The sequence below is a fragment of the Hypanus sabinus genome, chromosome 13 (genome assembly GCF_030144855.1).
Source record: "Hypanus sabinus isolate sHypSab1 chromosome 13, sHypSab1.hap1, whole genome shotgun sequence".
Lineage (NCBI taxonomy): Eukaryota > Metazoa > Chordata > Chondrichthyes > Myliobatiformes > Dasyatidae > Hypanus > Hypanus sabinus.
The window spans coordinates 90,353,475-90,456,609 of NC_082718.1; the positions used below are offsets into that span (position 1 = coordinate 90,353,475).

General features: G+C 39.9%; 3 protein-coding genes across 3 annotated transcripts; 2 read left to right on the plus strand and 1 right to left on the minus strand.

Moving 5' to 3' along the window:
• The first annotated feature begins 5,858 nt into the window (after positions 1 to 5,858).
• On the plus strand, positions 5,859 to 13,258 carry arpc3 (actin related protein 2/3 complex, subunit 3). Its single transcript, XM_059988170.1, has 7 exons — positions 5,859 to 6,016; positions 6,396 to 6,495; positions 7,649 to 7,725; positions 8,341 to 8,409; positions 8,797 to 8,923; positions 9,185 to 9,279; positions 12,613 to 13,258. The coding sequence occupies exons 1-7, from the start codon at positions 6,011 to 6,013 to the stop codon at positions 12,673 to 12,675; spliced, it is 537 nt and encodes a 178-aa protein (XP_059844153.1). The 5' UTR covers positions 5,859 to 6,010; the 3' UTR covers positions 12,676 to 13,258.
• A 2,457-nt stretch (positions 13,259 to 15,715) lies between these two features.
• On the minus strand, positions 15,716 to 39,906 carry ube2g1b (ubiquitin-conjugating enzyme E2G 1b (UBC7 homolog, yeast)). Its single transcript, XM_059988171.1, has 6 exons — positions 39,686 to 39,906; positions 34,565 to 34,667; positions 30,946 to 31,043; positions 28,933 to 29,111; positions 26,018 to 26,124; positions 15,716 to 18,939 (listed from the first exon to the last, which is right to left on the minus strand). Exons 1-5 carry the CDS (start codon positions 39,726 to 39,728, stop codon positions 26,038 to 26,040), a joined length of 510 nt encoding a protein of 169 aa, XP_059844154.1. The 5' UTR covers positions 39,729 to 39,906; the 3' UTR covers positions 15,716 to 18,939; positions 26,018 to 26,037.
• A 201-nt stretch (positions 39,907 to 40,107) lies between these two features.
• On the plus strand, positions 40,108 to 83,201 carry anapc7 (anaphase promoting complex subunit 7). Its single transcript, XM_059988168.1, has 11 exons — positions 40,108 to 40,309; positions 43,407 to 43,593; positions 51,786 to 51,905; positions 52,341 to 52,452; positions 54,849 to 55,002; positions 55,324 to 55,466; positions 56,457 to 56,574; positions 67,425 to 67,621; positions 72,286 to 72,510; positions 79,301 to 79,451; positions 82,034 to 83,201. Exons 1-11 carry the CDS (start codon positions 40,209 to 40,211, stop codon positions 82,221 to 82,223), a joined length of 1,698 nt encoding a protein of 565 aa, XP_059844151.1. The 5' UTR covers positions 40,108 to 40,208; the 3' UTR covers positions 82,224 to 83,201.
• The last annotated feature ends 19,934 nt before the right edge of the window (positions 83,202 to 103,135 follow it).

Below are 103,135 nucleotides of genomic sequence, written 5' to 3' on the forward strand. Positions count from 1 at the left end.
TCCTGATTGGTCAGGGCATCAAAGGATATGGCAAGAAGGCAGGTGTATGGGGTTGAGTGGGATCCGGGGTCAGCCATGATGGAATGGTGGAGCAGCCTCAATTGGCTGAATGACCTAATTCTGCTCCCATGTCTTATGGGCTCCCAATCTTTTTTACACCTTGGACCAGTAACCCAGGGGTTGACAGACTCCAGATTGGGAACCCCTGTTTTGGAGGGATGTGATGATTGTGGGAATCTTAGTGAAATACAGCATGGAAAGAGGCCCTTCAGACTATAATCAAACATTGCTTATTTCATTAATCCTACCCTAAGTTTATTCTCCCACATTCACCTTGTACCATCCCTCCCTTTAAACTCACACCCTCAGACTGAGAGGAAAGTGGGGCATCTAAACGAAACCCACACCATCACAGGAAGCTGCAAATGCCAAAGGCATTGAGGTAGATCGTTGTGATTACAAGGCTTCACCCTAACGATCTGTGATATTCTGCCATTCGAGTGCTGGATACTGTCCAGGGAGAGGACTTATCTTATTCAAGAAGAGATAGCTAAATGCCTGTAGCAATTTTCTTAACCAAGTTATTTATGATATGGAACCTTAGAACTGGAGGACAAATAGAACTACAGATACTGTTATCTGGGTTCTCTATCCGCAGAAGCTTTTAGAACATCCCTGTGAAGTACTTGTCCCAGTGAAGGTATCTGAACACTCAAGGGTGTCTTGTTGAGTTCAGTGTTTCCATTGTGAATATGTAATTCAATGGAACCATTTGTCATTCTCAAAAATATTGAAGAAAACAGTGTTATTGTAGCTCTCTGAAATTGTATTGAATCCCTGTTATCTTTGTTCTTGAAGGTGTAAACATATATTTTGAGTGGGAGATCCTATGTAGAGTTACTTCAACAGAATGTACCCTTGTGATTAAAGGCCACTTCACCCACCAGCTTCAGCCCCCAGTGACTCTGTTCCGTACCCCGTAAAAAGAACCAGCAGAAATGGACACACCTGGAGTCTGAGTCTTCCATTATAAACTCTATTTTATTAGTAACTACATGATAAAGTGATATAAAACAAGATAAGGTAAACAGATTAGCAGAGTATATGAATATAAAACTGTAAGTCAAGTTCCCAAGCTTCCCAGCTCAGGTGGTTAGGTGATAGTCTTACGGTGGTATGGTAAGTAATGTTCTGGAATTTGATTTGAGTAGAGTTGGAGAAGAGAGAGAGAGAGTGTTGGTTTGTCTTCCCAATGCCGATCCTCCACATTGTCCTCCTGCTCCCAAAATGTTAAAGTCACCAACTTGTGACCACAGAAAGAGGAATGCTGGTTTTCCACAGTGGGGTATCAACCCAGGCCAGGGTTAGACACACCAATAGCTCCCCACTGGTCACTCCTTTGTCCACACTGTGAGAAAAACACCACCCTTGTCGTGGGCACACAAAGCTCACCAGTGTCCTCCTTGCCTCTGGTCTCGTGTGTCTGATTAAAAGGTCAACTGACCTTGTATAAATCTCACAAGTGCAGAACACGAACTGTCCAACATAGACCTCCGCCTTTCAGTTTCCAAGGCAACTCAGACTCTCTCTCTCTCTCTCTCTGCTGCTGAATTAGCACACAAGCTGTTCGCTCCCTCTCTCTCGGTAAAGGAAGAGAGAGTTTAGAATGATCCTTCAGATCTCGTCACACTCAGGCACAGCAGAGGTGGTTAATTGGAGGGAATTGCATAGTTCAAGTGCCATATTCATTCTGTTAGGAGCCTAGTTCTTTGAGGCTTGGTCGGGGTCGACCATGGATGCTGCATCCCAACTGTCTACATGATATGCAAACCAGAACAGTACATGGGGAGAGTGAACTGTTATCCATACAGCAGGCTCCCCCTCTCCATGGAATGGCAGAGACCGATACAGTTTGCCATTGGCCTAGTTCTTAAACAACAAATATAGTTCAAGATCTCGAAGGTTATTCCAAAAACTCTGGTCTACATCTGCCAGAAGCACAATATTTACAGAGGCACTAGGGCCTTAAATGCCTGCAGCAATTTTCTTAAGCAAATTACTTATGACGTGGAACCTTACAACCTTTTCTACAAGCAGTAAGAGTGATCAGTGAACCATGAAAATTAGTTACATATACAGTGGCATGCAAAGGTTTGGGCACACCTGGTCAAAATTTCTGTTACTGTGAATAGTTAAGTGAGTAGAAGATGAACTGATCTCCAAAAGTCAAAGTTAGAGATGAAACATTCTTTTTAACATTTTAAGCAAGATTTGTGTATTTTTGTTTTGTACAATTTTAGAGTGAAAAAAAAGAAAGGAGCACTATGCGTAAGTTTGGGCACCCCAAGAGATTTGAGCTCTCAGACAACTTTTACCAAGGTCTCAGACCTTAATTAGCTTGTTAGGGCTATGGCTTGTTCACAGTCATTGTTAGGAAAGGACAGGTGATGCAAATTTCAAAGCTTTATAAATACCCTGACTCCTCAAACCTTGTCCCAACAATCAGCAGCCCTAAGCTCCTCTAAGCAGCTGCCTAGCACTCTGAAAATTAAAATGAATGATGCCCACAAAGCAGAAGGCTATAAGAAGACAGCAAAGTGTTTTCAGGTAGCCGTTTCCTCAGTTCGTAATGTAATTAAGAAATGGCAGTTAACAGGAACACCAAGAAAACTTCCCCAGAGAATTGCTCGTAGGATTGCTAGAAAGGCAAATCAAAACCTCTGACTGACTGCAAAAGACCTTCAAGAAGATTTAGCAGACTCTGGAGTGGTGGTGCACTGTTCTGCTGAGCAGTGACATCTGCACAAATATGACCTTCCTGGAAGAGTCATCAGAAGCAAACCTTTCCTCGATCCTCACCACAAAATTCAGCATCAGAAGTTTGCAAAGGAACATCTAAACAAGCCTGACGCATTTTGGAAACAAGTCCTGTGGACTGATGAAGTTAAAATAGAACTTCTTGGCTACAATGAGCAAAGGTATGTTTGGAGAAAAAAGGATGCAGAATTTCATGGAAAGAACACCTCTCCAACTGTTAAGCACGGGGGTGGATCGATCATACTTTGGGCTTGTGTTGCAGCCAATGACACGGGGAACATTTCACTGGTAGAGGGAAGAATGAATTAAATTAAATACCAGCAAATTCTGGCAGCAAACATCACACTGTCTGTAAAAAAAAGCTGAAGGTGAAAAGAGGATGGTTTCTACAACAGGATAATAATCCTAAACACACCTCAAAATCCACAATGGACTACCTCAAGAGGTGCAAGCTGAAGGTTTTGCCATGGCCCTCACAGTCTCCTGACCTAAACATCATCGAAAATCTGTGGATGGACCTCAAAAGAGTAGTACATGCAAGATGGCCCAAGAATATCACAGAACTAGAAGCCTTTTGCAAGGAAGAATGGGTGAAAATCCCCCAAACAAGAATTGAAAGACTCTTAGCTGGCTATAGAAAGATTTACAAGCCATGATACTTGCCAAAGGGGGTGTTACTGACCATGCGGGGTGCCCAAACTTCTGCTTCGGGCCCTTTTCCTTTTTTGTTAATTTTGAAACTGTGAAAGATGGAAATAAAAAAGTAATCTTGCTTAAAACATTAAAGAAATGTGTCATCTTTAACTTTATGTCTTTTGGGAATCAAGTCATCTTTTACTCGCTTAGCTATTAATAGTAACACAAATTTTGACCAGGGGTGCCCAAACTTTTGCATGGCACTGTAAAACAAGTGCACAGCGGGTCAAGCAGCATCTGTGGAGCGAGAAAGAGGCAACGTTTCACAGTGAAGACCTTGTGTAAGAACTGAATGTGAAGTCATTGTGGATAACCTGCACAGTATTATCTGTGCACTTCATATAAAATGCACACAACACTCCCAACCATTACAAACTGATCTGTGCAAGTCAGGGGCATATCTACGGAAAATAGCGCCTGTCAAGCACTGAAATTGTGCCCCTGTCCAAACATCTGACACCCATCTTTTAGATAACTTTACCATATCAGCTCAAAAATACAAGTCAAGCTTGTTAATCTTTTAATTAACAAATTATGGTACTACATGATTTTCCCAGTGCTGTGTTGCACGAGAGAAAAACACGTAGGGAGCTTCGAGGATTCCAAAAATGTGACCATCATTGTATCCTGCTTGGCTGCATGTACACCCACCAAGTTGAGTGAGTGATTGTTGCAATTCACAAACACTGCCAGGTTGTTTTTCTCACTTATTCTTTGATGAACACCACTTCTGTGTCCAGCCATCACAGCAGCATTGTCAAAGCACTGTGACCGACAATCTTGTAGCTCCATTTCGTCCTTCTCTAGCTGTTTCAAGATGTCTTCAACCAAGCTCTCAGCATCCTTCTGGCTTATCTGGATAAAACCAAGGAAGGACTCTCTAACACGGACTGTTTTCCTCTCAAAATCAACTTCCACATACCTCACTACTTCTGACATCTGCTCACGGTGTGTCTGATCAGGAGTCGAGTCAAACATAAGATCATAGTACTTGGCTTTACAAATGCTTCTCAGTAAACTCTGGCGAACAGTGGATGCCATCACATGGATGGATTCGTTCTGGACACCCAGTGAAAGATAAGATGTGGATCCAGGATGACTTTCCAAATGAATGAGGTGTTATGACAGGGTCAAAGATGGCCAGTAGTTTCAGTAAGCCAAGGAAATTTCCCACATTGGAGTCATCGTCTAGCTGAAGTGACTCTCTCTGTCCTCACAAAGTCAGGTTCTGAGCGACAGTCGCAAGGAATTGTATGCAGTGAAGGACTCTCATCAAGATATCATGCCACTTCTGCTTTTCCTTCTCAATCTGTTACTGAAATACCACATCATAACTCCTCTGTTTCCAGCTAAATTTCTTCCCATTTCTTTCCTGATGATTCTTGGCATTTTCAAGAACACTAATCCTTTCAGGTGCTTTCCTCTGATTGAATCCACTTTCCTGCTCCAATGAGGATTGATGGTCTAACCAGGAATAGAGAAGACAACAGATACAAAATGCAGACTTTTTAAAAGGGGAATAGACCAGCCATGAGCAAGTCACTTCCTCACCATGACCATTTCCCAATTTCCTCTTGAACCAAGTTTTCTTTAGTGAGCGGTCATTTATTGGTAGGAAAAGCCCCTCACTGTTCTGGAAATACTTCGAATCCAGCTTTATTATTTCTGTTCTCAATGCATCAGGCAGAATTGCTTTTCCAGTATCCTTGTCGCACTTCAGAAGTCCAATGTCATGCTGTTCAATCACTTCTGGTATGACAGTTTGAGGCTCTTTGACACCATCCAGTTCACTAGGTTCAGTGTCGTCAGGTTCAATCTCGTCAGGTAAAATATCGTAAATATACTCACTATCACCACCACCGTCTTATCCTCCTGTGACATCCACGTTCTCTGTGGCAGCCTCACTTTTAATCCCATCATACTCGGATTTATCTGACTTGACTTCCTCCCCGGCTTGTGATGCATTTGTACTTGATCCACCTTCACATTCTAACAAACTTGTAGCAGGTGCAGGCAACTGCATGGAACGTGCTGAACTACTTGTTCCGGTCTTTTCAAAGGAGGGCATGAAGAACTTGCTCGATTTCTTGGCTTCCTCCGCCTCCAACCTTCGTCTCTTCCGTCCTTCAGCTCCACTTTCCTCCTCCTTCCTGAATAAACATTTCATTGTTTTCTTACACAAAGCTCTGAAATAAGCCCATCCTAGTGCTTCTCACCCATGATAATCAAAGACAGATCATACATCTGAAGAAAATTGTTTTTTTTAACTACCCGAGGACGGCTTGTCTGACTTTAATAGAAACTTCTTCGTGGCGCCCAGGGCACGTGGCATGCTTCAGATACGCCACTGGTCCCACGCGCGGACGCGTCGTGCGTCACGTGGTAGGAATGACGGGCTCGCTCCCTGGGCGGGACGTGCTCGTAACCGGTAGGGTGGGACTAGCGGAAGCGAGAGAGTCTGATAGAAATATTTCGTTGCTCTGTTGAAATTTCTAAAATGCCGGTAAGTTTTACACATCGTTTTGCATATTTTCGGTTTGCTTATTGCGGTATATCTAAGCTGTCGTGAATGCATGTTAATCCGTCACACTGAAATGTCAAATAAATAGTATGCGCGAGATCAGGAAGTAGGCCAGTGAGGCCTAATCAATGTTAAAATTATTTTGGGAGCCTTTTTTTGTGTATGCCTTCACCCTTATCCCTCTGAAATGAATGAATGGAATTCATCATAGTAATTGCTGATGCCCTGCATCTTTATTTGGGTTCTTCTTCGTTTTGAGATCGACAAAAAAATCTCTGTGTCGTAATTTGGGAATATGAATTTTGAACATTCAAGACGAATGGAAAGGAAGAACACTTTTAATCCTTTTATTCCTTCTCAGGCTTATCATTCAACCCTCATGGACCATGATGTAAAACTAATTGGAAATATGGCATTATTGCCACTGAAAACTCAATTCAAAGGACCAGCTCCAAAGGAAAGTAAGTTTTGAACTTCATAAATTCAATGCAATGCCCTTATGCATTTGTAGTGCTGTGCTTAAGAAAAAAGTCTAACTGGTAGTGTTGTAATCTAACTCTGTTTAATAACTGTAAGGTTATTTTGAGGTAGTTCCTAGTGAGGGTGAGGCAAGAGTGCAGTAATTTCTAAATGCTCATGCTGTAAACAGGAAATTAAAGCTACCAACAATAAGTTATAGCTACATATATAAAATGTTGCATGGAATGCAGACAAATTTGTATTTGGCATCATCCTGATGAACAGAATAAAAGACTTGTTGACCAACAAACACCATTGCATTTTGTTCTTTTACAAATAAAACATTATATGCATGTATAGATTTTAAGTGTATGTATGGCAGTGTATTGCTTTTAAAATTCCTGAGCCGTAATGCTCTTGTCCAGATATGCACTACTAATTAGCCACTTTAGTAACACTTCACATGACACTGCATTTATTGAGTGCAAGTTTTTCACTCTCCAAGAACCTAATAATTTAAATAATTGAAGACAATCATTGGTAATATTTTGAGAAACTACAAGGCAAGTAATGTTGTTACTTTCTAAACTTGGTAATAGTGGTATTAGCAGCAGTCTTTTCTACTAATTTTCTTAGAGAAAGTAAGGCATGATTATGAAGTGAATTGTTCTTCCTAGCTTCACTAAAGGTGTGAGCAGGTCTGGGCGAAGAAATTATCTGGAAAGGATTATTGTGCACAAGTGCCTTTTGAATCTAAAAGTAATCAAAAAATGCAGTTTTCAACTCCTGTGAGGACATGTTTCATATTCTTAAAAGTGTACTAAATTCACCACCGCTTATAGCAATAAGTAGGTTAGGAAATACCTTGCATTCTTAAGGGGCAATGGAACTGTGGAAACCAAACTACGAATCCTAGTTTTATGTAATATGTTCACTCTTTTGTATTCTCTCAGTATACAATTTTCTTCTCTAGTTTGCTAATGAGAATACTAATTAGCTTTTGGGATACGCTAATTAGTTGTTGTGATATGCTAATTAGCCATAGGGATATTTTGCTTGAGAGAATTCAGGTTGGGGAGGACAAAAATGATTATTGGCTTAGGGGATGCTGCTATGCCTATTGATTATTGTTGCACTGCTACTTTTCTCTTCCAGCCAAAGATACTGATGTAATCGATGAAGCTATCTACTATTTTAAGGCAAACGTTTTCTTTAAAAACTATGAAATAAAGGTAAATTCCTCTTTTTGTCAACTTAGAAATTTTTCCAGAGATCAGGGTGGGAAGAAGCAAAATTAGAAACCTAAGAAGCATGAAAGGCTGAGGGTGAATCACTTTTGCTTGTTCTGTTACTGGTGTGAAATTTAAATTCCTCTACAATGTGGGCATCAAAAGCAAGGAAAAAGAAACAAATCGGAGAAGGGACATGACAAGACTACATGCTGTAAGGCCAAAGTACATTTGTTACACAGAGTAATCCTCAGTTGCTTAGTTTAACAACTGGTACAAAACTTGCTAAGTCATTTTACATTTTGTGTTCAATCATTTTGGAGGTTTAACCAGTAAATATATATACTAAGAATGTCCTGTTTAATATGTACATGGAGTACAGTAAGTTGTTATAAAAATAACTTATGTGTGACTCTTGAGATTAGATTAAGTGAAAACCCACAAACTATGGATGGTTTTCCTTAATCGTTGTAAGTAAAGGCTACTGAATTAAAGCAGGGAGATGAAGTTAAAATACACATCAGCCAGGAATTAATTAAACAGTGATACATACTCTATACATTTCTATTTCAACACTGTGCACCATATTTATCTAACACTCCGGTGCTTTTATTACAGAATGAAGCTGATAGAACCTTAATTTATATCACCCTTTACATCACTGAATGCCTCAAAAAGCTACAAAAGGTAGGGAGTGCTGATGTGTGCTTCATGTTTCTTTGCTCTGCCCTTATATGGTATGGGCAGTTTACACAGCTTAACTTCTGTATTGCTGCTTGAGATGATGTGATTCGTGAACTGCTTCATAACCATCAGGAAGTAACTTCTATCAGGCAGAACAGAAGTTGAAATGGCTCTGTATTGTGAGGCACTCGTTTATAAATTGATCACTTCCCTTTATGTAGGTTAAAGTCAGAACAATCCCAGGAACTCTTTACCGCTGTGGTTGCTGTTGTCATTTCGTAATCAATTGTCAAGTTGTTGGATAGATTTCTTTGTAATGTGAAACAGTGCAACTTATTTTCCTCTTTCTCTGAGGACTTAATTTTGTTTTTATATTTTCCCTCAACATAGTGTAACTCCAAAAGTCAAGGGGAGAAGGAAATGTACACCTTGGGAATAACCAACTTTCCCATTCCTGGAGAGCCAGGGTTTCCCCTCAATGCTATGTATGCAAAGCCTGGACACAGACAGGAAGATGGTATGTGGAAACGATATTAGTATTGAAGTTGATCAAAATTATACTTAAAATGCTTTGAATAGTCGTAACTACTCCTCGTTGGGATTTAGAAATTATTTAATTATTTCACAGTATGCAGGTACTGGTTTATAAGTTGTGCCTGTGCACAAGTTGCTCCTTTTAAAAATAGCTAGGAAGTTGTCTTACCAGTTTATTACCATGTAGTTCAAGTCCTGAGAATAGATTTGTTCCAGATCCTATAAATTCTGGTTACTTTTACAGAAATGATGAGGGGTTACTTGCAGCAGATCAGGCAAGAAACTGGACTAAGACTTTGTGAAAAAGTGTTCGATCAACAGACTGATAAGCCCAGCAAGGTAAGGGATCTAGTTGTGACTTTTGGACTTCATTTTCTTACAAACACATTATTTACTGTTTTAATGTCCAGTAAAGTTTAATCACAGCTGATGGTTTTAAAATGTTTATGAAGACTCATCACCAGAAAAAAATCTCCTGGTCTTATCATTAAACTTGCCTGGATTTTTCAGTTTATAGCAGGATGCTGCATTTTGTTTGGGCCAGGAGAAGAATATTGAATAACTGTGTTATCCTGGGAGGAGTCTAAATTGAAACCTTTCAGACAGTTGGTTAAAACACACATGTTGGCATATGATTTACCCTGTTGATAAAAAGCAAAGCAAAAATATGATAATACCCACCAATGGTAGTTGTGTGAGTCAAGATATTTAAAATTGCATTCCGTTGCAGAAATTTCATGCTGTCCTCTCAAATTTGAAATATTTTATAAGCATCTGCATTTTTTCCAACTATCCTTTAACTAACTATTTGAAAAATACTAAACCTTGCTCTCCTAGCAGTGGTTTATTAAATTTAACCTATTCACTATCTTCCTAAATGACACCCGCTTGCAGATTTTGTGTAGCGTTAATGTGTGTGGTTTCTCTGTTGAATAGGTGGTTTATTTAACAGAGACATCTGTTTCCTGAGTTCCAGCGTTACTCAGATTAAACTGGTGTTGCTTCTGAAAGTGGACTTGCTAAAAATGTTAATAATTCAGTGAAGTCAAAAGAATTATTGGGAAGTGCCAAAATACTTACCAATGATCATGAACAATTGAGTTTTTTAAGAAACCTATTTCTTTCTTGATTGTTAAATTATTATGCAGAGTGTAACATTTAATAACTTTCAGAATATTTCTAGTGGCTCTAATAATTTTCATTTGCTGATTGCTTCTCATTTTTGGGAATGTCATTAAGCGAAGTACTGTAGTTTGCACACACTGTGAAAGCAAAGTGCTTTCTGCCCTGCCTGTTACTGGAATTGACAATAATTTTCAGAACAACACTTTGTGAATGTTTCCACTAACTGCAATCTTCTGGTTTATTTAAAATGAGACTGACCTCTTTGTGTGCTAAGTATATCTATATGCATAAAATTGCCAGCTGGTGGTGTAGTGGCAGCTGCAGCGGACTACGAGGAGAGTGGTCCCGGGTTCGAATCCAGCCAGCTCCTTACACGCTTTCCATCTGTGCTCGACTGAGTGTTGAGCTAGCAACCTGACTTCATTTTTAAAAAAAACGACAAATGCTAACGAAACGGCGAGGTTGCCGCCTGATGCGCTGCAAGACATGGAGAGGAACAACCATATGCCTACAAGCTTTGGCCTGCACTTTTCAAACTGTATTACGTATTCTTACAAATAATTCAGTGGCCTTTTATAATACTTGGCTGGGGATGTACTGTGGTTAAAGAGCAATGTATCATCTGGCATGCAAGTGTATTGCTGCTGTCTTACAACTTAAAACATGGTGTTTTATCTATGTTTTATGTAAAATCTGCCACACCATCTAGACCTAATTTTTTTGTGTGATTTTTGCCATTGCATAGGTTACAGTTTCAGTACTTGTTACTTATTTCTCTAGTGATAGTCAGCCACTTAGCTGCATAAATATAAGCTATTAAACCTGGCCCTTCTAGCAACAGTTTATCACTCACTGCCACCCTGGTCCCTCCAGCAAATCCAGGCTGATGTTATCTGCAATAAACAGAGCACAAAGGTGTCACCTGCGATCACCTTGAGGAGCTGGTTTTCTGTGCACTGAAAATTAAATTATTAATAAGAATCTTTGGAAACATTAAGACATTTATGAATTTTGTTGGATTGAAACGTTAAGAGGAGGTGGCAGAGCTTGAGGGGGCTGGTGCCGGGAAAATACCCTCTTCCTCAATGTCAAAGGAAATGTTTATCAACTGCAGGAGAACCCGTAGCACTCTCAACCCTTTACATGAGCGGTACAACCGGGGAAACTGAGCTGTTTCGGTCTCCTGGGAGTGCACATTTTGCACAACCTCTCATGGTCCCAGAAAACATCCTATATAATCAAGAAAGCTCACCAATGCCTCTACTTTCTCAGGAGGTTGAAGGGAGCTGGATTATGCTCATCAATACTTGCAACCTTCTACAGATGCGCAGTAGGGAGCATCCTAATATGCTGCATCACCGCAGGGCATGGAAACTGCACAGCATTGGACAGGAAGAATTTACTACGAGTATTCAAAGCTGCCTGACACGTCACCAGCACCACATCCTACCCACCAGGATGTGTATACAGAAAGATGCTGGAGAAAGGCCAGCCGTATTATGAAGGATCCCACCCACCCTGCTCCTGGACTACACGTTCTATTCCTATCAAGGAAGAGGCAACACAGCATCCATGCCAGGACCTTGTGTACATGTATATACATATAGCTTATCATTTGTTTTTATTTTTGTTGTTATTGTGTTTATCTTAATGTGTGTGTGTGCGCATGCAAAATTGTATGGGGAGTAACAGTGATATTCTCCTTTACATTTGTGTACTGGAAATGACATTAAACAACCTTGAATCTTAAGAATCAATAATATTTTAACACTTTTGGATTGATTAAAATTAGAGCATTGAATTTGGATTGGAATTAAAAATTAGTTTTGATGCAAGTTTCCAGTTTTATTTTTGCTGCTTTGGATTGCTTGGGTTACACACTGTACGGCTGGCCCACATTATCTTTGTCTCATTTAATCTGATTTTAAGATCATGAGTGCAAAATGAATTATTTATGTAATGGAATATACTTACAACGTCCCTGAGGCAGAGATTGAAGCTGTTTGCATGAAAAGTACAAAGATATTAAAAAGGCCAGGTTTGATGGCCTACAGGACTTTTCAAATACATAACCTCTACCAGCTAGAAGGACAAGGGCAGCACAGACATGGGAGTACCACCACCTAGAGTTGCCCCCAAGCACTAACTCGGAAACATCCCTGTTCCTTCTGAGTGAAAGTACTGAAGCACTCACCCTGACTGCCTTAAGGGTATAGCTTGACCTCAAGATCTGCAGCTGTTCAGGAAGGCAGCCCACCTCAAAGTTGCTGACTCAGCCTGCAAAGCCAAAATCCCTTGAATGCATTTTAAATGAAAACTTGCATTTATGTGAGTAAGTGACTTTCAGGAGGGAAATGAGTAATAAGTACTGAAACTTACTCCAGGTTCTGGCTTAGAAGGTGATGCTAGAAGATCGATGTAAGTTGAAATTTAGATTGAATAGTATGGTAGACTTCAGAACAGTACAGAATTAATTGAGATGATTATATGCACCATGATTTAATGTTACATCTGTGATTTTTTTTTTTTTGTTCTTGATTTTTCCAGTGGTGGACGTGCTTTATAAAGAAGCAATTCATGAACAAGAGCTTATCAGCACCAGGGCAGTAATAATGTCACAAATGCAAAACGTCATGCAAATATGTCACGCAGCAAGATGTATAAAGTTTTTGTCTTGTCTTGTAAGATTTTATACTGAGTTTGGATATAATAAAAGAACAGTTTCATTCTGAAGAGATTTTCCTTTGAAAGTTGACTGCTTGATATATTATTTACTTGAAAGCTTCTACTTAATGGCTGGTCTTAGTAATTGTACCTGCAAAATCTGGTGCCTAAACAGTGTTAAGTTAACAAAAAAAGCTGCTATCCTTGGTAAACTTACAGCTGTGTCTTGATGCTTAGTTAATGTTTTTATATTGCATATGTTGGATCAGAGTACATTATCACTTAATGCTACTTACACATCCTTGCTTATATTAATGATAAAAATCCTGCTCCTGTACCTGGTATTGGAATGTTATTATGAAGTTAGTTTGATTCTATTAGTTACAGGATTTACATTTCTGGTGTTTAAACATTTTTCTAAATTGTATAAAAGCAAGAATTAATTGAAAGCTTTTTAGATTAATAAAGGTTTGGCAAAGATTTAGCTGATCTTTAAAAAAGAAATAGTGCAAATAAAATGCTAATGTCACCTGGGCTCTATTGAAGTTATTCATGAAATGAGAGTTGTTGACAGGTATCTGAAGTTTTTAATTAAGTATGAATGCTGATACTCAAACTATATGTAACAGTACAGCCCCTTCCTGGATTGATGCTATGACCATGTGAATATTAAGTTCATAAATTCTGTGTAACAAATAATATTGCAATGAACACCCATTAGAACTTATCAATGTTTTATGATTTACTGTACCTGATTTTAAGAAGTGTGGGAATTGTAGTGATTTGGGTATTTTCATTCTGTCTAAAACAATTAACACTGAAGATCTTGGTTTAAAAAAGAAAGCATTTGGGTTACTTAGAAACATGAATGGAGCAGGAAAGGATGCAAGACTAACAGGAATCACTGGTTACAATTTTAGGTTTTGTCTTTCAAGAAAGATATAAAGAAAATTGGAATCCTTAAGGTTCGAAGATTTAGTATGCAAGCAAAACTTGGGATATGGGGAAATGATTGGCATTTGGATTATAGGCAAATTACTAAAAAATGACCTAATTGAGGTCTCTTCTCTTTCTCACCCCGCCCCCCAATAAATTATTCCTTCTGGTAAATGGGTCAATCATTTAAAATAATTGACAGGAAGTTCTAAAGGAAAAAGATGTTGTTATTCTTTTGAAAGTTGGTGAAAGCTGATTCCATAATTTTAAAAGGGTTGGAGAGCTACCTGAGCATGAGGAGCTTACAGAGTTATTACCAGAACATAAAATGTAACCAGGTATGTCAGCTCTTTTAAAGAGTGTTTTATAAAATAAGTGGCAAAAATACTTCAATAGACAGTAGGTGCAGGAGTAGGCCATTCACTGTGATCATGGCTGATCATACACAATCAGTACCCTGTTCCTGCCCTCTCCCCATATCCCTTGACCCCACTATCTATAAGAGCTCTATCTAACTCTCTCTTGAATGTATCCAGAGACTTGGCCTCCACTGCCTTCTGGGGCAGCGCATTCTACATATCCATCACTCTCTGGGTGAAAAGTTTTTCTGCATCTCTGTTCTGAATGGCCTACCCCTTATTCATAAACTGTGGCCTCTAGTTCTGGACTCACCCATCAGCAGGAACATGCTTCCTGCCTCCAGCGTGTCCAATCCCTTAATAATCTTATATGTTTCAATCATATTATGTTATATATTTCAGTCTATTATTGAGAAAGTAGTAATAGGATATTAGAATATATTACAATTAGAGTCATTGTGGTTTTATGAAAGGGAAATCCTTTCTGCAAATTTATTTAGGTTTAATGAACTATCACCATGGACAGAAGGAAACCAGTCAATGTGGTACATTTATACTTGATAAGTTGTTACATAAAAAGTTATTGCACAAAGGTTCATGGTAATATAAGGTTATGTATAAGAGGATTGGGTAGGTGACAAAACAGCATACTGATACATGGGTCATTTTCAAAATAACAAGCTATGGCTATTGGGTTGCCACAGTAATTAATATTCTGGCCATAGCTATTTACAACTACATGACTTGAATGAAGTATTCTGTAGCCTGGTTTGCTGATGATACAAATAAGTTAACTTATCAGGAGACAGACTGCAGAAGAGTTCAGCACAATGGACCAAGGAGTGGTATAACCTGTGGAAGTTAGTGATTTTGTTTGGGATATGCCCTCATCTCGTTACCACCATCAGGGAGGAGGTACAGGAGCCCAAAGACGCACACTCATTGTTTCAGGAACGCCTTCTACCCCTTTGCCATTAGATTTTTGAATGGTCCATGAACACTACATCACTATTTCTTTTGCACTATTTATTTATATTGTAACTTATAATAATTTGTTATGCCTTCACTGTATTGCTGCCACAAAACAATACACAACTCTAAACCCGACCTTGGTAGGAAGAATGGAAAAGCAGAATACGAAATAAGATTTGGTGATCAGAGAACCTACAAACCTTCATACAGGGAAATTATTGACATAGGTACATTGTTAGAAAGTTGCTCTTACTGCAAACAGGTTGGAGTAGCAAAGTTGCTAAAGTGTAAGACTTGAAGTTTATATTTTGTCTCATTTAAGAAAGGATATACTTGCCACTAAGGCATCGCAGCAGAGGTTCACTGGATGGACTCCTAGAATGATGTGATTGACCTAGGAGGAATGTTTGGCCTATATTTTCTGCCAATTTTCAGTTGGCTTGACATGGTAAATGAAGTTGGTTTCTTGGTAGGAGCGATCAAGAAGAGCATGGTCTTAGGATGAAATCCATTTAATATCTTCCTTAGAGTTAAGAAGGTTTGGATTTCAGGGGAAATAGAGGGTTATGGAATTCAGGCAAAGTGGAGTTGAACCATGAGGATAAACTGGCTGTATGTATTAAATTCATAGGAACCCATGTGATTAAAATGCAATGGGCTAGCCAATAATAATTGGAGAACTCTTGCTAATATCAATAAGTAAATGCTTACATACAGCAGTCCTTGCAACAAAAGCTTTATTCCTCATAATCCAGGTAAATTTCATAAGGTTACATGCACAAGTGTTCAGAGTAACAGTCACTTTAGTCCCTTACACTTGATAATTGTAAATACATTTGCTGCATGTTGATGCATTTTTTAAAAAAATATAAACCGGAGCTGGCTTTGTAAATTTAACTTTTAAGACTTAAGAATTAAATGTACCCATTTTATTTGAGCAAATATAAGCATATTCCTTACACTTTAATCTTGCTGGAATAGAATAAAAATAATGAACTTGCATTATGATCAATTTTTAATGTAGAAAACATCTCAAGGTACTTAATTTATGTACTGAAGATAAAGAGCATGTGAAAGGAGAAATAACCAAACTATTTGGCCAAAAAGGTGAGGTTTAAAGATCTTTGAGGGCTGTGATGGGTGTTGGGGAGGGAAATCTCAACAGTTGGTCTGTTAAACTAAAGGCACTGTTCAACAGGAGGAGAAATGCATAATTAACTGAAATTGGTGGTGATCCTATCTATTGTCCCTCATTGTACCAACCATTCTTCCAAATGTATGCTTAGCTTAATTTTGGCATTTTTAATCCATGGGCAAACACTCTCCCATAGGATTATTCTTTAAAAAAAATCCTGGCTGCTATAAGATTAATAAGACTACAATAATAAGGCATTGTTGGATGTCTAGTTCTGATTTGTAGATTACCTGCTGCTATTGGTACTGAGTAATTGTAATTTATATTGTAATTTGAAGTCATCTTAACCATCTTTCCAATGTCCTGCGATAAAACTTATCGCTAGAAGATTTTACCTAATACTTTCAAACCTAGAAATAAGATTTCTTAAATAGACTACATGAAAAAAGCTCAGGTTAAAAATTATATAGAGGAGATAACAAATACTGTACATCAGAGTCCACAAATGGTAAAAAAGAATGCATAGAGGAAATCAAATACTCCCTCCTGTACGCAAGGTGTTAGTACAAAAGAAAGCTCTGGGCTCAATTCAAAGTTCAAGGACAGAAACTAAATCAGTTAACCAAGAACAGCCTGATACCTCTTAGAATCCTTGGTTCAGAATCAGATTTTGAAAAGCATTTGGAAGTGGCTGAATCAAACAAGGACAGACAACAAATGCAGTAAATAGTCATGTCCAACTTGATGTTTTTTTATGTAAGGCAATTAGGTAAAAATGAAGTGGGTGCAGCATGAGAATTTTCAAAAGGCCTGCATTTGGAAATATAGAGTACAGTTGGAAATGCAGCAGCATGTAGCAGACCATGGTCAGGAAACAGAGTTCCAGTAATAATATCAGTTGGATTCAGGTTTCATTGCTAGATAAATTTTGAAAAGTCAGTCAACTAGGAACAATGTCAAAATATTGCACAAACTTGTATTTCCAGCATCTATACACTTTAATTTTTAAGATTCAAAAAAAATGAGGGTTATTGTGTTAGATGCAATTTACTGTTGAGAGATGAAACTAAAATTTTGGAAAGTCACATTCATTGGATGAGCAGTGTCACAAGGTTTCAGTTTAATAATCAAAATGATAGATTGAGACAAGGCCAATAGTGTTTTATGGTAGCAGTGGGGAGCAGAGAAATTGGTCTTGCCATGGAGTTTTGAAGACTGGTTTGCAGAATCGAAGTCAAAGTGTCAGAACACACGAGAACTCAGGAGTGATGGGAGAGTAATTATGAGGACAGACATTAGAAGGACAAAGGGTGAATTCTGTTTTACTGATGAAAAAAAAATCAATAATTTGGAAACAGATAACATTTTCCAGAACAGCTTGAACCTTTCCTACAAGTAGAAAAGATTCTAGGATAAAGGCAATTCCCTCATTAGAAATATTACGATTAAATTAAGTGTACACAGAGAAGTTGAACATTCATTAATGAATGCACAAATAATAATTGACAAATGGTATAACTGACAAGGGAGCCTACTTTGCATAAGTACAGTTTCAAATACTAATAAACAGTTGTTCAATGTAACTGCGATGTTTGATCAGAGAGGAATAATAGCTAAATTGCCTCTCCAAATAATATGCAATTTTAAAAATCCAGTTGAGCTGCAATGGAAAACACTGCTATGGACCAGTTGAGTCAAACTATAAATATGTAATTGATTTTTTAGATTAGCCTTACATTCAAAGATTCATTCTGGACATTGCTGTCTCAGATGGTGCTCTGAAAAGGTAGACCACAGGAGTTCAAATTTAAAATCCAAAAACCATCAGATTTGAAAGAGCATTACTAAGCTGGCACACTGCAAGTGAGGAATCTAATCTATCTAATATTCCTCAGTTCTAAAATAAATCCAATGTTTAAAAAGAATTAATTTTAATTTCAAAATTCAATTCATTTTGGATTCATTTTCCATTTAAATCAAAAACAATTTGTATTTTAAAATACTGGAATTCCAAATTAATCTTGGAGTTTTTATAACTGCATTTGCCACTTGTTTTGTCTGCCTTGTTATATTCATGCTTTTATGATTTTGACAGACAGAACTATTAGTGACACAAAATTTCCACAATAAATTTGGTTTATTAGGCTCAGAACAAATATGAAAATAATGTAAGAGAGTTAAAGATTAATAGTTTTACTATCATTTTAGCAAGAAACACAGCTATTAACATCCCATCTGTCTCCTTATTATATTCTAAATGTATAGATAAAGCAAAAATAAGTCTTGCATATAATTTTCAAATATATGGCAAATGCAGTAATGTCAACTGCCTCTGCATTTCCTGAAACTGCAACAGCAATAAAATGGCTTTAAGGAGAACTTGGAAGGTAATTTGCATCATCACTAATTGCCCTGAGCCCTGAACTATTACTGCATCCAGATGATTTTTTTTTTGCATAATACGATATAATGATTCAGTGAATTACTTTTAGGCAAACACAGCAGCAATCTTAAATACAAAGACAAGCCTCGCTTAACACAACAGATTCCCCAGCAGTCCAAAATATACTTAAACATATAAAAATAATTCATGGCAAGAGTAGAAAATAACAGATGAAACTCAAGGTATATTGAACTTTTTTGTTGATGTCAGTTGCAGGGTCACAGTTCTGAGTGGGTATTTCTCTGCGGAGAGGGCTTTTTGTTTGTATCCAAGCATATTCGCGTAGAATTCTGAGCTGCAGGCTGCCGTCCATTGTGAAATGGGCAGCGATTGTGAGAAGAGAGGTACGTTCTCTCTCATGACTCCTAAAAAGAGAATTCAAGTTAACAATAAAATCTGTGGTTACACCATTTATATAAAAAAAAAATTGCCGAATCACTTACTGGGTTCAAACAACTCCTTACAAGGTCTTGTTTCACAAATTTAGTACATATTGAAAATAATACAAGCTATTCAAATGAGAAATTTGCCAGTGGGTTGAATTCAGAGGAATGCAGACTTTTTAAAATATATCTTTTCTCAGATAAATGGAAATAGAGGAAACTTAAAAATAAACAAGAGAAATTCCCTCTCAATAGTTTAGCAATTAAGTCTGCTGCATATTCTGCCACACAACTTGAACATACATTGTTAACTAGATGGTGGTAAGGGTACAACCCTCCCCATCATGGAGGGCATCTTCCAGAGGCAATGCTTCAAGAAAGCAGCATTTATCATTAAGGATCCTTCCCATCCACGACATGCCCTCTTTGCATTACTTTAAAGTTCAAAGTAAGTTTACTATCAAAGTACATATACAACCCTGAGATTCATTTTCCTGCAGGCAATCACAGCAAAAACAGCGAACACAACAGAATCAAAGTAAGGATACATGCAACAGGTCAGACAACAACCAATGTGAAAAAAAATGTGCAAATATAAAAAAGAGAAAATTGATAGATATAGATAATAGATAAACAAGCAAGCAATAAATAAATAAGAGAGCTCGAGATGAAGAATCTTTCAAAGTGAGTCCAGTTCAGTGGGGCGAGTGAAGTTATCCCCTTTGGGTCTATAGCTTCTTCTTCCCTTCCAGAGTTTTGAATGGCCCATGAACCATACCTCATTACATCAGTAAAAAGTACAAAGAGGAATATAGTAGTTTTATGTCATGTACTGCACTGCTGCTACAAAACAACAAATTTCACAACATTTGTCAATAATAATAAACCTGATTCTGATCCAGTGAACTTCAAGGCCAACCAATACACATTATACAAATATGTTCCCAAGAGGTGATACTAGGATCACTGCTTTATACATTACTGTAATAAATTTGTCTGGGTACGTAGCTTACTATTTCAATATTTGGAAGTGCTGTAAATACATAGGATAGCAATTAACTTTAAAAATGGTGGAATTGAGGGATATGTGGGAGAGAAAAGGCAGCAATGTTGCAACTAGAATTCTACAAGGTGTCCATGAATGGAGAAACAGGGTCAAACGTTCAAAACTGACAGAGAGCTCATAAAACTGATTAAAGAGGGATCTTGAAGTTATAAATAGAGGAAAAGGAATAAGACCAAAATGGTTACACTGAATATCAATGCTATGTTAGCTCAGTTGTAATATGAGTATCGTGTCATTTCCAGTTGTTGAGCTATAGGACGGATGCGAAGGGCCTCAGCAGAGACATTTTACCATTTATGTCCTTGGCTTTAAAGCCTTCAATAATGTGGATAAATTGGACAAGCTGGGATTTTCCCTCCTTAACACAGAAGATACAGCACTGATTTGATGGACTTTTCAAAATCATTTGGGCCAGACATTGTGAATTAAGAAAAATTGTTTGGCAGAGGAACCAGAGAGGTTAAATTTTAAATGATTGGCAAAATAATTAGTGGGGACATGAAGAAAAGCTTTTTAGTAAGTAGTCACAATCTCAAATTCTATGTCTGAAAGAATGGTGCAAGCAAATACAATGATAGGTTTCAAAATAGATGTACATGAATAAGGAAAAGCAGAACAAAAACAAAAACTGCATCGCCATGGACCGAGGGGACTGATGACTGATGAAAACATAGCGGACAGATTGTATGATTTGCATGAGATCAGAGTTCTGGAGGGAATTAACTGGGTACATCTTACCGAGAACTAACTTGGACTCAAAGGCCAAAATATCACCTCATCACTTCAATGAAGAGGCTACCATTAAAGAACCGGAGACAAAGGAAGATGATCTGTATTGATTATATTTTGTAAATGTTCATCAGAATTAAAAATTAGTTCGATATCACCAGATAATTCAGGAAACATAAATCTAATTTAATCACATCTACAAAACTGGGGTGAAATTGCAAGAACTATAGCCTTATGTCATTCACAGTACAAGAGAAATGATGATGCCATAAAATACTTTCAAAACTCCATTACACTAAAAACATTCCTAAATATTCCACTCAGTTATTCAGTTGAGCTATTAAAAATCTTGGACATTATGTTTAAACTTCAAAGCTTAATCTACAGCAGCTTCTGTAATATAATATAGTTAATCCTTTTAAAGTGCTCAACACTGGCATATGCTCTACTCTCCTAAAGGTTATTTTTCCAATGTATTAACCTCAGAGGATTCCCATGATATTTAGTGTTTGGCAGCATCTATAGAAAAGAATAAAGATTTGACGTTTCAGACTGTGAGCCTTCATCAGGACTGGAAAGAAAGAGGCAAGTGCTGATGAAGGGTCTCAGCCTGAAACGTCAACTGTTTACTCTTTTCCATTATGCTGCCTGGTTTGCTGAGTTCCTCCAACATTTTGTGTATTGCTTTGGATTTCCAGCATCTGCAGATTTTCTCATGTTTGTAATACTTATTGCCTCTTTAACGATGATATTTTGGTTCCAAATATAATCAACTTGTAAAGTTTAAAAATCAGGCAACTTGCTTTGTTCAGGTGAACTTCTAAGACTGTATATATCAATTATGAAATCTTGATGCACAAGAGATAGATGATTTACAGTCATTATTAAAATTATACTTAATAAGATAACAACCTGATAAAGCATTAGCAATTTACTTCATTTAATATTAATTACAAACTAAAATAGTTCCAGCCTAATCTCTTTAAAAAAAGACAATATTATCTTTTTTTTTGGATACAAGCCCATAATATGATGGGATACATTCTTATATCACAAAAATCCCAGCATCTCTCACAAGGAGGACGTCTAACCATCTGACCCCCCCACATCAACATTCTGAGAGGCACCTCTCAGCAGAAACACAGATGACAATGTCAGAGAAAGAGCATGCTGTGGCAAGTGACTCATCCACTAACATCAATTGGTTTTTCCATTAGGAGCACAACAGGATATTCGCCTCTTGCCTAAATGAGTACAATGCTCAAGAAACCTGAACCGATCTAGGCCAAGTTATTTGCTTGGCTTCCTATCAACATAGCATTTATTCCCTTCAGCATGATAATTAGTGACTAGGCCTTTTCTGACATTTCTAAACACTCTCCCGTCAAGAAGAACAAGGACAAAAAGATTCATGGAAACACCACCACCTACAGGTTTCTAAGTTCTAGGATCCTCCAGTATCACTGGGAGCTAAATTGTAAAACTACCCATACAACAAGATAAGGAACTATCTTCACTAGGTCAGCAGCAGTTCAAGATGAAGTCTCACCACCACCTTTAGATAAAGTCAAGTGTAACAAAACAAAATTAACATGATAAAGCTTCTCTAGGACACAGAAATCCCACAGAATTACCATACCTGAACAGAATCAGAATGAGGTTTATTATCTCCGGCATGTGTCATAAAATCTGTAACTTAGCAGCAGTTCAATACATAATATAGAAGGAAAAAAAAGCAAAAGGTGAATCAATTACAGTACATGTAATTTAAATAGTCTAAAAATTGTACAAAACCAGAAATAATATACATTAAAAAGTGAGGTAGTGTTCATGGATTCAATGTCCATTCCAAAATTGGATGGCAAAGGGGAATGAATTGCTGACTGTGTGCCTTCAGGCTTCGGTACCTCCTACCTGATGGTAACAATGAGAAAAGGGCATGCCCTGGGGGCTGGGGTCCTTAATATTGGATACTGCCTTTGTGAGACACCACAACTTGAAGGTATCCTGGGTACTTTGTAGGCTAGTGTCCAAGATGAAGCCGAGTAAATTTACAACCCTCTGCAGTTTCTTTTGGTCCTGTGCAGTTGCCCCTCCATACCAGACAGTGACACAGCCTGTCAGAATGTTCTCCACGGTACAACTTTAGAAGTTTTTGCGTGTTTTTGTAGACATATCTCTTCAAATTGCTAATGAAGTATAGTTGCTGTCATGCCTTCTTTATAGCTGTATCGAAATGTTGGGTCCTCAGTAATCTTGATACCCGGGAACTTGAAACTGCTCATTTTCTATACTTCTGACCTTCAATGAGGATTGGTATGTGTTGCTTCGTCTTATCCTTCCTGAAGTCCACAACCCGCTCTTTCATGTTACTGATGTTGAGTGCAAGGTTGTTGCTGCAACACCATTCCACTAGTTGGTATAGCTTGCTCCTGTACGCCCTCTCGTCACCACCTGAGATTCTACCAACAATGGTTGTACTGTCAGCAAGTTTATAGATGCTATTTAAGCTATGCTTAGCCACGCAATCATGGGTATAGAGTAGAGCAGAGCAATGGGCAAAGCACACACCTCTGAGGTGTGCCAGTGATCGTCAGAGATGAGATATTATCGCCAATCCGCACAGACTGTGGTCTTACAGTTAGGAAGTTGAATATCCAATTGCAGAGGGAGATACAGAGGTGCAGGTTCTGTAACCTCTCAATCAGGATTGTGGGAAAGATGGTATTAAATGCTGAGCTATAGTCGATGAACAGCATCCTGACATAGGTGTTTGCATTGTCCAAGTGGTCTAAGGCCATGTGAAGAACCACTGAGATTGTCGTTAACTATTGTGGCAACAGGCAAATTGCAGTGGGCCCAGGTCCTTGCTGGGGCACGAGTTCAGTCTAGTCATGATCAACCTCTTAAAGCATTTCATCACTGTAGACGTGAGTGCTACTGGGCGATAGTCATTAAGGCAGCTCACATTATTCTTCTTAGGCACTGATATAATTGTTGCCTTTTTAAAGCAAGTGGGAACTTTCACCCGTAGCAGTGAGAGGTTGAAAATGTCCTTGAATACTCCCACCAGTTGGCTGGCACAAGTTTTCAGAGCCTTACCAGGTACTCCGTCGGGGCCTTCCGCCTTGCGAGGGTTCACCCTCTTTAAAGACAGCCTAACATCGGCCTCTGAGACAGAGATCACATCGTCACCGGGTGCAGCAGGAACCTTCACTAATGAGCATGCCACATTAGTGGAGTTTTACTGAATTGACAACCTATATTAGTCATAAGGATAGAAAGTACTGTAGTCACAGAAGTGGGAAACATGTTGCGAGGCAGACAGAAAAAGTATATAAAAATATTGGTTATATAAGTGGTTAAGAATGGAGCATAATTAGAAAAATGAAGAACGAAAAAAGATCATCTCTTGTGTGCTCATACGTGAAGCACAAAGTTAACATGTAGTTACAGCAAGTAATTGAAATAAAGGTTAACTTTCCAATTGTTTTCTAAGGTAGATTGAGTATAAATGTAAGGAAGCCTTTCTGCAACTGAACAAGGCACTATTGAGAATGCTTCTGGAGAACTATGTACAACTTTGAAAAGGAGATTCTTGAAGGGTTCACTAGGTTGATTCTTTGGACACATTTGAAGTACGACTGAGCAGGTCAGGTATATTCTGAAATCATAAGAAATTATCTGACTGAAGCATATGAAGCTTTGAAAGGGGACACTTCCTCTCTTGGGAGAATCTAGTACCAGAAGCTGAAATTTGACTAAAGAAGGAATTGTAGTGGTGTGCTACACGCAGCGCTAAAATTACGACACGGAGTCGGTAACTGCAGTCGAAGGAAAAAACTTTATTCGAAATCTTCAGCCTCACTTTTAAGCCTCCCTCAACCTGCCCCCCATGGCGCAGAGGCTCCAAAGCTCTGTGCTGGCAAACCCCCGTAGGCTATCTAATTGTGAGTCGGTTCGGATGTGCCAGGAAAAGGGTCGCCACATAACCCCCCCCCAGAACCGGCGATACACCCCCCAATGTCCGCAGTCTGGGCCAGAACCTGCTTGGGAGGTCGGCCTCTCCGCCGAGGTGCCGGAAACTCGGCCGGTTGCGCCAGGTCCACATGGGCAGGTTTGAGGGCCGGGCCTGGACTGGTTTGCTGCCGGGAGCATGGCTGGGAGATCAGTGCGATGGACACCTTTTTGGCGTTCCACAGCAAGTCCGCCCGGGCTGCCACCTTCCGGGGGTCACTGAAATCCGCGTCGGACAGCAGCAGGCGTATGTCCTCGGGCAGCTGCTCCAGGAATGCCTGCTCAAACATGAGGCAGGGTGTGTGTTCGTCGGCGAGAGACAACTCATTCATTAAAGCCGAAGGAGGTCTGTCGCCCAAGCCATCCAGGTGCAGTAAACGGGCAGCCCGCTCGCGCCGTGAGAGTCCGAAAGTCCTGAGGAGCAGGGCTTTGAATTCAGTGTACTTGCCATCTGCCGGGGGCGACTGTACGAACTCCGCGACCTGGGCCGCTGTGTCCTGGTCGAGGGAGCTCACCACGTAGTAGTAGCGGGTGTCTTCTGAGGTGATCTGGCGAACGTGGAATTGGGCTTCGGCTTGCTGGAACCATAGGTTTGGGCGCTGTGTCCAGAAACCCGGCAGTTCAACGAAACCGCATGAACAGAGGCGGCGTCGGTCATTTCTGGTCCAAAAATCGTTTGGACCGTCGGGGTCACCAATTGTAGCGGTGTGCTACACGCAGCGCTAAAATTACGACACGGAGTTGGTAACTGCAGTCGAAGGAAAAAACTTTATTCGAAATCTTCAGCCTCACTTTTAAGCCTCCCTCAACCTGCCCCCCATGGCGCAGAGGCTCCAAAGCTCTGTGCTCGCAAACCCCTGTAGGCTATCTAATTGTGAGTCGGTTCGGATGTGCCAGGAAAAGGGTCGCCACAGAATAACCCTTTTAAAATAAAGAGGAATTTCTTTTCTGTTGAGACCATTTATTCTTTTAAATCCTCTACACTATTCAGCTAGTGGATGCAGACTCGAATACAGAGAAGCTTAATGGTAGAGTCAAGGATATGCAGGTCATGCAGAAACCACAATTGATAAATGCCAGAACACACAAGGTTCTAGGAACAGTCTAGCGTGCTCCTACTCCTCATTTACATTCTGGTATTAAATGAAAACTAAAGTTGAACTTGAAAGTTCAAATACAATTCAGTATGTTTGTCACAAAATGAATTTAAATAGCTTATTCAAAAAATGTAGTAGTTTTCATGCTTACCACAAAGTTGGAAGAAGAATTTACTCAAATGCCATTTCTTGACTTTTTCTTACACACCGAGCAACTTTTTTCTTGAATTCACCACAAGGATCATCTCGCCATTCTTTCTACATGAAAGAAAGATGACTGTGGTTTATGTTTCACAGTGGAAAATAATTGGTTCAAGTGACATCTTTTATTAAACTGATTTAGTAATTGTTTCTCCTCTCAGATTCCAAACTAAGCTTAATTTTGAGTTCTCTTTTTTCTATCTATACACATTTGTTTTCATATAATCTCTACTTTCTTTTATTATTTGCCTTTTCAGGGCAGTGATGATGTTCATTTCAATTTCTCCCTTTTTACGGAACTAAGGTTTCTTTAGCTTGTAGTTCTCCATTGAATATTGCACCACTGTTGCAAAGTAATAAAAGCAACTTAATATGGCTGTGGTCAAACACCAACTCTCCAGAAACCTACCACCTTCTGTTGAACCATGTAACCATGACTTGTTAGGTTTGTTAAAGTTTTATGAATATTGCCTTCAAAAGATCCTGTTCTTTCTGCTTCCAAGTATATCAGTGTTCCTCCCCATATTTCCAGTTTCTATTTTCTCTCCAAGGTGTTCAAGAACAGACCCAAGAAACTGTTTCTATTTTCTCTCCAAGGTGTTCAAGAACAGACCCAAGAAACTGTTTGTTCCAGTTTTCCTTGCGTTCCTACTCTTTACCAAGCCCTCTAATCCTTCTACTCTTAGCCCTTTTGCACGTGTGGATTTCAAAATGGCATTGAGTGGAAAGTAGTCAAAAGTTTAAAATAGAGTAAGATTTCAATGATCCAATGGTTCCATTTAAAATCAGAGAATGTACACAGTATACAACCTGAAGTTCTTACTCTTCAAAAACATCCACGAAACAGAAGAAAACCCCAAAGATTTAAAGTTGTGCTGACAATGTGAAGAACACTGAAATCAGGTCGTGGGGAAATGCAAGATCAGAAGCACAGAAGCTGTTAAAATTTTGAAGTGCAGCTATAACAAATTTTTGTTAAGGAACAAATGCAGAATCAAATCTGTTTGGTATGGAGCTGGGCTTCAGAGTAGATATTAGTACAAGGAAGTAGGTGAAAAGGCCTAATTTAAGATAGAAACTGTAAAAATATAGGAGAAATGGGAGATGCAATGGTAGAGAAATAGCTATGAACATGATTAAAAGCAGACCACCAATTTCAGGGACACAGTTAAAATGGATACAGTACATATTAAACATTGTTCAGAACTTATCAGAAAATGAAGCAACCCATACCTTCACGCAGCTAGATATTGACAATATTCAGGTACGGGCTTATAAATGGCAAGTAGCATTTTCATTACAAGGCTACCAGGCTTTGACTATTTCCTAAAAGAGTTGAACCAATGCCAAGTCACCCACGGTTAACAATCCGGGATCATGAATAACCAAAACGTCAACTGGACAGTCACATAAATAAGTAGCAGGTTAGTGACTGGGTCATCTGCATCAACGATTCCTGCTGCATCTAAGCTAGAAGGTACAAGCTAGGAATGTGGTAGAAAACTGTTCACTTGCCTGCTTGAGTACAACTTTAATAATACTCATAGAAGCTCAATGTTGTCAAACACAAAGTAATCTACTTGTCTGGCACATTATCCACTCCACGTTGATACTTCCACCATCACTGGCATCTGTGGCTGCACTGTACACCAACTTTAAATGCATTGCTACTACTCACCTAGATTACTTGCCAGTACCTCCCAGCAGCACAACCTCTGCCAGCAAGTACAGCAGGCATGTGGGAACACTGCCACCTTCAGCTTCCCCTCCCAGTCATACATCATGTGACTTGGAAACATGTCTGAAAACTACAGGTGGGGACATCATCATTAGAAGGACATCAGCAAAGCAGTTTACAACAACCTTCACAAAGAGGAATAAGGGATGAGCAACTGATGCTGTCCTGGCCATTGACACCCAAAGCCTGTAACTGAATTATTCAATTAAGCAACAGATGGCATACAAATAGCTAGCATAAACTCAGTGGGGTGAATAGGCTCCTTGTGGACCGTAACAACTTTATGTTGTATGTAGGAAAATAAATAACAGCAATAAATTTAGGGTGAAATTTTAAAGGTTGGCATGTTGGCTAGATACTCAAAGTAGAAAAAATAGTTTCAGCTTCTAAGGTCTCACATGCGCTCTCATACTTCTAACATTTTGCATCATTCAAGTATGTTCTCAGCAACTGATTCACCAGACCCTATTGTAAATTTGTGAGCACTCTCTTTCAAACGAGTAGTCGCCAACTAAAAAGATCCAAACTATTAACTTACTCTTGACTAGCGTGACTGTTAATTCTCCTTCCCCCCACCCCATTCTACTAAAAGCTTGTATCTTTGATTTCATATCAAAGGTTTACACTCAAAACATTAACTTGTTTTGTTTGCAAATGTATAACCAGTATTTTCCTTTGTTTTTCCAATAATTACACATTGATATATTCCAACAACATTTCCTATACTTTGTCCGAAACTGTATTTTCTTAAAATCCAAGCTGCTTTAATAATAAGTACAGTATCTATTTCAATGTGACCCTTGCAGTGGCAAGTTCTGTAACACATCTGCCTCATGTGGTCAGGCAATGACGTATAATGAGCAACAGACTAATGCTTAAGTGATGTAAAATTCTAATAAATGCCCAATCAGAGGATACAAAGAGATGATAGAACATTCCATATTAGGACTGTTTCAAAACCACAATACGGGGGGGGGGGTTAGGAGGGAGAGATTTAAACGTTTACCAATTTATGAATGGATCTGGGTTTCCGAAACACAAAATACCACCAGAATGGTAACAGCTTCCTTCGTTCTCTAGCTGTAGAGTATCTTTCCTTGATCACATTGCCAATGAAAAATACTTACTGCAGCATCAACATTAGCAGGTGAGTCACTGTTGGGATCAGCAAGCATAGAGATGACGCTGATGAGAATGGTCTCTACAGTGTGAATGGGTAGCCAACGTTCCTCCGGTTTCTCATAGCCAAATTTATCCTCACCAGGCTCATGCAGGATTGAAATGCATACATCACCATTCTTGCCAACTGTAAAGAAAAATTGAACAGTTTGCCGAAGACAAATGACAATTGAACAGTTTCAACAAAGCTATGAAAGACAACGTCGATTCTACAGCTCACATTTCAGCTCAAGCTCTAATTAATCCATTGACAGTTGCTACTGGAGATGTGGATGTGTTTTGTGTAGCTCTCGTAGCTACTGTCAATGGTTTAATTAGAGACGTGGATGTGTTCTGTGCTTCATTCTAAATACAGCAGTTTATGTAAGCTTACAAGAGCCTGCTGCAAAATACATCCATGGAAGTTTTTCTATAATATGTATCACGATGATTATCCCAAAATCAGATAAAATTTAAAAACCCTGGAAACATTCAGGACATCAGGCAGCATCTGTGGAAAGAAACAGTTAACATTTCAAGTGTGTGACCCTTCACCAGAACTGTGAAAGGAAAAAAACAAGCTAGTTTTCATTTGCAGAGATGTCGAGGAAGTGACAGGTAGAACAACGGGAATATCCTTTTGTTGGGGTGAAACCAAATGGGCTAATGTCACAGTTAGGAGATTATGCTTCTTTATGGGATATGCCCAGTAGGCCAGACTATGTCAATGGAGATGGAACCTCTGCCCTTACCCTCTCTCCTCGACAGAGCAAGAATACAGATCCTCCACCCTCATCTTTCACCCACCAGCTTCTCCATTCAATAGATCATATTTTGAATTTCCTCCAGGTTTAACTACACTTGTGCCCTTCCACTCTGAGCATTTCAAAGGAATCATTCTCCTTGTGACCCCTTGTGATCTATCCCCTTCAATCACTCCCTGTCTATGACATTTTCTTACACAATCACTGCATTTGTAATTGTCAATTAATTTCCCTTCCTATTATCCAGTGACCCGGTCATTCTTGATAAAGCAACTATTCACCAGCACTTCCTTCCAATTTAACACTGGCTTTAGTGACCAAATGTAGTCTCCTCATCAGAGAAACTAAACAAATCTGGTGATTTGTGCCACAAAGCAGTCCACAGGAGGAACCCTGAGCTTCTGACTGCCTGAATTCTCCATCTCTCTCTAATCTGTCTGACAGTGGCTTCTCAAGTACCATGCAAGCTTGAAAAGCTACAGCTCATTTTCTATGTTAGTCTTCTGGACTTGATACTGAATTTCCCAACTTTAGTAACTTAAGTTACCTCCCTCCTACGTCTCTATCAGACAGGTCTTTTCCACCAGTCATCCCTCTGTGGTTTTTGTTCAGTTTTTTTCTCCCTCTCCATCACTATGTTGTGGATTGCTGGGCATTACTCGCAATCTACAACATGACAAAGAAGAGAAATTTTTAACTGTCACATTAACCCATTTGGTCTCACCCTAATGGAGATGTGTTCTATTCATCCTTGGCCCACTTTCTCAGCAAATAGAAACTAATGTTCTCTCTCTCCCAGTTTTAATAAAGGGTCCTGGACCTGAAGAGTTTAACTATATTTTTTTTTTCAGAAGATGCTGCCTGATCTGTTATTGTTTTTTTAAAACCTCAAAATATATACAGCAAGAACTGTACTTTACATCCTGAACTTTAACTGTTGATTTTTTTTTTAACATACTATATTTTTTCATTAATGACCATATATAACCAGTGGATTGCATGAAATGTTTGTAGGATTTAATCCACCAAATAAGTTCTCTCATGTAGACTTCAACTTTAGGAAGTCTATGTTAATAACCACGTATCTAAATGGACTACACCTTACACACTGCTGCCACTGTTTGAGTGATCTAAAGACAATAGCCTCACTTATCACTTCATGGTTTAAAAACTGGTAATTCATCAATCATTATTTGACATCATAAATACACATTTTACCATTTGGATGCCAGATTTCTGTGATGAAATTCATCTTTGGAGGCCGCAAAGGATAGTCGTTCGGAAAAGTCAGGTGAGCTTTGAAGAATCCACCCTCACTAGGCAAAACAAATTAAGAACCATGAATAAAAATGTTCCTCTTTCACCCAGTATCATACAAGATGTTGCTTGATGACCAAGAAAACAGCAAACACTCTCCAAATCAATTTCATAATTACCAACATTACAAAGTTCATATTGCAAGAACAATACAATATTAATCTGCCTCACAAGACAGAATTGCAAAAAATACTGATAACCACAGAAATGTTGTCAGAAAATAAACTTATATTTAAGAGACTATGCTGAATTTTAACATCTACTGATAAAACAATATCCCAGGAAATACACATTACCTTTGCACAAACTTTGAACCCAGGAATTCCACAAAAAATTGCATATTACTTAACAAAAAACAAGAACTAAAGACTAAAACCTGGAGGCTTATATATTCTCCTGAACCCTTGATTAAATTTGCAGCCTTGTAATTTGTACATAATAACCATTTCTAGATAAATAAACTTTAAAAAAAGAGACTAACACAGTAAGGCATCAGTATATTTTGCGATTTTCACTGCTCAAACATGTCAGGTTACTTTACTTTTCCAGAAAGTAGTATTTCATTTTTAAATAATCTTATTTTTAAAAAAAACACTCCTGCAAAAGTTATCATAGTTTTCTCCTACTCATATCTGACTGTTCTAAAATCTAGAAAGGACAACATTGCCTCATATCTGTTATTATATTAAGCATTATCACAGAATCAAGTCTAACTGGCAGTGGAAGGAGTAGAAAGCATATTGTTGAAACTGAGTGTAAATCAGGCGTAAAGTGAATGGTTGCACGCTATAGTTCTATCTACTGTGAAAAGTCTCCATTTCTTGTCGATATAAGCATCAAGGAAGATTGAAATCAACAAGAATGAGAGGAAGTATTCAACATGACTGTTTATATTTCACCAGTCTCTCTCTCCCTCTCACTTGCTGCTTCCGGAGGAATGTGCCAGTGTTTGACCAGTGTCTCACTTCCTGCTCCCAGAGGAGGGTGCCAGAGTTCCACTGGTCTTTCTCACACTGCTCCCAGAGGAAGGTGCCAGTGTTCAATTGGTCTCTCTCTCTCTCCCTCTCATTCAATGCTGCCAGGAGTCTTGGGCCTTAGGTTTAATTGATGTGGTTTGTGAAGTGGACTCTATAGCTCATGTTATGCTGTGTTTTTGGTTTCTGGTCACTCCTTTTTTATTACTAATTTGTAGAATTTTGATCAGGGCAAACTGGTTCTGCAGCCTGCAGCGAATGATCAACAGTGCTAACTTAAACTGAACCTTTCCAGGCTGTTTCAATAACTTTGTGGTTTAATGTTTTATATTCTGTGTTATTTGCTCTTTTTTGCCATTTGCACAATTTGATCTTTTTTTAAAAAATGCATTGAAGGTTTGATGTTTGTTTTAAAAAACAGGTTCCATGGATTGCATTGTTTTGTGGCTGTCTGGGAAGATGAATCTTAGGGTTGTAAACTGTACACATATTTTGATAATACATGTACTTTAAATCTTATATTGTACCTTTCACATTCTCAGATCATAATCAAAGTACCATAAACTAGTTGCTTAGAACAGTTACCTTTGTATATGTAGACTGACAAAAGCTTCTGCACTTCTGCAATACTTAAACCCCCACCCCATTTCATTTGGCTTTTCTTTAGCTAATTAATTTACTTCCATTAATGATGTTAGCCTATTTAAAATACATTTTCTCCCTTCTGGAAAGCATTTGTCTGTCTCAGTGCTTTGCTTGTCCAGGATGCTCAATTCTACCCTTTGTAAATAGTGTCACTGAGTTGCATAACAGAGAAACAAACCCGATCTGCACATTATATTGAATATTTTCATTTTGCTTGATATTACCTCTAAGCTCATCTGTTAACAGCTTTTGCTTTTTAAAAGTAGATACCCGTTTGTATTGCAATAAATATTCTAAATACTTCCCACTGATTGTGGGAACATTTACTCATAACAGATCAGTCCAGTTTACGGAATCCATTTACTTTTTAATCTATTTGAATTTTGTCTTTAATGTCAAATCTTGTTTTAGAATTACCCTCTACAATACACATATTCTGTCACTGCAGCCTACAAAAGAATGTCCCCTTTATTCCCACTCTGTCTTCTGCCAGCCATTCTCCTATCCCTTATCCCTTCCTACTTATCATTGAGGACTATCCCAGCCACACCTATCTATTCAATATGCAAGGTCCACATGACACTACTGTACAAAAATAAACCATTTTGCTAGGATTTAGTTATAGTCCATATTAGGTGTTGATCATCCCAACAGTGAAGCCTTTCTGTCCTACCAACAATAATAAAAGTTTCATTAACCTGCTTTAGTCAAATTGGTCTCTTGACTACCTTTACTTTTTTATATATTTATTCCCAAAAACTAAAAGATATATAGTAGATTCCAGTTAATTGGGACACATTTTGGCCCAATTAGCCAAAGTTGCATGGAAATAGTTAAAAAAAGGTATATAAAAAAAAAGAGACAAAGTACTGTTTAACTGAGTTACTAATTATGTATCTAAATGAAATGCAGAACAAATTAGAACACTGCCAATACTACTGCAGTACAATGAAACTGTGTATTAGTTTCTAATACTTATCGACAGAGGAATGCATTCACATCGCGTTCTTTTCACTGTAAATGAACAAATTCAGCACAGATACATAGAGCAGACAATTGACTGCTGTTATACAATGCTGTTGATGATTACATACTCTAAATCTTCATTTTCATTGTAACATTCAAGATGATTGCCAAATCCTTCGTAGTTTCTAACTTGCCGAAGTAGTGAAATTAGTTCATTTTCACTCCCAGCTATCTTTGGCATCTCCAAGCCTAAATGCTTGAAACTGCAGTGAGCAAAACAGTTCTGACTTTCTTATTTCTTGTCAACTATCAATGACAAAAACCATTGCTTTTTGAACATAAACACATGCAAGTGACACTATTTAAAAACTGCTCAAAACATGGCACTGCATCTAATGGCCATGCAAGTGCATGGCATTGACGATAGTTAGAAACTGTTTAGCAACAGTCTTCTGCCCAATTAAGCTACATAGTGCCCAAATAAAGGTGGAATCTGGCTATTTTCTTGATTAGTGCTTGTTCTTTAAGGGTTGTCCCAAATAAGCAACTGCCTAGATTAACCATTGGTGGAATTAACCAGAATCCACTGTATTGTGCTTCATTACATATCAAAGTGTTATCACAACCAATGCCCTTCTGGTGCAAATATTTATGTGGTGAAGTAAACTGCCAATCTGTACATTATTCAGCTACCAAAGCCTAGATTACCACAAATGAGGTTTTATGTTCTGATTTGGCACCAAACTGCTGATACTTCATGAGCAGAGCAACACTGTTAATGACACTGTCCTGCCCTGGAATGATTTCCAAAGTTCTGTCATGAATGAAGGATGTAGATTATATTGGGAAAAAAAAATCCCTTCAAATTTATCTGTTCCAAGAACTAATTTTAGATGGTTAACAGGCAGCTTTACCTTATGGAGGTATAAACTTACAAAAGAGTATCTGGCGGGCCAATGATAACAACTTCCCATCGGTATATGTCGTCATCATCTATTAAACCGGCAGAAAATCCATCCACTGGATTCTTGTTTAGTTCTTGGGGAGGAAAAAAGTACACATACACAGAATGAAACAGTGTTACAGAGAATTAAACAGAAAGCACATTTTTATATAAATGCATTAAGATTTGCTGCAAGTTTGGTCTCTGAAATTGCAAAATAGAACGTATAAACTAGTGCTTTCTTTCATTTCTTGGGATGCTAAAAAGAAATAAAATTTGATTCTACTTCTTGATGCTGATTTGGTGTTGCAATCCAATTATACAGGTTTGTTTTGGCTATGCCAGTATTAAATCTTTTACTGGGTTATTCTCATTTGTCTTAAGTGATCTGGCTAGAGACTGCAAGTTTTGTTGCCTAGAGAAAGAATTTTTGAAATATCAACATTTTTTAAAATGGGAGAATTTCAACTGAAAAGCATTTCTTTCCAATATATTCACTCCTTACCAGAAAACAAGATTCTAGATTCATGTAACATTTTTACAAATGTGATGCAGTTGAAAAATATGTATGGAAAAGATTAGCTTTATTACTTTTGTTTAATAATCAAGTTTAAGTTCAGTTTAATGTCATTCAACTGTACATAGGTATATCGTCAAACGAAACAACATTCCTCCCAACCTGGGGTACATGGACATCTTACTTAATGGTATTAGTCTATGGCATAAGAGTGATTGGGAACCCCTGCAGCAGACCAAGGTGCACAACACAGTGCATATAACTCCCACACATAACACATAAACTAATATTACTACAAATAAATTAACAAATAATAAGGTGCATTTAAAAGTTAAAAAGTAAACAGTACAACGCAACTGGCACTTCACACATGATGAGACCTGGGGTGGTGGCAGGGAGTTCAGCAGTCTCACGACACGGGGGAAGAAACTGTTTCCCATCCCAACAGTTCTTGTCCTAATGCTACAGTACCTCCTGCTTTACGGTAGGGGTGGAGAGCATAAAAGAGATTGTTGGATGGATGGGAGGAATTATTGACAATGCTAAAGGCCCTGTGTGTGCATGCAGCGCTCCTGATAAAAATCTCTAATAGGTGGGAGACCCCAATGATCCTCTCAGCAGTCCTCAAAATCCTTTGTAGGGGCTTGTGGTCAGATGCCTCATCATTTCCTACCATACAGTGATGTAGCTGGTCAGGACACTCTCAATAGTGCTCCCATAAAAACTGGCTAAAATGGAGGGCAGGGGTGTGGGTGAGAGCCTCACTAACCTCAATCTCCCCAGGAAGTGGAGATGCTGCTGTGCTTTTGTGACCAAACAGGTGGTGTTGAGGGGAGGCCATCCATTATGGTGCTCCTAACTCTCCACAGATCTGTGTGTGTGAAGTGAGAAGTGGACAGCCTACACCTTCCTAAGTCCACAATCACATCATTGGTCTTGTCCACATTGAGACTCAAGTTGTTGTGCTCGCACTAGTCCAGTAGCCATTCTATCTCCTCTCTGTATGCCGCCTTGTCGTAGTGTCATCAGTGAACTTGATGATTTGGTTTGAAGTGGATGTAGCAATGAAGCGCTAGCAGTGAAAACAGTAGTGGGCAAAACAACCCTGGGGAGCGCTAGAGCTCAGTGTGATGGACCTAGAGATATTTCTGGCAATGTGGCCTTTCTGTCAGGAAGTCTAGGAGCCAGTTACAGAGAGGGGTTAAGACCCATTGAGGACGGTTTACCCACCAGCTTCAGAGGGATGATCATATTAAATGCTGAGTGGAAGTAAATTCTGGCATAAGAGGCACTATTTTCCGGGTGGGACACAGCACAGTGGAAGACAGAAGCTATGGCACTGTCAGTGGACTGAGTTAAGGAATAAGCAAACTGGAAATGGCCCAACGTAGCAGGAAGATGGAACTTAATGTGATCCATAACCAGCCGCTCAAAACACTTCACTATTGCTGAGATCCCTGGCACTGGACAGTAGTCATTGAGGCACTGGGATGATGTTCACTGCCTTGAAGCCTGAGAGGTCAGTGGATGGTCCTGGTTTAATGTTGAAGATTGTCTGTTAGACCCTCAGTTAACTGGGCTGCACAGTCCCTCAGCACCCAACCAGGTATGTTATCAGGCCCAACAACTTAATGAGAGTTGACCCTGGCTGGGGTCTTCCTCATATTAGCTGTGACCAGGCAGATTTGGGGGGGGGGGGGGAGAGAGAGAAGAGGACCCTCCTCACTGGCACATTGTTCTATGCATCAAACAGATCATAAAGACATTCAGCCCATCATGAAGAGAGGCATCTATGTCGTTGACACATAGGATGGACTAGTAGTCCATTAGGGACTGATCGGCCTGCCACATGCGCCTCGTGTCTCCAGTATCACAGAAATTACCATATATTCTCTGTGAATATTGCTGACCTGAGGGCTGTCTTATCCCTGATCTGAAGGCAGCATTCCAATCTCTCATCCGTGCTTCGAGTCAACATGCTGATAGAACTTAGGCAGGCATGTTTTTAAGTTGGCATGGTTGATATCGTCAGCAACAACAAAAAAAGCACTGGGATGTGTGGTTTGCAACTTACTGATGGAGCTGTAGAGCTCATACAGCACTTCCCCAGCATTAGCATAGCAGGAATGTATACAGCCACAATCACAATAGCTACGAACTCCCTTGGTAAATAGAAGGACCTGCACTAATCCACGTTATTAGTTCTAATATTTGTTCAATCATAGCTTGCCTCAATCCTTGCAGAGAGAGAAAAAAAACTCCTTACAAACCTTCCCAACATTTGACTGAGGACAAACTAAACCTACATAATGTAAAATGCCCAAGAAACAAGGCATTCCAGCACTCAAATCCAAAACAAATATACTTAAAATACTCTTCCATCTCAGCTGCTGGTCCATAGGCCAGACCCTGTAAAATTCCAATATATTGTCATCTGATTGTTTGGAAATCCAGTATCCAGTTCACTCATTATCCCAGAATCTGAGCAGTTCAGGTGGGGCAAATGCCTATAGAGTATGAGTGCAGTTTGCAGTCAGAACTGGGGTGGGGGGGGGGGTGGGGGGCTGAAGTCAGGGAACACTCACATAATACTGGAGGAACTCAGCAGCTATGGGAATGAATAAACAGTTGACGTTCCAGGCTGAAACCCTTCATCAGGGCTGGATAAAAAAGAGACGTCAGGATAAGAAGGCGAGTGGAGGGGAGGAAGAAGTATAAGGCGGCAGGTGAAAGGTGAAACTGAAAGAGGGGGAGGCAAGTTGATTGGTAAAAAAGTTGCTAGTCAGGCACTAAAATTCCAAGGATGCTGGATTATCAGTTTTACAGTAACTATCAAACTAAATATCATCTAAAGACTATTTTGGTCCCAAGGTTATTTGATAACTAATTTAAATGCAGGGAGTGTTCGGTCAATGTCACACGTTTCACTGTGCAGCGTTCAGAGAACAAATCCCAGTCAGCAATCAATGAGTTTCACAAAAGCAGAAAAATGTGGAAGCACTCTGCAGGTCAGGCATTATCTGTGAAAAGTAAAATCGGTGTTAATGCTTCAGGCTGAAAACCCTTCATCAGCTACACTGCCAACGACAAATGGTGCTGAATGACAAAATAAACACTCTCTTCTAAGTTTGTGTGTGAATTTTTGTATGGATAATTGGACCTCCACAATGGAAGGGCACACCAATCTGCACAATTTGCAACTTAACCTGATATTAGATAAAAATATAAACATACTACAGATTTACATTAAAATTATAGTATATTAACTTGTTGTACAGATTGACACACAGTCAGTTACATTTGTTTAGAACATTTAGAACATAGTACATTAAGACACAAAATTGTCTTGATACACGTCACTTAGGCAGAGGAAAAAGAATTTTAACAATCTTGGTTGAATTAAAAAGTACTAAATATTATCTATAAATTACTTCTGTTCTAAGAGTACTTAAAAACTGTAACTCAACTTTAATAATTTAAATAAATTCCAGCCCTAATTTAAAAATACATGCAATTTACACTTATTATATCACACATACATTGGTTTCATTTTAGACATGTTATTTTAAATTTTAAGAATATGAAATTAATAACTTTCCACTTTACTTACCATTATCCACAATGATAAATTGAAGAAAAACATGTTTCTAAAGCAGCATTTTAATGTGAACCTAATGACTACCAGCAATCCGTACTTTAAAAAGATAACTACACCTTTCAAATATTCTACAACCCATGCTTGCAATATTATTTATTTTTCTGTATTTGCAGTTTGTCTTCTTTTGCACATTGGTTATTTGTCTGTCTTTGTGTGTACTTTTAGACTGTTTCTATGGTATTTTGTTCTACTGTGAATACCTGCAAGAAAATGAATCTCAGGGTTGTAAATGATGACATGTAGGTACTTTGGTAATAACTTTACTTTGAATTTCTGACAACAATGGTGTGAAGCTCAAAGCAAATTTAACAGCCGATTGTACCACATCCAGTGGAAATGAATACGACAAAAATATCCACTGCCCTTGCACTTGACAGCTCCCAGCAATGCAGAGCAATATTTCTATACGCAAATAAATTAGCACAGACACTGAAAACAGATAATGCTGATAAGGTTCAGCTGGCAATAATTTTGAAGACACATCTAACATTTCAAGTCAATGATCTGCCATTAACACATGAGAAAAGTGTGATATGGAATGACCCGAAATGTTAAGCCCATTTCCTCCTGTACAAACTGTCAATTTTTTTTCATACACACTATAAACGACAAATTAACTGCACTAACTACAAAAGCATTCGACGTTAAAAACTGCAAACACTTAAAACGTGTGACTATAAGACGGACACTTGCCACAGTCAGTCTGTCATAATTAATGATAATGCGGAGCTGGGGAGGGGGTGGGGAGGTCAGCATCAGAAAAAGTTACAATAGCCTGTAAAAACAACAGAGGACAATGGGTAAACGTGGTCTAAAAATCATAAACCCGAAGGAATAAAGAACGATGAAGTGTCGAATTACAATCAGTCAGGGTGAATTCACGGGGTCGATGCCGAAATGCGACAATCCTCAGCCAAACTTTCCTGGGATGCTCGTACCTGCCAGCTGTTTCCTGAGGAGCAGAGCGGACTGGTCGGTCATTACTGATGTCAGAATCAGCACAAGTAAAGTATAGCGAAGACGTAGTAAACGTACAGCAGGTGGGTGAGGCAGAGGGTCAGGAGCAGCCGCTCCACATTCAGCGGGCCCGCACTGTCCCCACCCTCAGGCTGAGGCCACGGCCTGTGAGGCTCCTCCGGCGCCGCCTCCTCCCTCTCCGGCATCCAGGCCGCACATGCGTCCCCGCCCAGCTGCCCGCGCCGCGCCGCCTCGCCTCAGCGGCCACCTCCCGCCGTCGTGACCCGTGCACCGGACGCACTGCGCATTTTAATGGTCAAACATTTTCCCCTGCCCCACCGCAAGCGTTGCCTTCGAGCGGGCTTCGTCTTCCCTCGGGCGCGCGTGGTGAATTTATCAGGCGCGGGCCGGCTGCCCCGCAATGGCGGAGGCCCACAGCGCCATTTTTGAGGTGCCGTCCACGTCCAGAGGTTTGAGATCGGGCTGACCGCTGTGGGGTTCAAAATGAACGTTATCGACCACGTCCGGGACATGGTGGCTGCTGGCCTCTACTCCAACGTCAGATTACTTAGCAGTTTGTTGCTGACCATGAGCGACAACAACCCGTAAGTGGTAAAGTGGTAACTGGAAAGCTTCCTCGCCCCCTTACCTGTCTTCCTCAGAACTTTCCTTCGGGTTCTTACCTTCCCGAGATATAACGTGTGACTCCCCCCCCCCCACTGAAACCAAAATGTGACATCCTTCCTTTCTTCAATATTTCTCACCTAACTAAAGTTGACATTCCAGGTTAAATATGCCGTTGTTATGGAGACACAAGAAACTGCTGATGCTGGGATTTGGAGCTGGAGGAACTCAGTGGGTCAGGCAGTATTTGTGGAGGGAAACGGATAGTCCACAACCTTCATTTGGACGGTCTTCGATCCGGAATGTTGACGACTGATCTTTTTCCTCTTTAATTACTGCCTGAGTTCCCACGGCGCTTTAGAACCTTTGTAATGAGTATAGTTTAACAAGGTTTATCTACGGAGATCTGTCTCACAAGAGCTGCTATTACCTCTGTCTTGCAAGTTTGAGGCGTAGCAGTTGTAAGTCTCTATATTTAAGTGTTCTAGACCTTGTGGTACTATCGCCTCTCAGTTAGGGTGAATTCAACTTTCTCTAATGCGTAAACATTGGCTGTGGGAATTAGATTTGAAATTTACAAAGGAAGATATAAACGTATAATCTGAGTTATATTGTTTGATTACACCGGCATATTGGATATGTTGTCTACACGTCGCTCCTAGCCTTAAGATTCCTTTTTGTACTCGCTATCATCGACTTTGGTGGCATATTAAGTAGTCCTGACCCCTTAAATTTCTTCTCTAAATAAGTAGTCCAAGCCACTTCTTTCTATCTCCATGTTCCACCAGAAAAACCTTTATTTTTGTCTGATTAGGCTTTGTCATTTTTTTTAACACTTGTGTCTCCCCCACCCCACCCTTCCAAGCCTCTGGAATGTTTCCTTTGCTTAAGAGTTTTTCTTAATATGAGTGCTGCTTTATCAGAGGAATTGCTCTTTAAATATGACGACAAACATAGAAAGCCATCTGTCATGTTTACCTGTGGATTTTATTTACATTCCTCTGTTTACCATGACTACTTAAGTAATTCATTCAGCTTTACAGTCTAATATATATTAAAAAAAAACACTGTTTACAAAGCATTCTGTGCTTATGATTCTAGGCTGGCTGTCCTTGAGTTGAAGATCCCTGCATCTTTTCTAGTTTCTCTGTATCATTCACTGTTTGCAGGAACCGGATCTTTGATATTGTTCCAATGATTGATTTATCAAAGTCTTGTATACTGACCTTGAAGGAATGCAGTATGCCCACTGACTGGTGGGAATCTCTCTGACCCATGGAGAGGTCAGACAAGTATCATTAAGGATGCTATTGAGAAGTTTGAGACCATGGATCAGGGAGCACATAGTATCCTAATAAGGAGTGGAACATTTCATCAACTATCCGCCTCTTTGTCCCATTAACCCCATTAAAAAGAAGTGTCTACTGTTACCTGATGGCTTCCAAGATCCCTCAAAACAATAAAACTAAAATGAAGGCAAGTAATCCTGAACTCCAGAGGACCTCCTAAGAAGAAATAAAAGTATCTGCTGCAAATCAGTTGTTGGTTAAACCATAACTAACAAATGTAATTGTTTTCCATGTAGCTAAATCAAACATGTAATCTCTTAAAATGCTATTACCTCCAGTTTGTTGCGTAATATGTTGCCTTTAATAAATGCATTTGCATATTTTAAACGTTTTGAGCTCTCCATTCCTCAAGTCACTGCTTTTATTTAAGCCCATGGGTCCAATACGTTCTCTTGTCCAAAATATTCTGTGATGTTTTGATTTAGCCTAAATTACTGACATTTTAATATCATAAGCAAATCTAGAATAGTTTCATTTTGGACTTCTTAAGCCACTAATAAAAAATATAAATAGCTGTGGTCTTAGCTAGAATTTTGTGCTCCCCTATTCACAAATACATGTCATTTGTTTCTGTTTCTTAATAGCCACCCTGTCTAAGTATTTCAAATAGTTACCTATTTAGCATTAAATGTCCTGTCATTCCCATATGGTTTAATTCTTTCCAATAGCCCTATCGGAACACTTATTGGAAACCAAGATATACAGGACTACCATCAATCTGGTCTTCTACTGAAAAGACACAATCAGGTTAGTGAAGTAGGCCCCCTATATTCTGGTTCCATGATGAGAAATTCCTGATAGTAGCCAAATTCCCCAAGTGGATATACAATTACATTATCTAACACCGAGTTAATGGTTTACTGCATCTTTCCTACAATTTATTCAAGTCAAGGACCCAGGATCAGACTTCACGCATGTGTGATGGAAAACTGAAATCAGAATCTCCTTCCAATTTGAAGAACCAGTCTGGTCTTCCGCATATGCTGGTTCTGTCCTTTGATTTCACTGCCATTTTGGGGGCTTTAAAAATTGGTATAAGAACACTAAAAGCTTTATGTTTGTTAATCTTTACTATGATGATTTCTCCACTCCTTTCTATTGAAGCAGTCTTTAGCTAATGTACGTACCCATCCTATATTCGTGAGATTGAAAACATGACAATTATCTCAAAATCAAAGCATATTTTTATCTTTGTGTAAAACTTGCCCTGAAAAATCATTCAAAGCTCCAGTTCTGGATTGTCACTTCTAAATGAAAGGAAGCAAGTATTTGATTTTATGTAAATCTTGTATCATAGGAATCCTGGAGTTCATTATGGAACCATGAATGAACAGGCATGAATAAATGCCCATTAAAACAGCACTACATTGTTCGAGTCTATTGAATTGATCAATCTTTACTTGTATTGCTGGCATTAGTATCATGATCAACAATTAGAATATACTATTTTGTGCTTTTTTTCCCATTTATTTGTCCATTGCACATTCTGAATTTGGGTGTGCTAGGTTGTTGAAGCTAATGTTTACAAAATTGTGCCAAATTCTATTTTTTATTTGAAATGAATTGGATTTGAGAAAATATTTTGCATATCTGGGAGCATCTGTGATTGTATGTGCTTATCATCTTGGTTAGCATCTGTCTTCTTCATGGGATATCAAAAGTGTCAATGAAGTTTGGAGGAAGTTTTGGATATTCACTAATTCCTTTGTTTTTTCTTTGTTTTTTTTAGAGAATTCTTCTCACCAGTGCAGAAATACCAGCTACTTGTCTACCATGCAGATTCTCTTTTTCATGATAAGGAGTATCGCAATGCTGAATCTAAATACAAAATCGCTTTGCAGCAGAAGAAGGCACTAACTAAAACTACCAAAGTAAGACCAGCTGGTGGGAGCACCCCTTCAACACCACAAACACAGGTAGTGTGTAAAGAACAATAATTTTAAAAGATTTATGATGACTTTATGTTTGAGAAAAAGATACTTTTGATAAGTATAACAAGAAAAATCAAGGTAGGTTCAGTGTTAGGGGCATGAACAGAAAGACATTGATCCATGAAAACTGCTGATTACTATTTGAAATGGCTATCAGTTCAATGATAACAATTGTACATTAAAATGGTGTGTGTTACGGAATGATGTTTTCTGTAATGGTAACAAAATATCCTCTATATTTTTGAACAACTAATTCCCTTCCATTAACGATTATTTAATTTAAGATTGATTATTGCATATGGGACTGCAAGTACTGTTTCAAACTTTATGAATGGAGTTCACTGTGGTAACCTTTCTTGTAGGCGGACTTCATGTAACATCTTGCTTGAGACTTGATTCCATGATCTTTGGTGAAACAAACTGAGAAAACGATCTTTAACAACTCTGGGGGTATGAAAGTTAACATAAATGCAAGCCTTTTTGAATGGAGAATATTAAATGAAAATCCTTAAAATATAAAATAAAGGCAAATTTTTATTACTAATCAGGTGTGCAATAAAGATGTAACTTTGCTTAATTTAAAAGATCAGCATAGAGAAACTACAAGCTGGTATCATGCATTCTAGCCAGGAAATATGCATTATGGTCAGAATAGTGCTAATTTGGAGACTGCCGAGCGTTATGTAGATTTTCTGGTGCAGTCTGTTTTGTCGTGTGCTTTTGTGATATCATTCTGGAGGAGCGTTGTTTCATTTTTTAACTGCATTGCAGTTGTGGTTTCTAAATGACGATAAACCGAAATTCAAATCAATTATAATTGGAAATTGATATTAATTTATTTTTTATATTTGCAAGAATTTTTTCTATGAAAATACAGTGGATTCTGGTTAATTAGGACACATCAGAACCAGTAAATTTTGGCCGAATTAAGCGGCTGCCCCAATTAGCCTTGGCTTCATTGAAATAGTTAAAAAGGTATAAAAGAAACACAAACTACTGTTTAATTGATTAACAAATGATGTATTTAAATGAAACAACAAATTAGAACACTCAATACTACTACAGTAGTATTGCATAGTACAATAGTCAGTCCTCCTTATCCGCGGGGGATTGGTTCCGGGACCCCTCGCAGATACCATAATCCGCGGATGCTCAAGTCCCTTATTCACCCTGTCTCAATGAGGTGGATCTTAGGACCCAGCGGAACCCCAAACCTTATTTAACCTGTCTCAGTGCGGTAGACATTAGGACCCGGCGGTAGGGCTCTGAATCCACAATGTTTCTGTTCACGAAGATAATCACTGTCACAATTGAAAATAAAGTGGAAATAATAAAGCGATCGGAAAGAGGTGAAACGCCATCAGTCATTGGAAAGGCGTTAGACTACATCGGTCAAAGATCGAAACAATTTTAAAGGATAAAGTGAGAAAGGCCCTGCCCCAATGAATGCTACAATTATTACTAAATAATGCAGTGGTTTAATTTTTGGGTTTTTGATCCACCACATCAACTCGGCACGGATGGAGAGCGGTCTGTCGCTGGATCGGGTTCCTGAGCCCGGCGCTGAAACGTACATTCTTAAGCGTTTTATATGCATAGAAAGTTAAAATATATACTATATACTAAGATAAACGTTTGACTAACTGACACTAAATAATACTGGATGTACCGGTTCCAACTTACTTAGTAACATCCAAGACGATTGTCGATACCTTCAAATTCATCATGGTACCTAACTTGTTGAAGAATTTTCACTTCCAGCCATTTCTGGCATGTCCAAGCCTGAATGCTTGAAACCGAAATGAGGAAAGCAGTAATGAATTATCTTGCTGCTTATTACTCAGCAACTGTCAGTGACAAAAATCACTTTTAAACACAAGCACATACAGCTGATGCCATTTTAAAAACTCTTCACTCTAAGCACGGTTTAGTTTCTAACGGCCACACAAGTGCATGTGTCTGGTGCTAGTTAGAAATTGTTCAGCAATAGTCTGCCCCAATTAAGCAGCATAATGTCCAAAATAAACAAAGGGAATTGGGGCTATTTTCTCAATTAGTTTTTGTTCTTTAAGCGTTGTCCCAAAGTGGCTGCCCTGATTAACGGTGCAATTAACCAGAATCCACTGTGTACTCATAAGTAAGGAAAGAATCATCGTAATAGCTAAATTGCCTCAGACCATAAACAGGTCCTTTATTCATTCCCTAACATTTTGAAATTTATTTATTAAAGGACAACATAATTGTAGCTATTGTTCCTGTGTTCATTTCATCGACCTGGTTTTTATCCTGATTTTTCAATGTTGTTAATGCGGAGTTGCCATGTTTTTGCTGTGACTGGATGCATTTTCCAGTTTGTATCAATACACATCCCAAAAACGTGATTGTTTTGTACTTTGGTTACTGTAATCTATCCTTGGTATAAGTAGGTGAGCATTTAGGGGAGCATAGGTTGTAGAGGAGTAATTGTGGGAATGGGATTCCTCTCTGAGCTCATACACTTGATGGGCATGAAGTACCCTCCTTGATCTCAGTTGAGTCATAGCTAAGATTTAGTTGTGTTTTTACTTGTTTAATTGTTTAATCTTTAATTGATTTTGAGATTCGTAAGGATGGTTTTGATGACAGAGAGGGTGGTTAGGGTTTTAGGGTTTAAGAATAGGGATTTAGGGCAATGACAGGTCAGACCAGAGTCTAAGCCTCCACTCTGTGTTTGAATATCAGCGATGTGGACGGCAAGTTCTGGAGTTGGAATTCTGTGCGGACAGGAGGAACAAGTTCTAATGACTCTTTGGATTTCTGAATCGGGAGTTCGAGGCCTGGTGTTCGATGATTGCGTGTCCTGGATCGATGCTGAGAGTCGAGGCTCAGAATCAGAAGTCTAGAAGTCAAGACTTGTTGGTTGGAACTGAATTTGCGAGGTTGCTGGTGATGTCGAAGCCCTGTATTTGCAGGCCTGAGTCCACTGGAAGCTGGAGTGAAAGGACAGTGTATGTGTGTGGGTCATAGAGTCCTAGAGAGGTACAACACAAAAGCAGGCCCATTGGATCCATCTAGTCCAAACCAAAACCATTTAAGCTACCTACTCCCATCAACCTGTACCAGGACCATTGGCTTCCATATCTTTACTATACATGTATCTATCCAAACTTCTCTTAAACTTTGAAATCAAGCTCACGTGCACCACTTGTGTTCATTCCACCTCATTCCACACTTTCACGACTCTCAATGAAGAAAATTTCCCTCCTGTTCCTCTTAAACTTCTCACTTTTTACCTTTAACCCATGATCTCCGGTTTAGACCCACCCAACCTCAGTGGTAAAAGCCTGCTTGCATTTACTCCATCTATACTACTCATAATTTTGTATAACTCTTTCAAATCTCCTCTCAATCTTTTAAGTTCTAAAGAATACACTCTTTCCTTATAACTCAGGTCCTCCAAACCCGGCAACATCCTTGAAAATTTTCTCTGTGCTCTTTCAACTTTGTTAACATCTTTCCTGTAGGTAGGTGACGGAAACTGCGCACAGTACTCACAAACTTCTTCTACAACTTCAACACAATATCCCAAGGTCAATGTACCAAAAGCTTTCTTTACGACCCTATCTATCCGTGATCCCACTTTCAATGAATTATGGACCTGTATTCTAGATCCCTTTGTTCAACTACATATTTAATTATACATGTGTATAATAAGTAGTGTAACACGAAAGCAAAAACAATTGTGAGGTATGGGTTCGTTGTCCATTCAGAAATCTGATCGCAAAGGGGAAGAAGTTGTTCCTAAAACATTGACTGTGTGTCTTTAGGCTCCTGTACCACCTCCTTGATGGTAGCAGTGAGAAGATGGCAGATACTGCCTTTTGAAGATATCCTGGATGCTGGGGAGTCCAGTGCCCGTGATGGAGGTGGCTGAGTTTGCAACTTTGGGCAGCTTTTTCTGATCCTGTGCAGTGGCCCATCTATACCAGATGGTGATGCAACCAGTTAGAATGCTGTCCACGGTACATCTGTAGAAATTTGTGAGACCTTTTGGTGACACACCTCCCTACAGTCTCCTGAAACATCTAATGAAATATAGACACGGTTGTGTCTTATTTCTTTGTAATTGCATCGGTATGTTGGGTCCAGAATAGATCTTCAGAGACTTTGACATCCAGGAATTTGAACCTGCTCACCCTTTCCACTTCTGATCCCTTGATGAGGACTGGTACATGTTCCGTCAACTTCCCTTTACTAAAGTCTGCAATCAATTCCTTGGTTTTACTGACGTTGAGTGCGGAGTTAAATTGCAACACCATCCAACCAGCTGAACAATCTCACTCCTAACAACCTCCTCATCACCATTTAAAATTCTGCCAACAATGGCCTTATCACTTTGTAGAAATCTGTTTTCAGTTTGACGTGAGTTTTTCTGTTGATCAGTGTCAAAAAAGGCAAATTAAATCCACTGTGATTCGATGTTGTAAAACAATAAAACATGAAAATTTCCTGGGGGGGGGGATGGGTGAATACTTTTTATAGGCACTGTAAGTGTTTTTTGAGCTGTGCTCTTGCTTAGTGCTATTGGTCCATGGCATAAAAAAGGTTGAGAACCCTTGGTGTAGAGAGAGTAGAGCAGTGGGCAAAGCACATATCATTGAGGTGTGACTGTGTTGATTGCCAACGAGATGTTGTTTCTGATCTGCATTAACTATGGTCTCCTGATGAAGTCAAGGATCTAGTTGCAGAGGGAAGTACAGAGGTCCAGGTTTTGGTGTGTGTTGATTACTAAGAGTATGATCGTGTTTAATGCTGAACTCAGTTGAGTGTTGAAGAGTGAAACAAGATGAACTTTTGATGATGACTATAAATTGCCCAATATATTGAACTCTTATTTAATGTTTGGCTTGAAGTACAGTTCTCTTAACCTCTGTGCTACTGTGCCCCTGTATTAACAAAGTAAACCATATAATACAGAAAATACAAAGATTATAATTATAACATGCTGTGACTTTATAGCAGGCCTACAGTAATTGCTGAGGTGACCATTTTTCATTTGTGGAGCAAGTGAACCATACAGATTTCCCCCGCTATCCGAAGGTTGCGTGTTCCTATTAAACCGTTTGTAAGCTGAAATGTTTGTAAGCAAAGATGCAATTGCCGTTAATTTATATGGGAAAATTTTTGAGCATTCCCAGACCCAAAAAAAATAACCTACCAAATCAAACCAGATAACACATAAAACTTAAAATAGCACAAACATATGGTAAAAGTGGGAATGATATGATAAATATTAAGCCTATATAAAGTAGAAATTTTGTATGTACGGTTAGTTTCACTTACCAAAATCAGGAAGACAGTGAGCCAAAATCAATTTGGAGAAAAAAAAATTGGCACGCACGCGCACACAACTGCCCACACAAGGCTTCACGGTCATGGTAATCTTTCTCAGGGTAAACACACGTATAAAGCGGGTGTCTTTTTCTTGTAAAAACGAAAATCCTGTTTGGTTAGCGAAAACAGGTATTCATGTAGGTCTTTGGTAACACCAAGCTGTCATAAAGCCAATGTTCGAAAAATGGGAACCACCTGAATTTATTATCAAGCCTGATTTCTTCCCTCTCTCTCCCCCTCTCTCCCCCTCTCTCCCCCTCTCTCCCCCTCTCTCCCCCTCTCTCCCCCTCTCTCCCCCTCTCTCCCCCTCTCTCCCCCTCTCTCCCCCTCTCTCCCCCCCCCTCCCCCCCTCTCCCCCCCTCTCCCCCCCTCTCCCCCCCTCTCCCCCCCTCTCCCCCCCTCTCCCCCCCTCTCCCCCCCTCTCCCCCCCTCTCCCCCCCTCTCCCCCCCTCTCTCCCCCCCTCTCCCCCCCTCTCCCCCCCTCTCCCCCCTCTCCCCCCCTCTCCCCCCTCTCCCCCCTCTCCCCCCCTCTCCCCCCTCTCCCCCCTCTCCCCCCCTCTCCCCCCTCTCCCCCCTCTCCCCCCCTCTCCCCCCCTCTCCCCCCCTCTTCCCCCCTCTCCCCCCTCTCCCCCCTCTCCCCCCTCTCCCCCCCCTCCCCCCCCTCCCCCCCTCTCCCCCCCCTCTCCCCCTCCCTCTCCCCCTCCCTCTCCCCCTCCCTCTCCCCCTCCCTCTCCCCCTCCCTCTCCCCCTCCCTCTCCCCCTCCCTCTCCCCCTCCCTCTCCCCCTCCCTCTCCCCCTCCCTCTCCCCCTCCCTCTCCCCCTCCCTCTCCCCCTCCCTCTCCCTCCCCCTCTCCCTCCCCCTCTCCCTCCCCCTCTCCCTCCCCCTCTCCCTCCCCCTCTCCCTCCCCCTCTCCCTCCCCCTCTCCCTCCCCCTCTCCCTCCCCCTCTCCCTCCCCCTCTCCCTCCCCCTCTCCCTCCCCCTCTCCCTCCCCCTCTCCCTCCCCCTCTCCCTCCCCCTCTCCCTCCCCCTCTCCCTCCCCCTCTCCCTCCCCCTCTCCCTCCCCCTCTCCCTCCCCCTCTCCCTCCCCCTCTCTCCCCCTCTCCCCGATATTGAATGCAATTTCCACTAGGGGTCACTGTAAAGCTGAGGAGAGGAATTGCTGCTCATTTTCTAATGTGCAGAGGTAATTGTAGTCCCTATCACTAATAGTTCACACACTATGTCAGTTTGAGGGCACACTGCATCCTGCTGTTACTCTGTAGACTGACAAGGGAGTAATAAAATGTAAATAAAACTTTAACTACTTTAGAAATTTTTAGAAATTCATGATTTTCAATAGATATATATGGAAAATACATATACAGTATTAATAGACATTACTTGCAAAATTCTGGTCCACTTGCCTCAAATTGCTTTTGTTTTATGTGTGCAGATCATGACAATAAATGAAACCGTATAGGTTAAATTGTGTTGGCATCATATGGTGGAGCTTTTCATCTTAAAAGCCCATTTATACAAATGCTGTCATGGTGTTGGCAGTTGTTGAAGTAACTGTCATCACAGATAATAAAATGTATTAACTAAAATAACTGGGCCCAAACACATGCACTCTTACAACTCAAGCGTTCCTTTTATTTTACTTGGGCACAAGGAGAATGCCATGAGCCCCTGTCACCCACACTGCTCTGAAGTATGAACAGAATACTGCTATTTTTATACAGAATTGGCTTATCAGCTATGGATGTTGATTATTTAAATAGTATGCATTTGAATTCCTAACTTGCAAGATCAATAGCCATTTAGATTTGAGGTGTTAAAATCAATCAAAGCTGTGACTGGACACCTGATGATATTTTGAAGTTAGTGAAGTGAATAGAATCTTAGTTGTTGGGTTTGTTGCATTTCCTTCTGTTATCTCATCTGTGACACTATGCTTTAGGAGAAGCTTACTTGGCTCATGTACACACTGCAGCAGACTACCTGGTCTATAGTAAGCAGAGGTGTCTCTAACAGTCTCGCTTTAAAGACTATCTTTGCCTGTGCTGCACCTGCCATACAGTAAACTGAGGTTTATTAAATGGACTTGCTGCTGTTATATTGTGTGAACTAGAAATCCCATTCTGATATGCTGGACACTCACGTTTTTCACCCCTCCATTTTCATCTGTTCCTTTGAATAAGGAACTTGGCGAATATGAAAATGGAAATTGTGACAATAGCTATTTATAATTGTACACAAAGTGATTATCGTAGGAATAAGAGCACACATTGTGTCAATAATGTCTACTGCATTTTATGCATCCTCAGTGGCTCCTTTATTAGGTACACCTGTACACCTGCTTGCTAATGCAAATATCTAATCAGCCAATTGTGTGGCAACAACTCAGTGCATAAAAGCATACAGACATGATCAAGAGGTTCAGATGTCATTCAGACCAAAAATGGGAAAGAAACGTGATTGAAGTGACTTTGACTGTGGAATGATTATTGCCAGATGGGGTGGTTTGAGTATCTCGGAAAACATCCAGTAAGCAACAGTTCTGCCAGCAAAAATGCGTTGTAAATGAGAGGGATCAAAAGAGATTGGTTCGACCTGAGAGGAAAGTGACTAGTAACTCAAATAAACAAGTGTTACAACAGAGAGGTGCTGAAGAGCACAGCTTGTCGAACTTTTAAGTGGATGGACTATAGCCACAAGGGGTTGCGCTCCTGTATTTAATAAAAGTGGCCACTAATAGCTAGAAAACTTGTAAAATTATAAAAGTATGAATGAATTGTGTATAACATTCTTATTTGTATTCTAGTGTCTACCTTCAGAGATTGAAGTCAAATATAAAATGGCTGAATGTTATACAATGCTGCGTCAAGAAAGGGATGCAGTTGCAATCTTGGACACTATTCCTACCAGGCAGCGCACTCCAAAGGTTGACATTGATTAGTTTTTTTTCATATGAAGTTTGTGCAAATTGAGTAAAATGTTACAAACGGAATTTTCCCCCATTTACTAATTATTTTCAATGTAGATTAATTTTTCATTTAATGTTTAAATTGAAATGCTTTCTCTATGTAGTGTGAATATTTTAAATTATGTACTTAGTTTAGAACTACAATTGTTTTTACTAAAACAGCCATTTTTGGTAAGGAATAATTTTACACTTCTATATTTTAATTCATTTTTTAAAAAAAGACTTTAAAGTTTGAAATTGATTTGGTTCCCTGTTTTTGAACCAATAATCTTGTATTAGATTTTTAGAATGTTGGTAATTTTTTTCCCCATGCTTTCTTTGCATGGCTTGACTTGAAATTATTCTGAATTGTAAATTAATTTATATTACTAAGTGTTTTTCTCTGTTATACAGATTAACATGATGTTAGCCAATCTATATAAGAAAGCAGGGCAGGAGAGGTCAGCTGTAACCAGCTATAAGGAAGTTCTACGACAGTGTCCCCTGGCTATGGATGCAATACTAGGTAGGGTTTTTTTTAAATGGGCCATGATTTTTTTTACATATACACTTAACAAGCAAGCAAGAAAGTCAACTGAGTAAGTGGGATAGGTGCTGATTAGGAAGACAGACTGGGGTGCACATGCAAACCATAACAATGAGTTTTTTGCTTGTTTTATGGACTATTGCCCTGAGTCTATTTTCCATAAATTGGGAGTTGCCTTATTACCTTTTCCCAGATCATATAACAGTGATCTTTTAGTGGGAAAATATTTTCCATCAAAAACTATTTTATTCTCAAATTATTGTGGGATTTTTTTGTAATTTTGAAAACAATGAACATATGCATCAATTTTTGATCCTCTGAAGAAAGCAAAGTAGCTATCCAAATATTTAATCAGATTTTATCAAATATTTACCCTGATCACGAAGTTAATACAAAAAGGAAGGAAGCTAATCAGCCTACTGTGTTAACAGTCTCAAATGTAAGAACATATTGGTTAGTAATGCTTATCTTCCCTCTCCTCATAGCCCTGTAAATTCTTTCCTTTTGGATACTTGCCCTTTTTGAGCACTTCATTTGAACCGACATAGTAACATGGGGATCAAGTACTAGAACTTTTACTATTTGATTCGTACATTAATAACTTCTGTTAACGAAATGCCAGCTTGCATCTTTCGCCTTCACAGATGCTGCTTGACCTGCTGATTTCTTTCTGGTTTTTCAATTTTTTTTGTTCCAGAATCCCAGGATGTTGCCTGGGATGGAATGGAGTGTTGGTAATAAGGATAGACCAGGTGCACTGGATTTGTTTTCCCTGGAGGTGGGGGGCGGGGGAGAGATTCGGAGAGAGAAAGTGGCCAGCGAGTGTACGTTTGTGGTCTTCTACTGCTGTAGCCCATCCACTTTAGATATGCTCTTCTGCAACATGTAGCTATTTGAGTTACTGTTGCCTTCCTGTCAGCTTGAACTAGTCTGACCATTCTTCTCTGACTTCTCTCATCAACAAGGCATTTTCACCAAAAGAATTGCTGCTCACAGAATGTACTTTGTTTTTCGCACCATTCTCTGAAGTGTAGAGGATGTTGTGCATAATAAGCCCAACAGGTCAGGAGTTTAAGATACTCTAACCACTATGGCACCAAAAATCATTCCACCTTTGGTCATTTAGATCACATTCCCCCCCCCTCCCCCCATTCTGATGTTTGGTCTGAACAACAATTGAACTTCTTGACCATGTCTGTGTGCTTTTATGCATTGAGTTGCTGCCACACGATTGACTGATTAAATATTTGCATTAATGAGCAGGTGTACAAAATAAAGTAGCCATTGTGTGTAGGTTTATGATGAGGCATAAGCTGTTTAGATAGGATACAAGGGCAAATACTGTCACCTAAGGAATGATTAGAGTTTGGAATGAGAGGGTGGTGGAACCAGTGGTTCTCCCAACATTTGATAAATATCTAGAAGAGCACTTGAATGACCAAGGCATAGGAAATTATGGACTAAGTGCTGGTAGATGGGGTTGTCTGAATGAGTATGTAGCGATTGGTATAGAAAGGGTGAGCCAAAGGACCTGTGTTGGTGCTGTAGGACTCTGTTTCTACTACTAACCCTAGATTACATTCTGGAACCACCACTTAACTGTTTAGAAATGGTTTCCTTGTGTCACATCTGTACTTTTGCCAGTCATTGTGTGTATAACCTTCAGAATGTATGGGCCATCACAGTTTGGTCTGGTCTGTGTTCCCTGTGGGTTTGCTTGAGCTTTTTATGGATTTTAATATATCCACCTTGCTATTGTGTGTTGTTGTTTCTCCTAAAATTTGATTTCTACAGGCACCTCATTTAGTATTCAGGATATGTTTTCAGGAACAAGAGAGCCAATAGATTCAGTGCTGAAAGAGTTCTTAACAGCATTTATGTGAAGAGTGGGGCATTACAGTTGATGCTGCTGTGCTGGGAACTTAAACAAACCCCTTGTCCCCTCTTGCTGCACATTGGTCTGCCAGGTATGTAGCAATCATCCAGCACTGAATCGGCACATAGCTCCACAGTTTGCACCCCTTGCCCAACATCAATCCAAAATGCTATTATTTCTGAATTGTGTGGGCTCGGGTGCACTCTGGTATGCAAGGTTTCTCTTCCAGTAGAGCTACAGTGGAAAGTTAATGTTTGGAAGTATTTCTATCTTGAGAGTAAAATAAGACTCAGTTCAAAGGTCAGGTCAACTTTCTTCTAAAGGGGTTCTTCAGTCCAGTAGAAACAAGTTATCTTGAGATTACTGTAGAAAAAAAAATCTTTTTAACATGTTTACAAATATTAAAAGTTTCAAAAAATAAAAACCCAAAGACTCTTCAAATAATTAAGCAAGAAATATCCATCTTGTACATTACTAATAAATCTTTCCTTTTCTACAGGTCTGCTGTCTCTTTCAGTGAAGGGTGCAGAGGTAGCATCTCTGACTATCAATGTGATTCAGAGCATTCCAAATCTGGACTGGTTATCTGTTTGGATCAAGGCATATGCTTTTGTTCACACTGGTGACAATACCAGGGCAATCAATACTATCTGGTAAGGGGATGTTTTGCACTATCCACTTACATGTGTATTAAAACATTATTGTCCTGGTTGGTGTTTTATGTATATCCCAACTTAAAAAGGGCATTCCAGTTCTGGAAAATTATTTTAATTTATTGTTTCAGTTAAGAATTGGTACCATTTGGAAGTTAGCATAATTTAGTCTGCTTGTACTTTGAGGATCATGCCAATGAAATAATTTCTGGAAGGAAGTAATGTGGTACGTTAGCAAGGTGCTTTTGTAAATATAATGGATAGGCTTCTAGTTTCTGCACTGCAATTAACAGCACACTTCTATGATCATTTTATCCTCAGCTCTTTGGAGAAGAAGTCATTGTTGAGGGATAATGTGGATTTAATGGGAAGCCTGGCAGACTTGTATTTCAGGGTGGGTGACAACAAAAATGCCATCCTGAAGTTTGAGCAAGCTCAGATGCTGGATCCATATATAATTAAGGGTAAGTAATATTGAAATTCATGCAAATATGAGTTTTCCAGTTGATCAAGATGATCACCAGCTCAATAACTGTAGTTCTAAATTTTGCATTAAAAGCATGTCTAAATGTTTGAAGATTTGTTGAGGGTTACACTGGTATTTAACTGTATGTTCAAAGAGATGTTCGCATTTATGAAGTGACTTTCACATCCTAAATATTGTAATCTAGGAAACTTCCATTATATTTGCACCGTTCACTTCCTGAAGTAACAATGTGACAATAACCAGGTAATCCTTAGACACATTGTTTCAGAAATAAATATTGACTAGAATGCCAGGAATAAATCCCCAGCTCTTTGAGTCGGTGCTATAGAATCATTTACATCCACCCCAGAACAGATGGAATCTTTGCTTAGTAATTCATCCTAAAGGTAGCACCTCTTGCTGCTTGTGACTTCTTTGACAATGCAAAAAAAAAGTCAGTTTAGAATTTTATCTATTTATCACCCTAGTTTCTGACATGGTGCTTGAATCTTGGGTCTCAGAAGAAGTCGTGACTGATGTTCCCCTCCCCCACCTTTTTCTTCTAGCGTCGTCCCCCTTCCTTCTGTCTTGAAGAAAGGTCTGATCCTGAAGTATTGACTTTATTAATTTCCATGTATGCTGCGCCTGATCTGCTGATTTCCTCCAGCATTTTGTGTGAGTTGCTTTGGATTTGCAGCACCTGCAGACTTCCTTGTGCTATGACTGATGACTTGATTTTTTTTTTAAAGTAGAAATAGAGTTTGGATATCCAGTCGGCATTTGTTACAATATAGTAATTTGAAGAACTGGAATAAATTGTTGAACAAGCATTGTGTAACACACACAAATTGCTGGAGGAACTCAGCAGGCTAGGCCGTATCTATGGAAAAGAGTACAGTCAACGTTTCGGGTCGAGACTCCCCGTCAGGACTGAACATGATATATATAATTAACTGTCTAATATTTTCAAATCTTTACCTCACTTTAGGAATGGATGTCTATGGGTATCTTCTGGCAGGTGAGGGCCGACTAGAAGATGTTGAAAATTTAGGTGGACGTTTATTCAACATCTCTGATCAGCATGCAGAACCTTGGGTTGTCTCAGGGTAGGTATTAAAGTTTTAAATTGTTTCAGGAAGAAAGAAACCATTCTTTCTGGTAAATAAGTACTTTGGTTAGTAGTATAATGCATCTTGTTCTGAAACATTGTTATACAGATTTTCATGTGCTTTGCTTGTAAAGGTTTTCTTGATGAATGAAAAATGGGGATCTGATTTTACATTTCCGAGCAGATCTTGGTAGAGTCTTGGCTCCTCTTGATCTATGAGTTGGAGCTGAGCTACATAAGACCATGTCCTAATGTTGAGCCTCAACTCCACCCTAAATAAACTTTCAACAAGTTGCAGCTTTTTTATCGCTAATTTTTATTGCAACACCAACAAATTACATTTAGTACAACCAGTTGCCAATTACATTTTGACTGATTAACCCAGCCTCCCCTAATCTTCATCACCATCCCCCCTCCACCCCTCATCCTCATCCCCACCCCCCTCTCCACCCCTCTCTGTCCCCACCACCCCCTCCGCTCCACCAATCAACTGAATAGTAGTGCGTACACAGACAGAGCATTCCTAAGCTGACAGTGATGCAGGTGGATGCTTCCCTGGTGTCATGGATTATTGATTACCTGACAGGCAGACCTCAGTACATGCACTTGCAGCACTGTGTGTCAGACAGAGTGGTCAGCAGCACTGGGGCTCCACGGGGGACTGTCCTGTCTCCCTTTCTCTTCACCATCTACACCTCGGACTTCAACTACAATGCAGAGTCTTGCCATCTTCAGAAGTTTTCTGATGACTCTGCCGTAGTTGGATGCATCAGCAAGGGAGATGAGACTGAGTACAGGGCTACGGTGGGAAATTTGTCTCATGGTGTAGCAGAATCATCTGCAGCTCAATGTGAAAAAGACTAAGGAGCTGGTGGTGGACCTGATGAGGGCTAAAGCACCAGTGACCTGTTTCCATCCAAGGGGTCAGTGTGGACATGGTGGAGGATTACACATTCCTGGGGATATGAACTGACGATAAACTGGACTGGTCAAAGAACACTGAGGCTGTCTACAAGAAGGGTCAGAGCCGTCTCTATTTCCTGAGGAGACTGAGGTCCTTTAACATCTGCCAGACGATGCTGAGGATGTTCTACGAGTCTGTGGTGGCCAGTGCTATCATGTTTGCAGTTGTGTGCTGGGGCAGCAGGCTGAGGGTAGAAGACACCAACAGAATCAACAAACTCATTCGGAAGGCCAGTGATATTGTGGGGGTGGAACTGGACTCTCTGATGGTGGTATCTGAAAAGAGGATGCTGTCCAAGTTGCATGCCATCTTGGACAATGACTCCCATCCACTCCATGATGTACTGGTTAGGCACAGGAGTACATTCAGCCAGAGACTCATTCCACTGAGATGTAACACTGAGCGTTATAGGAAGTCATTCCTACCTGTGGCCATCAAACTTTACAACTCCTCCCTCAGAGTGTCAGACACCCTGAGCCAATAGGCTGGTCCTGGACTTATTTTCACTTGGCATGATTAACTTACTATTATTTAATTATTTATGGTTTTATATTGCTATATTTCTACACTATTCTTGGTTGGCACGGCTGTAACGAAACCCACTTTCCCTCGGAATCAATAAAGTACGTCTGTCTGTCTATTGTAACAGAATATCTTTTAAGTAAGATATCAGATTTGTCCACATTAAGATTGTGGTTGTTGTGCGTCATTTACTCTTGCTGATGATAGTTCCAGGTAAGAAATGTCCAAAAAGCTCCAAAGCCAGTGAGTACTTGAAATATTATGGGGAGGTTTCCAACACTGGACTACAATCTTCTTAGCAGCAGTCAGGCCTGCCAGCCAGACTGTGCGTGTTTTTTCCGTAAGGGAAAGGTAGGAGTCATCATTTAGAAGATGCACTGAGGGGTCCATTGGTAATTGTACTCCCTTTAGTTCTGTAAGAGTACTGATAACCTTCCCCCTCAAACCAAAAACCCCTGGACATTCCCATACAACATGTTTAAAAGAGCCATGGTTCTGTGGGGCAAAATGAGCAAGATGGGTCAGGAACCAGTCCCATCTGATGTCTAATTCTGGGTGTTAGATATGCTCTGTGACAAAATTTCAAGTGTTTATACCGATGATTTGGGTTTCTTGAAGCACTGGCAGCATTATCCCAAATCGCATCCCAGTCTAAATCTTGTCCCAATTCAGATATGTCCCTAACCCAGGCTTTCATTCTTGATGTGGGCAAATATTTCTGGGAGTTTAATTTATCATAGATATATGACACTATTTATCCTGGAGCACTCTGTATCCAACTTAAAGTGGGATGGCCCTTTAAATCTGACCTTCAGGGAACCCCGCAGGCTTTACAAGCTGATCTTACTTTAAAATAGAAGAAAAGAGAGTGTTTATCAATATTATATCGAGATACCAGTTCTTGAAAGCTAAGGATAGTACTTGCCCCATTAATATCTTGAAGATTAATAATACCTTTATCCTCCCAAGTTCTGTTAGTGAATGGTTCCCCACCCCCCGATAGAAAATGATTATTGTTCCATAATGGAGAAGATTTGCACCATACGCTTTTAAATTTTAGGAGTTTTTCTGCTGCTCTAAACACCTGAGGCATACGGTGTTCCGCAGGGGTCGGTGTTGGGACCCCAACTCTTTACAATCTATATTAATGATTTGGAGAAAGGGACTAAGTGCAACGTATCGAAGTTTGCTGATGACACAAAGATGGGAGGGAGTGTAATGAGTGCGGCGGACATTGAAACCCTGCAGGGGGACATAGATAGGTTGAGTGATTGGGCAGACATTTGGCAGATGAAATATAATACTGACAAGTGGGAGGTCTTGCACTTTGGCAGGAAAAATAATAGAGCAAGTTATTATCTAAATGGAGAGAAACTGGAAAGTGCTTCTGTGCAAAGGGATCTGGGGGTCCTGGTGCAGGAAACACAAAAAGTTAGTATGCAAGTGCAGCAGGTGGTCAAGAAGGCCAATGGAATGCTGGCTTTTATTGCTAGGGGGATGGAGTATAAGAACAGGGAGGTCTTACTGCAGTTGTACCGGGTGTTGGTGAGACCACACCTGGAGTACTGCGTGCAGTTCTGGTGTCCATATTTAAGAAAGGACATACTGGCTCTCGAGGCAGTGCAGAAAAGGTTCACTAGGTTAATTCCGGGGATGGGTGGGTTGATGTATGATGACAGGTTGAGTAGATTGGGACTCTACTCATTGGAGTTCCGAAGAATGAGAGGCGATCTTAATGAAACATATAAGATTGTGAAGGGGCTTGATCGGGTGGATGCGGGGAGAATGTTCCCAATGATGGGTGAAACTAGGACTAGGGGGCATAATCTTAAAATAAGGGGATGCCGTTCCAGGCCTGAGATGAGGAGAAATTTCTTCACTCAGAGGGTAGTGGGGCTGTGGAGTTTACTGCCCCAGAGAGCTGTGGAAGCTACTACACTCAATAAATTCAAAACGGAGATAGACATTTTCCTGGATAAAAATGGCATTAGGGGATACAGTGAGCGAGCAGGTAAGTGGACATGAGGCTAGGTTTAGATCAGCCATGTGATCTCCTGGGCCAGTTTTCGATAGCCTGGATGGGTTGGAGAGGAATTTTCCAGATTTTTTCTCCTCAATTAGCAAATCGGGTTTTTTTCCCCCGGGTGATCACATGGGTTTGGGCGGGATGAATAATAAAATAAAATGGGCGGCATGATGCCCTGTTGGTTGGCACTGTTGCCTTGTGGGATTCGGTGATAACTAGAGTTAAGATTGGATCAGCCATGATCTTGTTGAATGGCGGAGCAGGCTCGAGGGGCCGATTGGCCTACTCCTGCTCCTATCACTTATTTTCTTATGTTCTTATGGGTTAAAATTGGACCGTAATATAAATCACATTTTTTCATAGACATACCTGTAAGGAGAAAGTCCTTCAACCTTATTGGTGATATTAGCTCTTTCTTGTTCTATATTTTTCCATGAAGAAACCTTCTCCTCTTCCATCCAATAGCTAAAACTTTTTAATACAAATGCCCAGTGATACAATTTGAAATTTGGATATGCCAATCCCCCATCCAGCTTTCTGAATTGTAGAGCTGACCACTTTATATTGCATTGTTTACCATTCCAAACATAGCATCATAGTAAGGAGTCCAGTTTTTGCCAATATCTTGCTGGAGGCGCAAGTGGGATCATTGAGTTGATAAAATTAATGCGGGGTAAGATGTTCATTTTAATGACCGATAAACGGACTGGGACTGATGCTGGCAGGTGTCTCCATCTATTAATATCTTTTCTTTTCAAAATGAAAGAGTAATTTGTTTTAGCCACAAATGATAGGGAAGTATTAACTTTAATACCCAAGTAGAGGACCCCTTTTGTAACCTTAATCTGGGGAGGGAGAGACACCTTACTTTTATCTGTATTTATCAGCATCAGTGCTGATTCTGACAAATTAACTTTGTATCCTGAAAGAAATCCATATAGCTCCAGTCTTTTTAAAACATAGGGAAGAGTTTGTTGAACATTTGCCATATAAACTTGTGCAGGGTTCCCCAATTAGTTTTCCACAAAGGCCAAATTATGTCAAGCATGCCAAGCCAAGGGCCAAAACATCCAGGGTTTTTTCCCATTGCACCAGTAAGTTTTATGGGCAGATGTTGTTGCTACTATTACCATTATTATTATTATTAATAGTAGTAGTGGCAGTAGTAATAATTTAGGCCTGGGATTCTCAAAGCCTGCGTTGTGGGTCACACAAGAGAAAAAAAATGCACTCTTGAAACAAAATAAGTCCAAAACCAACCATTTAATTATGACTCTAGCTATCCCAACTGTCAGCTGTCACATTGAGAACTCATCTGGGACTTGACACAGACATGGTAGTCTTCACCACTTCCCTTCCACACAAAGAGTTTTAGTAGTACTGCCTTTTCCACTGTTTCTGTTCTCTCATTTAATCTATTTGTTCTTTTTAATTAAGCTATGTAGCATTTAAAATATGAAGTGTAGTTATAAAATAAATTATTAGTGCTATTGTTGTAATATTATTATACCACAGTAAGATTGACAAATGGACAAAAATAAATAGATTCACTCACCAATCAGTGAGAGAAGTGACAGCGACGGGATGAGGCAATCCTTCTGATGTCGGGCCTGTATTCTGTTGTGGCAATCCTGAGGCACTGGCCAAGATGTGTATTGGAGTCTGTTTCTTGATGGAGTTATTGAAGAAAATGAAGACTCACATAAGTACATGGAGGGGAACAATGTGAGTAGGTCATTGCAATAGCTCTCATGTTTTTGAATTGAGCTTGGGGAACCATGTTGATCCAAAAGTCACTCACCCCAACGTCCTTGTGTTGTGCTTTGAGCAAATCAGATGTTCCCATTTCCAAGACCTCCATCTGAAGAGTTGCCTCACCTGTGGAAGGCACCAGCCTTTTGGCCTCTGCAGTCCACTGGCCGTCAGCCAAAACAGACAATGGCTGTCTCAGGAAGAGAAGGATGTCACCTGAGAGTTTAGGGGAGCTTTCAAATCATTCCCTGAAGTTTTCTGCCAGGCTCATCATGAAATCCTTCATCACTGGATCCTTCCTGCATTTCATTCTTCTCGCAATGCAAGCTTCAGTCGTCTCATACATGTCCACAACAGTGTGGTTGTTGCCTTGTAATTGCAGATTAAGTTGATTTAGATGAGACATGATGTCACACAGGAAAAAGAACATGTGCCATCACTTTGTCACTTTAAAAACTCTTAAATCCTTGGGCTTTTTGGCTCTGCAAGCTGGGTAAAAATGACATAAGCTCATCGCGCTGGTAAAATAAAACAAAACTGATAAATCCAGTCAGATTTTCACGCAGGCCATGTTGTTCTTGGTTTAAGGTCCGTGATGTACTGCTGGTAACAATTCGCTTAGATGACAGATTCGCTTTTAGATGACAGGCGGGTAGCTGGTGCGTGCCGCTGTCTAGTTGGACCATAGAGAGCGCGCAGTAGGTCACATGTTCTACAGGGGCGTAGGTCAAGTGTACGGTGTGGGATGAGGTTAAAATAAATTAGACCAGCATGCGTTTTATTTACATGTTATGACAGGTGTGTTCACATAAGTGCCAATGGGTTGGCGCGGTCCAGACATTTGGTTCTCACGGTCCAGACCTGGCCCGCAGTCCACCTATTAGGTTGTCTGAACTAGCGTGTCGTCCACGTAAAGTGATATCGAATGTGATGTTGTACCTATTGTAATAGGGGAGATCTGAGGAGAGTTTCTAATTGAGTATGCAAGCGGTTCAATAGATATAGTAAAAATTAGAGGGTCCCCTTGTTGTGTGCCCCGTCCTATGTCAAATAACTGAGAAACTTCCTCCCACACATACCCGGCCTGAAGGATTAGCATACAGTGTTCGAATCATATTGATAAATTTATTGCTGAACTTAAATTCTTTTAGAACTCTCCAAAGATATGACCATTCAAGGTGATCAAATGCTTTTTCAGCATCTAGAAATAGCAGGCCACAGGCAGGCAGGATTTTATGCGTTGCATTCAGTATGTATAAGAGCCGGTGAGTATTATCAGATGCGAGATGTTCCCTGATAAAGCCTGATTGATCTGGGCTAATTATTTTCCCAACCACTGTCTCAAGTCTACTGGCTAAGACTTCGGAAAATACCGAGGTCAGCATTTATCAAAGAGATTGGACGGTAAGTGGCACACTCCAAGGGGTCCTTACCGGTCTTAGGTATAACTGATCAGGGCTATGTTTAGATCTTTATGGAAAGCGCCATTTCCAATAGTATAATTTAATGTTTCTAACCATACTGGTTCAAGAATATCCCAAAGTGCTAGGTAAAGTTCCACAGATATGCCATCTATACCTGGTGTACGGCCCTTATTTGTAGCTTTGACTGCTTTAAGTAGTTCATCCAGTGTAATGGAGTCTAGAGTTTTGGTGTCCTTTAATGACAATGTAGGGAGGTCTAATCCACTAAAAAAAAATCTCTGAAGTCATTCTCAGAAGGAACTGAGCCACTTGTATACAGTTCTTTAATTCTTGAATGCCACGTTTATTTTCTCTGTTGAAGATACTACACATGTAGCACATCTTATCATTGGTACTGTATAGACCTTTTAGCTTCCTGTTGTGTGAGCATTAGTGCCAAAAGATGGCTCAGTCTGCTGCCTTCTGTGTAATACTTAGTTTGGTTATATGGATCATATATTCTGCCCTGCTTCTTAATAAATCATTTAATTCTGCTTGTTTTGTTTCGAGCTCGTTTTCTCGTTACGGTGTATCGCCTTTTGAGATCATTCTCCAAAACCTTACATTGTTCTTTTAGGGTGGAAATCTTTTGAAGCCGGCTTTTATGTAGGTGGGAGCCGAACCATATGGCATTATTCATAAGAAATCCTTTATGGAGGCCCAAATCACTGTCAGATCTGAGACACTTTTTATTTAAATTTATAAATTCCATCAGTTTTGTTCTCAGTTGTGTGAGAAATTCATTGCTTTTTTAGAAGCGTGGAGTTAAACCTCCACCTAGTAGCCTTAATTTTAATTTTGCCATAATTAAAAGTAGATGTGACTGGGTTGTGATCAGATAGATGTCTGGGCAAAAATTCTATTGAGTGTACCAAAGGCAGCAAAACAGAGGATATAAGAATGTAATATATCCAAGAGAGAGTTTTATGTCTTGTGGAGAAGAAGGTATAAGCAAGTTACAACTTCTTAAAATTTTCTTAATTCTTCTCAGTCCTCACCACAGAATTTTTGATGCCAATAGTGCTGACTCAAAAGATATGTTTTTTCCTTAAATTAACATTAGCATTAATCAATAGTTTTTATGATAACATGACAATTTCAAGGTCAATATTACTAATATTAGTTTATCATTCCATAATTGCTTGAATTTAAACTCCCTAGCAGCCATAGTGAGATCTGGATATCCAAATCAAAGCTTCAAATATTTGCATATTAGAACAGTGGCTTAAATGCTTTCATTTACTTCCAATTTCCTACTTTGACTTTTAAACTACTTAATTTGTTTTAAAGCATTCGGGGGATCCTGAAATAATGCGATGTATTATTTTAATCCATGTTCATGTTTTAACTGAACTTTGGGGATTCCTGAAAGGCTGAATATAATTATGCTAGTGGCTTGTGGTTGGACCAGTCCACATTCCATCTGTAGACCAAGTGATATTATCTTAACAACTCTGAATACCTGAAGTATTCTTCTGAAAACCAGGAAAGTTTCAAGACCTGTATTACACAGTTTGGGTGGTGGGGTGAAGATACATCTCTATCAAAGCCTTCTGCTGGGTTGCAGGTCACCATTTGGCAAAGTGTAGTGCCCCACCCACCCCATTAGAGTCATTTGAAGCCATAGGAGCAGGTGGTGGATGGTCACATGAGCAGCTGGTGCATATCGCAAGTCGTGGTTATATGACCAATGATGCTAGGCAGTCAATCTGTGAAGAATATTGATAATGTCTGGCAGTCGTTTATCTCGTAAAGACACTGCATAGAAGAAGGCAATGGCAAACCACTTACATCAAAAATAAATTGCTAAGAACAATCATAGTCAAAGCTTACATCATAAGGTATGTGATGATGATTACATGCTGCAGTATATAACTAATTTGTACAATGTGCACAAAGGAAGTTGGGACTATCAGTTGCATCATTATCTAAAAGTGTGCACCAATTGTATATATCCTTAATCATTTAGAGAGCTATTACACATCACTTCTGTTACCTTTGGTAGGTCAGCCATGACAGATGGCTATGATCTGTCTTCTCATACTGGTTTCTCTGCTGCAATATGATTTTGTAAAGTGTGAGAAAGACAAGTAAATAGGTTACAACAGAAAAGTTTATGGCTCATTGATGTGGATAGAGGATTAATTATCTGATGGTGACAATGCCTTGATGAGTGTTAAAACTAGCTGGCTAGATTTGCCCAATGGTGTGGCACAGGAATTAGTTACAGTGCATATAAAAAAAAATACACCCCCCAGGATGTTTTCATGTTTTATTGTTTTACAACATTGAATCACAGTGGATTTAATTTGTTTATTTTACACTGATCAACAGAAAAGACTCTCGTGTAAAAGTGAAAACAAATTGGTCTAAATTTATCACAATTATTAAACACATTAATTGCATAATTACTCACCCCCTTTAAGTCAGTATTTAGTAGATGCATCTTTGGCAGCAATTACAGCCTTTAGCGTGTGGATAGGTCAGCTTTGCATATCTGGACACTGCAATTTTTTTCCCCATTCTTCTTTTATAAGACTGCTCAAGCTTTGTCAGATTTCTTGGAGAACATGAGTGAACAGCCCTTTTCAAGTCCAGCCCCAAAATCTCAATTGAATTGAGGTCTGAACTATAACTTGGCCATTCCAGGACGTTAACTTTGTTGTTTTTAAGCCATTCCTATTTAGCTATGGCTTTATGCATGGGGTCATTGTTTTCCTGGAAAATAAATCTCCCAAGTCACAGTTCTCTTGCAGACTGCATCAGGTTTTCCTCCAAGATTTCCCTGTATTTTGCTGCATTAATTTTACCCTCTAACTTCACAAGCCTTCCAGGGCTTGCTGCACTGGAACATCCCCACAAAATGATATGGCAACTATCATGCTTCACGGTAGGGATGGTGTGTTTCTGATGTGCATGACATTTAGTCCGGTCCAAAAGCTTCCAGCAGACTTCAGAGTTTCTCACATGCCTTTGGTGAACCCAAGCTGAGATTTCATGTTTTTTCCCACCAGTGGCTTTCTTTTTGTCACTCTGCCACCAAGCTGCGACTGGTGAAACACCCGGGCAACAGTTTTACGCAGTTTCCCATCTCAGCCGCAGGAGCCTGTAACTCCTCCAGAGCTGTCATGGGTCTCTTGGTGGCCTCCCTCACTAGTCCCCTTCTTGCATGGTCACTCAGTTTTTGAGGACTGCCTGCTCTAGGCAGATTTACAGCTGTGCCATATTCTTTCTGTTTCTTGATGATTGACTTAACTGTGCTCCAAGGGATATTCAGTAACTTGGAAATATTTTTGTACCCATCTCCTGACTTGTGCTTTTCAATTATCTTTTTATGGCATTGCTTGGAGTGTTCTTTTGTCTTCATGGTGTAGTTTTTGCCAGGATACTGACTCACCAGCAGTCGGACCTTCCAGATACAGGTATTTTTACTACAATCAGTTGAAACACCTCGAATGTAGACAGTAATCTCCATTTAACTAATTATGTGACTTCTAAACCCAATTGGCTGCACCAGTGATGATTTGCTGTGTCATACTAAAGGGAGTGAATACTTGTGCAATCAATTATTTTGTGTTTTATATTTGTAATTAATTTAGATCACTTTGTAGAGATCAGTTTTCACTTTGACACAAAAGAATTTTTTTCTATTGATCAGTGTCAAAAAAAACCCAAATTAAATCCACTGTGATTCATTGTGGTAAAACAATTAAATGTGAGTTGGTGAGCACTGGGGAGGGGGTGGTGAATACTATTTTTAGGCACTGTAATGTAGCCTCAACTTGTTAGTGTTTATGTAAATGATTTAGATGAAGGTACTAAAGGATTAGGGGTTTTTTTTATCATCACCAAAAGGAAGATTGAAAAATAACTTGTGAAAAGGATACAAGAAGGCTACATTTTTTACTGAGTGGACAAAATGAGTTACAGTTTAGGAAATGTGAAGTTATCCATTTTGACGCTGTGACCAATGGTGGCTACTCTGTTCCTAAATTGCATAGTCAAGCAACCATGAAGTGACTGGCAGAAAACATCATCTTACTTTAAATATGAAAACAATACCATAAATCACTGATGGAAATGTTACTTCTTATCTTTCTATGTCTTTATTTTCTCTGCAGTTATCAATGTTTGTACAGCAAACGATATTCACGTGCACTTTATCTGGGAGCAAAAGCCATTCAACTAAATAGCAACAGCGTGCAAGCTTTACTATTAAAAGGTGCTGCTTTGCGAGCATTGGGCAGAATCCAGGAAGCTATTATACACTTTAGAGAAGCTATGCGTCTCTCTCCTTGCAGAATGGATTGCTATGAAGGTAAGGTGTTTCTTAACCTATTCTTGTATTTGTATGATGAATATTTTAAATTCTGCCCCAGAAAATTGTTATTTTTTTAATCACATGTAAATTGTGAGAAGTACAGCCCCTCAGAATTATGTTGATCTGTTAGCTTTTATGTCATTTGAAGTTGCAACATTTCATTTGGTTTGGAATTGAAGTGGACTTAAACAGTCAAAAAACAGTGCAGTGGCCATCTAATTCTTGTGTAGTTGTATCGTGTTTTTTAAAATAGTATGTAAACATTCTTCATTAACAAGCTATCTTAAGTTTGTTAACAAACATTCTTCTTCTTTAGAAGTTTGAATGGTATTGGGCCAGGAATTTCCATTAGTTGGTGTTAGTTAGTTAGTTCAAGAATACTCTCAGGATGTTCTTGAAAAATTTTCTCAGTCCTAGATTCCTAGCCATCACAGCGCTCTAAGTAGTGTTTTTGGATGGACACATGTGGCTTTCCCGTTGGAATTGACCAGAGCCTTATGGCTGGGGATATTGACATGCGAGGGAAACTGAGAGTGATTTGCACATTGTGCAAGTTGATTTAGAAGGATTTTGCAGAGGTGGTGGTAGTACTGCAGATTTTCAAAGTGCCCTCTGTAATTTGTTCATGGTGTGAAATCTACTAGAACCCCAAAGAGGCTAATGTCAGATTTGCATTTTTCCCTGAGGCTCCCAGAGCCTGTGCTTTACACTGGAGGTAGTGATGGATGTTTGCTTTAGCTTGCAAGAGATGAGATGTGATCCAAAGTGAGCTGTGTCTTGTCATGAACCTTGAATAGTAATGGACTAGGTAATGTATGTGGAAGATGTTAAACATAAAGCATTTTGGTGGCGGTCTCCTTCCAAGTATTGTCTGTGTATAGACATTGATTATTGACAATGACATTTTCTTGTTTTTGGGGTACAGATGATATACTATACAGTTCTTGGCTATCTTGTAGATAATTCCAATCCAAAAGAGGACTTCTTGGAAACAAGGTGAAGTGGTGAGGAATGATACTACCTTTCTTGACCCCAGTCTTCATGAGGATAGCTTTTAGCCAGCTGCATTGCAGGTGTAATTCTTCCCCACCATTGAGCACATCTTCAAAAGGCAGTGCTTCAAAAAGGAAGCATCCATCATTGAGGATCCTCACCAGCCAGGACATGCCATCTTCTCATTACCACCAGCAGGGAGGAAGTACAGGAGCCTGAAGACACACACCCAACATTTTAGAAACGCCTTCTTCCCCGTCTGCCATTATATTTCTGAACAGTACATGAACTCATGAACATCCCTCACTATTCCTGTTTTACACTATCTTTAAATTTTTTATTGTAACTCTGTAATTTAAAAAAAATGTTCACAAACAAACTACACAACATATTAAAGTTCAAAGTAACTTTATTAACAAAGTACATGTATGTACTTTGGGTATGAAAGATTATGGGAAGAAGGCAGGAGAATGTTATTGAGAGGGAAAATGGATCAGCCATGATGAAAAAGTGGGCAGAATCAATGGATTGAATGGCCTAATTCAGTTTCTATGTCTTATAGTCTTGTGTATGTCACCATATTTGACCCTGAGATTCATTTACTTGCAGGCATTCACAGTAAACTACAAATGAACAGAAACAGAAATAAAATAATAAAAATATTGAGAACATGAGATGAATCCATAGGTTGTGGAAATAGTTCAGTGTTGGGCTAGGTGAAGTTGAGTGAAGTTATCCCCACTAGTTCAAGAGCCTGGTGGTTAAGGGTAATAACTGTTCCTGAACTTGGTGGTGTGGGTCCTGAGGCTTCTATATGACCTTCCTGATGGCAGCAGTGAGAAGAGAGCATGGCCTGGATGGTGGAGATCCTTGAGAGTGGATGCTGCTTTCCTACATGTAGATGTGCTCAGTGTTTGGGAAGGCTTTACCTGTGATAGATTGAGCTGTTTGTAGGCATTTCCATTCAGGGACAATGGTGTTTCTATACCAGGCCATGATGCAATCAATCAATATACAGTATTCTCCACTACACATCTATATAAGTTTGTCAATGTTTTAGATGTCACACCAAATCTTTGCAAACTTCCAAGAAAGTTGAGATGCTGCTGTGCTTTCTTTATAATGACATTTACAAGCTGACCCCAGGACTGGTCCTCTGAAATGATAACATCAAAGAATTTAAAATTGTTGATCCTCTTCATCTTCACTCTGAACCCCCTTTGAGGACTAGATTATGGATCTCCAGTTTCCACCTCCTGTAGTGGAATCAGTTCCTTGGTCTCACTGGCATTGGGTGAGAGGTTGTTGCGGCACCAGATTTTCAATCTCCCTCTTATATGCTGATTGGTCTCCACTTTTGATTCGGCCAATGACAGTGGTGTCGTCAGTGAACTTAAATATAGCATTGGAGCTGTGCTTAGCCTCGCAGTCATAAGTATAAAGCAAGTAGAGTAGAGAAATAAGCACACACCCTTGTGGTGCACCTATGCTGGTGGTGATTGGAGGAGATGTTGTTGCCAATCTGAACTGACTGGCATCAGCAGGTGAAGAAATCAAAGATTCAATTGTACAAGGAGATATTGAGGCCTAGGCTTAGAGCCTAATGATTAGTTTTGATGGGGTGATAGTATTAAATGCCAAGCAGTAGTCTACAAGGAGCATCCTGATGCATGTATTCTCACTCTCCAGATGCTCCAGGGTTGAGTGAAAAGCCCATGAAATTGCATCTGCTGTTGACCTGTTGTGATGGTACACAAATTGGAATGGATCCATTTCTCTTCTCAGTTAGGAGTTGATATGCTTCATCACCAACCCCTCACAGTGGATGTAAGTGCTTCTGGGCAATAGTCATTGAAGCAGATTACCACATTCTTAGGCACTGGTATAATTGTAGCCTGCTTGAAGTAGGTGGGTACCTCAGACTTCAGAAGCAAGCATGTCAGTGAACAGCCCAGCCAATTGATCAGCACAGGTCTTTAGTACTCGGCCAAGTACCCTGTCTGGGCTGGATGCTTTCTGTGGGTTCACCCTCCTGAAGGATGCTATCACTTTGGCCTTGAGACTAACATCACAAGGCTGTCAGGGGCTATAGGAGTTCATGAAGGTGCTTCTAAAGTGAGCATAAAAGACATTGAACTCAACTGGGACCAAAACCTAGTCACCTATGTCGTGTGGTTTTACTTTGTAGGATGTGATAGCCCTGCCACAGCTGTTGAACATCCTTCAGTGATTTAAGTTTGGTCTGGAATTGCCACTTCAACAGTGAGGTGGGTTTCCAGAGGTTATACCGGGATCTCTTGTATTTTACTTTATTGCCAGACCTGAACGCCACTTCTTGTTTACTAAAAAAAAGCAATCCACTGTCTACAAAATATTCTATGCCATCAGTCCTTACAACTGTAGGCTGGATGTCCTTGAAAAGATGCTGCCATGTTCAACTCTAGGTTTTTCTATCTCCTTCAGTGTCTGCTGGAATCAGATCCTGGATATGGTTCCAAGAATTGGTTATCAAAGTCTTGTATACTCTTAGATCCCATATATTGTTTCATTACTTATAACAATGCCTTTGGTTATAAAGGGATATGATGAAGGATGCACGAGACGGCTTATCCCACACTTTATTCAGTTTCTGCTAGCTGCAGGAGGTCAACTGCTGTATAAAAATTCTCTAAACAAATTAATTTTTGAATAAAAAGCTAGATATTTTTATAGGTATCATGAGGGGAAAGCAATTTAGTAAATGGCTAATTGCCAGTAAGCTTTTTATTATTATTATATGGAAACATTGAATAGACTCGTTAATGTACTTCAGTTATACTGACTTGGAGCTGGCAGTCCTAAGACAAAATTTGTTATTTTCATGCTTTCAAATATTTTCTTCCAAAGTTTTTGATAATTTTTGTAAAATACATTCTAACCTTCTAATCCAGAGTTGATGTGATTGGTTTCACTAATGTAGTATTTTCCTTCTCAGTTCAGAGTTTTGTGAGTCCTGTGTTCCAGTGAATATTGTCCTAGTTTTTTAAATGTCTCATTGAGGAAACTGTCCTATTTTAAATGTATAACCTCAAAACCAAAGGTCAAATATTGTGGATGAAGTTAAAACAGTGCTTAAACTCAACTCATGAGGCAGCATCTGTGGAGAAAGAAACTGTTAATGTTTTGGATGAATATCTTCACACAGAACAGAAAAAAGATATGGTTACAAAATATGGTGAAAGGTGAGGGAAGAAGAAGAAACAAAAAGGAAGAGTGAGATTGGGTGGAGGATTTGTTTAATGTCTCAACTTCATTTATAAATTTTGCTATCGGCATTTAGGCAGACTCATTCTTTGTTACTATTTAACATTATCCATTTTCATTCCTCATGCCTTTCTGGTTTCCATCTGTTCACAAACATCTGCTTTTTTCAACATCTTTACCCCAAACCTGATCTCCAGTTTCTCTTAAGTTATCGACCCAGAAAATGAACTCTCTCACTCCGTTGATGCTTCCTAATTTACTGAGATTTTCCAGCCTTTGTTTATATTTTTAGAGCACAATATGCAGTTATGTCTTCAAAGTATTAACTTTGTTCCATCATGATCTTAGACTAATATCTATAACTGCCTATTTTACTTTTAAGCACTTTATGCAAAGAAAAATGATTTTGCTCTTTGTATTTTTAGGACTAGTTGAATGCTATTTGGCTTCAAACAGCATTCGTGAAGCAATGGTTATGGCAAATAATGTATTCAAAACACTGGGTCCAAATGCCCAGACGTTGACACTCTTTGCGACTGTTTGCTTGGAAGATCCGATGACACAGGAGAAAGCTAGAACACTTCTGGATAAAGCTCTGGCACAGAAATCTGATTATCTGAAAGCAGTGGTCAAAAAAGCAGAACTTCTGAGTAAGTTATATTTTCTTTTTTAAAAAGTTTTGTGTTTGGGTGTGTGTTTCGATGTAAGAATAGGCAGGTGTGGAATGTGCTAAACACCAGATGGGGCACAAGTATTTTTAGGTGTTCCATTATAAACACCTTGGAGATTAAATTCAACATTACAATTCCTACCATTCCAAAAGAAATTTATAGTTTTTAGGGAATTATTGAGTTTTTAGTTTTTAATGCCTTCTACAAAAGCTATTTGGAGTCAGGCGTTCCAATCAATGAGATGAGATGGGAGGTTTGGGTTGTAGAAGTGCCCTGTTCTAGAAAAGAGACACACTAGTCTGGTTACTGACAGCTTGCTTTTCTCAAGAAAGATCTGTTTATGAGCATCATGCCTCAATCAAAACAACTTTCAAAAGATCTTAGAACAGTACAGGTGCATGAACTGAAAAGGCTACAAAAGCATTTCTAAAGACCGAAGTGTTCATCAGTCCACTGTAAGATAAATTGTCTATGAATGGAGGAAACTGTACTGTTGTTAGTCTTCCCAAGAGTGGGTATCCTGTAAAGATCATACCAAAAGTACAACGTGTAATATTGAAGGAGATGAGAAAGAACCCAAGGGTAACAGCAAAAGACATGCAGAAATCTCTAGAACTTGCTAAAGTCTTGAATGATGTTCATACAGCACATTACAGGCCCTTCGGCCCACAATGTTGTGCCAACGCTCAAACCCTGCCTCCCATATAACCCCCCCACCTTAAATTCCTCCATATACCTGTATAGTAGTCTCTTAAATTTAATGGAAGGACACTGCTCTCAAAAAAAAAAATTGCTGCACATCTTGTTTGCAAAAGACCACCTGGACATTCCACAGTTCTGGGATAAATGTTCTGTGGACAGTTGAGACAAAAGTTGAACTTGGCAGGATGCACACCGCTATGTTTGGAGGAAAAAGGGCACTGCACACCAACACCAAAACCTCATCCCAACTGTGAAGCATAGTGAAGCATATCATGATTTGGGGCTACTTTGCTGCCTACAGCCCGGACAGTTTGTATTGTTGAGGGAACAATGATTCAAAATTGTATCAAGACACTTTTACAGGAGAATGTCAGGTTAGCAGTTTGTCACCTGAAGCTTAATAGAAGTTGGATGATGCAACAATTCAATAATCTGAAAGACAAGTAAATCAACAACAGAATAGTTTAAAAAGAAGAACATCTGTGTTTTGGAATGACCATGTCAGAGTTCAGACATTAACCCAATTGAGAGGCTGTGGCATGACCTGAAGGAGTTTTATATGGAGGAATGGTCTAAAATTCTTCCTTCTGGTTGTGCAAGTCTGATCAGCAGCTATAGGAAACATTTGGAGGAGGTTACTGCTGCTAAAGGAGGTTCTACCAGTTATTAAATACAAGGGTTCCCAATGTTTTTTCAGCCTGGACTGTGAATGATCAATCAATATGTTCAGTAAAGACATGAAAAGTACAATTAGTTTAGGCAGATTATGTTTGCTTATTATTGTGACTTGGATGAAGATCTGAGCAAATTTTATGAGTAATTAATGCTGGAAACCAAGTAATTGCAAAGAATTAAAACAACTTCTTGCGACTGCATCAATAATTTTATCTGAAGACCACATTTGTTACAGACACACACACACACACACACACACACACACACACACACACACACACACACACACACACACACACACACACACACACACACACACACACACACACACACACACACACACACACACACACACACACACACACACACACACACACACACACACACACACACACACACACACAAGAACTCAGAGTCACCAGCTGATGTTGCAAGTGAGACCCTTCATCAGTACTGTAAACAAAGGGGATGGGAACGAGGAGTTGTCGCTTGAGCTGGTGGATGATGGGTGAATTCAGGTGAAGGGTGAAAAAGGGGAAAGATTTGAGAATCTAAGAGATAATAAGTGAAAGAGGCAAAGGGTTGAAGGAGGAATCTGATAGTAGAGGACAATGGAATAAATGAAAGGTGGTGGGGAACAAGAGGGAAGAAGGTGTGCATGATGGGTCGGTCATAAGGGCAGGTGAGGTGAGAAAGGGGGTAAAACAATCCACAAGGGAAAATGAAAGGAAGTGGGCTTAAAAACAGGACAGAGTGGTTACCAGAAGTTGAGAGCAATTGATGATAGAGACTACCAAGACAAATTAAGGTGTTGCTCCTCCAATTTGCATCTGACCTCAAAGTGGCTGTAGAAGAGGCATGTCACTGTGGGAATGGGAAGTGGAATTTAAATGGCTGGCCACTGGGAGATCTTGGCTGTTACAGCAGACAGAGCAAGGGTGCAAAAGAAAGCAAATCTCTCAATCTGGATTGGTGCATTGGACACTGGATTAAATAACTGACCCCACAGAATTCACATGTGAAGTGCTACCACACCTAAAAGGACTGTTTAGGCTCTGTATGGTGGTGAGAGAGGTGATGTAGGGGCAGTTGGACACAGCATGGTTTCAGGAATAAGTATCTGGAAGGAATTTGGTGAGGAGGGACAAGAGTCATGGAGAGAGCAATCCCTGCAGAAGGTGAGAAAGAAAGGGGAAGACATGTCTAATGGTGGAATCCCATTGATGCTGGTGGAAGTTGTGGAAAATAATGTGTCGGATGTAGAGACGTGTTATACCAGGACGGAGTGGGGAAAATGGATGAGGGAAGACATGTGGAAAATGTTGGTGAGGGCTGCATTGCATGCATAAGAATGGCAACCCTGTTTTCTGGAAACAAATCTGATATCCTGGAATGAAAGAGGTATAGCCGTGATGAAAGAGCTGGGAGAAGGGAATAGCATCTTTACAAGATGCAGGGTGGGAAGAGGAGCAGTCAAGATAACTGTGGGAGTCAGTGTTTTGTAAAAAAAAAGTCAGTAGATACCAAGCAAAAGGAAAGAGGTGTTGGAGATGAAGGAAGTTAATTTCGGGAGGTGTGGGAGGGGGAAGAGCAGAAGATGGTGGTGAAATTAATGACATTGATAAGCTCTGCATGCAAGCAGGAAGCAGCGACACTTTAGAAAGAATGTTAAGCAGTGTTGCAAGTTTAGATTTGGAACATTAATTGTTCCACATACCCAACAAAAAGACCCTTGTGAGTGCCCATGACTATACTATGCCTTTGGTCCGTGAGTGGTGGGTCTCAGTTGGATTCACCCATCACGTTGCTAGCTTGTGCTCCTAATCCTCCCCCAGATCATTATAGAGAAAATGTTTTTTTTCCAGGAATTGTTCGTACCAGCTGGCAAATCAATAATGCAGATACAGATTTGGGCTGGTTATGGAAAAAAAAGTTATTTATATTACACCTTTCATGTCTTCAAGCATGCTTTAAAGACAGGAAGTTGCTTTTGAAGAGTACTGATTTTACTTATTTGAGCAAATAAGGTGATCAGTTTTCACAGCAAACTTTCACTTGGTGGAAATGAATAGCTTTTCTGAATTTGTTGCTGTGGACATGAGAGAGAAGTACTGGCTGGAAATCTGGAGCAGCACACAAAAATGTTGGAGGAACTCAGCGGGTCAGGCGGCATCTGTGGGAGAAAATGAGCAATTAATGTTTCAGGCGGAGAACCCAAACCTCCCATCTCATCTCATTGATTGGAACGCCTGACTCCAAATAGCTTTTGTAGAAGGCATTACCCTAGAGGTTTACGTACTTCTTTGAACTTAGACTGTGATTGTTTGAATGGTGTACTCAGTATTGACAAGAAGAAACACAATTGTTTTTGTGTTATTTAGAAGATTGTCTATTATTGTGACGTGGGTGAAGATCAGACCTCATTTTATGAGTAATTAGTGCAGAAAACCAGGTAATTGCAAAGGGTTCACAAACTTTTTCTTGCAACTGTAAATGGTGCCTGACAGATCTGATAATTTATATATTTCTCAGTTTAGCAGGTAACCTGCATTTCTGTACTTTTCCTCTGGAAAATTGCAGGAAAAACTTGGCATGTAATGTTCATTTTTCTGGAAATTTTGTCTAGGGTACTTGGACCCATTAACATTTAATTCTGTTATTTAATGAAATAGGTATACTGGGGCATAGCTGAATAGATATACAAATACTAATATAAAAAACAGCCCAAACTAGCTTTGTATTACTGCCATTTATAAAACTTAATTTACCAACTATATTCCTAGTGTTTTATGTTAAGCCATGTGACCAACAAAAACACAAATGCTTTCATACTAAATCTGTTGCAGAAAGGGTTTGGATGCAATTACCCAACGCTGGTTCTGGTTGACTGCTGATTTTCCAGAAGCTGATGGTTCGACGACTCTTTTAATTCGGATGAAATTACAAGATGTAGTTTACTAGGAGGCCACCGGGCGGCACTGTGTAGCACATGTAAACCTTCGCTGCATGATATTTTATGTGTACACAGTAATTGGTGGAGGCCCAACCTATCACAGTAGCAGTGGTGGGACCAGGTTATGAGTCTTCTAATTTTGGCTGCTTCTTCAAGCAGGCATCAAGATTTGACTGCCTTTTCTTAAGCTTCTGCTCATTAAGCAGTTCTTGTTAGCAGCAAATCATGTCGCGAACATGTTTCTTTCCCTTGTTGCTTCGCTCCCAGCCAGGGTCATTATCAATGAACTGATCCATGATTTGTGTGCTCGTAGTGATGCTAGTGCTGAGGGATCTTGTGGTGAGGTTTCTTGCTGGTGTTTCCACTTCTCCACCTGTGTCCTCAGATTTGCCTACGATGAGCTGCTCTGCCAATTCTCGAAGCTCTTAGTTGTTAACGCTCTCGCCATGAGAATGCAGCAACTCTTCAACATCACCATCAATAACATCTTCTAATCCCGCTTCATTGGCCAGTCGCTGATGTTTTGCATGACTGATTCCGCCTGAAATCCAAGGAGTTCCACATCTGTGCAAGTGCTTTTCCTAGGCACCTTAGATGTACTACCCTTACTGGAAATTGCAGGCCATTTTCCTGACATTATGGGTGGGGAAATAATGAAATAATTTGGCAAGGGAGCAAGAACTTTTGCACACGCAGGGATGGTAAAGTGTGAACTAATATGTGATTGGCTGTGAGTGACTCAGCTGTAATGGTGGCCACTCTTGAGAAGTTTTAAATGTTTAAAAATGACAAAAAAAATTCATTCTAAAAATTTCAATAAAGAATTGAATAACCGTGTTATAATGAATCAGTGCTGATGCAGGGTCTGAGTGTATTTACATGGCACTTGTGGTGGTAGTCCCAATATTTTGTACTTATTTTTGCTTATTTTAGGTAAATTTTACCCTAGCTGTGACTTCTAAGTCCCAGTGGTGGTGTTAGGGTTAGGGTTAAACATGGACCAATGTATTTGACCAAAAGAAACTGGACCAGTGTGTCTCTGTGCATAAGTTGTGTGACTTGTATGACATTGGTTTGTCAACTGTGTATGATATAAAGCACCAAAGAGAGGAAAAAAGCAATTCTATGCAAACAGTGATTTGCTAAATCAAATGAACATTAGAAAAACTATGAAAGTTGGTAAGAGCACTGAGCATGATTGAGTGATGATTGAATGGTTAGAGTGATGGAGTTTGTTGGGCAGTATGATAATGAGCCAAGCTAAGTTGTTCCATAAAAAACTTAAAGTAGAACATGCGTGTGACTGTAGTGAGGGATGGCTTCAAAGGTTTAAGAAGTGCCATGGAATTTCCATGCATGAAGTGTGTGGAGAAAAACAATCTACAAACCATGAAGGAGCTACCAAGTGCGTGGACGAATTTGTGAAGCTCATAACTGATGAAAACCTCAGTGCTGAGCAAGTGTGTAGTGCAGATGAAACTACATTATGCTGACAATGCACACCTAGGAAAACATTAGCAATGGGAGACGAAGAGGATCCAAGTAGTCTTGATGAAGAAAATCTGTGTGAGTAAATGTTTGTTGACGATGAAACGCTTGTTGTGCATCACCTTACAGACTGGGAAATTATAGACTGTGTTCTGAATGCTGATTAAAAACACCAAGTGATGAAGATGGCAGCGATGATGATGGAACTAAGATTTACTATTGACAAGTTAATTGAGCTGCTGGATGATTTAATCAAAGGGTTAGAGAAATGTACCTTTGTGACAGAACAAGAGCTAATGAATTTTTATTTGTGCAAGAAAAATTACACAGAGATAAATCAAAACACATGAAACAACTTTGCCTGGATGAAATCTTTAAGAGGATAACCGAGAAGCAACATTCTTTGTAAGCACAGTAATTAATAAATTTACATTTAATTTTTGTTTAATAATCCTCTTTAAGCTTCTACAGTCTATTTTTGCCATTATTGTTGTGTGACCTCTTTTAATCTGGTAAAAACATTAATCCAGCAAGGCTCAGGAACTGAGGGTGCCAGAAAGTCAATGGTCAACCTGTAGTGTTTAACACTGCATTAGAATAACAGGTGAAAGACTAAGTGCTCTGATTTTTTTTCCAAAAAACAAAATTAAGTTTCTAACAAATCACCGAAGAAGACATTAAATGCATAAGTTGGTTGATTGTTAATTTCAGTTGATCCATCCGAGAGAGGTTGGAGCAAAAGCAAAGTGCTTCTCCATGGATGGGAAAGGAAAGGTAGAGCGAACGAAGCCCTGCCTCTACTGTAGTCTGTGTGAAAGCTACACGTGCCTTAGAGCTGGTTACTTGCTCGCCCAGTGTCGGGTAATTGAAGAATCTGCTATAAATTATATTTTGCTTTTTGAATATTTGAAGATTTACCAGTTTACTATTCAAATCTTATGAACACTTTAGGCCGTGAACAGAAATATGACGAAGGCATAGCTCTCCTGCGAAATGCATTGGCAAATCAGAGTGTTTGTATTCTGCATCGGATGCTTGGAGATTTTCTTGTAGCTGTAAGTGACTACCAGGAAGCAATGGACCAGTACAGCATTGCATTAAGGTACATGAGTGAGACAATTTCAATTGCTGTTGCATCGTGCCTCTTTACTGGTTTGCAGAACTTGCACCTGAAGTTAAACATATATGAACTTAGTTTCTGAAACTAGTTTAAATTGACATCTATTGTCATCTGCTATTTCCAAAGAGGTCTGGTGAGCAAATCTGGGAAAAGTAGAAAAAGAAATATTTGGTGATTTGCAAGGCAAAGCTTTAAACTACAGAGGTTTCACATCCATGTCCAAAATATCTTCAGATAATGCAGTCTGGAAAAAAAAATATTTATTCAGCTTGAGTAAAAGTACTTTAATATAAAATATATTAAAGTGGTTTTACTCATAATTTGAACAAAATTGGATTAAAACATTTCTAAATCAGTTTGTCTTTAAACACTAAGATTAATATGGTTCTTAAGTCACAGTGCTTAAGATGTCCCTCACAGTGTCTTCCTGTAACAAGTTCTCCTCCTTGTAGGGCTCTGCTACATACTTCAACAAGATGGAAGGTTCATTAGAGTACTTGGTCTATGATAGTTGGTGGGTTTACCAACAAGGTTTTGGACAGTGGTGGGTTTGACTGTACTGCTGAATAGCTCGTTGATAATCAATGATACATTTTCTAATGTGAACCCTAAATTGAGTTATAAATTGGCATGAATTGTCTTGGGGATGACAGCAGAACAGAGATAGCTGAGGCTTCGGGAAATAGTTCACAAGGTGCAGGATAGATTTGTCCCACAGAAGAAGTTGTTCTCAAGTGGCAGGGGTAGGCAACCATGGCTGACAAGGAAAGCTAAGGACTGCATAAAAGCCAAGGAAAGGGCATATAAGGTAGCAAAAGTGAGTGGGAAGTTGGATGATTTGGAAGCTTTTAAAATCCAACAAAAGGCAACTAAAAATGCTATAAGAAGAGAAAAGATGAAATATGTGGGCAAACTAACCAATAATATAAAGCAGGATACCTAAAAGTTTTTCACTTGTATTAAGAGTAAAAGGGAAGTGAGAGTTGATATTGGACCACTGGAAAGTGATGCTGATGAGGTAGTAATGGGGGACAAAGAATTGGCAGATGAATTCAATATGTACTTTGCATCAGTTTTCACTGTGGAAGGCACTAGCACTGTGCCAGAGGTCTGTGAGTGTCGGGGAGCAGGAGTGAGTGCCATTGCTGTTACAATGGAAAAAGTGCAAGGCAAACTCAAAAGTCTAAAGATGGGGACAAGTTTCAAACATCAGAGGTGCAGGGGAGCTTGGGAGTCCCAGAAGATTAATTTACAGGTTGAGTCTGTGGTAAAGAAGGCAAATGCAATGTTTGCATTTATTTCAAGAGGAATAGACTATAAGAACAAGGAGATAATGCTGAGGCTTTATAAGAGACTAGTCAGGCTGCACTTGGAGTATTGTTGACAGTTTGGGCTCCATATCTCAGAAAGGATGTATTGTCATTGGAGAGAATCCAGAGGAGGTTCATGAGGATGATTCCAGGAATGAAGGGGTTAACATATGAGGAGCATTTGGCAATTTTGGGCCTGTACTCACTGGAATGTTGGTGGGGGGGGGGGGGGATCCTCATTGAAACCTAGTGAATGTTGAAAGACTAAGATGTGGAGAGGATGTTTCCAATGGTGGAGGTATCTAGAGCTAGAGGGCACCTTTATTTAGGGGCTACCTTTTAGAATAGAGATGAGAAGGAATTTTTTTTTTTAAGAGTAGTGAATCTGTGGAATGCTCTGCCAGAGACTGCGGTTGAGGCAAGTCTGTAGAAGTTAAAGCAGAAGTTGATAATTTACTGAACAGTCAGGGCATCAAAGGATATGGCACAAAGGCAGGTGTATGTGGTTAGGGGGATCGGCCATGATGGAGTGGTGGAGCAGACTCAATGGGCTGAATGGCCTAATTCTGCTCCTATGTCTTACAGACTTTGAAAGGAAGAATAAAGGGGTATGTGTGGGAAAAGCTTCTGCGGAAGTGAAAAGAATCTTTTGTTCTTACTACCCTTTTCTATCTAGAGTAATGCTTCATTTGAGTTTTACTATAACCAGATCTAACTAGTTTACATAATGTAACCTGCTCATTAACAATCTTTTTCCTCCCCTCTGCTGATGGCAGAAGGTACGAAAGCTTGAGAGCATGTACTGCCAGATAAGAGGACAACTTCCATCTCACTGTTGTTATCAGATTCTTGAATGGACTTCTCACACACTAAAAGATGAACTCTCGATCTCTCGATCCACCTTGTTGTGGCCCTTGCTCCTTGTCGACCTACAAAATATATTCTACATTCTTTTTACTACCTCAATGAAATTGCAAGATATATAGCTTTTCACTGTATCTCAGTATATGAGAAATAAACCTATATGTCTTCTGTACATCACCTTTTAATAACCATTTTTTTTGCATTATTTAAAGTCTTGTTCATTTTGGTTTTTGTTATTCTTGACTATGGGATGTTAGAACTTTAATTTAACACATCTATCTTCCACCCAATTCTTAAGTTTTGACTTAATTTCATAATAAGTACAATTAGATCATATTCTCTTTTCCAGAACATAGTATTTTCAGAAGTAACTCATTTTATCTTTTGCAGCCTGGATCCCAATGATCAGAAGTCATTAGAAGGAATGCAGAAGATGGAAAAGGAAGAAAGTCAGACTGAAGCAGCTCAAGAGGAGGATGTGGATGACATGGAGGGGAGTGGGGAAGAAGGGGATCTGGAAGGGAGTGACAGTGAGACTGCACAGTGGGCAGACCAAGAACAGTGGTTTGGCATGCAGTAAGGAAAACATAATAAACTTCACATGGGCCTCTTCAAATGAACTTTCATGCTTGGAATCCATGTTTCTGTTACCTAGCTACCTTGGATTTTATAATAAATTATAATCATAGCATCCTAATACAGAGGGAATACATGGTCAGGGATCTGTTGTCTCGTGTTGTGTTTCTATTACAAGAGTACTTAGTTTTGTTTTACAGAAACACTTGCTTTCCATGATGTTTTATTCAAACCCGTTAACTGGCGCACTGACACTTGAGTGGGCTGATGTGACCTTTGTAATGTTACTTATAAATTGAACTAAGTGTGAGACTTTGTGAAATCTACACATTTTTGAGGTAAGGCAAAACCAAGCTAAACTCAGACTGCTGAAATATTTTGCTAATTTTCATGAAAGCTTTAAAATAAAACCTGGACAGCCAAGGAATGAAACATAAAAATATATAAATCTTGATAGGAGATTATATAAAGTGATAGACTTCATGCATTTGTTCAGTCACTTACACTGTAAACTACCTTAATTTTTACCCTGACCTGAGTCTTTCCATTGAAAGCATAATTTTCTCTCCAATGTCACATCATCAAAAAAAAGGGTTTAAACTATTCTTGGACCCATTACCAATTAGACTTTTACTGTATGAAGGCCCAGATTTGCTTTTATCTTTGGTGCTGGCTCGCTCTTTTTAATTCATGCAAGAATTAAATTTGCACACTGCTGTATCCAGTTTCACCAGGCATTGTGGATCATATAACTTATTGTTTGTATTAAATCCTTTTGACAGCTGTGATGCTCTGTACTGTCTCACCAGCTAGTTCTTGCAATAACTGTTTTGATAACTGTATTGTGTATTTTGTAAATGGGGTTAAAATGAAATTTTTCAGTACTGATTAAAATGTATACAGTGTATACACTGTAGATGTGAGTATCATTGTATATGAAATGCATGTCTTTTTCTTTAAATAAAAATTGATGTCCTCCTTTTGTTAGTAGCTACTTTTTCTTAGTTGTAAGTGAATTAAATGGCACCAGAGATAACTTTTAATTGGTATTGGGTGATTTGTTTTGGATGTACGTCATTGACAACAAGGGACTTGCATTTCCACATGCCTGTCGACTTGACTTGAGATCTCTTTTTGGTTGACTGCTAATTTGCATAAATGTAGACTGATGAATTTTGAGTGGTACATTCATGAAGCTTGTTGTTCATGCCCACTTGTACCCAGAAACTCAATAAGTACTCCTGCCAGAGATCAATCGGTCACTAATTTTGAACTTGCTTCATTTCAGTTAGTGTGTACATAGATCTTAAAAACCTCTATATTAAATAAACTTACTACAGTATGTGTTTGTAACTATCTGGTCAGACAATTGCAGGCAACTGTTTGTACCCTTATAGGAAAGCAGCCAACCTTCCTTTCGTGTTTTTCCTTCTCCTTGGCAAAACCACCATTTGTTTCTTTCAATATTTTACCTGAGCTTCTGAACACCTAAGTGTCACTCTTTCTTAGCCTAACATTATCTGGCTGTACTACTCTTTGGTAAGAAACCTGCCATAAAGGAGTTCACCCCAAATGCCTTATCACAAAAATCTCAATCTCTGAAGAGCTGGAGCATTTTACAGTTATGCCTTCACGGAAGCATAAATTCTGATACCTACCCACGTACACTGCTGTAATTACGATGAAGAAGGTGATGAATGTTGGCTTTTTATCTCATTCTGTTGTGACCTTTTGCTTGCCTTCAAATTTCTTAATCTAAAATTACACTGGTTTAACATGGTGTTTGATTAGTGTGAAATTTATTTAAAGCAAGTCTCCCTCTGGTTCTGATCTGGACTTGGTGATGAAGGATTATTATTTTGGTTATGGATTTATTTACTAGGGCTGAAAAGCCTGCTCATTATGTATATTATATAGGCTGAACTTGGTTGATTGGCCAGGCCCAGATCACAGCAAATCCTTGCAGTGGTTGTCAGTAATTTTGACAATTCTGTAGCACAGCAATTCTCCCCATGAACAAGCACAGCCAAAATGTCTGGAATGAGAAGAAAAAGCAAAAATGCCACATCTTTTGAGTTATTTTCCACAATGAAATGTTTGAGATGGAAATGAGAGAAATGGAGACCATAATACTGGAAGAGGTTGGAGTTACCTACGTACACAAATTACCTATGTACCTTGCCTACGTACACAAATTAATGTCTTAGTAAACCAGTTCTCAAAGGTGCAATTATTACCTTGTTCTTTAGAGTATTTTTGGATGAATCTAAAGATAGTGCCCTGCACGGTTTAACTAATTTAACCTAAAACCAGATTTATCTCCAAAGTTTGGTATTTTTAGCAAATATGAAGTCAGACCTCTGTGAGTAAACTGAATCAGCTTGTTAAAGTAATCAAAGTCCCAATTAAGAAAACACTCAGCCATCAGGCAGTCCCAAGCCTCTTCAACTAATTCTGTTGTAAAGTATCATAGGGCAATCTCTTCAGTCAAGTATGATGTTGTCTTGGTGGGTCTTCAGGTGGCTATAGGGGCTGAGAGGGAAAATGGATCAGCCACAATGAAATGGTGGAGCAGACTCGATGGGCCAAATGGCCTCATTTTGCTCCTATATCTTCTTATCTGAGATTCAAATATTCTGGTGTAGTGAGGGGTCCCAGACCTCTCATTTCTGACCCCTTCGCTACTTTGCTGATTGCCACACATCTGGTATATTGGGTGGATTCCTTTAATGGAGAATGCCTGTGCGTGACCCTTTAACATGGGCAGTCACCACACATTCCCTTACAGATCAGGATCCAGTGGCAAAACGAATGGGGACCCTTCACTGCCATTATGACGTGTTGTCACCTTCCACCAGCTCCACCTTTAAGGTCTTGGTTGGATTGCACTTAGTTTGAACCCTTCACCTTACCACCATGAGTGAACGTACCAGGAGTTCAGCACCAAAAGGCTAAACTCCAGGCAGCTTCGCTCTCAGGAACTTACAAGCCTCTCAACCAAGGTGAGCTGACAATCCTTGGAGAAGTGCACAGCATCATAAACAGTGAACAACTTACCAGTTAATTAATTACTTAAATTACACTGGAGTAAATATTTACCCTGCCCATCTTCAGGTTGTACCGGTACACCTTTTGCATTTAGAAGCAGCAGTTTAAATTTTCTTGGAAAATTGGCAGTCTCACTAGTGTCTGGCTATGTACGTACTCAACAAGACTTCAAGTCCACCATTCCAGATATCCAAGAATACTGCTGATACTGAAATGGTATTGGAAATGTAATTATACTTTTAAAGATAAAAATGGGTAAAGTGTTTAATTCGTCAGTTGAATTGACATTACATCACATTACAGCAACGGTTCAGCCGCTGCGTTCTCTAGCATCAGAAGTTCCATTAGAGTGAATTTAATCTTCAACTTGCAAATAATGTTTGAAAAATGAACATTTTACATGAATTACATTGCACTGGAAATGTGGCAAGTTTTGTCACAGAATTATTTCTGAATCTTAAAAAAAATATAAACTTATTTCCAAGCTTAAGTAGGTGTTCTTCAGCTGTTGGAGTCCTCTACTCAGACTGCTGGCTCTCTCTCTCTTTCTCCCGTTGAAGGGGGAGAATTTCTTGCCGAATTTTCGAGTTGGAGATCTCGGGGAGAAAAAGCGACATGGCAGACTTTAACATCGTAATCTGTTTTTTTTTTGTCTTGTATAGTACCCCGTCTCACTGTGTGACACCTCTCTGCACCTTTATTGGGGAGAGAGAGAACCTGTGGTATGTCGAATTAACAGGTGAATGATTATTTTTTAGTTGTACTGCAATTTATGGTCTTTCTTGGGGGCTTTGCTGTTGCTTGCTTAGTGGGGGGAGGGTGCTGATGCTTTTTGCTGCAGTGGGGGAGGAGGAGGGTCAAGCTGCTGCTTGTGTGTGGGGGGGCTAATGTTTTTACTGTCACTCATTCTTTGGGGTACCTTTCCATTTTCATGGTCGTCTGCAAAGAACAAGAGTTTCAGGTTGTATATTGCATATATTCTCCAACATTAAATGAAACTATTGAACCACTGAACAGGGAATCTTACCATTAACCGAGCAGTCCGTGGATCCCAGGTTGGGAACCACACTGATACTGAAGATTTTGCAAATCCCTGAACTTCACCAATCCTCATTTTCATAGTGCAAAATCTATTTGATAATCCTGAAAGCAGTATCAAAAAAAATCCATAAAGGTTTCCCATGGCTTACCTATTTCTATGGACAAGTATAACAGGTGGTGTATTGGCAGGATAGAGAACAACCACACTGCTGGCTTGTACGTATTATGAAGCTAGAAAATGACACTCCATAGATATGCAGAAGGTGACAAGGAATATCCTGTTAAGAGTGAGCTACTGGCAACAGTAGAGCACAAACTGAATAAAGGCAGACTAGACCTCAGAAATTAACATGTTTCAGCTTATTGGGAAATCAGAATCTTGTTTGTATCAGTTCACTCAATGAGGCCTATTCAGAGCTCCGAGCAATTTTTAAAATATGTTTTGACGTGTTGAATTGGAATTTTAACAATCTGAATGAGGGCACTGCCAAAATAGTGTCCTAATGTTAGACAAATTGAGTCCCAGAGAGCTAGGCTGTTCAAAACCTTAGTCCCATGGAGAATTTTTGAGATTAATATGTCCTCTTGCTAGATAAGTACTTGTGTTGGTCGTTGCCCTATATTCTACGAATAGTCCCATCTAGGGAGATCTGAGAAATACAGCAGCAGATTTCACAGTTCAGAAGAGACGTGGCCTCAGCCAGACCCGTCACTGGAATCTAATGTGACTATTTGTCCGTAATGTGGACCCTGTGATTATACCCATGGACCGCTGGTAAGAGGGGAAAGAATAGTTTACAGGAGGACAGATTACAATAATTAACGGAGCTTTCTTTCATTTGTAGACAGTTGCACATTTGACATCTGACTCAGACTGAAGGCATTGATCATGTGACACTCTCAGCAAGTCAAGTTTGTTGCCATGTGCACAACCATGGTGCGGTACAGTCCAATGAAAAACTTCCCTGCAGCAACGTTACAGGCAACACCCAGAATATAAAATATGCTTAAGTTACGTTCATACATTTTATAGTCAAGCATCTTGGGGGTGAGTAGGTATCTCTGCTGTGATTTTGTACCAGAAGCTGATCAACAGAGAGCTGCCTGTGACCAAAGGAAACGATAAAGTTCAATGTAAATTTATTGTCAAGGTACAAATGTGTCACCCTCAGATCCATTTCCTTGCAGGCATTCACAGTAGAAATACAATGGGGTCAATGAAAAACTACATGCAAACAAAGATTGACAAACAACCAACGTGCAAAGCAAGGCAAACTGTGCAAATACAGAAGCCCTTGAATGTGAATGCAGAAGTTGTGGAATCAGTTCAGTGGTGAGGTGGGTGAGGTTATCCGTGCTGGTTCAGGATATCCATCCACTCAACTTGTTAGAGATCCATAACCCCCCCACCACCACCACCACCAAATATCCACCCCTCATCAAGCCCATTTTACTGAGTGTCTGGCTTGCTGAGACTCCCTGAGGTGGAGATGTGAGCTACTTTTAATAAATGACTGTACAATGTCATTTGACACTGATATATTATCATCCCAGCCACCGCTGTTTAGGCAGAGAGCTACTACCTTCACTACAGGATGTTTTGATCATCCTCTTTGAAGGCAGCAGTACGAAATAGCTCACAGATGCTGTGTCCCCATTTCCCATTTCTCTAATCCTTTGATTTACTTTTGACTCCGAGTGTTTAATTACAGCATTCTGTCGAGGATATCACCATGCTGGGAAATTTGATTCCAAACCTAACGACAGCTGATTTTCTGACGATTGTACAGAGACTAAGATCAGCGTTGGTGCTGGGGGGCTGCAGTTACTGTTTGCTGAGAAAGCTGTTAACAAATTAACCTGCTCACCCTACCCAGAACAATGCACACAAAATGTAGATTTCTTGTGTTTTCAATCTGCACCCCCCCCCCCTTCCTGGTTCTACCTACCAACTCCACCCTGCACTTCTTACCTTGACCTCTCCCTTTCCATTCCAGTCCCGAAGGAGGGTCTTGGGCCAAAATGTTGACTGGTTACTCATTTCCATCGATGCTGCCTGACCTGCTGCTTTCCTCCAGCATTTTGTGAGTGTTGATCTGGATTTCCAGCATCTGCAGATATTTTTCGCATTTATTTTTCAGATATTTTTTATTATATTGTTCAATCCAGCATTCCTGCACGCTGATTAAGAATAAGACAAAGCACTTTGCATTTCGATTGGCAAAGAAACAGCGTCTAGGGTCCACTCCCCCTGCCACAAGCAGGACTTCCCAGTGCTTTAATTTTTTTAAATTTTAATTGTTTAAAAATTAATGTTTTAATTCCCATTCCCATTCCAACAGGCCGGCCCACGGCCTCCTCTTGTGTCACGATGAGGTTAACCTAGAGTGCAGGAGCAACACCTTATATTCTGTCAGGTTAGACTCCAACCTGAAGGAATGAACATCGATTTCCCCTTCCAGTAGAAAAAAAATCCCTTCCCCCCCCCCACTTCTATTTCCCACTCGGTCTCTTACCTCTTCTCAGCTGCCTATCACCTCCTCCTCCCCTTTCTCCTATGGTCCACTCTCCTCTCCTATCAGATTCCTTCTTTTCCAGCCCTTTACCTTTCCCACCCACCTGGCTTCACCTATCACCTTCTCACTACCCTCCTTCCCCTCCCCCCTCCTCTTTATTCTGGCATCTTCCCCCTTCCTTTCCAGACCTGAGGAAGGGTCTCAGCCCGAAATGTGGACTGTTTATTCTTTTCCATAGATGCTGCCTGACCTGCTGAGTTCCTCCAGCATTTTGTACGTGTTGCTTGGATTTCCAGCGTCTGCAGATCTTCTCACGTTCCTCTTGTGACTTCACATTTCTAGAATGTTTCGATCTGCTTTGACTTAACTTTCACCCCACATACTTTCCATCATAAAACTGTCCAATTCATTTCTAAAATATTGCCCAACTCCGCTCCTGCCTTTGCCTATCAGTTGCAAAACTCCTCCACATTACTACTGCTTCCAGTTTGGATGTTTTAAAATTCTCACCTGACTTTAAACTTGTAAACTCACAGTCTCACAACTCTGCAGCTGATTTATTATCCTGCAGCAAACATTTTTCTGTTCTGCAATGGCTCCTGGTACAAATCTTCCAGTAAGAAATTCCTAGACCCAAAAATCTCTTAATGCCGTCGCATCCATGAGCCCCTTTCACCCGAGACCCTCAATAAATCACCAGAACCTAGCCATTTCAAGCCTACACTCATTCAGCTATGCTTCTGTCTGAGGCCCTTCCCATTACTCACCTAGTTCCAAACTTCAGGATCACTTATTGTCATTCTTCAGCACACAAGTGCAAAGGGAAATGAAAAGATTGTTACCCTGGATTAGATGCAGCATAAAAACTAAAGCACCGTGAACATAAAGAGCAAAGAAGTTGCAAGTTCGGTCAAAGAACTATTTGGCCAGACTCCCAATGCCACCCTTTCAATACGTCTTAGTGAGGTAATGATAAAAATATGAAGTGTTTTCTTTCTTTAATTTTGCTTTAGAAGCTGTGTATAAATGCATAATGTTGCTATAGAATGAATTGCATATTAGAATATATAATTGTACTGCGGAGAGCATTCTGACAGGCTGCATCACTGTCTGGCACGGGTGGGGGGGGAGGTGGGGCTACTGCAGAGGACCGAAAGAAGCTACAGAAAGTCTTAAGGTTAGTCAGCGCTATCTACTACTAGCCTCTGTAGTACCCAAGACATTTTTAAGGAGCAGTGCCTCAGAAAAGGACCCCTATTAATCTCTTCTCATTGTTACCATGAGGAAGGAGGTACAGAAGCCTGAAGGCACACACTCAGTGATTCAAGAACAGCTTCTTCCCATCTGCCATTCAATTCCTAAATGGATATTGAACCCGTGAACTCTACCTCACTTTTAAAAAAATATATATTACTTCTGTTTTTACACTAGTCTATAAATATATATACACACATTTGCTGCTATTTATTTATTTTTAATTTTTTTCTATCTATATTATCATGCATTGCATCGAACTGCTGCTGCTAAGTTAACACATTTCACGACACGTGCTGGCGATAATAAGCCTGATTCTGATTCTGAAAGGAAAAGTAATCAATGCTGAAGGGTTTCGGCCCGAAACGTCGACTGTACTCTTTTCCATAGATGCTGCCTGGCCTGCTGAATTCCTCCAGCATTTTGTGTGTGATGCAGTCAAATCAATGATGTACCACAAGATGGCAGTGTGGAGCACTGACAAGATGACATGAGCCAATTAATATATAGAAAGCAGATGCAAAACACAGCTTTACCTCCTCACACCCCCAACTCTCTGCTTCTTCAGTGATCACTCCCTCTGTGACTCCCTTGCTTACTTGGCCATCTCACCAGTCTCCCTCCTGCCACTGACTCCACAAACAGAAGTACTGCACCTGTCCATTCACCTCCCTCCCCCAAAGAGTCATTCAAGGCAAGGCAACACTTCACCTGCGAATCTGTTGGGATTGTGTACTGTATGCCTGCTGCTCCCGATGTGGCCTCCTCTACATTGGTGAGGGCCGACTTAGGGGAACATTTGTCAAGCACCTTCACTCCATTGGCAGCAAGAAGGATTTACCGGTAGCAAACCATTTTAATTCCAATCCCCATTCCCATTCCGACATGTCAGTCCATGGCCTGCTGTACTGTCATGAGAAGGCCACTCTCAGAATGAAGGAGCAACACTGTACATTCTATCTGGGAAGACTCCAACTCGATGGCTTGAATATCGATTTCTCTAACTGCCAGTAAGTTTTCCCCCTCCACTGTCCCCCTTCCTCCATTCCCCACTTAGGCTCCCCTCTTAACTCTTTCTCTGCTCTTCACCTGCCTATCCCCTCCCTCTGGTAGCCCTCCTCCTCCCCCCATCAAATTCGTCTACCTTTCACCTCCAAGCTTTTTATTACATCACCCTTTGCCCCTCTCCCACCTGCCTTCACCTCTCACCTTCCAGCCTGAACTCCTTCACCTCCCCCCACCTTCTTATTCTGGCTTCTTCCCGTCCTGATGAGGAATCTCGGCCTGAAACATAGACTATTTATTCATTTCCATAGATGCTGCCTGACCTGCTGAGCTCCACCAGTATTTTGGGGTGTGTTACCCTAGACTTCCAGCATCCACGTGATCTCTTGTGTTCATACAGATGCTATGAGATTCTGCAGATGCTGGAAACACTGAGCAACACACACAATGCTACAGGTGTGACAGGTGCGACAGAGTGCAGGTAAAGGAGGAGGGAGTATTGCCTTTTTGATGAGGCAGAGCACAACTGCACTCCCAACTACAATCCAAATGATGGAATGACGGAAAAACAACAGAAACAAAAATACTGAAATAGTCAGTAGGTCTCTGCGGAGGAAGGCATAGAATTGATTCCTCGCAGAAATGTCCCCTCTGCAAACTCCCTGACAAGTACCTCAACATTTCACTTATTCAGATAGGTTCATTCTCACTGCTACAAAAATCTAGCCTGTCCAAACATTCAATTTTAGACAAATTATCATTCCATGTCTTTGTCTAATAAACCCCCCTTGGCCCTCTGCTTCATATGCTGTAATATTTAAAGAAGGTTACAAATGTTCTAGTATGTGCTCTAACAATGATCTTTTTTAGTGAAGCATAACCTCTTTTGTTCTCAGTTGTGCAACTAATTAATGATCATTTTCCATGAGCTTTCCTAATTACTTGCAGTGCCACCATACAATTCATTTGTGAACCGTGCTCTAGGGCCCGCAGATCCCCTCGTGTCTCTCCGAGCTCTGCAATCTTTACCATCTAGATAATATGCTTTATTTTTATGATTTCTGCCAAACTGGACCATTTCACAATTTCCCCCTTTGTGCTCCTCTGCCTGTTTTGTGCCCACTCATCTAATCTCCAATGTATCCTTTCAAATATATCTGATTAAGAATAGGGTTACACGGAACAAAGCACTTTGCATTTAAGTCAGTAAGCAAACAACATCTCGATCACAGGTATTCTCTGTTCCATTCTGTGATTACGGAGCAACTCTTTGCTTGCTCTACTTCTGGAAGGCTTCGAGCTACTTTGATTTAGCTTTCACCTGCTTATATGTAAATACTCTTAAAGTACAAATCAAGTTAGGCTCCCATTTCAGACTCCCGCGACTTCCTTTGAATTAGTTTAATGTTTTGAAGTTACAAAACATAACATTGGCGACGAGGTATTTTTAAAATTAACGCAAGATGGCTACCGACCTAGTGAAGGCGCAGCGAGATGTTTGAACTTAAAAAAGAATACAGCGAGGAACAGCAAGTTAAAAAAAGCAAACCCACATGTGCAGACAGTTGGGTTAAAAAGCAGTGCAGCACACGTTCTTCGGAAGGAAGACACGATCGAGATTTTTTAAAAAGTCAGAAAATGGAAGAACTCAGGGTTCATAAACAGTGGGTACCAGGTGATAACAATCATAAAAAGAATTGGAAAAGGCTGGCTAACTTGGAAAGATTGATTTGAGTACAACAACAGGTAACTCGATTTTATATACTGAGCAAATTCAAAAGTGTTTTTTGGCAGGCAGTGAGAAACAAGTATCAATTTTGCTGAGTGCATTGGGTTTAAAGGCGTACAGTTTGCTTCGAAGTTTGACTGCTCCAACCAAACCAGCAGAAAAGAGCTTTGCTGATATTGTCAAAGTAACACATGAACATTTGGAACTGAAGCCATTGTTCATTTCAGAATGCTTAAGGTCTCATAAGCAGAAGAGGTCCAAAGGAGTTCATAAGCAAAAGGAAGGGCAGTCCATTTCAGCTGAATTGAAGAGACTGTCTGTGCATTGGCAGTTCAGCGATGGTCTGAGAGATTGTTTAGTTTGTGGAATCTTACACGGGAGCATTCAAAATTGGTTCCTCACTGAAGCACCACATCTGAAATTGCTGCAGCAGTGGAAACAGCAGTCAGAGATGAAAGTGAGCACGAACAAAATTGCAGCATCTGAACAGAAACCGGCCTGGCCAAACAAATTATGTTACCGTTTTGGCAGGGTATGCAGCAAAGTAGGTCACATATAACGGGCATGTCGGCCAGATTATAATAAGTGAACTGCACAAGGAAGAGAAAAAGCTAAAAGGTCCAGTTGCAGTTTCAAAAGGAGCACTAATCTGCATGCAGTTGATGAAAAATCTGATGAGAATGATACAGGATTATGTAGCCTTGAGATATAAGTGTGAAAATTAACAATAGACAAGCAGCATGACTTACACCAGAATTGAATGGCAAATTAATTAAAATGGAATTGGACACTGGCTCAGTTGTTTCAGCCATTCCACAGAATGAGCTCGAATGATATTTCAAAGATTCTAAACTGAAGCCTGCAGATATACAACTGAGAACTTGTACTGGAGAACAGATAACTCCTGTAGGAATGACATTTGCAACTGTGAATTACAACAACCAACAAGCCATATTGAGTGTGTGTGTGATTAAAAATAGATGGACCAGCTTTGTGGGGGCTTGTCTGGCTAAGACAACTATTTCTTGATTAGAGATGCATCCATTATTTGCATGCCACATCCTCTGCAATGAAGCCACATGAAAGCAAATTAAGAAAGTTATTGGAGGATGCCACAACTGTCTCCTTGCTGAACACCATGAGCCGTTGCCCAACAGAGGACAACCAGGTTTTGGTACCATCCTCTGTGCCTCTGGTCGGAAAGCATGTTTGACCAAGGAAGGACCATGCTGCTCAGAAGAAGCGTGTAATTCACTGATAACAATTGTGAAGGGTTAAGGGCTCAGCAGAGAGGCACACCACATGACATCTTGTCAGCCCTGGTCCATTTTGTTGTAAATATCCGAGAAAGCTTCTGATACGTTAATTAGGCAGTTACCTGCGAAATGTAGCTTGGTTTTTAAACTGAGTGAGATTTCAAGAAAGTTACAAGCATTTGGCTTTTGTGAATATAGAGAACCAAAATCTGCTCCACGTGCATTAATTAGGGTTATTAGATGAACTCAAATGGGAGGCAAAAAGCTGCTTGTAAAAGTAGATTCAAAGACTAAAGAGCAAACACGAGGAAATCTGCAGATGCTGGAAATGCATGCAACACACACAAAATGCTGGTGGAACACAGCAGGCCACGCAGCATCTATAAGGAGAAGCACTGTCGACGTTTCGGGCCGAGACCCTTTGTTCAAAGACTAAAGCCCAGCTCGATGAACAGAAGCCCAAAAAAAAAAGGAGACAATGGAGATGCGAAAACAGAGGACTCATCAGAAAATGTTGCGGATGAGGAGACCTAGAGGAGAGATCAGATCATAAAGGGAGCAATAGAGGGATTAATAAGAGAATTCTCCAGTGATTGAGATGCACCTTCTGAAGATCTAGATGCACAAACTAGAAGAAGAAAAAGAAAGGTGGCCAGAGCTGCCAGAACCACCTCCTGCAGTCTCAGAGTCCACTCCCACCACCACCAGGGAGGAGGCCCCCGATGCTGAGGTTGTCTCACAGCCATAAGTCTCATCTGCTAAACAGACTCACCTGCCTTGTCAGGAAGGACGTTATGCCACAAGAGTAAGAAATCCCCCGCAGCAATTAAACCGTTAGGCCTGAATGGGACAACTTAAAATGACTATGCTGTGGATGTCTGTATATGGTAGTTGTATTATATAGCATACTGTGTATATAGTTGAGATGCATTCTCCATTGAATTGGAGTTCATAGCTAAGCAAGGAGGAAGGTTGTGAATTTAATATTTCAATAATATTTGAGTAACCCTGCATATATGATTAAGCATCTTTGTTCATTTAAATAATTCATTACACATTATTTGTAAAAATACATGAATTACATACATCATCATGCTACCACGTGCACCTTGCTGAAAGTAAACCCAAAGTTAGGCTCACATTTTGGACTCCCGTGTCATCCTTTGAATTAGTTAAATGTTTTGAAGTTACAGAACGTTACATTCTCCCAGTGACCTCGTGGGCTTCCTCTGGGAGCCCCAGTTTCCTCCCACATTCCAAAGACCAACGGGTTAGTAAGGGTTAGTGAGTTGAGGGCATGCCTTGTTGGCACCAGAAACGTGGCCAGGTGGCCCCAGCACGTCTGTGTTGGTTGTTGATGCAAACAACACACTTCACTGCAGGTTCATGTGACAAATCTTTAACCTCACTTTTGTAGCTTCCTTGTGCCCCTTTTATCACTACTTTCCCATCTATTTTAGCAGCCGTCACTAGTGCTTCCACTGAATTCACTGATAACAATTGTGAAGGGTTAAGGCCCCAGCAGAAAGGCACACCACATGACATCTTGTCAGCCAGAAGAACCGTCTATGCCCTCTCTCTCCTTCTTGTTTGCCAGCCAATCTTCGCTCCTTTCGGTATGACATCTGGTACACTGTGTGCTTTTATTTTCTGTAGTAGCCTTTGCTGTAGCACTTAGCAAATGCCTCTGGAACTACCAGTTCCCATTTTACCCACAGCCCGAGTTTCAGTTCTGCTCAGCAAAAGAATTGCACACTTTTGGAAGGGGCGCTGAAGAGGACAATAGCAATTCTAACTTTAATATGAATAAGCTGCATAAACTTTATATTAAATAGCCTCACTGTGCTGAATCAAACACATGCTCAACAAGTGTGTTTAGGGGATGGGGTACTTTTAACATGAATTATCTTCAGTGCAGATGAAGTAGGCCAGGGTGCTTCACAGTACAGGAAATTCCCATTTCCTATTCAACACTGAGCTGTCTAAGTTTCCTGGAGTGACTCATCAGTTCAGCTCAAATGGAACCTCGAATTCAAGATTCAGTTTTGATAACTGCTCTTTTCTTGTCTTTCTAATTGTGTGCAAGGTTTTCAACAGGACAAAAATAGACATGATTTTATTTGAATTAAAAGATGAGTGAAAAATAACCTTTTTGTTGCAATAGATAAATCACTTACATTGCGCAACACCATTTTAAGCAGGCACTTATTTAAAATAGATAGCTTGGGAATGTATATACTGAAGAGCTGTTGGTTGATATGTTAGTACTATATTTAGTTTTTATCTGCTGAATCTGTCCTCTCAATCCGCTGCATAGTGATTAAAATCACTAAACTATACTCTACTTTTCTTCTGAAATGTATTTATAAAAATAGCAACTCTGTACCTTCAATTAGCAGTATCAGAGTAGAGGTATTAGGAAGTGTGACTAAGAAGCTTGTTAAAGAAACAGGGTTTAAGGATAAATTTGAACATATTCAGTTTCTAAATTGAAGATTTGCTGCACTGGGAGTCAACGGATGGACAAAAAAAATTGGTTGAGTTCATTTGAAGGTGCACGACAAGTCAAGAAAGGTCAAGTGTAGAATTAACTCTAAATGTTGCAGTAATGCTAAGACACAGGCAGAGATGGGCTATGGCAGCGAAGCCCCTGAGATGGGAGAGAACGGAGTACCAAGACCAAAACCATCTCATTCAGGGGGTTCCTGATCTTTTTATGCCTTACCATTAACATAGAAACATAGAAAATAGGTGCAGGAGTAGGCCATTCGGCCCTTCGAGCCTGCACCGCCATTCAGTATGATCATTGGCTGATCATCCAACTCAGAATCCTGTACCTGCTTTCTATGTAACTCAAAAGAAGTAAAAGCAATTCTTTTCACATCTTTTTATTTCAGATATGGTTCCGATACTGTTAGAGCCTGTTATCTACATTCTGACTGTGTGATTTCAGGCCAGTCTGGCACTTTGCTATCTCCAGGAGTGTATCATGAGTCTGCAACCAAAGTGTATGTCATGGAGGCCAGGAGACAGGGCATGAGTTCATGGTCGACTCCATCTCTTGCCAACTAAAGCCACCAAAGAAGATTGAAATCAAGGCAGGAGCAAAGGGTGAGGTTAACCCAGGTTGGGAATCCCCAATTCAACCTGTTGGAATTGGAAAATGAAAACATTTTGAACTAATAAAAAGGTGGTCTTAGGACTCAATGAAGAAATTCTCCGTTCTCCTTGGTAAAAACTCCAGGATTAAAAACTGGATTATAATGCACGGAGAGATTGATTGATCCTTTGGCAAGGATGAATTCAAGCTAAGCAAATTGTCTTCCTCATCCTGGGTTCAATTCCTGCCCTTGCTTGGGAAGAGTTTGTACCCTCTCCCCAGCTGCTCTGGTTTCCTCCCACAGTCTAAAGATGTACCAGTTCGTAGGTTAGTTGCTCATTGTAAATTGCCCTGTGATCAGGCTGGGATTAAATCGGGGGATCGCTGGGCGGCATGACTTGAAAGGCCGGAAAGGCCTATTCTGCACTGTATCCCAATACTTAATAAATCCCTAAACTTAATCCCAATATTCTAATTATTATTGGACTTGACTCATACAACTACAGTTGTATCTTTGCCAGTTAGAGCGTTGAAAAGCCCCTTGTAAACAGAGGAAAATCACTGAAAGTGTCCTAACTTGGAGACAGCAACAGCCCATTCATTCTGCCGCACTTGAATCAGAATCAGATTCAATATCACCAGCATATGTCGTGAAATTTGTTAACGTTAGGGCAGCAGGACAATGAATTACATGATAAACAAGTATAGAGAAAAAACTGAATTAAGGTAAGTATATATATATATATATTGCATTAGTTATTTTAACTTAACTACTTAATAGACATATGTATGTCTATTAAATAGTTAAGTTAAAATAACTAGTGCAAAAAAAACCCAGAAATAAAAAAGTAGTGAGGATAAATTTGGGGATAAGTACTAGCCTGAACAGTGGGAAAACAAATCTCTGCTCCTCTTCAACATGCTGTCATGTAATAGTTATATCCACCTGAGAGAGTAAACTTGGCCTTGGTTCAACGTCCCATTTAAAAGAGGGCACTTCTAACACATCACTTGCTGGTCGGGACGCACTTCCACACCTTCAGCCCAGACCGGAGCAATTCCACAGCTATTAAATCACCGCTGAAGGATATTAATTTGCGACGGCCGACGTCCACACCACTTCCAAGTGAAAGCCTATGCAAAGCCAACTGAGGAAACAGTGCAGTGGAAATCCTTTCAGACAAGCGTCACATGGACTTGTACATCTCTCACCACACACCCTCAGTACTACATTGAAGACGCTGCCTTCTCCCACCCTGAAGAGAGGCAATTTCCCCAGCTGTGCTAGCATCGTGCTCCTGAACAGCGTGATGGCGTACTGGATGGTGCCAAGCCATACAGCCCAGCCACTGGGGTTCGGTTCCCGCCGCTGTCTGTAAGCAGCTCTCCCCATGACCAACTGGTTTGTTCCGGGAGTCCCGGCTTCCTCCCGCATTCCAACACCGTACAGGTTAGGGTCAGCAAATGGTGGGCATGCTACGCTGATGCCAGAAGCATGGAGGCATTTGAGGGCTGCCCCCCAGCACCTCCTCGGACTGTTTTAATCTTTAACTGGAGTTACATCACGTGGAATTCTTAATGCTCATTTTACGATCCTTTTTATAAGGCCTTAAGGTACAGGAGCTGAATTAGGCCATTTGGCCCATTGAATCTGCTCTATCGTGTGATCATGGCTGATTTATTTTCCCTCCCAACCCCATTCCCCTGCCTTCGCCAGGTAACTTTTGACCCCCTTCCTAGTCAAAAAAATTATCAGTCTCTGCTTTAAAGTTACACATTCTACATTACAGGTTTACATAATAAATACAACACTGTAGGAGATCTTTCAGAATTGGAGCCAGAATCAGGTTTATGCCTGTGTCCTGTTTGAAAGAGAACTCTTAACTAGTCCTTCTTTCCTCCATCGCAATAATGCACATTTCTTGACGTAAATATCCAATCCCCCACTTGGATCCTCTTCCATTACGTTTTTGAGCAGTGTGTTCCAGACGTCAACTTTTTGCTTAAAACTCTTTGTTGTCGATGGCAAGACACTCGTACTGACTGCGAACTTCCCTTTTGCTATTCCACTCTATCAACTTGAGCTCTAAGTAGCTGAAGAAAAAATTCGCAACGTCTGTTGTTGTCTCGTGTCAAACTTTAAAAAAACGATATTTCTGAATGTCATTGCTAATCAACAGCTGGTAAAAGAAATAAAGCATTGAAATTTTTAAAAATTAAGCAGTCCAACACTTTGGGAGCACTTTTAAGCAACACAAAAGTTGCGAATAAGTTACTGACCTTTCTCCCTGAATAAATAGAGACAGTGTTCGTGTGCCCTGTGTAACCAGGCACAGATTCTCCAGAGCAAGTGTGTAATTGCTGCGAGTTTGCTCCCCGCGGTGGACCCATACCGTCCACGCGGGACTGGAGTCAAAGTTGTTGCTGATGAATGCGAGTCAACAGGCTCGGGAACTCTCCCTCCATATGGAGATGCTGAAGCTGGCGGGGTAGTACGCAGAAAAACGCCGTAATTTTCATGCAGGCCCTCTGATATTTTCATGCAGGATCCATTTTTTTCTAGAATATGTATAAATGGCAATCATTTTAATCCATGCCTTTACATCTGCAACATTTTACTCCTTCAAGAATTCTAACTCCATGAAATGTAACCTTTTCTCCTCAAAGGAGAATAAAGCAATTCCATTTAACTGAAGTCTCTCACATTAACCCTACAGTTTTTTTTACATCTGAGTGTGGTGCACTGTTGATCACTACTAAAGGGTACTAAAGGGTCAATGGTGATTTGCACTGCAGACTCACTTTCTTTTGGACTCTTTACAACTCTACTTTTTTTTGCACAATTTGTCTTCTGTGCATTGGTTGCCAATCTTTGGGTTTTTTTTCGTAAATTCTACTGTATTCCACTTCCCCCCTGTAAATGCCTGTAAACAAATGTATCTTAGGGTAGTATATTGTAACATGCACACACTTTGATAATAAATTTACTCTGAGTCTCATCTGTACACTGTCTCTTTTCATAACAGCAAAGCTCTGGACCGAGTTTCCCTTCACTATACCTGCCGTCTTCAAACATTTGTTGACACCTCTTGGATTCTTCTACTCTGACAACCCTGTAGCATTTCACTGCTTCATGAGGGAAATGCACACTTCAAAAAGAATCAAATACTTGCTTTCCCTAACAACTTTTAAAAAATATATAATGGGCGGCTATGGACACATGCATTCTTGCCTCATTGCGTTTAGAATGCATAGAATGCAGTCGATTTAAATCCTGCCTCATTCAAACCCACCTCATTCTTCCAACCAAGACTTCATACTTCTGTTAAATATCACAAAGTTCAAAGTAAATTTATTGTCAGAGTACATACATGTAACCATGTGCAACACTGAGATTCATTTTCTTGCGGGCATGCTCAGTAAATCCAATACCCAGAATAGAATCAATGGCAGACTGCACCAACAGAGCAGACAACCAGTCTGCAAAAGACAAGGAAAGACAGTGTGCAAGTTCAAAAGAAAGAAAAACAAGAAATAATAATAATAATAATAATAAGCAAACAATAAATATCAAGGACATGAGATGAAGAGTCCTTGAAAGTGAGTCCATAGGTTGTGGGAACATTTTAATGATGGGGCAAGTGAAGTTGAGTGAGGTTATTCCCTCTGGTTCAAGAGCCTGATGGTTGAGGGGTAATAATCATTCCTGGTGGTGTGAGTCCTGAGGCTCCTGTACCTTCTTTCTGATGGCAGCAGCGAGAAGAGATCATGGCCTGGGTGGTGGGAGTTTCTGATGATGGATGTTGCTTTCCTGCGACAACGCTCCATGTAGATATGCTCGATGGTGGGGAGGGCATTACCCATGATAGACTGGGCCGTATCCACTACTTTTTTAGGATTTTCCATTCAAGGGCATTGGTGTTTCCATACCAGGCTGTGACGCAGCCAGTCAATATACTATACTCTGGGGAGTTCAGAAGAATGAGAGGGAATCTTATAGAAACACACAAAATTTTGAATGGGATAGATAAAATAGTATTGTTTCCATTGGTAGGTGAGACTAGAACTAGGGGACATTGCCTCAAGATTCAGGGGAGAAGATAAAGGATGGAGATGAGGAGCAACTGTTTTTCCCAGAGAGTGGTGAATCTGTGGAATTCTCTGACCAGGGAAGCAGTTGAGGCTTCTAAATATTCTTTTCAAATCTTTTTATTATTATTATTATTCAAAAATACACAGGTACATCGAAGTAACACTTACAATGCCTCAAAAAATTATCTTAAAGATTGAAAATTTTTGTGAATAAAAAAACCCTACTAAGCAAAAATGTGAGAAAAAAAAGAATATTTCTAAGAAACAGTTAGATAGGTCTTTACATAGTAAGGGAATTAAGTGTTATGGGGAAAAGGCAGGTAGACGAAGCTGAGTTTATGGACAGATCAGCCTTGATCTTATTGAATGGCAGGGCAGGCTCGATGGGCCGGATGGCCGACTCCTGCTCCTATTTCTTATGTTCTTATAATCTCCGTCACACATAGAAGTTTGTCAAAGTTTTAGATGTCATGTTGAAACTTTGTGAACCCCAAACAAGGCTGGGGCACAGCTGTGCTTTCTTGAGGCCAAGGTCTTGGAGCTTATTGATTAGTTTTGAGGGGATGATAGCATTGAATGCTGAGCTGTAGTTGATAAAGAGCATCCTAATGTGTGCACCTTTGTTGTCTAGATGTTTCAGTGAGGAGAGAGGAGACAACGAAATGGCACCTGTTGTGTCAACAGGCAAATTGGAATGGATCCAAGTTGCTTCTCAGGCACCAACCTCTCAAATTACTTCATAACTGTGGATATAAGTGCTACTGGATGATAATCATTGAAGCAGGTTACCATGTTCTTCTTTGGCACTGGTATAATTCAAGCCTGCTCGAAGCAGGTGGGTACCTCACACTGTTAAAGTGAGTGGTTAAAGATCTTAATGAACACTCCAGTCAGTTGATCAGTACAGACCTTTACTTGGCCTTGTACCCCCATTTTGGGTTCATCTTCCTGAAGGAGCTCTCACTTCGGCCTCAGAGACTGAAATCACAGGATCATCGGGGGCTCTGGGTGTTTGTGAAGGTCCCTCCATGTTTTGATGGTCAAAGTGAGCATAGAAAGCATTGAGTTCACCTGGAAGCATTGTCCTGTTGTCTCCTATGTCACTTGATCTCACTTTGACAGAAGTGTTAGCATTTGAGTCCTGTCACAGCTGATGAGTATCCTTCATTGATTCAAGTTTAGTCCAGAATTGTCACTTTGCCCGATAAATGGCTTTCCGGAGATTGTACCTGGACCTCCCGTAACTTTCTTGGTCACCAGGCTCAAATACCTCTGATCAGATCCTCGGGAAATTGTAGGTCTCATGCCTCATCCAGAGCTTCTGGTTGGGAATGATTTTAGAAACAAAGAAAACCTACAATATAGGCCCTTCGGCCCACAAAGTTGTGCCAAACATGTCCCTACCTTAGAAATTACTAGGCTTACCCATAGCCATTTTTCTAAGACCTATCCAAAAGTCTCTTAAAAGACCCTAACATATCTGCCTCCACCACCATTTCTGGCAGCCCGTTCACACTCATCTACGAATACTTTCATGAAGTTCATGACAACCATGGTGTATTCTTGATAAGTTCTTGAACTTGGCACCATCACTGACAAAGCAATGTCAACCCCTTTCACCATATTCGACAGAAATCAGTTACTATTCTTACCATTGTTTACCAGATTTCTAACTTTGATGCCATCTTCAAGCTTTGAATTTATGATTTATGTACTCAAATCCAAATCATTTATATTAAAATAAGCAGAGATTTGACAGCGCCATTGTACACATTCCTCCATTCATAAAGTAACCATTCACTATTACTTTCCTCTTTGTCCTTTATCCAAAAAGGTACCTATGTTTGTTACTTCTTGTAAAATTCCATGGTCTTT

What these genes read in the sequence shown, in the direction of transcription:
- arpc3 (XM_059988170.1), top strand. An exon ending in GCCTCAAAAAGCTACAAAAG is followed by an intron (nt 8,410 to 8,796) that starts GTAGGGAGTGCT and finishes CCCTCAACATAG; the next exon opens with TGTAACTCCAAAAGTCAAGG. An exon ending in AGACTGATAAGCCCAGCAAG is followed by an intron (nt 9,280 to 12,612) that starts GTAAGGGATCTA and finishes TGATTTTTCCAG; the next exon opens with TGGTGGACGTGCTTTATAAA.
- ube2g1b (XM_059988171.1), bottom strand. Translation starts at nt 39,728, where the DNA reads ATGACCGACCAGTCCGCTCTGCTCCTCAGGAAACAGCTGGCAG. An exon ending in AGAAATCTGGCATCCAAATG is followed by an intron (nt 29,112 to 30,945) that starts GTAAAATGTGTA and finishes TTTTCTTTACAG; the next exon opens with TTGGCAAGAATGGTGATGTA. An exon ending in CTGCTAATGTTGATGCTGCA is followed by an intron (nt 26,125 to 28,932) that starts GTAAGTATTTTT and finishes TCTTTCATGTAG; the next exon opens with AAAGAATGGCGAGATGATCC.
- anapc7 (XM_059988168.1), top strand. Translation starts at nt 40,209, where the DNA reads ATGAACGTTATCGACCACGTCCGGGACATGGTGGCTGCTGGCCTCTAC. An exon ending in ACCATGAGCGACAACAACCC is followed by an intron (nt 40,310 to 43,406) that starts GTAAGTGGTAAA and finishes TGTTTTTTTTAG; the next exon opens with AGAATTCTTCTCACCAGTGC. An exon ending in GGATCCATATATAATTAAGG is followed by an intron (nt 55,467 to 56,456) that starts GTAAGTAATATT and finishes ACCTCACTTTAG; the next exon opens with GAATGGATGTCTATGGGTAT.